Source organism: Prunus mume, linkage group LG3 (assembly GCF_029339155.1).
Source record: "Prunus mume cultivar Tortuosa linkage group LG3, ASM2933915v1, whole genome shotgun sequence".
NCBI lineage: Eukaryota > Viridiplantae > Streptophyta > Magnoliopsida > Rosales > Rosaceae > Prunus > Prunus mume.
In genome coordinates this window covers 7721712-7855209 of record NC_142700.1, presented here as the reverse complement: position 1 = coordinate 7855209, position 133498 = coordinate 7721712, and the positions used below count along the sequence as shown (strand labels likewise).

General features: G+C 37.2%; 13 protein-coding genes, 4 long non-coding RNA genes and 3 pseudogenes across 45 annotated transcripts; 15 read left to right on the top strand and 5 right to left on the bottom strand.

Annotated features, from left to right (window-relative positions):
• Positions 1-25942: 25942 nt before the first annotated feature.
• Positions 25943-30959, bottom strand: LOC107880778 (uncharacterized). Of its 5 annotated transcripts, none has more exons than XR_016124954.1 (7): positions 30870-30959; positions 30697-30781; positions 28199-28312; positions 28027-28095; positions 26790-26911; positions 26324-26484; positions 25943-26047 (listed from the first exon to the last, which is right to left on the bottom strand). It is a non-coding gene; the product is annotated as an uncharacterized LOC107880778 (long non-coding RNA). The 5 variants fall into 5 exon arrangements; XR_016124955.1 differs by having other exon boundaries at positions 30866-30947; XR_016124953.1 differs by lacking the exon at positions 30870-30959 and having other exon boundaries at positions 30697-30813.
• A 6525-nt stretch (positions 30960-37484) lies between these two features.
• On the top strand, positions 37485-40453 carry LOC103325457 (MADS-box protein FBP24). 2 transcript variants are annotated; one of them, XM_008227622.2, is made up of 8 exons: positions 37485-37516; positions 37939-38202; positions 39130-39196; positions 39309-39473; positions 39564-39605; positions 39719-39760; positions 39874-40126; positions 40248-40453. In XM_008227622.2, exons 2-8 carry the CDS (start codon positions 38015-38017, stop codon positions 40250-40252), a joined length of 762 nt encoding a protein of 253 aa, XP_008225844.1. In that variant the 5' UTR covers positions 37485-37516; positions 37939-38014; the 3' UTR covers positions 40253-40453. The 2 variants fall into 2 exon arrangements, with proteins under 2 accessions (XP_008225844.1, XP_008225840.1); XM_008227618.2 differs by having other exon boundaries at positions 39868-40126.
• Positions 40454-41345: 892 nt separating this feature from the next.
• ARAD1 (Exostosin family protein) lies at positions 41346-44412 on the top strand. Its single transcript, XM_008227617.2, has 3 exons — positions 41346-42398; positions 42650-43015; positions 43826-44412. The coding sequence occupies exons 1-3, from the start codon at positions 41463-41465 to the stop codon at positions 44012-44014; spliced, it is 1491 nt and encodes a 496-aa protein (XP_008225839.2). The 5' UTR covers positions 41346-41462; the 3' UTR covers positions 44015-44412.
• Positions 44413-44821: 409 nt separating this feature from the next.
• LOC103325454 (HISTIDINE TRIAD NUCLEOTIDE-BINDING 2) lies at positions 44822-47593 on the bottom strand. Its single transcript, XM_008227616.2, has 6 exons — positions 47436-47593; positions 47257-47349; positions 45950-46036; positions 45447-45594; positions 45163-45280; positions 44822-45069 (listed from the first exon to the last, which is right to left on the bottom strand). The coding sequence occupies exons 1-6, from the start codon at positions 47465-47467 to the stop codon at positions 45002-45004; spliced, it is 546 nt and encodes a 181-aa protein (XP_008225838.2). The 5' UTR covers positions 47468-47593; the 3' UTR covers positions 44822-45001.
• A 72-nt stretch (positions 47594-47665) lies between these two features.
• Positions 47666-49723, top strand: SRX (sulfiredoxin). The gene is made up of 5 exons (XM_008227615.2): positions 47666-47826; positions 47901-48070; positions 49097-49130; positions 49315-49408; positions 49497-49723. The coding sequence occupies exons 1-5, from the start codon at positions 47754-47756 to the stop codon at positions 49510-49512; spliced, it is 387 nt and encodes a 128-aa protein (XP_008225837.1). The 5' UTR covers positions 47666-47753; the 3' UTR covers positions 49513-49723.
• Positions 49724-50386: 663 nt separating this feature from the next.
• Positions 50387-62784, bottom strand: GRL (transcription activator). Of its 4 annotated transcripts, none has more exons than XM_089047811.1 (24): positions 62578-62784; positions 61538-61972; positions 61362-61436; positions 60827-60907; positions 60044-60124; positions 59797-59879; positions 59489-59573; positions 58720-58845; positions 58468-58575; positions 58213-58257; positions 57990-58132; positions 57306-57438; positions 56194-56304; positions 55995-56073; positions 55502-55695; positions 54589-54734; positions 53966-54047; positions 53750-53860; positions 53262-53387; positions 53025-53164; positions 52817-52913; positions 51744-52735; positions 51251-51463; positions 50387-51123 (listed from the first exon to the last, which is right to left on the bottom strand). In XM_089047811.1, the coding sequence occupies exons 2-24, from the start codon at positions 61949-61951 to the stop codon at positions 50634-50636; spliced, it is 4155 nt and encodes a 1384-aa protein (XP_088903937.1). In that variant the 5' UTR covers positions 61952-61972; positions 62578-62784; the 3' UTR covers positions 50387-50633. The 4 variants fall into 4 exon arrangements, with proteins under 4 accessions (XP_088903937.1, XP_008225836.2, XP_088903939.1 ...); XM_008227614.2 differs by having other exon boundaries at positions 62582-62781; XM_089047813.1 differs by having other exon boundaries at positions 60044-60134; positions 62582-62774.
• A 9730-nt stretch (positions 62785-72514) lies between these two features.
• LOC103325451 (AAA-ATPase At3g50940-like) lies at positions 72515-74316 on the top strand. Its single transcript, XM_008227613.2, has 2 exons — positions 72515-73642; positions 73765-74316. The coding sequence occupies exons 1-2, from the start codon at positions 72662-72664 to the stop codon at positions 74188-74190; spliced, it is 1407 nt and encodes a 468-aa protein (XP_008225835.1). The 5' UTR covers positions 72515-72661; the 3' UTR covers positions 74191-74316.
• Positions 74317-75240: 924 nt separating this feature from the next.
• On the bottom strand, positions 75241-79994 carry CPN60ALPHA2 (TCP-1/cpn60 chaperonin family protein). Its single transcript, XM_008227611.2, has 10 exons — positions 79853-79994; positions 79500-79763; positions 79240-79420; positions 78553-78674; positions 78245-78452; positions 77980-78125; positions 77286-77592; positions 76675-76925; positions 76197-76397; positions 75241-76009 (listed from the first exon to the last, which is right to left on the bottom strand). The coding sequence occupies exons 2-10, from the start codon at positions 79551-79553 to the stop codon at positions 75719-75721; spliced, it is 1761 nt and encodes a 586-aa protein (XP_008225833.2). The 5' UTR covers positions 79554-79763; positions 79853-79994; the 3' UTR covers positions 75241-75718.
• A 975-nt stretch (positions 79995-80969) lies between these two features.
• On the top strand, positions 80970-82363 carry LOC148918613 (F-box protein At2g26160-like; annotated as a pseudogene).
• Positions 82364-83195: 832 nt separating this feature from the next.
• LOC103325472 (F-box protein At2g26160-like) lies at positions 83196-84973 on the top strand. The gene is made up of 2 exons (XM_089048170.1): positions 83196-83636; positions 84218-84973. Exons 1-2 carry the CDS (start codon positions 83196-83198, stop codon positions 84971-84973), a joined length of 1197 nt encoding a protein of 398 aa, XP_088904296.1.
• A 782-nt stretch (positions 84974-85755) lies between these two features.
• On the top strand, positions 85756-94299 carry LOC107880781 (uncharacterized). 7 transcript variants are annotated; one of them, XM_089049252.1, is made up of 5 exons: positions 85756-86307; positions 86636-86749; positions 92662-92730; positions 93718-93839; positions 94149-94299. In XM_089049252.1, exons 2-5 carry the CDS (start codon positions 86706-86708, stop codon positions 94226-94228), a joined length of 315 nt encoding a protein of 104 aa, XP_088905378.1. In that variant the 5' UTR covers positions 85756-86307; positions 86636-86705; the 3' UTR covers positions 94229-94299. The 7 variants fall into 7 exon arrangements, 2 of the variants coding, with proteins under 2 accessions (XP_088905378.1, XP_088905377.1); XR_016125595.1 differs by lacking the exons at positions 92662-92730; positions 93718-93839; positions 94149-94299 and adding exons at positions 86856-89968; positions 90948-91347; XR_016125594.1 differs by lacking the exons at positions 92662-92730; positions 93718-93839; positions 94149-94299 and adding exons at positions 86856-89968; positions 90948-91347 and having other exon boundaries at positions 86485-86749.
• Positions 94300-94503: 204 nt separating this feature from the next.
• Positions 94504-95479, top strand: LOC148918612 (uncharacterized). Its single transcript, XR_016125603.1, has 2 exons — positions 94504-94656; positions 94955-95479. It is a non-coding gene; the product is annotated as an uncharacterized LOC148918612 (long non-coding RNA).
• Positions 95480-100854: 5375 nt separating this feature from the next.
• On the top strand, positions 100855-105579 carry LOC148918611 (uncharacterized). Of its 6 annotated transcripts, XR_016125601.1 has the most exons (8): positions 100855-100974; positions 101081-101149; positions 102283-102404; positions 102705-102815; positions 103098-103186; positions 104062-104256; positions 104395-104810; positions 105198-105579. It is a non-coding gene; the product is annotated as an uncharacterized LOC148918611 (long non-coding RNA). The 6 variants fall into 6 exon arrangements; XR_016125597.1 differs by lacking the exon at positions 105198-105579 and having other exon boundaries at positions 104557-105016; XR_016125600.1 differs by lacking the exon at positions 105198-105579 and having other exon boundaries at positions 104540-105016.
• Positions 105580-106915: 1336 nt separating this feature from the next.
• Positions 106916-109905, top strand: LOC148918610 (uncharacterized). Its single transcript, XM_089048859.1, has 2 exons — positions 106916-107620; positions 107727-109905. The coding sequence occupies exon 2, from the start codon at positions 108497-108499 to the stop codon at positions 109499-109501; it is 1005 nt and encodes a 334-aa protein (XP_088904985.1). The 5' UTR covers positions 106916-107620; positions 107727-108496; the 3' UTR covers positions 109502-109905.
• Positions 109906-114464: 4559 nt separating this feature from the next.
• Positions 114465-114843, top strand: LOC148918609 (uncharacterized). Its single transcript, XR_016125677.1, has 2 exons — positions 114465-114513; positions 114677-114843. It is a non-coding gene; the product is annotated as an uncharacterized LOC148918609 (long non-coding RNA).
• A 901-nt stretch (positions 114844-115744) lies between these two features.
• Positions 115745-124350, top strand: LOC148918608 (uncharacterized). Of its 10 annotated transcripts, none has more exons than XR_016125538.1 (11): positions 115745-116336; positions 117453-117574; positions 117880-118040; positions 118284-118368; positions 118638-119744; positions 119851-119919; positions 121515-121670; positions 121953-122041; positions 122340-123112; positions 123251-123666; positions 124054-124350. XR_016125538.1 is itself a non-coding variant. In XM_089049156.1 (11 exons), the coding sequence occupies exons 1-4, from the start codon at positions 116118-116120 to the stop codon at positions 117957-117959; spliced, it is 309 nt and encodes a 102-aa protein (XP_088905282.1). In that variant the 5' UTR covers positions 115745-116117; the 3' UTR covers positions 117960-118040; positions 118284-118368; positions 118638-119744; positions 119851-119919; positions 121515-121670; positions 121953-122041; positions 122340-123112; positions 123251-123872. The 10 variants fall into 10 exon arrangements, 3 of the variants coding, with proteins under 3 accessions (XP_088905282.1, XP_088905281.1, XP_088905280.1); XR_016125535.1 differs by lacking the exon at positions 124054-124350 and having other exon boundaries at positions 115745-116161; positions 116287-116336; positions 123251-123872; XR_016125541.1 differs by lacking the exon at positions 124054-124350 and having other exon boundaries at positions 115745-116161; positions 116287-116336; positions 117420-117574; positions 123251-123872.
• Positions 124351-124403: 53 nt separating this feature from the next.
• On the bottom strand, positions 124404-125607 carry LOC148918607 (uncharacterized; annotated as a pseudogene).
• A 274-nt stretch (positions 125608-125881) lies between these two features.
• On the top strand, positions 125882-127371 carry LOC148918606 (uncharacterized). Its single transcript, XM_089048667.1, has 6 exons — positions 125882-125998; positions 126083-126136; positions 126254-126299; positions 126402-126517; positions 126621-126689; positions 126826-127371. Exons 1-6 carry the CDS (start codon positions 125882-125884, stop codon positions 127093-127095), a joined length of 672 nt encoding a protein of 223 aa, XP_088904793.1. The 3' UTR covers positions 127096-127371.
• On the top strand, positions 127099-128638 carry LOC148918605 (putative F-box protein At4g22165; annotated as a pseudogene).
• Positions 128639-128901: 263 nt separating this feature from the next.
• LOC148918604 (uncharacterized) lies at positions 128902-132632 on the top strand. Its single transcript, XM_089048665.1, has 3 exons — positions 128902-129008; positions 129552-129629; positions 132029-132632. The coding sequence occupies exons 1-3, from the start codon at positions 128902-128904 to the stop codon at positions 132630-132632; spliced, it is 789 nt and encodes a 262-aa protein (XP_088904791.1).
• Positions 132633-133498: the final 866 nt, after the last annotated feature.

Here is a 133498-nt window from a genome sequence, read left to right as displayed (position 1 = left end):
TCAACCTTCTTTTCAACTTGAAAAAACATAATGTTATCGTCGACAATAATTGTGTGCTACTGGATTCTGATAATATTGTTAGAGTCTGTTCTCATATACGCAGTCAATAATCGGTCATCCTTACCTTGGATTAAGGTGATGATGAGTATCTTGGACGTCTTCTTTCATTCACAATTTTGGCCCGTTGTGGTGAAGATCCTTTTGCCACTCGAAGGCTTGGGGCAGTTGCTTAGCATGATTGTGAAGACTATTCAGCATGGCTCTTACTCGGTGGTCTATGGCAACGACACTATTATCTTATCTTCCATAGGTACTTTAAAAATAAAATCAAATAAATTTACTTACAATTTTTTTGAAGTTAATTCGAAGTCTTTATACTTACATACATGCCCCAATTTACCGTCTATAATTTCTCACAGTCAAAATTTCTCTAATTGAATGGCATTATGGTTAGATTTTGTGTTTCATTACCCCTTACGTTTTCTTGACTTGCAGTAATTGTGTGGCTCCTGTATTTTGTGTTGGAGGCAAAATATTTGCACTTGTACGACGGTCGAAATAGAACCCAAGCCTTGGAAGACGACTAGGGGTAGGCATCAATGAAGGCGAATCGATGAAATTAGCCAATCCAAACAGTAATTATCAGTTTAGTTTGGCTTTGATCAAGAAAAAGTCAAATGGTTTAAAAATCAAACTGTACCGTATATATTTTGATTTGGTTTGGTTTTGAGTTTTTATAAACCGATTTAAACCAAACCGGACCGTTTGTGTGTATATTTATTTATATTATATTTTATAGTACTCTAATTAGGTGATGACTTTATATTGATATTTGAATTGAATTATATTAGTTATTGAAATTTGAAGTTTTATGCTATGTTGAGCTTTAAGATGGTTTCATACTCTAGAAAATGATTTAAGTATGAAGAAAGTTGTAAATTTGTTAGTTGTAATTGAGCTAACAATGTTGAAAAAAATACGAAAGGAAAGAGAATCAAGCTTAGGCCTAAACTGGCCGAACCAAACCGTCTTAAATTGGTTTGGTTTGGTTCAATTTCCTTCATCACTTTTGTAAAAAATCAATAACAAAATCACATAATGGGTCCTATTATTATGAAACACAACTACCCATTATCCTTTTTAACTTTAAATTAAGAAAAAGAAAAAGAAAACCAATTAGCACACGTGAGTGAGCGTATAATCCTCTCGTCACCTCCTGACAAATTGCAGATAATAATAGGCTGTGTGCCATGTTTTTCAGTAATACTTTGGCTAAATGCACATGCTCCACAGTAATTATTCTTAATTACCAAAGAAAGAAAGACTGATTTTTATATTATATATTTTTGCTAGCTGAAAATAAACGGTAATGACTTGGAATTAGGATCAGTACTATAATATCCATTGTTTGAAAAAAGTGTTTTTCTTTGGTTTTAAGAAATACATTACAAATGAGATACCTTGGGATCTTAGTTCCGTAGATATTAAAGTAAAACCTAATAACTACATCCATAGGAAAATTACTATTTTTTTTATTTATTATTTATTTAAATTTTTGTTGCAATGCACACTACAAGAAAATAATAGTATTAGTTGTTGATATCGGTGGCACAAATGAGATGGCTAAAAACACTATTACTGCTTTGTTTTTTTAAAAGATATATATAGTGTCAACTTGATAGCCTTTAGATGATTATTTTAATGACATGGCAAGCTTCGGATAAAAGTCAAGTATATCCAAGCATGGAATCCGAATCCGATAAAAAATACGTAAAATACTTAAGAAATACTCATTGGTCCTAACAACTTGACAAAATTTGGAGTGAATGAAAATTTAGTGGATCAGTCACTTGTGAAAAGTTGAATCGTTCAAAATGTTGGGTTAAAACAAATTTCAATCATTATTATCTTTTATACAATGACTAATGACCAATCAATTGATTTGCACAAAAAAAAAAAGAATATATTTTAGTTTTCAAACAAAATGTAATTGTGAACACTGTAAATTAGAAAAAAAATTATTTAGAATAATTAAGTAGAGAAATGGAACTTTCTTTTTGGTTAAGAACTTAAGAGGGAGCCAACCAAACCAAGGCCCGAACACCAATACACAAGGAAACTCACAAAATCCTGAATAGGAACTGAGAAGCCTAAATCAAGAATAATCGTATCAATGTATGGCTGAAATATATTAGGTAAAAAAGTATTAATGTATGGATAATGAGCGTCTATATTTACATGCGATGCATTTATTCATATTTCACAACATTTAGGCAATTTCAATAATCTAATGACACATTTCATTTTGAAAAGTATTTAGAGAAACAAAAACAAAACGTTAAAGTATATGAACTTTGGAGTCAAAATTCAAAGCACTAAATATCTCATGCAATGCAAGCGCGTAAAAGACAGTTAATTAACATTGACTGTTGAATTTGAGTCCACCAAGTCCATGTGATTGGCAATCAACATTGATTCTGATGCAATATATCAATGAAGGAGACGTAAAACTGAGTTCCATTTTAGGCAAACAGTCTTTTTTTTTTTCTTCTCTTTTCATAGCATTCATCCAACGGTCACATTTCATGAGAATGTATGTAATATGCTAGGGTTTTGAAATGGTTGGAGTGTTGAGTATTGGTAGTGGTCCGATGAAATGAAGGTGTGGGGCCCCTTAACTGAAGATAAATCATTATATTCTCATTGCAATGTTGAAATTTTTTTTTGGGGAGGGTGGGGACCAATCAACAACAATTTTTCAACCTTTGTTCTTTATCCAATTTGGTTGTTCTTGGGGTACATAATTAACTAGGGTTACTTTGCTACCATACAAGATGCAATAATTCATTAATTCACTAAGGAAAAAGCCTCACACACACATAATTAAATTTTCATGAAATCTTTAGTAATTTGGTGCCCTAATTAACATAATCTACATATAATTAGTCTCAATTAGTCTCATCAAAACCAGGCAATGCATATGTATTGATTTGCTTAATTTACCTCTCTTGTTTTTTTCCTCATCAAAATTTGGCCAGGCATATAATTGGTGGGTACAATACAAATAGTAGAAGTTGATGTAAATCAAAGTTTGTGAGTCATGTGGACGTACCCAAAAAAGTTGTGACTCAAAAGGGTCGTCAGTTATAGATTAATGGCACTTTAACTAATTAGCATAAATTCCATTATCATGCTTAATGACTAAGCCATGTTTACATAGATGATTAACGCTTAATAATACACTTATCGAAAGCCAACCCAAGTCGTCACACATGTATACATCAACTCAAGTCTTCGATTTGTTTGACATTTTGCAAGTAGCTCAACTCTTTATAAAGCCTTGTTAGGTTTCTCAACTTTCTCAACTTTCTCTTGTTAGGTTACACCCCAAAACCAATTGGGAATGGAGAGTGATGCCCTTTTGGCTGTCATTCCAGATCCAGTGACATGTTTCTCCACAGCAAGGTACTCTCAGAAACAAGTCTTTAGGGTAGTCTCTAACTCAAGTTGGTCATTGTTCATTGGATTACCAGTGGGCGACATGTAAGTGGAAAAAAAAATGGGATTTTGACCTTTGAGTGCCAACCACATATTTATACAAGATGATGAGCCTTTGTTTCTTGACATGGTAATCATTTTCTTTTTATTCATTTTGTATTTGTTGCAGTTTAAAGAGGCGAATGCTTAGTTCTTTGTGTTTACTTCTAACAATATGTATTTTCACCAGAGGGAATTTGGTAACTGCTTGACTATATTTTGGGTTGCTTATGTGTTTGAGGACAATAAGATTTAAAGAGGCCATCCCCTGTTCTGACCTCTAAGCACAATAATTGGAACCTAGTAAAACTTGAATCACCAGAACATACCCATTGACATAATATAACTCTCTCTCTCTCTCTCTCTCTCTCTCTCTCTCTCTCTCTCTCTCTCTCTCTCTCCATGTAGTATACATATATACATATATGTATGTATCTCCTGTTCCATTTTTATTAGAAACATACTTTGTTTTTATGCTTGCTCTAAAATTCTGTGAAATGAGCTTGCTATGGAAATCCTGTTGTCTTCCCTTGCTCTTATACTCAGATGGTTCAGTGTTTCTACGACAGATGAGATAGAAGATCTAAAGGCTTTTTATATCCAACTTCATTTCTTGAAACTGGGCATGATATTCTGTTCTTCTGGGTTGCTCGGATGTTAATGCTTGGATTGGAATGACATTGGGTGACAACGTACCTCTTACAAAGGTGGGCAGAAGTTTTTTTTTAGTGTAGATGTCAAGCCATGTTATAAACAACTTTATACTTGTAATGCATATTGCTTAAGTTTTAACTTGCTAGTTGCTTGACTTTACAATGTTATAGCACATTCTACTTAAGGCTAACGGAAAAGAAGTCTTCTAGAAGCATACTACACTGTTGTGATGAGATTTACAGTAGATGTATGATATAAACTGCTCTTTAGTACGTAAATTATTATTATTATTTTATATTATAGATGTAGAGCCAAGCCATAAAAAGCTTTATATTTGTGGTACATGTTGCCTAAGTTATAACTTGCTTGTTGCCAGACTTTAAAATGTTATAACATATTCTACTTAAGAAGAAAATGTTTTTCTTACTTGGTAAAGCTTGAAGGAAAAGAAGTTTTGTGGAAACATAGTTTTCTGTTGTGCTGAGATTTACATATTTATATATTTGTTAGCTTGTGAGCAAGTTCCATTTAGTGTTTTAGTTATGTATCATAAACTTTGAGGCATGTTCTTTGTTTGCCACTAGCTACAAACCACAAACCAGTCTTTTTCTTGTGTTTGATGACCTTGTTTATTAGGGGAAGAGATTGTGCCCTTACCGGGCGAGTGTTGGTTGTGCCCTATTGCTTAATGACACCTTTCGAACATAAAAGTAGTTATTGTAGACATTCATATTCTCCATGAAAGGAAAGAAGCCTACATCAATACTAACGGATGGGGATGAGGCGATACGCACAAAGCAATTGAGTATGTGTTGCCCATGTGCAATCATAGGTTGTGCTCATGGCGCATGGCAAGGAATGCATAGAATAACTTAAAGGATGAAGAATTGATACTATCATTTCAAGCATATCTTTGGGAACCAATTACAGTCAATGAGTTTGAAAAGAAATGAGAGTTTTTGGATGGCAGAGTTACTACACATAAACAAAAAGATGGCTGCAAAACGAGATGCGTGGGCGAAATCACGCCTTAGACCTAAGTTTTTCTGTGGTATTGTACTACTCAATGCGTGGAGTGTATGAACAAGTTTGTGAAAGATTACATGAGGAAAGACATTAAGTTGTTTGAATGCATACCACCGAAAACAGTTAAAGAAAGTGCTTAGAACAACACTGAAAAGTCTTGAGCGACATGCTTCCTAATTTTACACACATATGTGCTTTTTATTGGTAATACGGTGAACCGCAAAATAATTGGAGTTGTGTGTACCTTGGTGAGAAAGATGTTCGAATAAAGTGCAACTCTAAAAAATATGAAAGTATTTTTGCAAATGACTGCACTATTCGTTGGATGGCTTAGGTTCTACACAAATTTATTTTCGAATCATATGTCATTATTTCACAATTATAAATTGAAAACAAGTAATATCCAATTCTTCTGCCTTTGTAGGTTGAATGGCATAAAAACGTGCTTCACAGAAATCTAAGGTTTAGCTAACTTAGGCACTTCGCCCTTCACCATTCTCAATAGACCATTGCTATGCTTCTTGTCCTCCTTTCCCATATAAGCCTTCATTTGATTGTAGTCTAATGCAACACAATTATGCATAGCTGCACACGAGTTATGCATCATAACGGATACCAAATTTACCAAATAAACATGCATAATTATGGAATAATACAGACCTGGAAAGTCAGTCTAGTAGTATCGTCAACTCATAACCCACCCACTTGCCACACCTATTGTGCCGCTCCTGTAGTAAATGCAACTTCCATGTCAATGTTCTACATGAAAGAGTTGTTTGTATTATTAAATCAATAAATCATTACATAGCATGGATATTTTCGACAAAATTCCAAATCAATCAATGTTTATCGAGTCATCCAACCAACCATCCTTAGTCAAGAACTGAACAAAGAAGTCATGCAAAGCTTTCAAACCTTTTTCTCCACATAAATGCACATGTGAACTACATTTCTCAACCATTATTATTATTAAATCGGTTTCACCAATAACTTAATAAGTCATCATAATACAACCATTTACATTTCACTAAGGACAGGCAAAGAGAACTTACTTTTCTTTTTGTCTCCATTCCCAGCAAAATTTCGACACCTCCAGAAAGGAATCACAAGGAACTAGCCTCAAGGGTCACCAATTGTGTCCTCCAAAATATTGGAATCTCCCAACCTTGCCATGGAGTTTTCCTTGCCATTGACCTTTGCCTCTTCGTCACAAGCCCAAGAGTTGCACTATTTCCTAGACACCTTTTTTGCTAGATCCCAACTATAACATTATCACCACAATCATCCTCCGCAATGAAAATATCTATCTTTTGAGGAGGATGTGTAAGAAGTTTAACAAGGGTGACATACACCACAGCTGGATCATCTCAATATATATCCGGGAGGGTGATTATTGCACATTTTCTTTCTCATTTTGTGCAAACTCATGTCTCTTCTTGGCTACTTCACCACCCATAGTCTTATGAGTCTCCTCTCCAACATCCGCAGTCTTCTCAATCTCTTCTCCATCATCCTTAGTCTTCTTAACCTTCTCTTCATCATCCTAAGCCTTCACATTGTCAACTCCTTTGTAACTCCTTTTTTTCCTCAACAAAACGTCAGCATGACTGGTAGACTTCTCCAAACATAAAACTCTCTCCTCTTGTTGACCCTTCTCATGATGCAATGCTGCAACTTCGTTCCTCAATTTTTACACAACAGAGTTTAACTCATCAAGGTCCTTACATACCCGTATGCCTGCACTAGGTATATCACATTCAAGAACATTTGATATCTAACCCCAATACGGTTAGCTCATCTCTAATGCACTTGGTCATAAGTGGCGTAGTATAACACCCTATCAAAAATATAAAGTTAATATGTCACATACAATATAAAACAACTTTACTCATGAAACCAACATACTATTCAAAGAAATTATTAAGTAAACACTTGTCTCTTTATTACTTGTTGAAAATTCAACTGTATGCAGTATATTCCCCAACCCAAAAATACCCCTCTTTCTTTATTATTGCTTTACTTCTTGTTCCACACATGTGAACAAACTTTAAAAGTTACTCAAAATTACCGATATCCCCGGTTTCATAATTGATGCATGCACCCGACGTGCATGGATGTGGAAATTGGAATAGACCACTTTGACACAGCTGCAATGCAATTCCATGTTCTCTCTCTCTCTCTCTCTCTCTCTCTCTCTCTCTCTAGTTGCATTTTTAGGAAGCCAAAATAGCCCAATTACGCCTGCAAGCGAGGGCTGACATGTTGTTATTACTTGTTGCATACATATAGTACTTGCAAAATAAACTATCCAAACCCAAAAAGCCCTCTTAGGCCTACTAGCGGGGCCTAACATGTTGTTATTACTTGTTGCATATATATAGTACTTGCAAAATCAACTCTCCAAACCCAAAATAACCCTCTTAGGGCTGCTAGTGGGGCTGACATGTTGTTATTACTTGTTGCATACATATAGTACCTGCAAAATCAACTCTCCAAACCCAAAATAACCCTCTTAGGCCAGCTAGCGGGAGCTAACATGTTATTACTTGCTGCATATATATAGTACATGCAAAATAAACTCTACAAACCAAAAATAACCCTCTTAGGCCTGCTAGCGGGGGCTGACATGTTGTTATTACTTGTTGCATATATATTAAGTGTAGTTCTCTTTTGAATTATTGAATAACCATTATGATTGTTTGGATCGATTATGTTCTTGAAATTCATACATTCCACAGTGAATGCTAAACCAAATTCCAATACATAAATAAAACTTAGATATATAATTAACTAAAACCATTCAAAAGATAACTAAGTGGTTTACTGGCTTATCAAACAAATAAGCTAGATACTATAAAGTCAGACCCAAAAAAGAAGAAGCCAGATACTCGAAAACAACAACAGAAAAACCCAAACAGCAAAAGTCGAAGCCATCATTCGTGATAGGAAGATGAGGACAAAAGCCTGAGAAGAACCCACCTCCTACATAAAAGTGGCACATGCCGCCCATATAAGATAAATCGGAAGCAAATCACCTAAAAATAGGAGGAAACATACCTTCAAGACTTGCAAAAAATGAAATACAATGATAGAATTATAAATACACACACATATATAAACCAAAAAAGATTAAGCAGATTATTCACCACTTCCTCCATTGTTGAACTCGCCACCACCATTGTCGTCGTCGTCTACGTTGTTGTCAATCTCATCGTTGTCTTCCTCATCGTCCTTCTCCTCATATTCTTCGTCACTGATTTCTAGGCAGCTTCCAACTCATTCAAGCTCATTTGCTCTAGCCATTTTTCGCAAGACACTTCGACGTGCCGGTCTTGTTTCCTCATAATCAATTCAAACATAAGGACGAGGATAGGGACCATTGTATTCAATGACTCGCTGTAGTTCTTCAATAGTGGAGATTTTCTTATAGCACACAAAGGGAACATCACTCGGTAACCGGTTGAAATCTCACCTCAGTTCGGAGACAAGATTATAACGAACTTGAACAAACACGCGATCATGTATTCCTTCCTCCTCCATTATTCTACGATAAATTTTTACATATCTATTGATCGTAACTGAATCGAGTATGACAAAACTAATGTGCAGCTGCTCAGTTTCTTGTGCTTGAGCCAAAGCAGACTGCACACCAGTAATACTATGCACTTGCACAATTTGAGATCGGGGAGCGGGATTATGTGTCATCATTGCTTGTTTATATTTCTCTTCGACAGTGGACAATACTTGTTGGTTTCAACTTTTGGAATGCTCAAGTGTAGCAAATGACACAAGGGACTCTTTGTATTTATATCAATTTAGCTTGGGAAATTGCCCAACAACTTTTTACTATATTACCAAAATGCTTCTCTAGCCTTTGATTTCAAATTAATATATTACGCATACTCGATCTTAGTTCTCTACTAGGGTAACTTTTGAAATGCAACTAGAGAGAGAGAGAGAGAGAGAGAGAGAGAGAGCACATGGAATTTATGCAAAGCGTTGGTGTCTTATTTATTGCATGTTGCGACTATTGACCACCCCTTCCCTTTGTCTACAACCCTAGCCTTATGGATGATTTTTTCAAATATGGAAACTTTTTTAAGGCTGTCAGTATGAGCAAACCATGTTGTGAGTATTAGCTAGCGTTAATCACCTATGTAAAAGTAAAAAGGAATTACATTATTAGCTAACGTAATTTTCATCAATTCATATATAAATAATGGGTAATTAAAGCCGTTGTCACTTCTGATCACAAGTATGTGTAATTTCAACCATATATTATAAATAATGGCTTGGTGTGATTTTAGATCGAAATCAACATTAAATTTCTATAAGGGACAAATGCTTCTTTTTTTTTTCTTCTTTTTTTTTTTAATGTAAATACCACAAGGTGTCCCCATACCAGAAGGAAGGGATTAATCCCCGCTCGGAATTCGGCTTGCCCTTGGTTTGCTTCCAAAGGGTTTCGAAGACAAAGACTTCTTTGATTTGGAACAAATTGCTAAAGTATGAATATGGTTTGAATACTTTAGGCTAAGTTTTATTCTTCTCTATAATGAGGTATATATAGGAGTTTACATGAGTGTTTTACAAGGAAATAGATACAGTGATCAATTAGGATAGTATCTCTTAATTATACAATGATTTGTCAACTATAAAAAAAAAAAAAAAAAAAGTAAATCCCTTAATTAATCAAGGAAATAAATCTCCTTGATTATTTAGTTCCTTGATTAATTAGGAGACACCCGTCAACACTCTTCTTTAAGTTGATGCATATATGTCACAAATGCCCAACTTGATAAGTGAGTCATGAAATACTCTTCCACAAACAGGTTTTGTTAAGACATCTGCCAGTTGATCTTCTGATTTTACGAATGGTAGGCAAATGATCTTATTCTCAATTTTTTATTTGATGAAATGTTTATCCACCTAAACATGTTTGGTTTAATCATGTTGAACTGGATTATAGGAAATATCGATAGCTGACTTGTTGTCACAATGCAACTCAATTGGATTTTCTGGCTTGAAGCCCAATTCTATCAAGTCTTCTGATCCACAATAATTCACAAACTCCTTGAGCCATTCCTCGATACTCTGCTTCTGCACTAGACCGAGAAACCACATTTTGTTTTTTTACTCTGCCAAGTGACTAGGTTACTTCCCATGAATGTAAAGTAACCAAAAGTAGAGCGTCTATCTGTAATGGAACTAGCCCAATCAACATATGCATATCCAACAACTATAAGATCTCCATTTTTTAAGAACATTAATCATTTCCCAGGGGCTGACTTTAAGTATCTTAAGATCCGATCAATTGCATTCCCATGAGAAACACTGGGTGAATGCATAAATTGACTAACCATACTCACAACACATGTAATGTTTGATCTTATGTGAGCCAGGTATATCAACCTTCCAACAAGGCATTGGTACTATTCCTTATTGGTTGGTTCTTGATCCATGTCTTCACACAACTTGTGATTCATCTCAATGTATATGTCAGCGGGCTTACACCCAAGCATTTCTGTTTCAGCGAGTAGATCCATTACATACTTCCTTTGAGACATAAATATACCAGTTTTTGACATTGCTACCTCAATTTTGAGAACGTATTTCAAATCACCTAAATCCTTCATCTCAAATTCTTGAGACAAATACTTTTGCAGCTTCAGTTGCTCTTCAGTGTCATTTCCAGTTACGACTGGGAGATTGCTCTTCAGTATCATCTACATAAACAATCAATGCATTAAGTATTCTTCCATCACTTTTCACGAATAGGGTGTGATCTGATTTACTCTGTGTATATCCAAAATTCTTCATAGATTTAGTAAATCTGCCAAACCATACTCTGGGAGATTGCTTTAATCCATATAATGACTCTTTCTGAGCTTGCAAACGTGATTCTTCTTGTAACTAGCTAAATTACATCCTGGTGGTAGGTCCATATATATTTCTTCTTCCAAGTCTCCATGTAAGAATGCATTTTTTACATCAAACTGATGTAATGGCTATTTGAGATTTGCTGCTAAACACAATAGGACTCTGATAGTGTTAATCTTGGCTACTGAGGCAAAGGTCTCCTAGTAGTCTATCTCATATCTATGTGTGTACCCCTTCGCCACTAATATAATTTTATATATTTCAATGGATCCATCTGCTTTGAGTTTCACAATATAAATCCACATGCATACTAGTGTCTTTTTTTTCATGAGGTAAGGGCACGAGTTTCCATGGGACATTCTTTTGGAAGGCTCGCATTTCTTCATTCATGGCTTCTTTCCATATTGGGTCTTCTAGTGCTTCAGTCACACTATTGGGGGCAAATATGTCAGCCAACTATTTCACAAAGTGCACACGTGCATATGATAATTTGCTGAGAGATATATAATTATTGATGAGGTATTTCCCTCTGGCTTTAAGATTTGCTTCATATTATACTCGAGGTTTGCCACGGTTCTTCCTTTCTAGAAGCTGATATGTAGGCTCTGTGCCTTTTGAAATCAAATTATCATGAGATATTTCATTAGTTTTCAATTTCAAGGAAAGATAGTACCTAATTGACTTCCTTAGTAGGTGATTGGTGTGGTACTAGAGCTGAAGAATTCTCTGAAGCAGGAAAAATATCATAAAATGGTTCAATTTCCTCTTTATGAGTGTGACAGCATGGAGACAATTGATCATTTTTCTCTGGCGACCAGTCCTGTTTTTGGCAACGGATCGCTTTGAAGCGTGTTCTCCGTGTTCAAAAAACTAAGGGGGGCGGTCGCTTTCCTCTGACGACCGGTAGTTTTGAAGCAGATTCTCCTTGCTTTAAGAGCTAAATGAGGATGGCCGGTCGCTTTCCACTGGCAACCAGTTGTTTTGAAGCAGAGTGACGTCATGGGGAAAAAATTGAGAATTTGAGGAGTGGTGGATTCTCGATTCTCCTCATGTACTGCTGAAAAATATAAGTCGTGTTTCCGAAACACAACACCCATGGAGGTATACACCTTCTTATTAGGAAGATGATAACACTGGTATCATTTCTAATGAGGTGCATAGCCAATGAAAACACACTTTTCAGCTCGGGGATCCAATTTGATTTGTTGGTGATCATATAAATGGACAAATACAACATAGCTGAAATTCCAAGGTTCTTGGTTTGGGGTGGGAGGTATTTGGATATGGTGTTGAAGTGTTTAAAGTGGTGTTTGAAAATTTAGGATACTAGAAGGAATCTGATTGATGGGGCATGCTGCAAAGACGATAGCTTCTCCCCAAAAAGATCGAGGCATATTGGCATCCAAGAGAGATGCATAAACTAGTTCCAATAAATGTCTGTTCTTTCTTTCAGCCACTCCTTTCTATTAAGGAGTGCAGGGGCATGAGCGTTGATGTATGATGCCATGATCTTATAAGAACTGGTTAAGATCATGGTTGAGAAATTCTCCGCCATTGTCAGAATGAAGAACCTAAATTCTGGCATGAAACTGAGTCTCCACCATTTAATGGAACTATTGAAACCTGGAACTGACTTCCCATTTAGTTTTGAGAAGGGAAACCAAAGTCATATGTATGCAATCATTTATAAACATGACAAACCATCGAGCTCCTGTTGGAGTAGCAATTTTAGGAGTTCCCCAAACATCAGAATGAACAAGAGAAAAAGTAACCAAACTCTTATTTGAACTTAATGGGAACATGACATGATGGCTCTTAGCCAATTCACACGTATCACACTAGAAGCTAGAAACATAAGATTGGAAAATAATGAAGGAAAACTTCTTCAGATAACTGAACGAGGCATGCCCAAGACGTTTATGCAATAACCAAACTTTATCTCTCTCCCCCTCATAAAGAGTTCCACTGGTTGTGAAAACTTGATCAATCTTGGTCTCACTATCTGGTGCCCAGTCCAAGTAGTAGAGTTTGCCCCGCCGAGTACCACAACCAATCATCTTTCTAGTGAAGATGTCATGAAAAACACAATGATTCGGCCAAAATGTTACGATACACTCCAGAATAGTAGTAAGTTGTGCAACAGACAACAAGTTATGGTCTGAGGATGGAACAAGCAATACAGATCAAATGTCATGTGATTCGTAGCTCCCGAGTCAATAATCCATGCTGATTTTTAAGAGGACGTATAAAAAGAAGAACTTTTGGTGGTGGTGATAGAATCACGAGTTCGGAAAGCCGGGTCAACAAGATTGACCGTATGCTTCTGTGAGAGAATCATAAGGGGTCCTGACATCACATTGGAAGTAAGATGTGATATGAGAATGTGAGGAATTTGATCGGAGGAATGTGATTTGAGGAATATTATGTATGAATTTGATTTGAGAGGTATGTATATAAGATTTGAGAGTATGTGTTTAGGGATTTTGATAAGAGGATTTGAGGACTTTAGAGTTGAGGGATTTGGTTTTGAGAATTTAAATATGAGGAATTTGATTTAGGGTTTTGGATTTGAATTTGAGACATTTGATATGAAAATTTAGAGACAATCGAGGATCGATTCCTTTGATACAATGCTAAAATATGAATATGGTTTGAATACTTTAGGTTAAGTTTTATTCTTCTTCATAAGGAGGTATATATAGAATTTATATGAGTGCTTTACAACGAAATAGATACAATAATCAATTAGGATAGTATCTCCTAATTATACAATGATTTGTCAATTATATAAAATAAGAAAGTAAATCCCTTATAATATAGAATGTATATATATTGATTGGAGTAGTACTGGTGGTGGTCCGATGAAGTGAAGGTGAGGGGTGGGGCCTCATAACTGATCTCATGCACATAAAATGTCAGAAAATAAATCATTATATTCTCATTGCAGTAAATAATTGACTAGGGTTAATTTGCCACCACAAAATGCAATAATTCATTATTTCAACCACACACACATACAATTAACATTAGATTTTTTTTTTATACGGTATCAATCAAAGTTGAAACACTAAACCAGTTTATCTCAATCCGTGACCATACATTGATGTCACAGTATTAATGATGGATAATGTATGGTCCTGAGGTTTAAAAAAAAAAAAGCTTTTGTTCATGTGGACTTTGATATTAATTACGCTCACACGCCAGACTACAAACCAAAGTTGTTAGCTTCATGATCAAGACACACAAGACAAGAACACTAGTTTTCTATAATTAAAAAAAGAAAAAAAGAAAAAAAGAAAAAAAGAAAAGAAAAAGACGAGAACAAAAGTTAAATATATACGCGGTTTAAATTAAACTAGCTTTTTTGTTTTTAAATTAGAAATCAATTCCAACATTGATTATCAACCTTTGTTCTTTTTCCAATTTGGTTGTTATTGGAAATGCAATAATTCATCACATTACACTGCCACCATGATGAATTTTGAATATGCATTGAATTCCCTCCTATGTTAATGCATTGCGTTGTTGGATGTTTCACCTATATATTTTGCAATATTCCTTTTTCTTGTTTTGCAATCAATAAAAAGTATTGATAGTAAATTCTGAGACATAACATTAACGGCCCAATAAAAGTAACCACAACGTGACTCTCTCTCTCTCTCTCTCTCTCTACATTTTAATAAGTTTTAAAAGTTACTCTAGTACAGGAAAAACTAGGTGTAATCGAGTACCTCTCGACCTGCTACGATCCTTAGAAAAACAAAAATCCTTGTATATGAATATTATTGTCATTACCCTAGCATTTTGACCGAAAATTAAAAAGTAAAAATAAAATTAGAGATATTTAGTCATATACCCATTCTTAGCACTAATAATATAGATAAATCATACACCGTTTAATTTCTATAAACAAATTTAAAAAAAAAACCCAAAAAATTACAGCTAGCCCTTTTGAATTTAATTTTGATCATTAAATTACTTTGATGTCTTATTGAGTGTTTTGGGCTTTCTTTTTTTTATGAGATTTTGGGTTGGGTTTGTTTTAAGAAATCAATGACAGTTTTGTAATTTAAAAAAAGTTAAAAACCTTTTTGTTAAGTTGTAAATGAGTTTTGGGTGTGTTTCTAAAGTCCATTTCATATATGTTTTTTTTTTAATAATAATTTGGACTTCTATATTGGGTATAATAGTGAATCTCCCTAAAAATTACCTTATTAACTAATATAATTTTCATACATATATAAATCATGGTAATTAAAGAGATTGTATATAGGGCACTTTTGATCAACACACTGTCTAATTACATTTATATATATATATATATATATATATATATTTGGTAATTTCCATCCATGCAGAGAGATAGTGGTGGTGAATCCAAAGAGTCCTGGAGTCTAAAAATCGAATGGCATTGACATAGAAATTTATTTTAAAATAATAATAATCTCCATTAGTTAATTAAATATTTTACCAGGCTAGCAGGCGGGAGCTGACATGTTGTTGTTACTTATTGTATATACGTAGTACCTACAAAATCAACTATCCAAACTCAAAATAGACCTCTTTATTTATTTATTTATATATAATTGTTTTGCTTCTTGTTCACAATTTATATTTGTAGACAAATAGGATCCCATGCCACAAGTGTTACTTCTAGACAGAGAAATAGGATATTTTAGCAAATAATATAAAATTGGGCTTCACAACAAGAGTCACATTTTAATGTAATTTGCTAAAGAGTTTTAATATGGGTAGAATAATGTTGAATATCGGTGGTGGTCCTGAAATGAAGGTGTGGACCCCATAACTGATCTCATGGCATGCACATCAAACATCAGAAGGAAAATCAAATCATTATATGATCTCATTACAGTGTTGAAATTATTTCGGCGGGGAGGTAGGTACGTGGGAACAATGAAAGAATCAAAACCAATAACCATACAGACTGCTCTTGTTCTTTTTCCAATTAGGTATATACGTAGTTCCCGATGACTTTGGGGGGGTGGGGGGGTTAAAATAATTTACTAACTACAGTAGGGTTAATTTGTTGCCATGCCATATGTCATAAAAAGTAAAAATAAAAGCTACCTTATTAGCATATATAAATAATGGATAAATAAAGAGATTGTCACTTTTGATCAGAAGTATGTGTAATTTCAACCATATATTATAAATAATGGCTTGATGTGCCTTGAGATTGGAATCAACATTAAATTTCTGTAAGGGACAAAGGCTTCTTTGATTTGGAACAAATACCATAATATAATGGACCAAATTCTTATTGATCTAATTATTCTACTCTATAGTTTTAAGGCTGGAGGCAAAGTAGTCCATGACACTATTATAATATAGAATGTATGTATATTGGTTGGAGTAGTATTGGTGGTGGTCCGATGAAATGAAGGTGTGGGGTGAGGCCCCAGAAATAACCACAAAACTCCTCATACATAACTTTTTCATCATCGAAAGAAAGTCTTTTGAGACTTCATACGCTTAGTAAATTAACAAGAATCTGTTGTTATGGCATTGGTAAGCATCCATCTCCTGAGTAAATTTATGCCAACTTTTCATTCATTACTTGATGCGTTAATAGGAGATTCTAGGGTTTTTCCAATGCACGATAATGTTTCCTGAAAATTCTAATAATTTCCACCCCTTCCAGAATACATATTACAAGGAACACGTGTAACCACTTCGTACAAAGAAACTGCAATTACATTAAGCCCATAAGTATGTGATATTTAATACATCAATATCCAAAAGGTTTGCACTTCTCCTGCAAAGTTGTAGGACGAACTAGCATCTCTGCGTGTTTGCGAGATTTTGAGAAGCCGAGTAGAAGGGCTGGTCAGGTCTTGTTTTGCAAGTATTGCTTTGAGGTAGTATATATTTCATTCCTAATTATACCATGGTATGGTACTCTTCAATTTGTAAGGTCATGAGGTGACCATTTGACAAAGGCTTGAAGAACTCCCGGGAGATGCAAATCAGAAATCTTTGTATGGAATTGGGTAAGCTCCATTTGAAGAAGCCCAACAGGATGGGAAGGATAAATTTCAACAACCTCTGGCCATCCCATGGATTGACTTAAGTTATAAGTTACAAAAATAATTGAGTGTATGTGTAATGGGGATAACACTATTTTGCTATCCCTAGTCAATAATGTTATTCCCTCTCAAGTAGGCCTTGGCTGGTACAGTATTGACCACTTCCCAATCCCGGTACCGGAATTTGCAAACAGTACAGTACGGTATGGTACGAGATGGGCGTTTGCAGTGTTTGATACCGGACCATACCGGAGCTGATCGATTCAGGTATGAAATATATGAATGCTACACTGGTGAGGACCTGAGCTGTGTGCGCTTTAAGGATCCGGTGGAGCTTGAGCACCTGCTAGAAAAGTTTGTTAACAGGGTTCGAGCTTGCAAGGCATATCAATTACAATCTAGCCCATCTGGTGGTGAAGAACAACCAAGCAGTGTTCTTAAGCTTGCCACTCTGCCTCATCCTCTCGGTTCAACCCCTACTTTCTCCAGCTTCCTCATCAACCCAGCCTTCTCGATTTCAATCTCAGCGGCCGCTCTGTATGGTACATACACCATATAGCGATTCGAGCCTCCTCAATTACAATCTCAGCCCACTAATATCGTTATATAGTTGTAATAATATCATGTAATAATTTCTTTTTTAATACAATCTCAGCGGCCTCCAAACTATTGTTGCCTCACATGAACTATGTATACTACTCAAGTATTAATTAATAACATTAGTCAAACGAATTATAAATAATGCTGCTATTAGAGCATCGAGGGTGGTGACTCAGTTGCTTCTCTTCTTGATAAGATGTGCCCATATCTCTCGAGTGGAGGTGGTGCAGGCTTGGAGTTAGAGCTTCTTGAAGGGAAATTTCTGTGCATTTTGAGGTGAATTTTTTTTGAATTTATATTTCGGGTTTATTATTTAGTTTTACACGAAGGATTTCACTTTAATTTTGTGTGATGTCAACTAAGTAAATTTGTTTGACTGTTACCAACTTCTTTCTCTAACATCATGTTATAAGATGTCCTAATAAGAGAGGATATTCCCAATGGTAAAAAAGTAACAAATTTCCTAGGTAAAAAAAAAAGGGGATCTTGTCAATTAACTTAGCTTGCAAATTAAGGAAGAGAGAGAGAGAGGACTGGATATATATGTCTAGTTTAGAGTTCCAATTAGCAACTTCATTAACTAGTTCATTATGTTAATGTGGGGATTAATTCTTAGGGTTTCTATATAAATATGTCACTATTTCTTAGGGTTATCATAGTTGGATTGCAAATATGAATTGCAAACTTGTGGTGTCTGTGGTGCTCAAGGTGCTAATTTATTGTCTCTTCATGTGCGTGTGCTTGCTGTTTTGGCCATGGATTATGTCAAGAAGTTGGTGGCAGGATGGCTACACAAATTAGAACTGATATGTGGCTTTGGTTTCGTGGTGGGATTCTTGATTGTGGGCGTATGCTATATTTGCCGTGAGGATGCGGCAGATCAATCGACCTTTGTTACCTTTAAGAAATTAATAATCTAGATGTTATTAGGCTTTTGAATTTTGGATTTTTATTATGTTAATATTTTAGCTAGTTTTTGGAATGGAAGATGGTTTCGTGGGATTAATGATTGTGGGCGTCTGCCGCATCTAGCAGGATTTTGCAGGGACCTCCAAATTCTTCCACACACTTTGATATTATTACATATATGTTACGCCGCGTACTTTAAATAGCATGATGAAAAGTTCAACATTAGTAGATTAATATGGTATGGTACGAATTGGTTTTCTTGTATGATCGATCATGTCAAATCTCTGTTATCACATATCAAGTTGTAATTACGTATATAATTTTCTCATTTTTCTCAATGTACCTTGAGTTTCTAGCTAACATATGTGTGTGGGTGCAGCGGTTTTTTTCTACCTTTTCTTGCTGATGGCCGATGTACACAAAACTTTAAACAGAATCAAAGCCTCAGAAGAAGAAGATAATAATGCTACCTTGAAGGCAACACTCAAAGAAGTATAATTATAGCAAGAAAGAAAACAGTTTGATTCTGTAAAACCTTTCATTAATGAAAGATATAGAATTACAGAGGCAAGACAGGATGCTCAAGGCATGAAATTACAGTTTGCTAAAATTGCAGAAACATATGAATCTGAGTTGTGAAAGCCTTCCTAGTTAAAGTTGAACGTTTGTTTGTTTTTTTTTTCTCTCTCTCTTTCATTTTTCTCAGTGACCAAACATACTTTCAAAAACTTGGTGATTCAGAAATTGTTATCTGTTCATCACTATCTTCAAGCTCGAAAAATAAAGTAGAAAATTCATATCAAGCGTAAACATTTAAAATACATTGACAATTGACTTGAAGGTGGCTCGTTTGTAAAGGAAATTAATGTTCAAAACGAATTCCTGAAATGATTAGCTGTCATTGGGTTTAGTCTACGCGTTTTTTGTTTTAGATGTAGGTCCTTTGACTTTTATTACTCTTTTTATTGTGTCGATTTTACCCTTTGAGGTACATAAGGAAAACATTGAAAATCTAAATTTAATGAATTATTTGCTTGTAATTAAATTTCAGAATTAAAATTTGGAATTCTTTCATTGATAATATTTACCTAATATATGAGTAAAATACAAATGAATCAATTGAAGTAAAGGCCCACATATTATACTAAGCAATTAGGCAAGTACCCACATTAAATTATGTACCTAACATACAGGTAAATAGTGTTTTTATTAGCAACGAAAAAAACTTAGTGATAAATCGTGTTACCTATAAGTCATGAGCATAAATTAGAATACTACCTATAAGTTAGGAACATAAATTAGAAGACTACCTATAAGTTAGATACAAAAATAGACAAACAAAATTATATGTTACCTATAAAAAATGGTATATATTTGTATCTGCAATTTTAGCAAAACAAATATATACCTATGCAATAGGCGAACAAATATATACCTATGCAATAGGCGAACAAAAATACAAATAATGGCATATAAATTCTCATCTTACTCATTTTAGACAATAGGGATATAATAGGAACAAAAAAATTTAAATACAAATCAGTTAAATACAAAAGTTTGAATCAACATGTCAAAGATGAAATGTAATCTACGTGACAAACTAGTCAAGGGACTCGTATCAATAAACAATAATTTGATGACTATACCCAATTATTGGTTGGATTTTTGGACCTCTATCAACTTTTCTAAATTAATAATTAAAACTCATCGGAAAATTTCTAGTTCTTTAATCGGGTTATGCTTGTTGGCCTAATGAAGGATGGGAAGAGATTTTTTTAATTAATAGATTGCAGTTGTTGATTGCTGCTGGCATTCTTGATTGATGTAGTCAATGGTGGCCATGGAGGAAGAGGGATAGAAGTAGAGCCAACGGTGGGCACGGAGAAGAGATGTAGAGAGAGAATCATGAGAACTGTACAATTCATAATTAGTCTATTAAAATAATAGTAATTTTAGGCAAAAAGTATTATTAAAAAGATTACTATAAATAGTAGTGAGATTTAATCTCAGCCATTTATAATGTGTTAAATCTAATCAAAACCATTTGTCAAAAATATGGTGCTATATATCTGTCTCTTTAGTACTCTCTCATTGCCACAAGCCCACAGCTGTTTATCTAGAACAAATATGTTATTGGAAAGCTTATTGACCATTGATTCAATGTGTAAACTGTTGCTACTAGTGTGTAGATGAGGGTGACGGTAAGGGTGAGCTAGCCATTAGAAGGGAATATGCATGGTTCGGTTCCCCAAGTCTTCTCAGTAAGTTAATTATACAACGCCAAACTCAAACAGCATATATATATGGTTTGGGTTGGGACCGCCAAGGAAACAGAAATAATTATCTGAGCCTCTAAATAGCTTTCAAAGCAAATAGAAGTCTTTACCACAGTCCACAGTATCACATAGAGATTCAAAATAGTCTTTAAAGTCGAAATAGCCATCTCGGACTACACATAATAAATATCGCACAATGGTCAAAAATGACAAAAAACACATGCTCTCTAAAGAATTTGAAAATTCTGGACTGGTTTCCCCTATCACTAACTGGCTAAGTGCATATGATTGAAGTGACTGTAATTGCATACCTTATAACACGTGCACATTGCAGTGGCATTTTAGGAGATCCTTCCTCACGCAATTTGGAACTTCATGAATCTTTGCCCCAAATTTGAAGCACTTGCGTTCATTTGTTGAAAATGCTTTAAAAGAATGACCGACTTCGAGTTCATTGAGATCCCTTTTGATCAGAATCGGCATGCTCGGCCTATCTCCCAGGTTACGCTACACACATAAAAGACCTACATGCATGAAAAAAAAAAAAAAAAAAAACAGCAACGAGTAAATCCTAGTTTCTCTTCCCACTCACTATCTCTAGCATCAACCCACCAAAACTATAGACATCAGATTTTAGCGAGTAGAACCCATCAATTTCGTATTCTGAGGACATGTAACCACTACAAACCAATCAATCAAGAACTAAGTTCATAAGCAAATCAAGTATACTATATGTATGTATTGGTTCTTTTGTGATATATACTTACTATGTTGGAACCACCTTTTTGTTTTTTTAAGAGCACAAAATAATTCATAAAAATTAATTGCTATTTGATAAGTAATTTATGAAACAAATAATAACTAAAAGCTAATTAGTAATTATATTAATTAAATAAGACTAAGATATTATTCAATTAAAAATATAAATTAATTAGCTATTCCAAAATAATAATAAAAATTCTCCCTATGAAAATTAAAGTCTGCAAAATATTACAACGCAATAATTAATATTTATTAAGTAATATAATTTATGAATTTAATTAACATATTTAATACTAATTTTTCACTGGAGAAAATAATAATTAAAACATAATTACTAATCAAAGTAATTAAAATAAAGCAAAGATATTGTTTAATTACAAAAAAGAAAATAAAATAACCTAAAGAAACTAATTTGATATTGCACACAGCCGCCCAGGCCGCCTAGCCTGATTTTTTGAAAATTTCATTGTGATTCTTTGTGTTATCGGCTTGATCTTTCCTCTTCTGTTGCCTGCGTTAGATTTGGTCAAGCATGCAATTGAAAATTATCGTTGATGTTGTCTGCTAAAAAACAAATAGCATGCGAAGATCACCTGTTAGACCCTTTTGTTGAGAATTTTGTACTAGAAATCAAAGTCCTCTTCGGGTAAGTCCTCAAAATCCTCAAAATCCTCAAAATAATCTTGTTCTAGTATATTTCTTTGTTGTTTTGACAAGGAAAACTGTATCTTATTCAAAACAGAGAAAGAAAACCTACAAGAAAGATGGGCTAGAAAGAAAACAGAGAAAGGAAAACTCTTTCTTTGTTCTTTTCGTCTTCAAAGATATCTTGTAGAAAAACATCAAAATTAGACCAACAATCATGACATGACATATGAAATCAGATTACATTTAGCCCAAAACTCTGTCCAATCAACATGAGTTACACTAAAGTAGTCTTTCAAATGCTTTAACAAACATGCCCCAAGAGAAGCTATTATAATATTTCTGTTAGTTTTGATACGTTAATAAAATAATACTGTCATATTGTGTTGTAACTTGCAAGTTTGTGGGAGTCTTTTTTGTTGTGTGTGTGTGTGTGTGTGTGCAGGGGGCGGGGAGGTGGAGGGGAATGAAATGGAAGAAGGCCAATGCATTATGCATCCAAGGGAGAGTTATGCCTCAATCCCCGAAAATGGATTTCTCCAACCCTTAAATTAGATCTGCAAACGAATTTTGCACTCAATGTATTTCATATTTTTGTCATTTTGGGATTTGACATGCTTTTCTTCACATGTTGATGGTTTCGCGTTCCTCTGTTTTATTTTATTATATGGTAGCATGTAGGATATTGAACTTAGGCACATGTGGTATGCTCTAGATTTAGCTGTTCTTGCGGTTGGAGTGATGGAAAGGACTATGACTGGTGAAAGAAAAAGTTTTCATCAAGTTGCATTTGACCATTTGAAAGATCTACAGAACCATTTGGGGGCTGTCAATGACATCCCTCGCAAGGTAGTCTATTCTGAATATGGTTTTCTTTTAGCCTAACATTTTCAATCTTACCTCCTTTTTGTGGTTGTTAAAACTGTTATTTTCTCATGTTTATGCAAGATAAGTTCAACTTGCAATTACATGTCTAACATGTTTCCTCGGGCAAATCTGTTGCTTGTTGTCTTTGAAAGTTGTTTTGTGTAAAATATAGTCACCAAAAAGTGCATGCAAAACAAACTATTTATCATTCATGTTCTGATGCTAGAGAATTAGCAATTGCTAAATGGATTGCTTTTTGGTATTTTGTTCAATTTTACTTTGAAGTTTCATGTTTTCCTTTGAAATCTAAATGCTCTCAATTTGTTTGTGATGTCATCAGTTTTATTAGTTTGCTGCATCTTTTTTCCTGTTCTTCATTGTAATTATTTTATAATGCTTCTGTAATGATGCAGATCATGATGGCGAATGTCATAAGTTCGCTTTTACATATGGATGATCTTTCTCTCAATTTGGCTCGTTGTGCCTCACCATGGAGCTATTCTGAATCACATTACACATGTGCTTCAGAGCAAACTGATCTAACACGTGAAGAGGGAAACAAATTAGTTGTATCTTTCACGGGGAAACTACTAGATATATTACGTCACTGTCTTCCTTCAACTATAAGTTTATAACTGAACTAGATCATGCTCTAAGTGATGGCGTAAGTAAGGGTGGAAGACCAAGCATTGGAGTGGAGAGCGTCAAGTGCTAAACATTTGAAGAGTGGGAATGGCTGTTGTCAATTTCGCAGCATCTTCTTTCGTTATCTGAACTCTAGTGGCAGTGGAAAGAGGCATTAACTGTATTACGTCCCGCACCATCTAAGCTACTTAACCTGTGAGTTGCAAGCCTTTTCTCCTTTGGGAATTTATATGATGATCAATTGGTACTTGTGCATGAATTGCTTTTGGATATTTGTTATAGATCACTGGTTTGCAAATGGTAGTTTATCCTACAATAAAATGGTAGTTTATGACGATTATAAACTATAATGATCATCCAGGCCAAACAAAAAATTTAACATTTTCCCGTTTAATACTCGTATTATACACATACTTATGTATGTTTCAATAATACTTCCCTTTTTCGCGCACGTCTTAGCAAGAATTCACAGATTCGTTCACTTACCAGACTAGTTCGTACCTTACCTTAGAAAGCAAGCAATGCGACCTCCGCACGGAGTATAACCGTGCTGCGGCTATGGCGGCTAAAAAATAAATTAAAATAATCGGCCGTCTAGGTGCTATTAGGCGAGTCCTTTTTTTATTTCATTTAATTTAATAAATAGTACAGCCGCATGGCTATACTATGGTTTTTTTAATTTTTTAAAATAAATAGTATGGCCGTGCGGCTAGACGGTTAAATGTTATATATTTAAAGAGTATAGCCGATCGGCTATATTGGGGTCCTTTTTTTATTATTATTTTTACCATATTTTCCTTTAGAGCATTATCCATTACTATTAGGCCATTACTCGAGTCTCTATAGTCCCCTTTTGATTTTTTACATTTCCAGAGTTATTACGCTTATAAAGAATTTAGCAATTTCCCGTTTAATACTTGTATTATACATACGTGTTTTTCAATAATACTTCCGTTTTCCGTACATATCTTAAAGACTCGGTAAAATAGACATGTAGCACTCGAGAGAGCGACTCCAAGGTAGACGTTCGCACGGAAAAAAAGAAAAAAAAAAAAAAAAAGAAGAAGAAAAAATTGAACTCTCATATTGATTTACTATGAAATTTCCATTTTTCCAATATCTGCTTTGGATATGTTGAAACTAACAAATTAATAACTATAAAGTATAAACTAATGGAAGTGGGCCACATAATTTCAAAATTTCTAGGGCATCCTTCTTTGCAAACTCAACAACTAGAAAGCTTATGTTTTGCTTCCAGCGTAACCTCTCTTTGTTAACTGTCTTTCCTGAGCAGAAGGGTACTTGCAATACACTTATAGTGGGAATTCAAATCATGTTATTCTCTTATGAGAAATTCATCCTATTTATCTGTCCTTGAAAGTTTAGTAATTTGCTAATTGTCTTCCCAGCTACTCAACTTAAACTAAATACTGTAGGGTTTCTACTTTCTAATCAAGTTTCCTATGCTGCTAATTGTGAGATTTTTTAAGGTGACAGACAGTTACAGAAAACTTTATCAAATTAATACAATTATCTTCTAATTAGAGTCAAACTCTCCATATATAGTGCAGACTAAAAGAACACACCCCTCACTGGTTCATCAGGTGTACTCAAGGTGAGCAGCCCTAGAATTCTTGTCCTTGTTGACTATAAGAACACTATCAATCTATTGGTAGTCTTTCATAAAAATGTCTTGTCCCTGTTAGTTGGAAAGAGTCAATTTCCCCTCTCATTCTCTCTGAGTTTCTAATTTTTTTTGTTTGCCTTGGTTCCTGGCATTACATGGTAGTCTTTAACCCACCAATGAATTCCCCAGGTGTGGCTGCATCAAGGATGAAGCCTCCCATAAAGAAAGAAACATCAATGAAGCTTTTGAGAGCACTTAATTAACTTGATATATGTAAATATGTAAAACAGCAGCCATGACAAAACAGTGCATTCACAACATCAACATAGGATGCAAAGGCGATCCCCACACATATTCTCAAGCAACATTTTTCTGATCAACTTCTAATACCAAACAATATATTAACTCTAATTCAAATCACAACATGAATTGTTGAAATCATGATAGAATACACATATGTAACATCTTAAAAGGAGAACTTACCCACTTCCAAGGAGCATCTCGAGCAGGAAGATTCGAAGGCTTCAGACTGAGACTAGCAAAAATATTCACGAGATCTCTTTCTTCACTATCTGCAAGATTATGTTCAACAGCACAAGTGTTACCACATAAAGGAAGGAAGGTAGGTTCAATAAATGACAAGGCAACAAAATTACCAACCACAGTCACAACTGTGCTACAATTTCAATGTTGCAAAGATATATACTCTTAACTTGTTAGGAAAGAATCGGACACCCAAAAATAACAACTAAATATATTACCAATTTTATAAAACTTAAAAGAAGACTTAAAGTATAACCAATTCTGCAGTTCCAAAATAAATAAAATAATAATTTGTAAGTCATAACCTTTCCTGGACTGGAAATAGGTGATGGGTGCCTCATTGTTGAACTGTGCGTGGCTCCTTTACTATTTTGGACTCCATCTTTTTATAAGAAGACATCCGTTAATCGCTTCTACCCAATATGCTCATTTCCAGAAGCTACGGAAGTCTTTGTTTCTCCTATAACTGAGATAAGAAATCATAAGCATTGCACATATAGCATCCATTTACCATAGGAATAAAATGCTATCTTCACACTTTTAATAACACATCCAAAATATTTTGATAAAAAAAAGCTGAGTAGATACAAGTAGTCTGTCTCAACACTTTTATTAACCCAATTCTATTGCAGGAACTCTATAATAAGAGCAATTTATAATTTTTCTTTTTATAAGAAACACAAATTTAAGTTACAAACTTCCATTAAAATAAAGAAAGAGGATCGTGATGTAGAAGACACTGTTGATAATAATAGTGAAGATTATTTGTACCATTCCTTATACTCAGTTCTGATGATTTGACTTCAGTAGCAGGCAAAGTTGCATCTTCTAGATGGTCACTGGACTAGAACCATATTCCTTTGAATTCTGCTAACCACGAGGAGCCTTTGGTTCTGACGAAGACATAAGAGCAACCAATTGCACCACTAAGAGTATATCAAAAAGCAAAAACTTTCACTATCTAGCATGTACACAATCATCCATATATACAAGGGGAGAATGGAGATGATGTGGCTTATAGAATCAAAGCATGATAGGTAAAATGGAGGGTTTTGTTAAGCATATATATAGTGTGATCATCCTATTTTGCTAGAATTGAAAGCTAAGTTTATAGAACAGCTGTTAAACCAGCCATGCTATATGGGACTGAATGCTGGACAGTTAGAAAACAGACATATTCATAGTTCCTGTAGGTACATATTAGCCAAATGTTACAACCAGCACAGTGATATGCACACCTCTATCTCTGTTTCTCTAACGGCATATTGGCCATTATTAGACGCAAATTGTTAAGAGATCAGATTAAAATATTTGTCATCTTTTGAATCCTTCAAAATTGGAAATGTTTGCTGAATAATCTTTGCTATGCTTCAAAATTGAAGGGTCATTGCCTCAACCTTAAAAGCCAAGTTTTTATAGTGAAAGGGATGTCAATGAACTCGAGGTCTATCCTTCTTCTAAAGCATTTTCAGCTAATGAAGTCACAGTCCTTTTACACTAATGGAGGCTCAATAAACAATATTTCATGTTGGTATGTTAATCTTGTGCTTTTGAAGTCAATTTGAAAAGTTCAATATAATTAAGAGATTCCCAACCCATGCGTTAGCAAATGCACCCTCTAATTTCTTTTTCTTTTTTTTCTTTGGAGTTGGGTGGAGTTCACACAACAGAAACACAGATGCTGACACAAGAACAAATATAAAAGCTTAAATGAATTAGATTTTTCACTTGAGCTGGTGTAATATTTCTTCTTTTTTTTTCTGTTCTTTGGTGGGTTGGTTTTGGGTTCCTATGCCACAGGAGGAGGAGACAAATCTTTCTTCTTCTTTTTTTTCTCTCAGCAAACAAGAGGGCATGATCAAATGTCAAAATCTATAACAGAAATGCAATATCCAAAGAATGAAAAGCAGTCCAACCAAGAAGAAACTACAAATATTAGTGAATCAGCAAAACTTATGAATTTAGCAAATAAAGAACCTGAAGCCAGTTTCAAGCAGAAAAAACATACTTGTGTAATATGAAGAGCCTGCTCAAGCCGCTGAATTTGAATCCATTGTTCTGTAACAATGTCAGCCATCTGAAAGCAAAGAGAAAGAAGCCAATGGCAAAATGAACACCACACTAAGATCACACACTCATAGCCATAGGCCAAAGATGGATTGAGTACATCAGTGCATGACCTTTTGAGCCTGAGAGGCAACCATTTCGAGTCTATCCTTGGCATCTTGGGCTTTAGACTCTAAAACATGAAGATCGAAGTTGTACTTTCTTGATGCAGCCCACAGAAGCCGTACCTAAAAAGCATTGCAAAGCCCATTTCTCAAATCCAACAAACCCTTTCTGCTACTTTTTCATTGAATTGAAAATTGCAAAAATTAAATTGAAAAAGATGTGACCCTCTTCTTCTAGAGCATGAAGCCTCTCATCAGTAGCCAATGAGTCTCTCTGTGACATACAAATGCAACCAAATATTTTATATTTGCTTTCAATTTAGCATATACTTGAAAGCTGAAGATTTTAAGCTGAAACGGGAAACAAACCTTAAGAGTGAACAAAACATACTGCAAATGATGGATCTTCTGCAAATGATGTATCTGGGTTTAATAGAAGTACGGAACTTACTCAAGGAATGTGAGATGTTGTGCACGAAGAACTGCTCCTGCACGGCTTTTGCAAACTTGGATACCAGGGATGGAGGAAGTGGGTGCCTGCTGTGGCTTAGTGAGCTGATTGAGTACATCAGTGCATGACCTTTTGAGCCTGAGAGGCAACCGTTTCGAGTCTATCCTCGGCATCTTGTGCTTTAGACTCTAAAAAATGGGCCTAGGCGGGGCGGCTGGGCGGCTAGGCGGGTTCTAGGCGGCTAGGCGGCTAGGCGGCTTGGGGGGCCTCCTAGGCGGGTTGGGTCTTTTTTCGGTGCTGAACCCGGAGGAAGAAGCAGCCGAAACCGAAGAAAACAAATCGAAGCTTGAGTTGATAGAGAGGCGAAACTTCGACTGCAACCTCCGTCCTCTGCGGGCGCTAGGCGGCTAGGCGGGCGCTAGGCGGCTGGGCGGGCCTCCTAGGCGGGTTGGGTCTTTTTTCAGTGCCGAACCCGGAGGACGAAGCAACCAAAACCGAAGAAAACAAATCGAAGCTTGAGTTGATAGAGAAGCAAAACTTCGACTGCAACCCTCTGCGAGTTCAAGCTTCGTGATCGTTTGGAATATATACTTTTAAAATGTTCGAACGTGTTTAGAAAGTATAGCCGACCGGCTATACGTTTAAAATATTCTAATATACGTTTCCTAATCATAAATCAGAGGTCTTAATCTACATATTTTAAAAATATTGAGTAGTTGTATTGTCGAATACTAGCCCATTATAGACTCCCAATCTGTCCCTGAATAGAGTCTAATAAAACATCTGATCTTGACCCAGTCCCCTTCATAAAGCTGTTATAAAATAACTAAATGTCCCATGACCAGGAGATTTTATCAGGTCATAATAGCCTTAACTTTTCACCTCATATCAAAATTTGACCAAATTCATAACTGGGAGACTGAAATCAACGTCACATGACCAAATTTGAAAAATTCCCCGTAAATTGTATACTAGTCCAAATTCGAAGATATTTATATTCACGGAAAGCTGGGGATGTCTAGTTTCTCAATATCAAAATTTCAGAAGGAGAAGCTATTGTTACCTTCTCGAACCCTCCTCTCTAAACTCCAGCCATTAGTCTGCCTCCAGAAAACCCTTTTTCCCTTCTCTCTCTCTCTCTCTCCTTTTTGGGCTTTTTTTCTCTGTAACCAACTGAGCTAAACCCTAAAGTTCATATCTAAATGTGTCATCTAATGGGCCAGCCCTAATCCTAGCGCTAAAACCCTAGCTGGCCTCATAAAACATATTGGAGAGTCGGCCTGCTCACACACCTACTTACGCTTTCGTAAATTAAAGTATCTTGGACCTAAAAGTTTATAATAAGCTTAAGTAAACTATTACATTCAGCCTTATTCACAGATATATCATAGTATAACATAAAGATCAGGAGAAAATTGACGTAAACAAGTCGGGCCTTACACTCATATTCCAGCAAAACCAATGAAAGATTATGGATTTTCTTCCTTGACTGGTTCGATATGATCAAATTTAACTTAAAAATTGAATAGGTGAGCAGCCCTGGAATTCTTGTCCTTGTTGACCATAAGAACACTATCAATCTATTTGGTAGTCTTTAATGAAAATGTCTTGTTCCGGTTAGTTGGAAAGAGTCAATTTCCCCTCTCATTCTCTCTGAGTTTCTAATTTTTTTTGTTTGGCTTGGTTCCTGGCATTACATGGTAGTCTTTAACCCACCAATGAATTCTCCAGGTGTGGCTGCATCAAGGATGAAGCCTCCCCTAAAGAAAGAAACATCAATGAAGCTTTTGAAAGCACCTAATTAACTTGATATATGTAAATATGTAAAACAGCAGCCATGACAAAACAGTGCATTCACAACATCAACATAGGATGCAAAAGCGATCCCACAGGAAGATTTGAGTTGAAAAAAAAAAAAAACAACCACACATATTCTCAAGCAACATTTTTCTGATCAACTTCTAATACCAAACAATATATTAACTCTAATTCAAATCACAAAATGAATTGTTGAAATCATGATAGAATACACATCTTAAAAGGAGAAGTTACCCACTTCCAAGGAGCATCTCGAGCAGGAAGATTCGAAGGCTTCAGACTGAGACTAGCAAAAATATTCACGAGATCTCTTTCTTCACTATCTGCAAGATTATGTTCAACAGCACAAGTGTTACCACATAAAGGAAGGAAGGTAGGTTCAATAAATGACAAGGCAACAAAATTACCAACCACAGTCACAACTGTGCTACAATTTCAATGTTGCGAAGATGTATACTCTTAACTTGTTAGGAAAGAATTGGACACCCAAAAATAACACCTAAATATATTACCAATTTTATTAAACTTAAAAGAAGACTTAAAGTATAACCAATTCTGCAGTTCCAAAATAAATAAAATAATAATTTGTAAGTCATATCCCTTGCCTTGGAAATAGGTGATGGGTGCCTCATTGTTGAACTCTGCGTGGCTCCTTTACTATTTTGGCTCCTTCTTATAAGAAGTTTCACCAATTAACTAAGACATCCGTTAATTGCTTCTCCCCAATATGCTAATTTCCAGAAGCTACGGAAGTCTTTGTTTCTCCTACAACTGAGATAAGAAATCATAAGCATTGCACATATAGCATCCATTTACCATAGGAATAAAATGCTATATCTTCACACTTTTAATAACACATCCAAAATATTCTGAAAAAAAAAAAAAAAAGCAACCAATTGCACTAGGGGCCTTTGGTTCTGACGAAGACATAAGAGCAACCAATTGCACCACTAAGAGTATATCAAAAAGCAAAAACTTTCACTATCTAGCATGTACTCAATCATCCATATATACAAGCGGAGAATGGAGATTATGTGGCTCATAGAATCAAAGCACGATAGATAAAATGGAGGGTTTTGTTAAGCATATATGTAGTGTGATCATCATATTTTGCTAGAATTGAAAGCTAAGTTTATAGAACATTTGTTAGACCAGCCATATGCTATATGGGACTGAATGCTGGGCAGTTAGAAAACAGACATATTCATAGTTCCTGTAGGTACATATTAGCCAAATGTTACAACCAGCACAGTGATATGCACACCTCTATCCCTGTTTCTCTAACGGCATATTAGCCATTATTAGACACAAATTGTTACGAGGTCATATTAAAATATTTGTCACCTTCTGAATCCTTCAAAATTGGAAATGTTTGCTGAATAATCTTTGCTATCCTTCAAAATTGAAGGGTCATTGCCTCAACCTTAAAAGTCAGGTTTATATAGTGAAAGGGATGTCAATGAACTCGAGGGCAATCCTTCTTCTAAAGCATTTTCAGCTAATGAAGTCACAGTCCTTTTACACCAAGGGAGGCTCGATAAATGATATTTCATGTTGGTATGTTAATCCGGTGCTTTTGAAGTCAGTTTGAAAAGTTAAATATAATGAAGAGATTCCCAAACCATGCTTTAGCAAATGCACCCTCTAATTTTTTTTATTTGTTTTCTTTGGAGTTGAGGTGGAATTCACACAACAGAAACACAGATGCTGATACAAGAACAAATATAAAAGCTTAAATGAATTAGATTTTTCACTTGAGGTGGTGTAATATTTCAAATTTTTTTTTGTCCTTTGGTGCGGTGGGTTTGGGTTCCTATGCAACAGGAGGAGGAGCCAAATCTTTCTTCTTTTTTCCTTTTTTCTCTCAGCAAATAAAGAACCTTCAAGCAGAAAAAACTTACTTGTGTAATATGAAGAGCCTGCTCAAGGCACTGAATTTGAATCCATTGTTCTGTAACAATGTCAGCCATCTGAAAGCAAAGAGAAAGAAGCCAATGGCAAAATGAACACCACACTAACAACATCACACACTCATAGCCATAGACCAAAGATGGATTGAGTACATCAGTGCATGACCTTTTGAGCCTAAGAGGCAACCGTTTCGAGTCTATCCCCGGCATCTTGTGCTTTAGACTCTAAAGAATGGGCCTAGGAGGGCGGGTAGGCGGGTAGGCGGGCGGCGAGACGGCTGGGCGGGCCTCCTAGGCGGGTTGGATCTTTTTTCGTTGCCGAACCCAGAGGACGAAGCAGCCGAAACCGAAGAAAACAAATCGAAGCTTGAGTTGATAGAGAAGCGAAACTTCGACTGCAACCTTTGTCTAGGCGGGCGCTAGGCGGCTAGGCGGCTGGGCGGTGGGCGGGCCTCCTAGGCGAGTTGGGTCTTTTTCGTTGCCGAACCCGGAGGACGAAGCAGCCGAAACCGAAGAAAACAAATCGAAGCTTGAGTTGATAGAGAAGCGAAACTTTGACTGCAACCTCCGTCCTCTGCGAGTGCAAGCTCCGTGTTCGTTTTGGAATATATTAACAGAGTATAGCCGGGCGGCTATACTCTTAAAATATTCGATTATATTAACATTTATACTTTTAAAATATTCGAATGTATTTAGAACGTCTATACATATAAAATTTTCTAATATATATATATACAGTCCCCTTCTATTGAGGAATCCCTCAAATAATTTAATTTGAGGGACGCCCTTTAGAGTACCCTACAATTTTTTTCCCAACGATCCAAACCATCTATTTTTTAGGTTTTTATTTATAGATTATCCTTACAAAAAATTAGACAAATCGGATACTGTTTCGACATCCAATTGTGTCTTACAAAATCAATGAACACGGTGCTTCAAGAAAGTACTAAAATTTCAATAACTTAAATGAGTGGTCAAATGATATCGGATTTAAGTAATTTTTTGTAGAGATTTTTGAATGAGTATCTACAAAATAGATGGTTTGGATTAGTGAAATACAATCCAGAGTGGGGCCTACAAGGGGTGTCCCTCAAATAAGTTTATTTGAGGGATCCCTCAATAGAAGTTCTCTGTATATATATGAGTATAGCCGCCCGGCTATACTCTTGAAATATACAATTTTGTAATATCATTTTAATGTTTGGAGCTGAAGTACCACTTTAGTCCATTGGACTAGAGCTATTTTTTCAATTATTTTATTTGTATAAGCGATATTGTGGAATGAGAATTTAAATTCTTTCTAGTACCTCTCATTCTAATGATTTCCTTATGAGAGATTTTGGGTGCAATCCAAGTAGAAATTGTTGTTGATCCAAGTCCTTTGACTTTTGTGTTACATAAGATTGCATGCCTTTTTTGATTTATCTTTGTTTATATTTTATTTATCTATTGGTAAATTTTTTAGAATTCGGATGATTTTATCCAAGTCGGGAGGTCATACCAATTTTTGATATATAACTAGAGTGCATTTCATGAGTCGTAATGTAAAATTAATGAATGAATTAAGAGCACAAAAAAAATGAAAACGAAAACTAAAAACAAGTGTTGTTTCAAAAAATATGGGTGATTTTGAAAACTAGATTTCACTATTTTGAAAACTGAAAACGAAATGTGTTATGAAACATGTTTTCAGTTATAAAAAAAAGTGAAAATGAAAACTGAAAATTGAAAATGAAATGGTTATTAAACATCCCATTAGTTTCCCAGAAGCCTTTATGAACAAAGCTTTTTGACAATTTGTTATGTGTAGTTGACTTCGAGGTGATGGGCTTATTGGGCTTGGCTATAGACTTAGCTTTGGATTTGGGCATAATAAATTTAGAGTCCTTCTATGGTGAGAGTGTCATATATGGACTATAGATGTAGACCTTTATATTAGCCACATGATTCATCTAAATAGTAACTTCACTTAAGTTTAGTGAAATGATCATGCGACTAATATAAATGTCCACATGAGGAGTCCATATATGCACTATCGTTATAGAATGTCTCAATAAATTTAATTATTATTATAGAAGACATGGGCCTTGGACTCTAGGGAAAGGTAGCACATTTTCTAGCCTTTAGATGATCGTCCAGAGCCACTCCAGCTTAGGAGTGGGGTGCTCACAAATGAGTTCTGGAATTTGAAGATATATGAAAGGGTTGCTCGGGGTGGGGAGGGGGGACTCGACCATTTTTGGCATATAAATAAATAAGCCATTTGTTAATGAGGTGTCATGCTCATAATAAAAGTCAAGTATAGCAGAGAAAAATCAAGTAGAGGATCCGGATCGGAATTGAATCTGAATGTGATGAAAAAGGATCCACATTTGGTCTTTCTCTGCTTGGATATGCTTGACTTTTCTCTGCTTTATTTTTTAAAAAAGATATAAGATATATATATATAATCCCTTTTTATTGAGGGATCCCTCAAATAATTTTATTTGAGGGACGCCCTTTAGGGTACCCTACAATTTTTTTTTCAATGATCCAAACCATCTATTTTTTAGGTCTTCATTCATAGATCATCCTTACAAAAAATTAGACAAATCGGAAACCGTTTATACATCCAATTGCGTTCTACAAAATCAAAAAACACGGTGCTTCAAGAAAGTACTAAAATTTCAATAACTCAATTGAATGATCAAATGATATCAGATTCAATTGATTTTTTGTAAATATGATCTTTGAATGAGTATCTACAAAATAGACGGTTTGGATTGGTGAAATACAATTCAGAGTGGGCCCTACAAGGGGTGTCCTCAAATAAGCTTATTTGAGGATCCTCAATGGAAGCGCTATATATATACAAATCCCTTCTATTGAGGATCCTCAAATAATTTTATTATTATTTGAGGGACGCCCTTTAGGGTACCCTACAATTTTTTTCCAATAATCCAAACCATCTATTTTTTAGGTCTTCATTCATAGATCATCCTTACAAAAAATTAGACAATTTTTTTCCAACTTGATAGCCTTTAGATGATTATTTTAATGACAAGACAAGCTTCGGATAAAAATCAAGTATATCCAAGCATGGAATCCGAATCCGATGAAAAATAGGTAAAATACAGAAGAAATACTCATTGGTCCCTAACAATTGACAAAATTTCGACAGGTGAATGAAAATTTAGTGGATCAGTCACTTGTGAAAAGTTGAATCGTTCAAAATGATGGGTTAAGACAAATTTCAATCATTACTATCTTGAATACAATGACTAATGACCACTTAATTTGCACACAAAAAATTCAATATATCAGTTTTCAAACAAAATGTAATTGTGAACAGTGTAAATTAGAAAAAATGTATTTAGAATAATTAAGTAGAGAAATGGAACTTTCTTTTTGGTTAAGAACTTAAGAGGGAGCCAACCAAACCAAGGCCCGAACACCAATACACAAGGAAACTCACAAAATCCTGAATAGGAACTGAGAAGCCTAAATCAAGAATAATTCGTATCAATGAATGGCTGAAATATATTAGGTAACAAAGATTTAATGTATGGATAATGAGCGTCTACATTTACACGCGATGCATTTATTCATATTTCACAATATTTAGGCAATTTTAATAATCTAACGACACATTTCATTTTGAAAAGTACTTAGAGAAACAAAAACAAAAACAAAACTTTAAAGTACATGAACTTTTGAGTCAAAATTCAAAGCACTATCTCATGCATTGCAAGCGCGTAAAAGACAGTTAATTAATATTGATTGTTGAATTTGAGTCCACCAAGTCCATGTGATTCTGTGTAAGACTGAAGCAATATATCAATGAAGGAGACGTAAAACTGAGTTCCATTTTAGGCAAACAATCATTTTTATTTCTTCTCTATTTATAGCACTCATCCAACGGTCACATTTTGAGCCTCCATGACAATGCATGTAATATGCTAGGGTTTTGAAATGGTTGGAGTGTTGAGTATTGGTAGTGGTCCGATGAAATGAAGGTGTGGGGCCCCATAACTGAAGATAAATCATTATATTCTCATTGCAGTGTTGAATTTTTTTTTTGGGGAGGGTGGGGACCAATCAACAACAATTTTTCAACCTTTGTTCTTTATCCAATTTGGTTGTTCTTGGGGTAAATAATTTACTAGGGTTAATTTGCTACCATACAAGATGCAATAATTCAGTAATTCACTTAGAGAAAAAGCCTCACACAATTAAAATTTATGAGTCACTTGGACGTGCCCAAAAAGGTTGTGACTCATAAAGGTCGTCAGTTGCAGATTAGTGACACTTTAACTAATTAGCAGAAATTCCACGATCATGCTTAATGACTAAGCCATGTTTACATAGATGATTAACGCTTAATAATATCTAACGCCAACCCATAAGCCAACCCAAGTCGTCATACATATACACATCAACCCAAGTCTTCCATTTGTTTGACATTTTGGGAAAGCCTAGTTGGCTCACAGCCTTAAAAAGTGTCTGTAAATGGCAAAATCCATAAGGCTGGGTTTGCAGACGAAAGGGCAAAAAGGCAGGGGTGGTTAACAGTCGCTGCATGCAATAAGACACCAAAGCTTTGTAGTTCTCGACTGAAATTACCCATATACCCCATGTATCTGTAGCATGCATGAATGTGATCTTCTTCTGCGCACTAATTAGGGCATTGAGATTATTGACCATGGATGGACCACTTTGATACAACTGCAATTCCATGTGCTCCTCCTAGCTGCATTTTTAATTTACCATAATACAGAACTAGATGCAATCAAGTACTTCTACACCTGCTAGGATCCTCACAAAAAATATGCATATGAATTTCACCGTTATTAATTATTTTTCTCGGAAAAAAAAAAAACATGTGAACAGGTATTAGCGATATAAAAGATGAATATTTATAATTAGTGCATAATTAACTTTAACTCAATTATATATTTTGTACATGGTGTGCCGAAGCTGTATTAGCACTGTCTCTCTCTTTTTCTCTTCACTCATTAATCTGAAATCAAATGGTAGAGAGGCATTTTGGTAAATAGTGGGAAAATGATGGGCAATTTGCCTACGTAAGTTTATCTAAATATAGAGAGTTGCTCAGTTCATTCAGCATTCCAAACTTGAAACCCAACAAGGCAAAGGGAGAAAGCAGAGGTAAAGCACCAATGCCTCTCTAAGTCTTTTGCTTCCAAACTCTTCCTTCTACCTCTCTCTCTCTCTCTCTCTCTCTCTCTCTCTCTCTCTCTCTCATATTTTCACAGTATATACCAAAATGTTAACATATTTACATATGTCGTCATTAGGGTTTTTAGAAAACTAGGTTCCTACTTCTGATCACAGTTCTTTGTTTATTGTAGCACTCCTTCATTTAAGATTTTTATTGGGTATAAGTCTCTCATCATTTATTTTCATCCAACAAAAATAAGAACCCCTTTAGTACTCTTATAGCATAGTAACAATTAAGCATTTTTTTTTTCCATATATACAATCCATATATATATGCACTTTGTTGTTCGAAGTATATGTATTTTTGAACTTAGCTAATTGTTGGGTTTTGGGGTCTTGATCTAAATCAGGAATTTGAGCACTGGTAGAGTCAGAGTTCCATAATTTCTTCTCTAGCTTTTCCTACAAAGAAGAAATTGCATAAATATGGGAAGGGGAAAGATAACAATTTCGAGGATAGAAAACCGAACCACAAGGCAAGTCACTTTTGCAAAACGGCGGGCTGGCCTGATCAAGAAGACTCATGAGCTTTCTGTGCTGTGTGATGCTCAGATCGGTCTTGTCATCTTCTCAAGCACTGGGAAGATGTTTCAGTACTGCAGTGAGTCTTCAAGGTGATGAACTAGCACCTACTACTACTTTTGTGGATCTCATTTCTCTTTGCTTTGCTTTGATGGGTTCCCTTGTTTTATTTTTGTATATATTTTTGGTTTATTTTCTCTTTTTTCTTTTATCAGAAGATCTTGTTTTGATTCATGGGTAGGGCTAATTTGTTCACCTTTTTCTTTTTGCAAACTTTCACGCTTTGATTAATGGTAATGTGTTTGATTTGTTTCAATTCTCAACTCCTCTCCTTCCTTGTGTTATGTTGTTATTTTTTGCCAGTTTTGGTTTTGTTTTCTGGAGTTCTTCTACTGATGATCTGGTCCTACTCTCTCTCTCCTCCTCCCTCCCAATATATTATTTTTTAATTTTCTTTTCTTTTTTTCTGAGCACCGTCGCAGGTTGATTTTGACACAGTACTAAGGTTTGGTTTTGAGTTTTGGTCCTTGAGCCTCATCAGATTCAAATGATTTGACCAATTGAGTACATTTACTTGCCATCTGCGCAGATCTGCATACCTAGGGTTTTCCTATAGCATATTAATTTCTGACAGAGGCAACTTCATGATTACCATGTCAGATAAAAACAAAGAAAATAAAACAAATTCATGATGTATTATTACTTCTGCCTCAGCACAGCTACAATCTCCATCGTCTGATCATACTCTTTACTTTTTGTTTTTCTTTTGTTCTACTTGCTCTTCCTTGTCTGAGTCAGTATGTAAATTAATTTCATACCGTATTTTACCTTTATATGAGACATAATTACTTCCATTTTGAGCAAGTGCACCACTAAATAATATATTGAAATGATCAAATTGTAGCAAATAAATACATAAATTCCTTTTTATTTTGGATAAATTGTATCAAATTTATACATTAATTCAGTGGATTCAACGGCTATTAATGTCGGCTGCATTCATATTTTGTATGGTTTAGCATGGAGGAGCTGATTCAAAGGTACCAGGTTGCTAGAGGGACTAGAATATTTCAACACAACGACACGGTACGTATAAATTTGTAGCTCATTGATCATTGTGTACTGATTTTAATTCAAAATTAATTTGAACTTGATCAGGATTAAGAAATTGTAGCATTATTGAAATTTGTACGTATAGGAATATATGAATGCTGAGCTGAGGAAAATGAGGAGAGAAACTCACAGTCTGGAACTGAGCTTGCAACGCTACACTGGTGAGGACCTGAGCTGTGTGCGCTTTGAGGATCTGGTGGAGCTTGAGCACCAGCTAGAGGAGTCTGTTAACAGGGTTCGAGCTCGCAAGGTATATTATTTAATCCATCATTTAAAATCTCTTTAGTTTATTTGGTGCTTATGTTTTTCTTTAATGTCTTGTTTTTATTTGTGTGTACAGTTTGAGGTCTTGCAACAGCAGATAGACAATCTTCGTGCAACGGTAATTAATTTGTTAAACACCCATTTCTCTCCAGTTAATTACCATATTAAAATTGTTAATTAATGATCTTGAACTTTGATCTGTCTATGTATATAATTATTTAATAATACTAGACCAAGAGGAGGGAGGAAGAAAATGAGCAACTATTCCATCTGGTGAGTATCATCAGAAGTTGTACCATTAGAAGTTTCCTTAATTATTAGTTTAATTTTTAATTAACATGAAGTGTTTAAATTAATTGTTGAATTTAAATGCACGCAAGATTCAGATTAAGGCGCATCAAGACGCAGCATTTGGTCATGAGCAGGCCCATGAGGCAGAACAGGTGGAGAATCTGCAGATTCTACCAAAGTCTGAGGAACATCGACACGTACTGGATCAGTTCCCTTTTGGTGGTGAAGAACAACCAAGCAGTGTGCTTAAGCTTGCCATGCCTCAGACTCAGTTCAACCCCTACTCTCTCCAGCCTCCTCATCAGCCCAGCCTCCTCGATTTCAATCTCAGCGGCCGCTCTATATACGGTACGTACACCTATACAGTAATTCGAGCCTTCTCAATTACAATCTCAGCCACCTCCACCATTATCGCTTGTATACTAGTGTTTGATTATATGTAAACTACATTGGTTATGTTCTTCTGCAGAGTGACCAGCTTATGAGAAGGGCTAGCTTCTGGCATGCAGCAAGAAAGAAGAAAAGGGGTGTCTGGATCCTCTCCAGCTGGAATTTATACAAGATATATATATATCTGAATTATTTTCAGGGCTTTTGAACTAGTTATATATATATATATATATAAGACTTATTTAGAATATTATTAGCTAATCAGCTTTTTATTTATGTTCTTGACTTGGGTTACAAATTTCTGGTTTTTACTTTTGTTTATAGCAAAAGTGGATGTTGGTTTCTGTTGATATATATATATATATATATATATATATATATGAGTTGGCTATATATGAGTGATCAGAGATCTTTAAGAATAGATTGATATATCTACCATTTAATTACTTAACCAAAAACTAACTTACCAATTTGACCTCTCAGCATAGTGACCCAAAAAAAAAAATGTTTATTTTATGGTGTGTGAATAAATGTGAGAGAGGGAGAGACAGAGATGGGGGGGTACGTGTCCATGTTAGTTATTTTAAGGAGAATTTGACTGATCTACCCATACGTGGTTTTATTCTCTTAATTAAATTTTTTTATAAATAAAAAAATTAATGATGATGGGTTCATGAAAAAAAGAAGAAAAAAAAGGTTAGGCACAGCCAAATATGAGAATTAGGCAAGGCAAGGCCTACTTCCTTTGGGCTCAGTCGTAGTTTAGCAAGGTCTACCCAAACAGTAAAACTTTGGTTTTTTGGTAAATTAGGAGCAGTAAAATTGATGTGGGATAAGATCACACACACTCTTACTAATTACTATACTAAAACAGTAAAAAGCTTTGCTTGTTTAAATTCTAGGAGAAACAATTTATTTTCTTTATTTTCTATTATTTATTATTTATTTTTCAGAAAAGGGACAAATTTGACTTTTTATGGTTCAAAAGGCACAAAATTTATTTATTTTATTGAAGAGAAGTCAGAAAATTGAACATTGATGTGAAAATGAAAGCAAATAAATGTGTTTGTTAAAAATCCCTAGCAATATTAATCAATAATAAAAACGCTGAAAGAAATGTGGTTCAGAATTTGAATTAGGTGACGACTCACAACGACATCATATCATTTCATGGATTCAAGAATGCAAAATTCCAAAAATTTGCTCAATCAGCCTTTTTACAACCAAGGTGTCTCCCACTACGCGCACAGCGTATGTTAGCGCTGTGCGCCGAACCCACCCCCAACCCAAAGCAATGCCTATGGGTTTGAGTGAGCTCCGATCCACCAAAACCAAGAAGACCACCAAACCCTCGTCACCTTCGTCAACCTCTCCCCATGCCCACCAAACCCTAACCCTCCCTCAATACCTCTCCATGGCGCGAAAATCCTCGCTCCTCAAGCAATCCCTAGCCACGATCGTCGTCGTCCTCCTCATCTACGCCTTCCTTAACACCTTCCTCACCCCCACCACCACTGCCAAGCTCGAGACCGCCCTCCCCTCCTTCTCTTCCGCTTCCTCGATCTCCTCCGACGTGTTTGCTTCCCGAGAAAATCAGCTTAATTTCCCCGGGAAGCCCGTGAAAGTCTACCTATACGACCTCCCCAAGCGGTTTACTTACGGAGTTATCGAGCATCACTCATTGGCCCGCGGCGCCCGACCCGACGAAGACGTTTCCAAGCTCAAGTACCCGGGTCACCAGCACATGGGCGAGTGGTACCTCTTCAAGGACCTGCTCAAACCCGAATCGGAACGGTTCGGGTCGCCCGTTCAGAAGGTCTTGGATCCGGAAGAGGCGGACTTCTTCTACGTCCCATTCTTCTCGTCATTGAGCCTGATCGTCAACCCGGCCCGACCGGCTTCCGGGTCCGATAAGCCGCTGTACAGTGACGAGGAGAACCAGGTGGCGTTGATTGAGTGGCTGGAGGAGCAGGTGTATTGGAAGAGGAATAATGGTCGAGACCACGTGATCATGGCCTCGGACCCCAATGCTCTGTACAAAGTGATCGACATAGTCAAAAACAGTGTGTTGCTTGTTTGTGATTTCGGGCGGTTGAAGGAGGACCAAGGATCGCTTGTTAAGGACGTGATTGTGCCTTACTCTCACCGCATCAACACTTACAGCGGCGATATCAGTGTTGAGGACCGCAACACCTTGTTATTCTTCATGGGCAATCGGTTCCGCAAAGAGGTACATCTTCAATTGCTTACTAAATTCCTTATGCTCATCGTTATTGTTGCTTGTTGTAATAAATTATCTTGTGGGTATGTTTGAAATGTTGCATTTTTATAGAGAATTCAATGATTGATTGTCATTTGAGTCCATGAATTAAGGATTTGAATGTGTATAAAGAAACTTTTTGGTGTACAAGTTTGATCTTAGTCTGAGTTATCTATCTGAGCTAATGTTTGGCTTTTGGGGGTCTATTTTTGTGTTTGTAGGGGGGAAAGATACGTGATTTGCTTTTCCAATTACTTGAAAATGAGGAGGATGTCATAATAAAACATGGAACACAATCCAGAGAGAGTCGACGGGCTGCTTCCCGTGGGATGCATACATCAAAGTTCTGTTTAAATCCTGCTGGTGATACTCCATCAGCCTGCAGACTTTTTGATTCGATAGTTAGCTTGTGTGTGCCTGTGATAGTCAGTGATAGCATTGAGCTTCCATTTGAAGATGTTATAGACTACAGAAAGATAGCAATATTTGTAGAATCCAATGCAGCTTTAAAGCCAGAATTCTTGGTCTCAATGCTGAGAGGAATCACAACTGAGAGAATTCTGGAATACCAGAAGGAGCTGAATGAGGTTAGTCCAATTGCTTTGTATTTGGGGTTTGATTTGCCTTTTCTTGCTGTTGTTTTTCAAGTTTCATTCCGCTTTAGTTCTTTCTCTTGTTTTTGAAATTCATGTCTGCTTTACTTCTTGCCATTGTTGCTTCTTTTACTCATTTCCTGTATGAAATGTTTAACATTTGATTTGGTTGAAGTCCAAGGGTGGAAAAACAAGTAATGGTGAAACGACGATTAAAAACAGGAAAATTTTTGCAAATTTTACTTTTTGTTTGAGCATGGGGAAGGAAGTTAATGTATATGCACACACAAACACACATTGGTATTCTAATGTGAACCATGAGAGCATATGTATCTTATCTGTTAGATCAAGTATGAGTGACTGAGATGTTAGCCCTCAACGTAGGTCCTCATTAGAGCACCTTTGTGTGTGTGCTAGCATGGCCTCTGCCTCTCTCTCTCTCTCTCTCTCTCTCTCTCTCTAGAATTTTGTATTAGATTTGCCTTCTGCAAGATGGCAGATGTGGCCATAAGTGCAAGGGTATGCTGAATACAAACTGATATGCATCTCTAGAGAAGCCTGGGCTGGTATTTGTAAAGTGTCCAGGTGGATTGGAATAATGAGGCGGACTTTGTGGCAAACGTTGTTTAAGCACAAGAGTTCTACAATTGACATTTTGTGTGTGCCAATTACTGCGGGTGCAATTTGTTATTCACATTTGTATGAAATGTTACAAAATAGTGATGCATCTATTAAGTAATTACAGTGCAAAGGTCAAGCCAGTTCCAAATGTTAATCTGTATTAATCTTAATTTCTTGATTCAGGTGAAGCGTTATTTCCAATATGGAGTACCGAACGGAACAGTGAATGAAATCTGGCGCCAGGTTGCACAGAAGCTCCCTTTTATTAAACTGTCGATCAACAGAGACAGACGACTTGTCAAGAGGGATTTGAATGTGCGAGACTGCTCTTGTCTCTGCTCAAATCAGACTGGAATTATAACCAGCCTATAATGCTACTTTCATCAATGAGACTGTTAATCAGAGAACTCTCTACTTTAAAGGAGGCTACTCCACCTCTGTCAATCATTCGGTGCTTCATATTTAGATCTCCGCGCCTTGGATCGACTATTGGCCGTGAAGGATTCTTTTCTGCATCTTGGAAGAGCGATGGCTAGTTAGTGCTTTGTTATAAGCTGCTTATAACAAAGCTGAAAGATTCTTTGACAGATGGGGTTTTCACTGAGGGGTAATAGAATTTGCCATAGTAGTACAGGGCTTTATACAATTTACTGTAGATACTGTTGTTTTACTTGGTCATGAAAGCTTAGCAGCTTAAAAATTAAATTAAATGACATGTAACTTGTAATTCATTTGTACATTCGTAGAGAATAAAAATCAGATTTATTTGAGCTTTTGTTTGTTCTGTCTCCCAAACCAGCTTTTTTGGAGTTTGTCAATTGTTTTATCCGTTTTGGAACCCAAAACAGGATCAACTAACTCTCAAGATGGTTCTCATGTTGCTCCCCTAATAGAAGGATTATTGGTTTATGTACATGTATCTTATAGTGGGTTATAATCTCATAATAGAAGGATTTTTGGTTCACATTCTACTTTCTCACAATATTTCTTTCATTTGAATTATAGCGGGTTCTTGTACAAGTACACCTACGAAGCCCTTTTCCATCACTTGTATTCCAAGGATAGTTTTTAAATTGGTAAATACCATAATGTCGAGATTAGAAGTATGTAACCAATCCTTTACTTAAATACTTATTGGAGAATCTCCCTATAATAGAGTGCTTTGATGAGGCAAAAAAAGAGAAAACAGAAGACTCATGATTAATGGAACCTGATCCACTCCTCATTCTACATCGTCTCATATGCAATACAAAACCAAGTTTCCACAAACAAACAAGGGTCTACGCAAACTTAATTATGCAAAAAAACTCCACTTTCCCTCATATGAGATTTATGGTGTCCTCCAGCAGCTTCAGATCTTCAACCAGCTGGCCATTTCATCTGTCTTCCACCAAGGACATGCAAGTGGAGATGATAAACAGATTGACCTGGACGGAGTGAGACCATTGATTATTGAACAAGCAAAGCATCACACAACTATGAAAGGAAGGCGACGATAGAAACTATGCAGGGATACTTACATGCCTCTGGACCATTGTTGATAACCACACGAAACCCATCAAGAATGCCTTCTATCTCGGCAACTATTTTTGCAGCATGGAGAAGTTGACCCAGTATTTCAACATGCCTAAGTTCAGCCTGCAAAGACAGAATGCACAAATCAAAAGGGAGCGTTTTCTATTCTGCATCATGCTTAGAGAATTTCATTAAAAAATCTTAATTGGAAAAAGTACTTGGCATAGTAAAAATGAAGATTAATACCGGAAGAAAAACCATGTTCGATATTATAAGGGCCAGGAATTACCTTTCTCAGCTCAGTTAATCCATCCCTAAACTTTGGGATGACTAAAACGTGAACAGGAGCCTGTGGGTTGATATCCCGAAATGCCAGGACCTTATCATCCTCATATACAATGCTTGATGGGATTTCCTTTGCTATGATCTTGTCAAATCTAAAACAGGGGGAGAAGGAAGTCCTAAATTCATATGTAAATTTGGATAAAACATATTGTTTTAACGTGTACTAAATTTCCGTTTAGCTCTTACCCATTTCAATGAAATGTTAAAGCAATGATTGTGATAATTTTTATTTATTGAACATAAATACAATATCAAATTGATCAAGATGAAGAAACAGATATTGCCACCTCCAGTGAAAATTTCCTCAGTAAGGCAGAACCCACACTGAGTTCCCCATATTTTGATGGGTCAAAACTTAAAAAGTTATATACAAAGTTCCAGACTAAAAAAGTATGCTATGAACTTGAATGTGAGATCAAACCAGTTTTACTATGTCAAGGATGATACATTGTTGGAGCTCCACCGTTGGCATTAGCTGCAGCTACCTTGGCAGCAGCCTCCTCATCGTTTGTAGCGCTAACACGGCACAGGGATCTAAAAAAATATGTAACTGATAATTATATGCAAGGCACCAAGGGACAACCATACCAGTAATTAAAGTGGTTGCAAATGACATATAACACACCTTAAAATAAACAACATGCTAAACTATATAACACACCTTAAAATAAACAACATGCTAAACTATAGTTACTTGATAACAAAATATTAGTATTCTTCAGCAACAGATCACCCAATTGGACCATTTGCAAATCATATTTCTACTATATCAGACTAGCGCGATAAACAATTTTTCATTCTTACAAACTTAATGTGACTTGGATCTTGAGCAGCCAACAAATAGATAAGCATATGCATTGATAATTTGATAGAGTTACCGCAGTATAACAAAGTTGTATCATGAACCACGATGTACTCCAATAAACTATCAATATCTTATTTGGAAATGCAAAGAACAGCAATGAAAAGCAGCTTTGGGAGGGCAAAAGTATTTCATATTGGATAAAGTATTCAACCAACTAGATCCTCAATAAGGGTTTCCAACAAACATGCTACAGTGCTAAAATCTCAAAAGGCCACCGCATCCTGCCCCCATATTCAAGTCCCCTATTTGATAATTTAAAGTTGGAAAGATGATGGGTAAGGAGATTTTTGGCTCCCAGGTAATGAACACCACCTTTGTGTTTTTTTATGAAGTAACGAAGCTCAAAAGGCATCGCAGATAATTAATCTGCAGAGCATGCAGTAGTATGCCAAAGCATTCGAGCTAGACCAAACATAAACCAGCCAGTAGACACCACATATAGGACATTTTGGTTTTGGTGTCTGCATCGTGAAATTTGGCAATAGATGTCAAATCAGCAATTTTCACAGAAAGAATGGTACATTTTCTACAACAAAACGGTCAAACAAACTCACCAAAAAGGGAAAACAGCGCAAACATCTTGAAATGCACGACTTTACCAATGTCAAAGAACACTCCACTATCAAACTCTACAGAAAGTTCGTAGCCCTCCCAAAAAATAAAAATAAAATAAAATAAAATAATCCAAAAGGCCATCTTTCTCTCATCCTTAATTATTAAATATAAATTAACAGACACCCAGGTGAAGATTATGGTATAAGCTCAGAGCATCGCAAGGAGATTTGAGAACTTTCAATTTGGTGACAATTAGACCATCCTTTTTTCCTAGTGAAAAAACAGTTGAACAAAATATCAGAGAGAGAGAGAGAGAGAGGGAGAGAGAGTTCACCTGCGAGAGTGAAGAGGAAGAAGGAAGGTTGTGAAATTGGGGTTGGAGGCTTTCACTGTCACAAAAGCTCTCACAGTTGTTGCTGCACAGTTCCTGTTCCAAATTCCAAAACAAAACAAAACATTATAGACGAGACCAACAAAGTGAGTGAAAGTCAAAGAGATAAACAGCAAGAGTACCTGAAGAGCGAAAAGGAGGTAACTGCAGCCATTGGGATTTGTTTGGAACCAAAGGAACTGTCTTTCAGGAACGAATGAATTGGAAAATAAAATAAATTGGAAAATGGGTTTGGCTAATGTGAAGTGGCAAAAGTCTCGGTGGTATCTGGACCGTCCAAATAAATGGGTCATACCAAAAGTCTTCAAAAAACAAATAAATTCTCATTGAACAGTTGTGATTAAGCCGAAGATCCAATACCATTCAATCAAAACATAGTGTATATCGTGACTATAGATACGCAGAGAGAGAGAGGCTTACTAGCAAAACAGAGAACAAAAATGGCGAATTTTGTTCTGCAAGTACCAAACAACTTGAGGAGCTTCACTGTTTCTGCTTCGGTTTCATCAAATGGTACAAAAATCTATGGCTTATATAGATTTTTTTCTTATAAAAATGAAATATTTTTTATAAGAACTACATTTCAGGGTCTCCTCCTTTGAGTTCTAGTGGTAGCAGTGGTGGGGTTGGTGGACCAGTGATTTTGGAGCTTCCTCTTGATAAGATAAGGAGGCCTTTGATGAGAACCAGAGCTAACGACCCAATCAAGGTTCAAGAACTCATGGACAGCATCAGTGAAATTGGCCTTCAGACACCTGTAAGCACTGCTAACAACCTCAAACTCGTAAATTTCTTTATTGAGTTTTGTATATTTTCTGTTTGGCTTCCAAGAAAATGAAAGACAAATTATCTAGGATTAGTTTCGAACTTTTGAGTACTCACATGGTCTTGGTGATTGTTGGATAATGGACGATTTACTTGGGGGGATATGGGAATTTGTTCACTCATTTCCAAACTTTCTCAATTTTAATATATAATTATCAGGCTGTATTTGGCTCTTGTTATGTAATGCTTGTTCTTAGAAAATGAACTTCTTTACATAATATCAGTAGTACTCAATTACTCCTTGTAATGAAATGCTGACGTATAGAAGTAGGATTTGTGATTATTTAAAGGGTAGACATAGTTCATACAGGAATTGCAAGAATCCCCCATTTTATAGTAAGTTACTGAGAAGTATGCAACAAAGGGATCATGAAGGCACCATAAGACATACAAATAGAACTATGATTTTACTCTCGAACTCGATCAAGTATAGATTTTAAAGTTTACAACCTTATCAAGACAGTGTATTTTCCATGACCAAGTGGTCTTATTATCCACACTCTTAAGCTGGTGTTGGAACCCACCATACTAAAACAAAAGGATCATGAAGGTTGTTGTTAGAATATGGTATGCTATGAATTAGCAAAGGCTAGTCAGAAGTGGAATGCCTTTTATTATTTTTAGTTGAGCCTTCAAAACGTCAGTTGTTTCTTTTTCCTTTTTCCAGTTTCTCTTAGGAAATACACTGGTTTATGTTTCTTTTAGTAGCATAAAACCAATTAAACAGATAATCTGGACAGTTGCCATTATTGATTGTCCATTTTTCTGGTTAGACATTTACTAGGTTTTATCAAATAAATTTTCTATGGAACACAATATATAGGAACATGTAACGAAAAGAGAATTATATATTCATCTATGTAATAGGTAAAGCAGTAGGTAGCTTTTTGTATGTAGCTATTACTTCTTGATACATATTCCAAAATCAATTTTAGTCTGACTCGTCTTACTAATGCAGATTGATGTGCTTGAGGTTGAGGGAGTTTATTACGGTATGCTCTTATCATTATTCTCCACAAATAGTTATTATTCTGTATATTTCTTCCTTACAAATCATTGGAGAGTTCTAGTTGAAAGCAGTGAAAAAAAGAGAAGGCTAAAAAGCTTTGTATCAGAATATTTAGCCACACATATGCTTTCAGGATTATAGCTAATGATTTTGTCATGGTCTGGTAGGCTTCTCCGGTTGTCATCGTTATGAAGCTCACCAGCGTCTTGGCCTTCCAACAATACGCTGCAAAATCCGGCGTGGAACAAAAGAAACTCTCCGGTATTTTTGCCTGGTCTTATTAGTGCTTATTTAGTTTTACCTGTTTTTTTTTCAATCAAATTATTTATAACTTTTCTTCTTCTTGCAGGCATCACCTCCGCTGACTTCTTATGGGTTATCTTTCAGAGTGAATTTGCAGTTTTTACCAAGTTATGCACCGTGGTAATTATACTGCAAGTAATTATTGGGCGTCTATTATCTTATGCCTCTACTTTTTTGTATAAAATCTTGTCAATGTCATAATGTTTAGAAGGTATATCTGTGTGGAATTCATAAAGAAAGTCTGAATAAAGTAGTGCAAATATTTGTTGCTTAGTTTGGTTTTCCTTTTTCACTAACAGGAATTGAAATCACAGTAAATTATTGATAAAGCGTGGTATAACTTATTTTAATGTGAGAACGATTTCTTGGAAGTTAGATATAAAGAGAGACTACAAATAAATAGATCTAATGATATCTAATCTTTGTGCATATTTTATGAAGTTCGGTTTCTGTGGCAAGAATTGGTATGGAACTGGAAGGGTACTTCATCTCAAATTTCTTTTGATGTGCACATATAATTTTGTTAGCTTAAATAATTTTACTGCGACATTTCACATTTTACATGTTCGGTTACGGGACAAAGTAAAAAAGCATTTACCCATTTCCAAGTTCATCATTTACCAAGGTCTTATTCTGATACGCGGATTAGCTCAAGAAGGTTCAAATATGGATTCATCTATATGGAAGCCATGTACTTTGTGATTGATGCATCATAAACTTCACAAAATATGGTAAATCAGGGAAATATCAACTTCTCCCCTCCGTTTTTTTGTTTTATTTTTTAAAATTATTCACCATGTCTAGAAGGCTTGTGTGCGGGAGCTGCGCACCTCGTTGGCTAGTTACGCATCTTTGTTGCTTTGTTTCTTCTTTTCTTTTCTTTTTCCCACTAAAAGAAATTGATTTCATGGTAAATAATTGATAACGCATGGCAGATTTTGAAGTAGATAGCTTAATAAACAGACTGGATGTACACAGAGTGACACCAATAGGACGAATTTACAAGATCAAGTCCACTTATAAGGACGAAACTTTGTTCGACAACCCTAGATATGCAATTTGTCAAAATTTGTATAAACTAGCTCATCTATCTAATATGTGGATGAAGGACTGAGCATTGACAAAATTACAGAGTAGATAAATTACCATCCTTTTATACCCCTTTTAACAAGTGCTTGGTTTTTTACTTGTATGATATTGGACCGGATCTTGAGACAGCAAACCTTGGCAGCGGACTGGGGCCGGTACTTCCTGAAGTTGAGCCTTCCACAAACTTAACTTTACTACGGCTTGAGCTGTAATCCAAAGGCCCTGAACGACGAACATTCCGTTGCCTGCTTTCACTGCTCCGTAAGCTTCCACTGTCAGTATCATAAAGGTGCTCCTGGCCATGGGATGATGATCCTTTGAAATAACCTGAATCATACTGGGGAGTGGGGTCACCACGGGGCTGTCGTACTCCAGGAGATGAATGTGTGAGTGATGCAGCAGGTGAATGGCGAGGTGAACCACTTAGTAATGCGAGTGGTGTAGATGGAGAATTTTCATAATACTGGCTGTATATCGAACGGAGAATGGCATACGGAACATGGGGTTCGAGAGAGCTTCTTGGAAGATAAGGCGATATCTCACAAAGTTGGTCTAGGAAAATTAGCTGTGCTACAAGATGAGATCTGTGAAGAACAGTTGAAATCATTAGCAGCTTGCACATGGTTAAGTAGGAGAATTTAATTGAGAATTTTGACAGTCAATGACTCAAATCTATTGCATGACCATTTCTGTAAAGATAAATCAGTGTACCTGTTAGCTTCACTCCATGAATCCAATATAATGCCTGCAGAGAATTTGACGAAGAGCTGCATTGAGGATTTTATGCTTGCTTCAGCTGACAAACGACTGTGACTCTCAGGGTCCCCTGTATCAACAGCATGTCCATTTGAGAGAGATTGTCTTTGCTGATACTCACGTTCCAGTCTAACAAACTCGCTTCCTGCAATTACAGCACTAATGCACCTGCGAACAAAAGTTATTTGTGATAGGCATTAATACATTTCCCTAAAAGACCCATAAAAACATTATATTTCTCAATCAATGAACACGGAAGAATCAAGAAATTACATAAACAGATATATACCAATTGAACTCAGCACTACTGGGTACCTAGGTTTGGATCATTTTGCCTGTAGTAACTTAAAATATATACATATATATATATATATATTCCATCTTGTATTAAGAAGTATCTAGCATAAAATATAGTTCTACTTTATGGTAAAAGTAAATGCAAGCCCACCTTGCCAAGCAATGGATATTGTTATTGAAGCCCCCCGTGTCCACATTGAAGGCAGTGGTATTCCAAATATTAGACGTCATGAAGGTAGCAAATAAATAAGGCAAGAAGCTCCATGAACCATCATTTGCACCTCCAACCTCTTCTAAGATCAATCTCACCCACTGAGAATCATGATCGTAGACTACACCAAAATTGTTTGTCACACTTTTCAATCTCCTGATTTCTATCTTTTCAGGTATTTCTTCAGGTATATGCTTAGCTATCCCAGTCAATAATGAATGTATCAAGGGCGCACCTTCCAAGAGCACAGCTCCAGAAGCTTCAGCTAGAAGTCTATCAAAAGCCAAGGCCAGCCCAGCTTGAACGCAAAACCCAATCACGGTGTCTATATCGACTATCTGCTTTATTGATGCCTCTCTTTCTGTTCGGTCACCAGAATGCAGGCTGCCAGAAACTGCTTCTAGCACTTCACGGTTTGATCTCAATGATGTGTCAATACAATTTAAAAGTGCAGCAGTGTGTTCTTTCAGCATTCTGTCTAGCCTGTCAACTCCATAGCCACCAAAAATCCGAACAAAGGCCTTCAGTTCTTTAAGATCAGTGACAGAATCAGCAAAATATCCGCCAACAGGCCTTGTGCTCTTAAAACATTTGTGAATTGGAGCAAAAAGGATTCCGGCACCAGATATATCCTTGATTATATTTTCAATGTACCAGTTGCAAACAGCCTCAGTGGCTGATCCAGTGTGTTGCTCTGCTGGCTTGTCAAACAAATGTAAAGAAGAAACTGGTCCTGAAAAGGCCTCTGAGAGCAGAACTTCTCGAATACCCTGAGTTAGGTCCATGCTAATGTGCTGCTCTGCCAGATGGATGATGCTTATATGTCTGCGAATAAGTGACTCCAGAACAGAAGGCCGTTGGAGATCATTATCAGTTTTCAGTGCTGAAAGCAATCTTCTCCTAAGGTTCCCAAGGATGCATTCTCTCATGTACTGTAAAAAATGATTGGTACACTTCAGAAAAATGCGAGAATCGCATCATCTTGTGGTTGAAGAAAAAAGAGAATGCCTTACCTCCCTTAAGACAAAAACATGGTTTAGAACACATATTGGCTCCATATCATTCAACACTGAGCATAGATTGGTCAGTCTCTGCACTGCAGCTTCTAACCTGCCATTACCAAGAAAAAACAAAGGCAGTATTAGCCGTGCCAATATTGGACTTTACAAGAGTGCAATGCAAAACATATTCTGCATGAAACTAAGATGACTAATGACTTACATTTTAATAGAACTATTATTTTCAGGATGACTCTCCTGACCAGGAAAAGGGAAACCAGATGGTCCCTTTGGAGATTTAGCTGAAGGAATCGATACTCTTGATGCATAATTCATATAATACGCTGCCTGCTCTGGAAGAAGCTGAATATTTTGACAAAATCAGTTTTGTAAACATAACTGATGGCAACTGTATCTTATTTCCTTGTGTTACAACATTAAATCAGATAAAAGTGATTACCTGGATCTCAAGGGCACCAAATCCTCCTTCAGAATCAAGGATGTTGATTAATCCCTCCAGTCCTCCCATTATTGATTCAATGAGAGATTCAACATAAAGGACTGCATCCCTGCCAATTTTAGTTACCTGCTTTCAAAAGGAGTTAAGCACGGTTAATTTCATTTCTGGTCTCATGCATCCATGTGCATGCTGAAGCATCATGAGGTTTCAGTAAAATGAACTCCCAATTGTCTTATCTAATCAATAACTTCGGGGTAAAATGTTATTTTCATCTTCCCAGTAAAAGATGATAAAAGCATCTTTATCAACCTGGAATCTTGAAGGGAAAAAAAAGGCTCAAAGAAAGGCTCATTATCACTTCTATAAGTAACTTAAGAAAACAGTTATGCATGCAACTTTATTTAAAGAATAAATATAGCATGTTGTGACACGTAGATATGCCTAGAAAATTTTAAGGGCAGGTTGAGGAACTTGAGTTTATGGATCACCTCTTCTGGAACAATGGGAGAGGCACACTCTGGAAAACTACTTGCAACACCAAGCCATGCACAGCAATGCTGTGGACGCCCTTCTGGGCCAAACATAGTGTTCCTGAAGACCTATTTAAAGATAAAATAGAAAATCAATTTTAATTTGTCTCAATTTTTTTGTTAACTAAAGAGGAGCTATCAAACCAATTACAGCTAATGAGATCCAGAGCTTACTGCTGTAAGGTGCTGATGGTAGAAATACAACTTCTTAAGGCTTGCATGCTTTGATAATTGAGATTCCAGTTCGTCAACACATCTGATTTGAAACAGATAGGTATGTGCTGTTATTGTCACTATGACAAATTCAAATGCATATGCAGCCATGTTTTAATCTAATAATGAACGTTGGAGATGAAAGCATTTTATTTACTTCAGCAATTGCTTAACAGATATTTCAAGTATTAACTAAGAAACTATTATGATCATATTATGCTCAACACAATTGACCATAGTCAATTAGATCTTCATTTAACTTCTTGTGAGACTTTTCAGCTAAAACATTGTGCTATCCTGAATCCTATAGGTAACGTAATAAAAATGACAATTATCTTCTTGTTTTTCCTTTAAATATCCTAGAAGACTCAGACGTCCTAAGACTAACGGCACTCCAGAATCAAAGGAAATCACTTAGAAATGGCTTCTAGTACTCACCAATAAAAATTTTAATGAACAATTTTCCCAATTGTTACATACAGTTGTAACTCGTAAGAATATTTATCTTCATCACTGTAATTAACTAACTGCAATGATGACTACAAAATCCATCACAATGGTCAAAACTAAGTCAGAAAGAGCACCTCGACCAATTGTATGCAGCATTTCCTTCCGATAATAAGCCTTCTTTCCCTGTAGAAACTGTAGCTTTCTCCAAATGTCTTATGTTTATAGATGATCGGGAAGATGTGACTATCATCAATATTGATAACCAATCCTTTCGGAATTCCTGAGTAGAAATACAAAATTAACACTCCTATGTAAATTGAGAACTAGGATACTAGAGCGATGGGTACAATATTGAGAACAATTATTTATATAGAGCAATACAATGAGGGATGAGTTAGGCACTATGCTATGAAATAAAAACAACTAAAAGTAAATAGACTTGATTGCATAAAGTATATTTTAAAATTATTTAATTAAAAGAAAATCTGATGTAGCTTAAAACTCTGATAAGGTTTTGTAGTAATTTGTTGGGCATGTGGGACTAACACTTCTGATTAATTAACATAATTGAAGCCCATTTAATTAATTAACTCCACTCCCCACCACAAAAAGAAAAAAGGCTACATGTTTTACAATTCCAGCTATTCCCTAATCAAGTAGTTTATTTATAAAACAAAAACGTAGAATTAAAGTGTACATTACACATACACACAACATCTTCCTCTTGCCAACAAGAAAGACAGAGACAGTAAATGCTTCCAACCAATGCCTACTGATATATCCATGACTATCTCTAAAATAATTTCCTCTAAACACAATTTATAATCCTTAGACAGTTCATATCAGTCTAGTAATCTACAGCTATTTTAACACCTAGATGTAAATTAAAGTGATGAAATAAGAAATGAGAAACTCTATATGCAAGAGAGGTGCCAAATAAACACAGGCAAATATATATCAGAATCTACAGGAAACATCTATTTGGCATCCAAAAACCTCGGGAGATTTATTCTAAAGAAAATAGAGCATAGTCTGCAGATTTCTTACAGAGAGATCGCATGTAATGGCAGACACATTTTCACCCTGTGGTTTTGGTATGTTTTCAAGCTGCTGAACAATCTGCTGGAAAAGACCTTTCAAGCTTGAATCTAAGTCAAGAGCCACCATCCCAGGGGTATTCAACAAATACCGGATTCTACCAGCACAAGAAGAAAGGTATGATAGTGCATAACCTCGAATCGCTGCATATAAGTTCGCAAAGCATAAAAATAAAGTATACTTTATTTCTAGAAGAAATCTCTTACTGCAGTAATAAAACAATGTTGGACACATCTATTTGCAATTAAAATCACATACAAATTCTGAGTTTATATGCGTTGAATATTGGTCAAGTGTCAAAGAGCATATGTTGTTACATTTTTGGGTTCTGCATTCTAGCTGAAGTAAGAATTTTAACATACATCAAGATTTCTATATATAAAAATTATCATATTTCCACTATTGAGAAAAATGGCATGGCATATATTAAGTTCAAACTAACCTGCAATGTACTTGCGTACTAAACAGCATAGATGGTCCATTCCATCTAATAAGAACCCGATAGTTGGATCACTCGGGTCCTGCAAACAAAAAAAACAAACACAATAGTTGAAATCAAGCACTTCATTATCAGGTTGAACATACCAGGATAAGAAATTTATCATGACGGATCTCGACAGGTATGGGCAAACATGGCTTACTATGTCAACTGGTACAATTCGAGTGGTTTTAGATTTTGATGACGCAATTCCAACATGTTGGAAATACCAGATGACCTCACATTGAGCAAAAGCCAAGGCAGAGAATACCATCTGTAGGATACATCAGATAATCATAATATTATAAATAAGCACTAGAGAGTATCATCGTGAAAAATTTTGTGGACAAAACCCAGCAGTCATTGACAGATAGAGAAGAAAAACCAATGGAGAAAATTATCACCACAATTGATTGGTTGAAGAGTTTCTTCATATCACACTTTCAAGACTGACTCTCCAGTTTTTAACTTATCCAATTGTGAATGTATTAACTGATTTCAAGCATTTTAGGATAAAAGGCTCCGTAGGTATCAGCAGTTGGCACTAACCAGAGTTCAGAAGAATAAGGGAGCACTGTCATTTATGACTCAAACACAACCTTTTCAAACAAGAAAAAATACGGGCTACAAGTTCTGAAATTGCTGCAAAAGTTTTCTTCAGAACTACCTCAATTTACATAAGTATGTCACTACCCATCTCACACGTCCTCAAGTGAGGAATCAAGATCAAGTTTGTTTTTAAGAAAAAAGTTATTTATTAAGATAAAGTTCAGTAAAAAGTTATAATTGATTGTCAACAGAGTAGGAGTAGGACATGAAAAAAGACGGTGCATTCAAAACCGTAATCATACACACAAAGCAGATCAGATATTTGAAGCAAGTAGAAACTGTTGATTTTCATTTCCTTTTATTTTTTCGTGTAAACTATTACGAAATGCACCCAGGAAAGGAACTTAAGCGAAATAAACCAAAAATTCACTAGTAAAAATAACTTAAATAACTACAAAAAAAATTCATCCTCGAAAGAAAGTCTTTTGAGACTTCATACGCTTAGTAAATTAACAAGAATCTGTTGTTATGGTAAACATCCATCTCCTGAGTAAATTTATGCTTACTTTTCATTTGTAACTTGATGTGTTAATAGGAGATTCTAAGGTTTTTCCAATGCCCGATAATGTTTCCTGAAAAATCCAATCATTTCCACCCCTTCCAGAATACACATTACAAGGAACACATGTAACCACTTCGTACAAAGAAACTGCAATGACAATGTACCTGTATGTTTGGAGCCAACAAACTAGGCTGATCAGTGAAGAAAAGCACCATTCTTCCAATCTCTTGCTTTAACAATATTCTCCTCTCACGATGAATGGCATCACACGAGAGTAAAGCTTGCTCATGCACTTCACTGCATCAAGTGACCATTTTATTATATTCAATGTACATGGTGCCACAAACATCGTCAAGCATAAAGAAATTCATTTGATGAGAACTAAGGGTTACAGATGGATATTTGAAACCTGGATACTGATATGCCCTCATGGGATACATGCAAAAGAGAATTTCTATATCATTATTACACCAGGTATATTATGAAGTATTGAATGATATGGGACACCACATGGATACATTAACATGCTAAGTTTGGAACTACTAGTGTGTTATTTCTTGTGTTTGGCTTGATCTACATTGTTATGTCCATTATGCAAAACACTCCACCTTGAGACCACTTGCATAAGCAAAACAACATCAAGGATTCAAAAGTCATCTTGCAACAAATTTGGCCAGACTACTTAAGCTGACAACTAGATTTTTTTTTTTTAACTTTGTGCATGGAACTATTAAATGTGTTACTTTTCTCTCATTCTTATTTCTGGCAAGTTCCAAGTTCAGCTTTTCATATTTAGACTTTGATTTTTTGACCCCAAAAAAAAAAAAGACTTTGATGTATGTACGTACCTTATCATTTTCTCAACTTGCTTTGCTACACTATACTCCAGATCTGCTTCTTTTTGCTTCGTACGACCAGACTTTGCCATCTTCTTTGATTCTAAAATTCGTGGCAGGACATATAGTTGATAATCCTCATGCAAAAGTATATACTGCATGTTTAAGTTACAACAATAAGCTACTGAAAATGATGGAAGTAGTTGAACGACAGAAAACAGGCAGCAAAAATCACCTCATCCCTGAACAATGTAAGAACCAGATTTTCTTTCAATACGACCTGAAATCCACGACAGAGAAATAAAAATAAGGAAAAAGCCAAACACATTATGCATGATAAATATAACAAAACGCACCTACATACCAAAAGAAAACTCCCAAGGCAAATGCCAAAATATGCATGTCTTCTATTCCATTTAAGATTGTTCAATTCAAATTCAATATAAAATTGGCAAGAATAATTAGAAATCATGTACAGTGTAAGGTTTACCAGAGCAATATCAATGCTAGTGACACGAAGAAGTTCATCAGGACAAACAAGATACCCAAATAATACCCATTCACGATAAGAGGTGACGTTTGCTAGATCCTGAGCTCTCTGCAAATGGAACATAACATTAACCATATAATGCAGTTTGCAAAAGCACCACTCTAACAAAACATTCAGATTAACAATATAAAAAGGAGAAACAATTTAGCAGATTTTGGCCAGTTTTAAAATTAATAATAGGAAGATGTCTACCAAGGGGTGGGCAGAATTTGTAAGTATGTCTGGATATCGAGGATGATATGGACTCAAAAAACCCTCATTTCTGAGCTTTCTTGTATCAGTTGACAGAAAAATAATAGGACCCACAGCCTCTAGCACCTGGAAAAGAAAATGAAATTTAGTGGTAATAAATCTTCACAATAAATATTATTAACATAATTTTCTAGATTAATGGTTGTTCAAACTTCAAATACGACTGATTAAACTTCAAAAGTCAAATAGGTGATATCTCATGCCACGTAGTTTCTCAACATGAATTCCTTGTATCAAATAGCAAATAAGATCTAACAATTCTAACCCCTCCAAAACCCACTAAAGGTTCCTTTGCATTTTTTATCCACTGTTCAGATATTGATAAAGGAATAGGGATGTGGAACAAACACCATCAGACAAGTAGTTTATTAAGATTTCCAATTTCCAATTTCATATAATGTATTTCTTTTCCATTTTGACAATTAAAACTTCTACTAAAATTGCCAAAAAACTAGTGTACCTAATCCACATGGATATTGATCTCAAGGTAACGACAAACTCCCAAATACTAAGTGAGATCCTTCTAAAAAGACTACTTAAGAGGCACAATTCATATGTTACAATGTCATCAATGAAAAGCAAAACTATACTTTTTGTTATCAATTATGACACTCGAGGAGGGGATTTGACCTCGGGGCCTCCTCGTCGTGCCCCAGCAACAAAAACATAATTATCAAAACAACATTGATAAATTAAAGCACAAACTAACCTCTCCAATACGTGGGCTCACAAAATTTAGGTCTTCTTTTAATCCTTTCAATGGTGGATCATAACTGTCTATAAACTGAACCAGCCTATTATCAACAGAAAGAAAAAACATAAGGTCTGATGTTTTAAGCAGGAACAATAAGAATAGAGATTTCAACAAAAACCAAATCAATATATAAACATTTTCATGGACTTCTTTAGAGGTTAATGCTATTACAACAAAACCAAAGCAATACATAAATAAATTGAATGAATACAAGAATGACATGCAGCAAAAACAAGAAACTTATGAGTAAAAATATATCCTACCGATGATAAAAATCACAATCTCGGTCGTTTCTGGACATGGAATGCAAAAGGTTATACATTTGTAGCATCATTTTCCTTGGCATCTGTTATAAGCAAAGTGTTAGCAGAACATCAAGTACAGGAATTAACTTATATGAATGCCCCGTTAAGACAAAGCAATTAAGTTCTCAGAAAAAAAGAGTGACAAAAAACAGATACTGAAAAAAAATAATAAGAAGAAGAACAACAACAACAGAAATTAACTTACCTTCTCAGAAAAGAGGTTAACGCGGACAAAGGAGCAAAAGAGATCCATAAATGCATGCAGTATAAGCGAGTTCTGATGGGGCTGCAAAATACTGCGCCAAGTTATTGGAGATGCCATGTAGAAACCTTACTTTGTGTTTTAAACAACAAGGTCATCTAGAATATGCAAGGAAATAATGCAAACATTATTTTATTCTGTCAAAATTCCTTGTAAACTGTGACCTTATTTTACACATTCACTGCCTAATAAAGCAAAAGTATATATTGGGAAGCACTTTATCAATTCATCCCTGCTTCATGTCATCAAATCAGTTACATTGAAAACATTACGTTTGTTACTATCAGGAAAAAAAAGGTGCAAGATAGATATTGAGGCTCCTTTGGTATCTGAAAATTTGAATTAAAAACTTTTCATTTCAAACCTATATTTACATGATCATTTTCATGTACTTCTATCTTCATATGGCTGCTTCTAACAAGCACTATACATATGATTTCCACAAGTATCATGACACTTACTAATTAGACTAACCTGTTGTTAACAATCCTATTCGTTTACATAACAGGAAACAATGTTTATTTAACTTTTTTGAACTACATGTTCACCATGTATCAGTGAGTGTATGAGGACAGAGATATCAGAAAACCATAACTTTATGACATCAATTATATGCTTCTGGATATCAATTTGTGTGGGAGTTGAAATAGAGAAAAAAGTGTCAATATCATTGTTCCACCCATAACCTATAATTTATAGAGGTAAATAAGTGATCATGAGACTCACCAACAAGGTAATAACAGTACTGCTCAGATCCAATATAAGTCGTAGAGCTTGTTCTCGAAAAGCCATCAAGTCAAGAAGTAGCTGATTCATGCAAAAGAAAAGCTATTAATTGACTCCATCTAAAATATGGTCATTTTAAAATCTATAAATCAGAAGCGAGCTAGTGATTTGCAGACCATCTCTCAAATCGAAACCACCACCACCACCCCAACAACAAGAATAAATGCTTATAATCATTCATGCATAGCTCCTGGACTGACCATTTATCAAATTGTTGTTGATAAACTTGCCACAAATTTAGACTTAGGTTTTAGCCTTTTATATATCAATAATAACTAATGAACTAATAGTTCATACCTAAACCTTTATAAAAGATAGATGAAACGAGTAAATGTAGACACTGACGAGAACTACCATGAGCTTAATTTAGCACCAAAAACATCAGAGACCGGAAAACTAATAGTTCTATAGAAGCTTTATATAGAATATTCAGACAATGGAAGAATAAAGGTAAATGGAAATACTAACTCCGTACCTGGATCCATGGTTCCAAGCTTTGTAAATGAAGTTCCGCATTATCATGTAAGGCATCCCAAGCAACCTTATCAACCTGCATCAATATTATTCCATATTAACACTATTCAGCTAGCTCAGTAACGCTGACTACCATAAGAATACCTAATATTTAAATGAAAACAAATCAATTCTTACGCGGTCAAGCTGCAACTTGCTATAATGTTCAGGGAACTTCTTTGAGAGTAACAAGCAAATTCTTGGATGGTTAGGAAACACACCGGCTTTCCAAAATGCTTCTGAAAATACATGGCCAACTGGATCCGGGTAATCCAATATTTGGTTCAACCTATATATTTTAGCCATAAGACCTTCTGCCACTTCAGTTAGTTGAACTACCCACTGCATGTTCAATCCTTTGAGAGACCCGCCTGAACTATGGACCTGTCCATCAGGACCTGCATTCCTGGAGCTCCTCAAACTCATTGGAGAAGTTGTTTCTGGACCCAAGTACTCAGTCCATCTTGATGGACCCTCCCATTCTCGTGATCTCACTGAAGTCGGTGACAGTGATGAATCTTGGCTAGAGAAATGTTGTCTCGATCTTGCCATTGGTAATTAATCAAGACAATTCTGCATTTAGTCAAGATACTATAAGAGTAAGCAAGGATTTAAATTTGGTATCAATGTTAAATTAGTCAGAAAAACTAAGAAAACATTAGATATAATCATAGAATGCATTGAAAATAACTAAATTTAATACATTTGAGATGAATTTGAAATTACTATATGCAAGAAACCATCTGAAGTTCTGGTAATAAACTATTTCCTTTTAGAAAAACTGGCCGGGAAAGACCTCCAATGAATTGAGTTTGAACTAGTAAATTAGTAAAATTAGAGAACAACCATTTCCTATATGTAGAGCATTTCATAGTTTGGACCATTTCCAAATTAGCAGCATTATGTAAAAAGCAAATATATCCTAAACAAGTAATTCTACCAAACAGACATTGTAGCAACCACATGAATCAGAATGCAAACATAAAAATTCCTCATTTGGCTGCTCAGAGAATGAGAGATTGTACACTCAACTCAGGGAAGCGAAAATTGTAAGCATTGTATTCTTTCGTAGTTTCGAAGACTGTGTTCCCTTGTTTCTTTCCCACATTTTCTAGGCAGACAAACGGAGCAAGTACAGGGAGCAACAGAGAAACAGAGAGAGAGAGAGTAGTAGTAACCTACAAGTCAAAGCTTCAAAGTTGAAACGTAGAGCAAATTGAGGTAGTTGAAGATCATGGAGCTCAGATCTGACTCTCTATACTGCCTTTAGGTTGTGAATTCTGATTTGTGAAGCAGCTGCACTATATGAGAATGAATGAGAGAGAGAGAGAGAGAGAGAGAGAGAGAGAGAAAGAGAGAGAGAGTGGTTGGTTTAGTGGGAGAGCTGGGAATTTGGTTTAATATTTATTTATAATAAAAAGAAAATGGTAATTTTTTTAATTAGTTAGTAGTTTTAAGACAGGCGGGCGTGGCCCGTGGTCGGTTTCTTTTCTTTTTTTACTTTCTCAAACGGCGAAAGAGTTGAACAAAAGAAGAAGAAGAAGAAAATATCACTATTTTCCTTTTCTTTTTCTGTTTTTTTTTTCTTCTTTTTTTTTTCTTTCCATTACAAATCCGAATTTAATGTCACCCCCGACTTCCTTTTGCAGTCGTGTGAGTTTTGAAAAAGCTAACAAAACCCTAATATTTATATAAAATTAAATAATCATATAAATCATAGTAGTAATTAAACAAATTTATTGTCAACGGAGAGTAGAAAGGGCCTAGTTTTGCAGACCACTGATCTTAACTCTAGTTCGAACCTTTATAACACATTGACTGTATGTGTTAGAAAACTATCCTACTCCAATATCGTTTGTATAAATAAAAAACAAATTTATTTTGGAAAATCAAATTATTTATGTTTTACATATTCAATATTGAGAAATGATATATTTGAAGTAGAGCTACTCCAAAAACAAAAACAAAAAATTGAAATATCGGGTAGCTTAGGCCCCGTTTGATGTAATTGCATGAGCCACTATCTCTGCCTGACCAAGTATATGAAACCATATAATAACTTGTTTCAAATTCAAATTATTACATCATAGGGTAACAATATGAGGCCATATATATTTTTAAAAAATTCCCTCTGTGTATTTAAAAATTAATAGTTAGAAATGTGAATCATTTTACTTTTAAGGCACATTCTGAATAGCAATCACTTGATTTTGAGTAGCAACAATACAAATGATTAAACCTAAAGTGTATAGCTTAGTGGCACCCATGATATTATTATTGTCACATATATATTAAATATATTTTATTATATTCTATATGAATAGCTTGACTTGCTTGATGATGTGGGTATATATATTTAGAAGGATGCACTCCTTGTCATTCATAAGGTGGAAGACATACTTGGCTTGGACATTAAGCAACCATCATTACATATTATTTTATTTTTTTCACTAATTTAGGGTAATTGTGTGTGAGAGATTGTAGGATGCAAAAACTGCAGAAATCAATTTTAAAGATTTATATAATAATGATTATTGTCTTTCTGGCCTTCAATATTATGATGGTAGTCATAAAATAAGTTGCCTCATTTGGGTATTTCACAGGTAAGATAATAAAATTTGCTTTTGTGATAACGTATTATGGGTTCTAATTGGGCTTTGATAACAAGAGTCGGGTTGACCCAACTTGATACTAAGTCCTTGAAGCCCGAGCCCTCTTCAAACTTGGACCAATTTGACAAGCTCTAATCTATCCATGGGTCGGAAGATTTTTTGGACGTTGGTAGCAACCCAAAGGGACAAAATAGAAAAGGAAAAAAAGTTCCAAGTGGGTTTCAATTTCATTAGACACTTGATGAAGATTAACCATCCATTTGCTCAAAACCGTTACATCTTGTTTGGTGGGTAGGATTAGTGGTAGAATTATATTAAAATGAATGTGATTAGAATAAAAGATAATCCCATTATAATTTCATTATGTGCATTTATATAGGTAGGATACATAATCCCACAACTCCAAACCTCAAGACTCAAGAGCTGCGACACGAAGTGTGAGAACCTTTTCTATTATTATTTATAAAAACTATATATATTATTATTATTATTATAAAGAAATATTCACACTACATATTAATTATTTATTAATATGGTTTTTTTTTATTTAATATTTATTATAAATACTTAAATGTTATAAAATCTTAAGCCTATTATGAGATTATTCCTTTAGATGAAAGATGATATCATTCTTGTTTTTCACGTGTAGAGACTTGAAATTGATTTTAATTATATAAGTCGCTAGGAACACAAGTACTAGCAACTGTCAAAATCAACCTCAATGAATGCATGTGTAACATAATCTCAAAGGCTAACTTTATCATTTGGACAAATTTTTAATGTAAAATCATCAAGTTTTGGACGAACAATTAAAAAAAATGAGTTTTGTGAAAACAATCAAGTGGTGTATTTATAATTTATGAAACCTTAGAGAATTTTATAAAAAAGCCGAAAATCTAAGGGAATGTTAGGGCTCCTTCGGTAATGTTTTTAAAGTCCGTTTTCTGTTTTCGTTTTTTCGCATATACACGTTCGTACATCGTTTTCGTTTTCCGTCACAAACTTTTTCTGAAAACAAATCTAACTTTGTGAACAAAAGTTGGAAAACAATAAAAAGTTGTATTCAGTGTTTTCTGAAGACATGAGAATGCATCCCATCAACAATTTTAGCTCTCTCTCTTGACAACCGATAAACTCACCAATAGGAACAACACTCATCTTCTCCGACCCAAAATCACACAAATATGCAAACTAAGAAGAAAAAAATACAGAGGAAGAATCAACCACTATCATCACCCAATCAAACCACCGCATACCTCGCTCAACCACCATCATCACCCAATCGAACCACCACATACCCAGCTCAACCACCATCACCACCCAATCAAACCACCACAACCATTAATTAGTGGAACGAGAGAGAGAGAGAGAGAGAGAGAGAGATCCTATGGGCTGGCTAACGTGGGCTATAGCCGACAGACCCGCCGAATTTCCCAAACCGGGCGGACCCGTTTAATGCCGACATCACACTGATGCGGGCCCACTTACTAAAAATCCAAGACATCCTACCAAAATTTTGGCAGAGTCTCCCCTGTAAAGTGCTCAAACCCAACAATAATCAACCTGCATAATTTACATCATAATAAATCCCAACTGCCAGCATGCTTTTAACATACAACAATCCAACACAAAATGGCCTCCGGCCTCAAGTAATAGCCTAACATGGGCAGTAACAGAGCGTCTACAGAATTTGTTTACAACAAACAGGGAGTAGAAAGAATTTATACAGACCTAACAACTCGATTTACAAGTTCGAGCTCGTGACTTGCTCAAACGCCTTCAAAGCAATTCTGTCTGGGGGGCGCAAAACAGAAATATGTGAGTGGACAGAAATAAAGTTTCACTTTAAATCAACATAGTAACCCCACCATGTAAAAATAATGCTCTAGAATGCAGTTTCACAATTCAGAAAACCAAAACTCAAAACACAGTATCCCAGAGTCCAAAACAACTCCACAACTCAAATCCACACCCATTCCCAAAATACATGCAACTCTCAACAACCCGTAAATACCCATATATATATGTATATATAGTTAGGACTCTAATATAATATATACTCCACTCCATACTAATGTACCGGGGAGACAATCCAACCGGGGGATTGTTAGCTGGTACGCAGGATTTCCGAACACTAACCCGCGTCCGGGATGAGTAGTCCAACCGGGGGACGGAACTCCATAGCTCACACGCCGGCACTGCCAACGACACGTGTAGCTCACAAATCTCATAGCAAGTCCTACGCGCGCAGACAGTATCATCACCCCACCGCACCGCCAACGACGTGTGTGATGATACTCAAGCAATATACATACTCTTCCCATAAGCCGGCACTGCCAACGACACGTATGGAAAGTGTCTCACACACCGGCACTGCCAACGACATGTGTGAGACCCGTAATCTCATGGCCTTCCCACCCCACCGGCACTGCCAACGACGTGTGTGGGAAGCCTAGTAACTAGGGAATGGTACTCACCTACCATACTCATACATCTCACAATCATCCCTCAAATTCATATCTTTCCACAATCTCACCACAACAACCTCTCATACTCTATACATAGACAATATAGATAGCCATCCCAAAATCCATATCAACATAATCATCATACTCAAATATATATGTCTATACTCAAAGTATATAGCCAAGATATATAAACATATTCAAAACCACCAACCAAAAGCCTATTAAATCAAAGTCACCATTTAAAATATATGCACAAAACTTCCATAAATAAAAACCATGCATATGCTTAAAACAAAGTCCACTCACAAGTAATCCCAAGCTGCCCGGCCCCGTGAGGGTCCCGCCTGCTGCGAGTGATCAACCGAAGTACCTATTCCAAGATACAAATCCTTGATTAACATCACGTACTTCCAAAACGGAAATTCACGAAAGGAAATACTTAAATCCCCAAGTTCCCGATGCGCTCACGTCCAAAGGAACATCCTAAGGTCCGATTACTGATTGGAATTCGCTTCCCAATCGCACGGTGATCGCGATTTCCTAACTTCACATTATTGAATCGGAACATCCGGGGCTCCGATTCACGATCCGCGAATTCCTACAGGTTTCTAAGAGTACCTAGATCAACATACTTCAATTTGGAAACGATCCAACGGTTAAAACTTATCGAACCCGGATAACGCACAATATGCGAAATCCGTTCGATAGTCAAACGATATCCAAATTGAGATCCGCAAAATCCTACGCACTCGTAACAACCTAAGGATCTCATCAGGACGAAAAACAACTTCACCCACCTTGCCCACGAGCCGCCACACGCGCCGGCAGCGCGCAGGTGTGTAGAGAAATTTCCGGCGATGGAAAATCTCCAAATTACGAACCACCCTTCCAATCCTAGATACTACTCGAAGAATGGAGCAACTTTTTCAACTACGGCAACGTCCAATTCGGACGGCAAGTGGCCGGAATTTCAAATTGAAAACCGGCCAAAACCTAAGTTTCAAATTCACGAATTTAACCTGCAAATCTACCAAAACCTATCCCACAGCCAGCTAGAACACATAAAATGGATGAGAAACCTCACCTTACCCGTCGGAAATGGTGGCTGGAGGAGAGAGATCGAGCGGCTGGAAGTTCCAATCAATTCCGCCACGTTTACAATTTCCGCGAGTCCCGAAGGTTTCCGGCTGGCCGGGAAGAGAGAGGGAGAGGTGCGGTTCGAACGGACCGGCCTCGCTCGGACGGGTGGTCGGAGGTGGCGGTGTATGGTGGTTTCTTCCGATGAACAGAACTCGGGAGGGGAAAACTCGCAAGGAGAAGAAGAAGACGCGGGAGGAAGAGAGAGAAAGTGAGGGGTAAATGTGAAAAATCAGATTTTACCCCAAACTTACTTCGAAATAATTACGGTTCTCGCCACCGAACAAGTTCTGATCGCTAAAGCTTCGTTAAATCTCCGATTCAGGCCTACCGCCTGTCTACGGTTTCGTCTCAGTACCACCTACGCAACCACACCACTCACGGCCCCAAAATCTTCCCGGATATGAAAGTGACCAAAATTACCCTTAACCCAAGAGTAAATTAATATTTTCCCTTAATTAAATTAAAATAGGAAAATAAACGGAGTCGGGGTGTTACAATAGCCCAAGTCACTTGATATTTTATAGCTCAAATTAATACCTTAGACCACCCAAGCAAGCCCCATATAGCCCCATCCTACCTAAATAAAAGTCCATTAACATTAGACCATCCTTTAGCTTAGCCAACCTTTGCTCTTCGCAACAGACCATCCTTCAGCTTGATTTGTTGAATTGTCAAATATGATTTGTAATTGATTTTGGTGTTCTTACTTGTATCAAATAGAATTTGTTCATAATATAGATTATGAATCAATAATTAATTATTTTAATTTTGTGAAGACTAGGAAAGGTGCAACTTATATAAATGTTATTTATATTTGAATTGCATGTTTATTTCTTGACTTTTTTTCTTACTAGTTTCTATGTACATGTGCTATATGCATTTTGAGGGAGGCTTATTATGTCCCTATGTGTATTTTTTTTGTTACTAATGAAATTCTCTCTTATCATCGAGTTTTCTATCCTTTTAGCAGGTTTGCAAGTAAAGTAAATTTAGCCCATCCCATTTTAAAATCATAGGTTCGTCCCTAGAGAGAGAGAGAGAGAGAGAGAGAGAGAGAGAGAGATAGATAGATAGGTGGGTTTATGGGATTCATGCCATGGAAGGAAGGTGGAGTGGGAGTGGGTGTGGCCTGGGAAGGAAAGGAGGAAGAAAAGGAGAAAAAATAAACAGCCTTGGGAAGGAAAGGAACTAGAAAAGAGGAAGAAAGAAGGAAAAAGGAAGAAAAAGATAAAAAAGAAACAGCCGTGCGAAGAAAAGGAAGAAGAAAAAAGGAGCAAAAGGAGGGGAAAAAAAAAAGAGATAAGATAGTTTTTGGGCTTTAATTTTATTTATATTGTTTATAATAATTTTAGCCTCTAAAAATATCATAATTAAAAAAACTAGAACTGAAATTAGCAAAAATACACCTAAAAAACAACTCACGTATTATTATTCTCAAATTGTACTACTATATACATTTTCATTGTTTTTATTTTCTGAATTTGTTTTCCAATTAATCTACCAGACGTATTTTTGAATCCTGAAAATGCAAATTCGTTTTCTCGTTTACATTCTTATAAAATATTTTCAAAAAAAATTTCCAAAAACATTATCGAACGGGCCATTAGTGTAAATAACTCATATGGTTATTTGTTTTCTTTGATTTTTCAGTCCTTTTTCGTACTTTCATTTCGTTGTTTGTCATTTTCTGGGAATTGCTTTTGGTAAGGCAAAAGAAATATCGGGTACGACAAGTAAGAGCATCTTGATGGAGATTTCATGCAAAATGTTAATAAATCCTTTCCAAATGTCAAATAACATATTATTTTTTGTTTTCAATTTTTAATTGTAAATGGAGCTCATATTATTAAAAGTTTTTAAAAGAAAATAATCAATGGTGAGGTTCGGTCATGAGAAAATATTAAAATAATATTCATCATGGCACTCGCGGTTTTTAAATTCCTTTAAAATTTGTATTTGCATGTAATTTAACAAGAAAATGAAACTTTCATTTGCATCATAGTACATACTTTTCTTTAGTAGATAGAATTCTGTTGACGAAGACTTAGAAATAGCCATAAAACTCTTCTTCCCATTGTCCCCATTGACCGCAGACTTCATCTGCTCTTCATAGTATTTTGAGCTTCAAAAGCAATCTTGACATACAGATACAGTACCAAACTAACACCTTTCAGACCCAAGTGTCTCTCTCTTTTGATCATTTCTAATTTAGGCTTTTCAAATTAGGATTTACTTGGGTTTGGGCAGCCATGGATTCTTTGAAAAAAATACCTCCAGTTTGTGCGTCCAATGTGGTTGTTATGCTTGTTTGGTCCAAGGCCATGGACTGCTACTTATTTTAAAGAAATATTCATACTACATATTAATTATTTATTAATATGGTCTTTCTTTATTTAATATTTATTATGAATACTTAAATTTTATAAAATCTTAAGCCTATTATGTGATTATTCCTTTTGGTGAAAGATGGTACCATTCTTGTTTTCCATGTGCAGAGACTTGAAATTGATTTTAATTATATAAGTCGCTAGGAACACAAGTTAATAGCAAATGACAAAATCAATCTCAATGAATGTATATGCAATCTAATCTTAAAGGCTAACTTTATCATTTGGAGAAATTTTTAATGTAAAATCATCAAGTTTTGGATGAACAATTGAAAAAAATGAGTTTTGTGAAAACAATCAAGTGGTATTCTTATAATTTATGAAACCTTCGAGAATTTTATAAAAAAGCCGAAAATCTGAGGGAATGTTAGGGCTCCTTCGGTAATGTTTTTAGAGCCCTTTTTTTGTTTTTGTTTCATGTTTTTCTCAAATACACGTTCGGTGCATCGTTTTCGTTTTCCCTCACAAAACTTTTTCTGAAAACAAATCTAACTTTGTGAACAAAAGTTGAAAACAATAAAAAGTTGTTTTCAGTGTTTTCTGAAGACACGAGAATGCATCCCATCAATAATTTTAGCTCTCTCTCTTGACAACCGATAAACCCACCAACAGGAACAACACCCATATTCTCCGACCCAAAATCACACAAATTTGCAAACTAAAAAGAAAAAAGTACAGAGGAAGAAGAAAAAGAAAAACAAAACAGAGATAGGAAGAAGAATCACCACATACCAGCTCAACCACTATCATCACCCAATCGAACCACCACAACCATTAATTAGTGGAAGGAGAGAGAGAGAGAGAGAGAGAGAGAGAGGTCTTATGGGCTAGGTAATGTGGGCTATAGCCCAGGTCACTTGATATTTTATAGCTCAAATTAATACCCTAGACCACCCAAGCAATCCTCATATACCCCTATCCTACCTAAATAAAATCTCATTAACTAACCCTACAAATCATTATCTCTTGCGCATTAGACCATCCTTTAGCTTAGCCAACTTCTGCTCTTCGTAACAGACCATCCTTCAGCTTGATTTGTTGAATTGTCAAATATGATTTGCAATTGATTTTGGTGTTCTTAATTGTATCAAATAGAATTTGTTCATAATATAGATAATGAATCAATAATTAATTATTTTAATTTTGTGAAGACTAGGAAAGGTGCAACTTATATAAGTATTATTTATATTTGAATTGCATGTTTATTTCTTGACTTTTTTTCTTACTAGTTTCTATGTACATATGCTATATGCATTTTGAGGGGATAGGCTTTTTACGTCCCTCTATTTATTCTTTTGTTATCAATGAAATTCGCTCATATCATCGCGTTTTCTAACCTTTTAGCAGATTTGTAAATAAAGTAAATTTAGCCAACCCCATTTTGAAATCCTAGGTTCGTCCTTGGAGAGAGAGAGAGAGAGAGAGAGAGAGAGAGAGAGAGAGAGAGAGAGAGAGAGAGAGTGGGTTTATGGGATTCATGCCATGAAAGGAAGGAGGAGTGGGTGCGGCCTAGGAGGGAAAGGAAGAAGAAAAAAGGAAGAAAAGGAGAAAAAATAAACGGCCTTGGGAAGGAAAGGAAGAAGAAAAGAGGAAGAAAAAGAGAAAAAAGAAACGGCCATGCGAAGAAAAGGAAGAAGAAAAGTGGAGGAAAGAGAAAAAAGGAGAAAAAGGAGAAAGAAAGAAAGAAAAAAGAAAGGAGATAAGAGAGTTTTTGGGCTTTAATTTTTTTTTTATTGTTTATAATAATTTTAGCCTCTAAAAATATCATAATTAAAAAAAAAAAATTAGTACTGAAACTAGCAAAAATACACCTAAAAAACAACTCACGTATTATTATTCTCAAATTGTACTACCGTATATGTTTTCACTGTTTTTTATTTTCTGAATTTGTTTTCCAATTAATTTGCCAAACGCATTTTCGAATCTTGAAAATGCAAATTCGTTTTCTTGTTTACATTCTCATAAAATATTCTCATAAAACATTCTCCTAAAACATTACTGAACGGGCCTTAGTGTAAATAACTTATATGGTTATTTGTTTTCTTTGATTTTTCAGTCCTTTTTTGGTGCTTTCATTTCGTTGTTCGTCATTTTCTGGGAATTGCTTTGGTAAAGCAAAAAGAAGAGAACGACAAGTAAGAGCATCTTGATGGAGATTTCATGCAAAATGTTATTAAATCCTTTCCAAATGTCAAATAAAATATTATTTATTTGTTTTCAATTTTTAATTGTAAATGGAGCTCATATTATTAAAAGTTTTTACAAGAAAATAATCAATGGTGAGGTTCGGTCATGAGAAAATATTAAAATAATATTCATCATGGCACTCGCGGTTTTTAAATTCCTTTAAAATTTGTATTTGCATGTAATTTAACAAGAAAATGAAACTTTCATTTGCATCATAGTGCATACTTTTCTTTAGTAGATAGAATTCTGTTGACGAAGACTTAGAAATAGCCATAAAACTCTTCTTCCCATTGTCCCCATTGACCGCAGACTTCATCTGCTCTTCATAGTATTTTGAGCTTCAAAAGCAATCTTCACATACAGATACAGTACCAAACAAACACCTTTCAGACCCAAGTATCTCTTTCTCTTTTGATCATTTCTAATTTAGGCTTTTCAAATTAGGATTTACTTGGGATTTGGGCAGCCATGGATTCTTTGAAAAAAATACCTCCAGTTTGTGCTTCCAATGTGGTTGTTTACTTGATGCTTGTTTGGTCCAAGGCCATGGACTGCTACTTACTGCCCATGTTGAGATTTCCTCTGTTGATCCTCCATGGCTTCTTCAAACGTTGGCTGATTAAGCCCATGACCCTGCAAATTGAAGAGTACCATGGTACAAGTACTAGAAATAAAGTTTATGATGCTTCTGCTCTTTACTTGCAGAGCAAGATCAGCCCTTCAACTCAGATTCTGAAGATTTCACAAACTTGGAGAGAGACTAGTTTAACTGTCAACTTTGCAAACAACCAAGAGTTTGATGACATGTATGAAGGGGTTCCGCTGAAATGGAAATTCAATTCCATGTCAAAGAGATCCAGTAGTTCTAGCACTTCCTCAGCTTTCAAGCTAGAGCAAAAGCAATACTTTGAGCTTGTATTTGATTTGCAGCACAAGGAAAAGGTAATGAATTTGTACTTGCCTTATGTTTTAGAGACATTTGAGGCTATGAAAAACGAAAGGAAGATTGTCAAGCTGCATACACTTGTGAGAATAGATACTTTTAAAATAAGATGGGAGGCAATCAATCTCGAACACCCCGCAACATTCCAGACCGTAGCCATGGAACCAGAGCTGAAGAAAACGGTTTTGGAGGACTTGGACAGGTTTGTTAAGAGGAAAGAGTTCTATCAAAGTGTGGGAAGAGCTTGGAAGCGAGGGTACCTTCTACATGGTCCTCCAGGCACAGGGAAATCATCCCTAATAGCTGCCATGGCTAATTACCTCAAGTTTGATGTTTATGATTTGCAACTCACACATTTGAAAACAGATATGGAACTGAGAAAAGTATTGCTGTCAACATCAAACAAGTCGATCCTTGTTATTGAGGATATAGATTGTAGCCAGCCGGGGGTGCAAGATCGAAAAAATGCTAATGGCAGCAGAAAGCCTGAGTTAGAAGGCAATCAAGTTAGTAGTTTACAAATTGTATCTGCAATGAAAGATTCTTTAGTAACATGGGCAATTTCTGTTATGTATATTAAGCTTGACTTTGATGTGCTATTTAAATTGGCTTTTCTTTTGTCACACAGCTTACACTATCTGGACTGCTAAACTTCATAGATGGGCTTTGGTCAAGTTGTGGAGAGGAGAGAATCGTTGTGTTCACTACCAATCACAAGAGCAAGCTTGACCCTGCATTGCTGCGTTCGGGACGAATGGACATGCACATCCACATGTCGTATTGCACCTACGAAGGCTTCAAAATTTTGGCTTGTAATTACCTCAGAACTTGTGAACAGAAGCACCCTTTGTTTGAGGAGATTGAAAGCCTTCTGAAGAAAACAAAGGTCACTCCTGCACAAGTGGCAGAGCAGCTGATGAAGAGTGAGGAGGCTGAAGTTGCTCTTCAAGGTTTGATCACACTGTTAAAGCAAAAGAAAAACCAAGGGAAAGATGAGTATCAGGAGGAAGATGAATATGAAGGTGAAAACAAACAATTAACATATTTTATTTAGTAAGAGATAAACAATTGGGCATATTGTTTTGGGAAAAACATGTAATTTCAACTCAGATAGAAAGAATCGCATTGAATTTAGGAAAGCTTTATGTTATTTCAATACAATTGTCTTGTATTTCAGTTACCATATCTGACTAAACAGTTATTTGTATTGTCATTTGGATGGAATCCCTGAAAAACTAACGTGGCTCACATTGACCTATTTTAAAAAGTTCATAACCAAAAGTGGCTTAGAAAATAAAAATTTAGGACCCAAATTGAAACTCATTTAAAAGCTCAGCAGACAAAACGGCAGTTTATCCAACAGTTTGAGGACACACATGAAGGCATTGAGCTCAAATGGAAGCTCAATGCCCTGTCCAAGAAAAAAGAGTTCGAGTTTTCCTTTGACGTGGGCCACAAGGACAAAGGGGAGCAGTCTGCTTGCCTTCCTTATTTAATGGAGAGATTTAAGGTCATGAACGAGGAAGCAAATATTGTGAAGCTGCACACTTGCAAGTTCAGATGGTTCTAAGATCAAATTGGATGAAACCGAATTTTGAAATAACTCTGCAACATTTGAGACCCTGGCCATGGACCCAGATCAGAAGATGGCAGTTGTGGAGGATTTAGATAGGTCTGCTAAGAGGAGAGAGTTCTATCAAAGGGTGGGAAAGGTTTGGAAGCGACAGTATCTTCTATGCGGTCCTCCAGGCACGGGTAAATAATCCCTAATAGCTCCCATGGTCTCATCACTCTGCTACTCAACAAGAAAGCAGACAAAGAGGTTGGGACAGAGACAATGATGCAGGTGCAGTGTGTGGAGGAAAACTGACAGACCACCTCTGGAAGAAGAAGCTGCCTAGTTTTCAAGTAGTGTAGTTTGCTTTCCATGAAAAAAAAAATACCAGTTCAACCTTTTCTTAGTGGTTTCCTAAGTTCATCAAAGAACAGACTTTTACACATATTGAAAGGAAAAGCAACATTCTTGAAGAAATATGGGAGAAATTAGTTGATAAACAGTTAGCATTATCAAAACAACTTTCCAGGAAAAAAAGCTATAATCAACTTTAACTAAAGAGAACTTTCATTCGGGAACCATACTATTGAATGTATTTTAAAGTTAACAAAGGTTCAAGCAAATGTTTATTCCATATGAACTAAAGGGATGAAAACATAGGTACTACTGTACAAGCAACTGTTTGTCGCATATGAACTAAGGTAACTGTTTATTACATGCTATTCAAAACTCGCAATGAACAAAACCTTGATTGGAAGAAATACAGTTTGCAACTTGGGTGTACACTCTGCAAGGATGACCTTTGCCACCTTTGCAAACTCTTTACTGCAGATTTTCAAGCTCTCATGACTGAAGTTCTGATGCAACAGAGTCTTTTTAGCTCTTCCACAACTTCAAGAGCTTGTTTCATCTTCATATTAAATCCAGATCAAGTCGTACTTGAGTTCCAAAGCTTCTTTGCAAAGCATGGGATAAAAAAGTCCAGGTGGACTCTTTCTCAGCTTTCATCTAGTTCCCTTGACTACATTCACTGAGGAGTTATTCCAGGAACAAAAGGAACAGCTGGCTTTTTCTTCCTCGTTTTCTCCACCAATACAGCTTGAGTTGTAAGAACCACCCCAGCAATGGAGACTGCAATTTGAAGGGCACATCTTGAAACCCTACAAGGATCTATAACTCCTGCATCTGGAAGATCTTCATAGCTGCCATTCATTGCATTGTACCCAACTCTCCAATCACAACTTTTAGTCTTGTCCACAACTACTTCTCCATCAACCCCTGCATTAGTTGCAATTGATTTTGCAGGAGCAAGTAGAGCCTGCAGTTCAGACATTGAAAGATCTTCTTACTTGCATAAAAGAAGGTACAGGCCTACAAGGCACAACTGAAAATAATACAAAAACAAAAATAACAACAAATGTGTCCATGTCTGCATGTGCGTGCATGCACATTAATAATGTGCCAGTTTGTGTGTGCGAGTCAAGGAAAGAAATGGAGACCCCCACCTTTGCCACAAGGTCAGCACCTATCCGCTCATCTGTATCTTCCATAGAATTCTTTATGACAGGAATGAATTCTGACAGATGTACGTATGTTGCGCCACCACCAGGCACCACCCCTTCCTCCATAGCAGCAAATGTAGCATTCTTTGCATCCTCAATTCTGAGTTTGCGATCTTCAAGTTCCACCTCAGTATGTGCTCCTACCTAAGGGACAGGTACACCACTTAATAATAAAGTAATGATAAAAATAGAAAGAAAAAAAAGTCGAGAAAAAAACATTAGTTGAAAAGATTCACTAAATTTTCTATAGAGGCTAAAAGAAGGCCAACAAACAATAAGCTTTGTCCAGTTTGCAGCACAAATGAACAATCATATAGGAATGAAAAAAGAACACTAAAAAACGCATATGAATAAATTTAAAAAAAAAAAACATTTTATACACACATGATATTAGATTTTGTAGCTCTTTCATATCACAGACCTTAATTACGGCAACTCCACCGCAAAGTTTGGCAATTCTTTCAGAGAGCTTTCTCGACAGGTATGCATTTTCTGTTTCTGCCAGATCCTTCTTGATCTGCAATATTCTTGCCTGAATCTCGGCTTTAGTAGAAGGGTCAGCAACTATTGTTGTTGAATTACTTGTTATTGTCACTCTTCTTGCAACTCCAAGTTGATCTGATGTTGCACTTTCAAGGGTCAGACCAAAATCTCCAGAGAGAAAATCAGCACCTGAAAGTTGCAACGCAAATTATTTTCTTATGAGAAGAAGCATAACAAATACTGTTATATTTTCATGCAGAAATGTTAGTAGTCTGACACGTCGTTTTATAGACCTTAATAGCAGCTACGGAAGTTGAAGTGAATAACTTGATCTTCCTGTTTCCTTGAAAGGTTTTTTTATTTGGGGTTTTTATTGAACTCTCTTAAAATCTTTGTAACAAGCATATTAATATTTTTGATAAATAAAATTTATGTAATCATCAAATGCCATGTTAGTAAATGGTGCTTGCATCAAATTCTCTCATAATTATATAGCTGGATGTGTGTAAGAAAGACGGCTAAAGGTTGGCATATACTAAATATGTTTACCTGTCATAAGTGCAATGTCTTGCAAAAGAGCTTTCTTTCCCTCTCCAAATCCAGGACATTTAACAACAGCAACATTAAGTAAACCCTGCATTTTGTTCACCACTAATGTTTCCAGAACTTGCTTTGAGATATCCTCTGCAATGATTAGTAGCGGGATACTCAATTGGGTTGTCTTTTCCAGTAAAGGAACAATTTCTTTAACAGTAGAAATCTTTTGATCAGTTACTAGGACCTTAGCTTTGTCAAACTCCACAACAGATCTTTCCTGGTTGGTAATGAAGTGGGAGGACATGTACCCCTTGTCAAACTGTACTGGACAAAAAATAATAGATTCAATGCATGCATAAGAATGGGTACTAAGAGATACTCGAAAGATGTACAAACCACAAACCAATTCACTTGAAATATTTGTTGTTTAAACAAGACTTCTAACAGAAATTAAAGAAATAAAACAATCAACCAAAGCCTAACTCTAGCTCTAGTATGAGATTTCCTTTGTGATATTTAACATTTAAAAATTATCTATAAGACTTCAAAAAGAACTACATAAATATATATGTGTGTGTGTGTGTGTGTTGCTTGCCATCTGATCATTTCCCTATGAAAATTCCCATAATCAGAATAGTTCAATTTTTAATTCATAGGTTTATAGACTTTGTCATCTTTTTTACTGGGAGAAAATCATTTTAATTACCTTCAGTCCTTCTTCAACTAAAATAGACGTTTCAAATGATGAGGATGACTCAATTGAGATTACTCCATCGGGGCCAATCCTATCAATAGCTTCAGCAATCAAGTTCCCTATGAATTCATCATTTCCAGCAGAAATTGAGGCCACAGCTGCAAAAAGGAGAAAACGCTATAAATATTGTACTGTATCTAAAAGAAATAAGAGAAACTAAAGAACACTTCAAAAGTGATTCTAATCTAATGTAATTTGAATGACAAGAAATGACCACCTTTAATATCTTTCCTTCCTTTTACGGGAAGACTCTTCTTCTTCAAGACCTTGACCAATTCATTCACAGTCTTATCCATTCCTTTCTTCAAAGAAATCGGGTTTGCCCCAAAAGCTACTGCCAACAGTCCACCTTTGATCATTTCCCTTGTCAAAATGATTGCTGTGGTGGTACCATCACCAGCCAAACTATTCATTTTACTTGCAACCTGCAAGTAAGACAGTAAAGATCTAAAAGTTATAATTTTATGCTTGGAAATGCACCAACATAAGCTTCTGTAAGATAACTATCTAGCAACTATGTATGACCTCTTGGATTAGCATTGCTCCGACGTTCTCAATTGTATCTGATAGCTCTATGGATTGAACAATTGTTACACCATCATTAATCACTTTCAGTGTTTCAGACTCAGAAAGAACAACATTACGTCCTGCATGTTTCACTTAAGATCAATCAACAATGCTAGTGTAAATGGAATCACCACTTAATTATTTACAAAAGTCTAAACCCAAAAACAATTTGCATTATTCTCAATTTGGTGCATCTTTTAGTTTCATATCACATAGCATCGCCAATAAGATTCACGTAGGCCTCAATTTGTCTCATATGTGAAACACTTCCAAGTCCTTGGAATAGTATGTGTCATGATTATTCCAGATAAACTGAAGGGTCGACCAACTAAATCAACTATGAATCTTTTTGGTATGACAACAAACCAACATTTAGCAAAACCATGCAATTAAATGGTCAGCCTCCAACTAAAGAAAGAAAGGTATCATATAATACTAGCTACACTGATTGAATTCAAAAAGTTTACTACAACTCCTAAAATATGGCAACAAACAATCACGACTCTTTGTATGTGATGCAACAAATGAGCAACTTCATTTACATGGGTCTCTACTAGTACAAGATAAGAAAATACATCATAATAGATTAGAAGACAATACGCTTTGGAAAGAGTTAATAATGAAAAAAGATGAAAAGCCAGATACCTTTAGGTCCTAAGGTCAGAGAAACAGCATCAGCAAGCTTATCTATCCCAGCTTGTAAGGCCTCCCTGCTTTCTGTACCAAAAGATATCTTCTTTGGGCCTGCTCTGACCACAAGACTCCTCAAAGTCTGTGGTCTTCTCCAAAACCCAGGTGCTCGTTGCTTCTCAAAAAGGCTCTGCAGCTGCAATACAAACCATTAGCCCAAAACGATAATAAACACAGAGAGAGAGAGAGAGAGAGAGAGAGAGAGAGAGACTTACAGAGAAGAGAGGTTTGTGAAAGAAGAGTTGAGAGGAAGTGAAGGAGACAGACATTTCTATTGCTGGCTGAACAAGGTTTTTGGGGTTTAGGACGAGTTTCTTGAATTTTGAAGGTTTTTTTTCCTGGAAAATTTTAAGGGGTATGAATACGCCAATTTAGTGGGGTATCCCGTATTGGATACTCGTTTGGATACGATACGCTTTGGACACGGTCAAGATACGCTGGGGACACGGTCAACCCAAGGTCAAGACACGGCGGGGATTCTGTTGCAATTTAAAAAATTAAAAACTCTATCTCAGAGGAGGAAGAGATTGAAGATTGCTGAACATAGAAGCCTCTGTTTGAAACTTACCCGATTGATAACCAGAGAGATTGAGAAAATAACCATAGAAGGGAGAGATAGAAAGCCTCTGCTTGAAACTTTCCCAATTGAATTAAAAAAAAGAGGCAAAAGGGAGGGAGAAGGTGAACCGGGGAAAAAGGGAGATGTGGAGGAGGGTTGCGATGTGAGAGAGAGAGAGAGAGAGAGAGAGAGAGAGAGAGAGAGAGATGGGGAGGTGGGGTAGGGTCTGATGATACTTTGTTTTTTGTTTTAGATAATGTGAAGTTTTTTGTAATGATTTAAAATATTATTGTACATTTTAACTACCATACCCCTTTTTGAAAGGGATGAAAAGTATAAGAAAATGGGTGAAAGTGAGATATTAATGGCAGTTTCATTTCTTAAAATTGCTCATAAAAAAATATTTTTATTAAAAACAATTGTATTTAAAATATTGAATATGAATTATTTTTTTAATATATATAAGTTTATTATTATTTTAATTGCCGTGTCCTAGCTGTGTCGCCGTGTCATCGTATCACATTTCCGTGTCCTTGTATCCGTGTCCATGCGACATACGTTTTAGGGGAATGACAACTCGAACTAGTCTAGCCAAGTCATCGAATCGGTCAGATATTGGGCCAGCTTAGAGGCCCTAAAATAAAGAACTTCCCTCAAAACCCTAAAAGTGATCCTTTGTAGCCTGTATACTCATCGGATTCGGATCCTCTGCTCTGATTTTCTTTGCCATTATCTGTTTTATTTTTATTCTTCATACGCCACCTCATTAAAATTTAATATAAGGGATTTAAAAGTTGACACATCAACCTAAAAACAAATTTTCAATTTACTCTCAATTAAAAAAGAAAAGAAAACCCTAACACCCCACTAACGGGATAGTTAACGTCAATCATGACTTTTATACAGTAGTAAGCGAAGTATCCCATTTTAAGGGAGGGGATGACACTTGGACTCACATGGATACGATAGTTACTAGTACGAGATTATCATATCATAAAGGCCAGTTTTCGATCGGCTTATGATGCCGTCTCCAACCTTATGCCGTGAAGCTAGTTATTAGTTAATTTATTATTATTTCACAGGCCCGCTTGCTACTTTTGAAACCTTCTAAAATTCTAAATTAGACATGACCATGTTGAACCATATATACAAGGAAAAAGATTCTAAATCACACGTGACCATATTGAACCGTATATACAAGGAAAAACAATCACAATTTCATCTGTTTTGCTGGAAAGGGGGAATATTCCAATGCCGTAACTGAGGAGGACAGCTCACCAATTCTCATGCCTGGGCATGGCTTCCAAGCAACATTCTGGATTTGATTCTAGAAAAGTATCCTAATCTCTGACTATATCCGATTTAGTGCAGTTTGCAAGCATTGGCAATCAGTCGCTTTACATCGCAAGAAGCAGCGCCTCAAATCATGTCACAAGCAGATTCCTATGTTCATCATTCCCACCATAGACAGTAGCGAAAGGCGTGGCTTGTGTAGTGTCACACAAGGTAAGACTTGTAGCTTTTGAGTTGAATGTGTATTACAGTAAGAGATTTTGTGGTTCTTCCCATGGTTGGTTGGCCTGCGTGGATGAGAATCTGGTAGTAACCCTCTTAAACCCTTTCACCAGGTGTACCATTTGCCTTCCACCAGTCCCCAAATCCACTTGTAGATCGACGGTAGCTTATAGATGTGATTACTACATTAATAAAGTTGTATTGTCTGCAGACCCTTCTTTTCTTCCTAATGACTATGAAGTATTGGTCATCTATGATGGCTATGGGAAACAAGTAGCCCGTTTTAAGTCAGGGGATGATGCTTGGACTAGCATAGATTAAGTGATTGGATTCGATGATGTAATTAATTATAAAGGCCAGTTTCTAGGTGTTAGTTTGGGTGGTAGTGTTTTTTCGATGAATGTTAGCAGGGATCAAACTACTAAACCCCATGTAAGCTTACTTGTGCCAATGGCTCCAGGCACTGACAATAAAACGTACCTTGTGCAATCATCCCAGGGAGATATTTTGCTGGTTAGGAAGTTCAAACGAGTAAATTATTGTAAGCGCTTTATGAAGTCTCTCAACTTCAAGTTTTTCAAGTTTGAAAGGTTAAAGTTTGAATGAGTAAATGGTTCTCTGAGCTTCAAGGTTTTCAAGCTGTTCTGTGCTCATGGGGAGAGACCCCAATGGGTTGAGATTGAAAGTGTTGGAAATGAAGCTTTGTTTTTGGGTACCAATCAATCCATGTGTGTCTCTGCGTTGGACTTTCAGGGTTGTCAGACAAATTCCATATACTTCACTGATGATTGTGTAGATGTAGAATGCCATAAACATAAAGGGCCTCATGACATGGGTGTCTTCAACTTGGAAAACAGACACATGGGAACGCATTACTGCTTGGATCGTTCGCAGAAGCACATGCCACCAGCAATTTGGATTTTGCCCTCTATGGTGTGAAAAGATGGTTCCAGTTTTTTTCTTCACCTCTTCCATATATATTATAGAATAGAATAACTTCAAGCTTCCAACTCTGTATGACCCTTGAAGATGATAATAAAACACAGCAATGTGTTCTTACACGGCAACACATTTTAGGGGAAGAACTGACATAAATTATAATGAACAGCTCTTGAGTCTGCAGGGAGAGAAGTTAGAAAATTTTGAGATGGATAATGGAAGTATAATGTGAATTGAAATACAAGAGGACGCAAAGTTTATATGGCAGTAGTCTAATTTTCACCAAGTCATTATATTTAAATATGGACGATTATATATATAATTTTAGTCAGCAAAGGTGACTCAACTTATATATATATATATATATATATATACATATATCTGTTGGAAAACCATACTCACCAAATATAATAATAAAGAAAGAAAGCAAATATCATGAAATTGGCTGGGTTGCTGCTAAACTTGGATGCGGAGATACTTTAAATGCAAAACTGTTAGCTGTGGGGTTCTTTATTTTGGTTTACCACATTTACAGAGAAAAAAAATCTTCTGACAGTGTTGCAAACTATGATTCTTTTTGGGATTTTTGACGTTTGATATATCGCTTTCTGAGATAGCATAGTGCCACTTTGCTAATGAATTTACTATGTTGCATGCCAGGCTGCCAGCTTATTGGTTTTGGAGCCAATTCCAATTTAATTTGATCATATGTTGAGCCATACAAGGAAAAAGAAAAATCATAATTTTCATCGGTTTTGCTAGAAGGGGAATATTCCACAGGAAAACAGGAGGGCAATTCAACAATGTTAGCTTCTGGTTCCTCATAAATTGTCAATGAAACCGAACGCAAAGCAGGCTTAAAAAAAAAAAAGAAAAAAAAAAGGCTATGTCCTATACTATGGGAGAGGCAATATCATCAGCTGTAGTTTCAGGCTGGGCATGGCTCCCGAGCGACCTTTTGTATCTGATAGTAGAGAAGTTGATACCAATCACTGACTCCATCCGGTTTGGTGCAGTTTGCAAGCATTGGCAATCAGTAGCTTGTCATCAGAAGCAGCAGCGCCTCAAATCATGTCACAAGCAGCTTCCTATGCTGATGGTTCCCAGTAAAGACAACCGCCATGAAAGACGTGGCTTGTATAGTATCACACAAGGAAAGACTTGCGGCTTTGAGTTGCATGTGCCATACAATAAGAGGCTCTGCGGTTCTTCCCATGGTTGGTTGGCTTATGTGAATGAAAATTTGGAAGTAACCCTTTTAAACCCTTTCACCAAAAGTACCATTTGCCTTCCACCATTCAAGGAAGTCCCTCAATCCATACACAAACAGGCTTATAGATGTGCACACTGAAGGAAGTTGAGGTTCCACCCCAAAACCAATTGGCCATGAGGGGAGTAGCCCAACTCCTTATAAACCCAGGCTAGGTCCCTTAACATTTCAATGTGGGACAAACACTCTCAACACGCCCCCGCACGTGTGGCGAACTTTCAAGCCTAACACGTGGACAACACATATTGGGTGATGTGGGAGTACGTGTGGCCGTTGGGCCCAACACGTGAAGCCTTGCTCTGATACCATGAAGGAAGTTGAGGTTCCACCCCAAAACCAATTGGCAATGAGGGGAGTAACCCAACTCCTTATAAACCCAGGCTAGGTCCCTTAACATTTCAATGTGGGACAAACACTCTCAACACGCCCCCGCACGTGTGGCGAACTTTCAAGCCTAACACGTGGACAACACATATTAGGTGACGTGGGAGCACGTGTGGCCGTTGGGCCCAACACGTGAAGCCTTGCTCTGATACCATGAAGGAAGTTGAGGTTCCACCCCAAAACCAATTGGCCATGAGGGGAGTAGCCCAACTCCTTATAAACCCAGGCTAGGTCCCTTAACATTTCAATGTGGGACAAACACTCTCAACACACACTACATTAAGAAGATTGTATTGTCTGCAGACCCTTCTTTGTTTCCAAATGATTACGAAGCTGTGGCACTTTTCGATCGCAATGGAACCAGAGTATCTCATATTAAGTCAGGGGATCATGGTTGGACTCACATAGATCAAACGGTCAGATTCTTTTATGGTCTGAATCAAGTGATCGGATTTGATGATGTGATCTATTACAGAGGCCAGTTTCTTGCTGCTAGTAGGGAGGGTGGGGTTTTTGCGATAAACGTTAGCAAGGATCCAACTTATAAACCTCATGTAAGCATAGTTGTACCAATGGTTCAAGGTATTGATGACCAAGCATATCTTGTGGAATCGTCTAGGGGAGATCTATTGCTGGTTAGGAAGTTCCAAAGTTTGAATTATGTTGAGTGTTTTACTGATACTTTGAGCTTCAAGGTTTTCAAGCTGTACTCTGATTGTGGGGATAAAATCAGAAGCGAACGGATTGAGGAGATTGATAGTATTGGAAACGATGCTTTTTTCTTGGGTGGCAATAATCACTCCATGTGTGTCTCAGCTTTAGACTTTCCGGGTTGTCATCCGAATTCCATATACTTCTGCATTGATAATTGGGTGGGTGATGCTTGTGATGAAGTTCAAGAGCCTCTTGGCATGGCAGTCTTCAATTTGGACAACAGAAAATTTGGAACAAATTACAACTGCTCAAGTCCTTCACAGAAGTACATGCCACCATCAATTTGGATTTTGCCCACCATGGTGTGAAAATATGGTTCCACCTGTTCTTTGTTACCTGTTCCATATGGTAGAATAATTTCAAGCTATGTTTTCATTTTATTTGTGATTCTAAACCTTCACACGTTTGTTCCCTGCGGAAACAAATATGTTAACCTAAAAAATGTATTCACATTGAAAATATTGACTTAAACAATATTGTATCTCCCATGAATCAAATCATAACGTGTAAAGATTTAATCCTTGACAAGGAATCTTATATCATGAAGTGCCTTCAAGGAATCATAACGCGTAATCATTGGCTGCATGCTTGACAGAGGTTTGATTTAAAGGTAGGAAATTCATGGCCATCAGTGGGGATTGGCCTAACCAGCATCATGTTTATTACCCTCCAATATAGCCTCACATTTTCACCTGCAAGCCTCATGGAGTCTCACCTACAATTTTACAATTAGGAGTCCCATGGAGTTAACCATATCCTGTAGCAAGATGCTAATGTTGATTTAGAAATGAACATTTTCCATCCTGTCCAACTATATATAAGAAACTAGAGAACTGATTCAAAAATTTTTACGCGTATTTTTACAACAATGTTCTAGAGCATTGATTTAAGCAACTATTATGAAAAAAAAAATTCATACTACAAAAATTATCAAAGCTCTAGAGCAGGACCAAAATACAATGGAACGTATCTACATTCGAATATTTTAAAATTATAGCCGCGCGGCTATACTTTCTAAACACATTCGAATATCTTAACATTATAGCCGAGCGGCTATACTCTTGAAATATATTCCAAACGAACACGAAGCTTGAACACGCAGAGGACGGAGGTTGCAGTCGAAGTTTTGCTTCTCTATCAACACAAGCTTCGATTTGTTTTCTTCGGTTTCGGCTGCTTCGTCCTCCGGGTTCGGCACTGAAAAAAGACCCAACCCGCCTAGGAGGCCCGCCCAGCCGCCTAGCGCCCGCCTAGCCGCAGAGGACGGAGGTTGCAGTCGAAGTTTCGCTTCTCTATCAACTCAAGCTTCGATTTGTTTTCTTCGGTTTCGGCTTCTTCGTCCTCCGGGTTCAGCACCGAAAAAAGACCCAACCCGCCTAGGAGGCTCGCCCAGCCGCCTAGCCGCCTAGCGCCCGCCTAGCCGCCCAGCCGCCCCGCCTAGGCCGATTTTTTAAAGTCTAAAGCACAAGATGCCGAGGATAGACTCGAAACGGTTGCCTCTCAGGCTCAAAAGGTCATGCACTGATGTACTCAATCAGCTCACTAAGCCACAGCAGGCACCCACTTCCTCCATCCCTGGTATCCAAGTTTGCAAAAGCCGTGCAGGAGCAGTTCTTCATGCACAACATCTCACATTCCTTGAGTAAGTTCCATACTTCTATTAAACCCAGATACATCATTTGCAGAAGATCCATCATTTGCAGTATGTTTTGTTCACTCTTAAGGTTTGTTTCCCGTTTCAGCTTAAAATCTTCAGCTTTCAAGTATATGCTAAATTGAGAGCAAATATATAATATTTGGTTGCATTTGTATGTCACAGAGAGACTCATTGGCTACTGATGAGAGGCTTCATGCTCTAGAAGAAGAGGGTCACATCTTTTTCAATTTATTTTTTGCAATTTTCAATTCAATGAAAAAGTAGCAGAAAGGGTTTGTTGGATTTGAGAAATGGGCTTTGCAATGCTTTTTAGGTACGGCTTCTGTGGGCTGCATCAAGAAAGTACAACTTCGATCTTCATGTTTTAGAGTCTAAAGCCCAAGATGCCGAGGATGGACTCGACACGGTTGCCTCTCAGGCTCAAAAGGTCATGCACTGATGTACTCAATCCATCTTTGGTCTATGGCTATGAGTGTGTGATGTTGTTAGTGTGGTGTTCATTTTGCCATTGGCTTCTTTCTCTTTGCTTTCAGATGGCTGACATTGTTACAGAACAATGGATTCAAATTCAGCGACTTGAGCAGGCTCTTCATATTACACAAGTATGTTTTTTCTGCTTGAAACTGGCTTCAGGTTCTTTATTTGCTAAATTCATAAGTTTTGCTGATTCACTAATATTTGTAGTTTCTTCTTGGTTGGACTGCTTTTCATTCTTTGGATATTGCATTTCTGTTATAGATTTTGACAATTGATCATGCCCTCTTGTTTGCTGAGAGAAAAAAATAAGAAGAAAGATTTGTCTCCTCCTCCTGTTGCATAGGAACCCAAAACCAACCCACCAAAGAACAGAAAAAAAGAAAAAGAAATATTACACCACCTCAAGTGAAAAATCTAATTCATTTAAGCTTTTATATTTGTTCTTGTATCAGCATCTGTGTTTCTGTTGTGTGAACTCCAAACTCCAAAGAAAAAAATTAAAAAAAATTAGAGGGTGCATTTGCTAATGCATGGGTTGGGAATCTCTTAATTATATTGAACTTTTCAAACTGACTTCAAAAGCACAAGATTAACATACCAACATGAAATATTGTTTATTGAGCCTCCATTAGTGTAAAAGGACTGTGACTTCATTAGCTGAAAATACTTTAGAAGAAGGATAGACCTCGAGTTCATTGACATCCCTTTCACTACAAAAACCAGGATTTTAAGGTTGAGGCAATAACCCTTCAATTTTGATAATTGGGTGGGTGATGCTTGTCATCAGAAGCAGCAGTGCCTCAAATCATGTCACAAGCAGCTTCCTATGCTGATGGTTCCCAGTAAAGACAACTGCCACGAAAGACGTGGCTTGTATAGTATCACACAAGGAAAGACTTGCAGCTTTGAGTTGCATGTGCCATACAATAAGAGGCTCTGCGGTTCTTCCCATGGTTGGTTGGCTTGTGTGAATAAAAATTTGGAAGTAACCCTTTTAAACCCTTTCACCAAAAGTACCATTTGCCTTCCACCATTCAAGGAAGTCCCTCAATCCATACACAAACAGGCTTATAGATGTGCACACTACATTAAGAAGGTTGTATGGTCTGCAGACCCTTCTTTGTTTCCAAATGATTACGAAGCTGTGGCACTTTTCGATCGCAATGGAACCAGAGTATCTCATATGAAGTCAGGGGATCATGGCTGGACTCACATAGATCAAACGGTCAGATTCTTTTATGGTCTGAATCAAGTGATCGGATTTGATTATGTGATCTATTACAGAGGCCATTTTCTTGCTGCTAGTAGGGAGGGTGGGGTTTTTGCGATAAACGTTAGCAAGGATCCAACTTATAAAACTCATGTAAGCATAGTTGCACCAATGGTTCAAGGTATTGATGACCAAGCATATCTTGTGGAATCGTCTAGGGGAGATCTATTGCTGGTTAGGAAGTTCCAAAGTTTGAATTATGTTGAGTGTTTTACTGATACTTTGAGCTTCAAGGTTTTCAAGCTGTACTCTGATTGTGGGGATAAAATCAGAAGCGAACGGATTGAGGAGATTGATAGTATTGGAAACGATGCTTTTTTCTTGGGTGGCAATAATCACTCCTTGTGTGTCTCAGCTTTAGACTTTCCGGGTTGTCATCCGAATTCCATATACTTCTGCATTGATAATTGGGTGGGTGATGCTTGTGATGAAGTTCAAGAGCCTCTTGGCATGGCAGCCTTCAATTTGGACAACAGAAAATTTGGAACAAATTACAACTGCACAAGTCCTTCACAGAAGTACATGCCACCATCAATTTGGATTTTGCCCACCATGGTGTGAAAAGATGGTTCCACCTGTTCTTTGTTACCTGTTCCATATGGTAGAATAATTTCAAGCTATGTTTTCATTTTATTTGTGATTCTAACCCTTCACACGTTTGTTCCCTGTGGAAACAAATATGTTAACCTTAAAAATGTACACATTGAAAATTGACTTAAACAATATTGTATCTCCCATGAATCAAATCATAACGTGTAAAGATTTAGTCCTTGACAAGGAATCTTATATCATGAAGTGCCTTCAAGGAATCATAACGCGTAATCATTGGCTGCATGCTTGACAGAGGTTTGATTTAAAGGTAGGAAATTCATGGCCATCAGTGGGGATTGGCCTAACCAGCATCATGTTTATTACCCTCCAATATAGCCTCACATTTTCACCTGCAAGCCTCATGGAGTCTCACCTACAATTTTACAATTAGGAGTCTAATGGAGTTAACCATATCCTGTAGCAAGATGCTAATGTTGATTTAGAAATGAACATTTTCCATGCTGTCCAACTATATATAAGAAACTAGAGAACTGATTCAAAAAATTTTACGTGTATTTTTACAACAATGTTCTAGAGCATTGATTTAAGCAACTATTATGAAATTTTTTTTTCATACTACAAAAATTATCAAAGCTCTAGAGCAGGACCAAAATACAATGGAACGTATCTACATGATGACTTGGTTGGGTTGGGGAGAAACTTGGTGACAAAAAATTGCACCAGACCAGGCATTAACTAACATTGTCATTCCCACATTTGACATAAAGTAGCTCCAGCCATGAGGTTGCCCCTCTTACTTTGAATTTAACCCATCATATCACTTCTTTGGCTTAATCAACGGGTCTCTGACCGGAGATCCAACCTAACCCAAGAACTGAACTGTCCAACCACCCAACGTTCGAAAGTCCCGAGTATGACTGTGTTCCTTGATTTTCGAGATGTTGGGTGGATTGCAATAGTTGCAACTAAATCCTCCCTAACTCTGATCAGTTCTAACCGTCGGATCGTTTCCAAACTGAAGTATGTAGATCTAGGTGCTCTTAGAAACCTATAGGAATTCGCGGATCGTGAATTGGAGCCCCGGATGTTCCGATTCAATAATTTGAAGTTTGGGAATTCGCGATAACCGTACGATTGGAAGCGATTCCCAAACCTGTAACCGGACCTTAGGATATTCCATTGGACGTACACGCACCAGGAACTTGGGGATTTAAGTAATTCCTTTCATGAATTTCTAATTTTGAAGTGCGTTATTTTAATCAAGAGTTCGTATATCGAAATAGGTACTTCGGTCGATCATTCGCAGCAGGCAGGACCCTCTCGGGGCCGGGCAGCTTGGGATTATTTGTGAGTGGACTTTGTTTTCAAGCATTTGCATGGTTTTATTGATAAAAGATTTGTGCATATGTTTTTAAATGGTAAATGTGATTTATTAAGTATTTGGTTGATGGATTTGGATATTCTTATACGTATTGGCAATATATTATGGGTATGGATATATTTGAGTATTATGAATATGTTTATGTGGATTTTGGGATGTCTATCTATATTGCCTATGTATAGAGTATGGGGAGTTGATGTTGTGAGGTTGTGGAAAGATACGAGTTCGAGGGATGGTTGTGAGATGTATGAGTATGTTAGGTGAGTACCATTCCCTGGTTACTAGGCTTCCCACACACGTCGTTGGCGTGCCGGTGGGGTGGGAAGGCCATGAGATTGTGGGTCTCACACATGTCGTGGCAGTGCGGTGTGTGAGACAGTTCCCATACGTGTCGCTTGGCAGTGCCGGCATATGGGAAGAGTATGTATATTGCTTAGTATTATCACACATGTTGTTGGCAGTGCCGGTGGGGTGATGATACTGTCTGCGCGCATAGGACTTGTTATGAGATTTGTGAGCTACACGTGTCGTTGGCAGTGCCGGCGTGTGAGCTATGGAGTTCCGTCCCCGGTTGGACTACTCATCCCTGGATGCGGGTTAGTGCTCGAAATCCTGCACCAGCCAAACAATCCCAAGTTGGATTGTTTCCTCGGTACATTAGTATGGAGAGAAGTATATATTATATTATAGTTATAGTTATATATATATATATATATATATATAAGTGTTTACGGGTTGATGAGAGTTGCATATCTTTGGGAATGGACTTGTGATTTGAGATTTGGAGATTTATTGGATTTTGGGATAATGTGTTTTGAGTTTTTGGTTTCTGAATTGTGAAACTGCATGCTAGAGCACTATTTTTACATGGTGGGGTTATTATGTTGATTTAAAATGCAAACTTTATTTTTGTCAACTCATATATTTCTGTTTTGCGCCCCCTAGGCAGTAGTTGCTTTTGGAAGCGTTCGAGCAGGTTGCGAGCTCCAAACATTTCATCCGTAGATAGGACTTGTGTAAATTCCTTCTACTCAACTATTTGTTATAAACAAATCCTGTTAGATGCTCTGTTATCGCCCATGTTAGGTTGTTACTTGAGGCTGGAGGCCACTTTATTTGGATTGTTGTATGTTAAAAGCATGCTGGCAGTTGAGATTTATTTTATGTAAATTATGCAGGTTAATTATTGTTGGGTTTGAGCATTTTACAGGGGCGACTCTCCTCAAAATTTTGGTATGAGGAGATGATGGGGTTTCACTTTTCTTCTTTACTTCTCCGTGTGATAAATTATGTAACCTCACATTTTCCATTGGAACATCTATATTGAGCTTTCATTTTGTTCTTATTTGGGAATTGAGATGGCATCATGGTAAGCATGTCATGAATGCATCTACAAACAACTTATCATCATGTATATATCGTGTTACTTAAACTATAGAAATCAAAAAATAACCCTAAAGGAATTCACCAGAAAATAAAAATAAAAACCTATAAATTTTATTAATAATATAATAAAATATATTACAAATATAACTCCATAAATTCGCTTAAATAAAAAATAAAGAAACCCTAAACTCGTAAAAAACCATAGATTCTAGGATAATATCCTTTGATTACCAAGAAAATAATTAAAATCTTGCTTAAGTAATAATAGGAAAATAATATCCTACTTATTCTCAAAATATAATATAAATCTTCCTAAGAAATTAATCAAGCAATCCGAAAACTTCCAACGATACACATGCCCGTGATTTGTCATACATCATATTATAATGTAAATAGAAAATATTAGAAAATCCTATCCCCTCTAGTTTACACTATTTTTTGTAATTTTTTTATTATCAAAAAAAGACCTTTCTTATATGGTTTAGGGTTCATTGGGAACCTGTAGCTTTGGATCAGAAGAAGCAGCACCTCAAATCTTGTCACACCCAGTTTCCTGTGCTGATTATCACTGGCGGAAATTACAAAGTAAAAGATTATAATGTACCATAATTGATATAAAATATTACCATAATAGATATATATTAAACAATATTTATTTGTTATTTGTTACTTATTAGTGGTTGCTATGCAAAATCCATTTAATGTTGTGTTTTCTGAGGCCCAATCCCTCTCCCTATTACAAAATTGTACATTTAAAGAGTATAGCCGATAAGCTATATTTTCTAACTACATTCGAATATTTTAAAAGTATAGCCACTCGGCTATACGCTTGAAATGTTAATACATTCGAATATTTTAAGGGTATAGCCGGGCGGCTATACTTTTTAAATATATTCGACACCAACACGAAGCTTGCACTCGCAGAGGACGGAGGTTGCAGTCGAAGTTTCGCTTCTCTATCAACTCAAGCTTCGATCTGTTTTCTTCGGCTTCGGCTGCTTCGTCCTCCGGGTTCGGCACCGAAAAAGACCTAACCCGCCTATGAGGCCCGCCCAGCCGCCTACAGCCCGCCTAGCCGCCTAGCCGCCCGCCCAGGCCCATTTTTTAGAGTCTAAAGCACAAGATGCCGAGGATAGACTCGAAACGGTTGCCTCTCAGGCACACAAGGTCATGCACTGATGTACTCAATCCATCTTTGGTCTATGGCTATGAATGTGTGATGTTGTTAGTGTGGTGCTCATTTTGCCATTGGCTTCTTTCTCTTTGCTTTCAGATGGCTGACATTGTTACAGAACAATGGATTCAAATTCAGCGGCTTGAGCAGGCTCTTCATATTACACAAGTAAGTTTTTTCTGCTTGAAACTGGCTTCAGGTTCTCTATTTGCTAAATTCATAAGTTTTGCTGATTCACTGATATTTGCTAGTTTCTTCTTGGTTGGACTGCTTTTCATTCTTTGGATATTGCATTTCTGTTATAGATTTTGACAATTGATCATGCCCTCTTGTTTGCTGAGAGAAAAAAATAAGAAGAAAGATTTGTCTCCTCCTCCTGTTGCATAGGAACCCAAAACCAACCCACCAAAGAACAGAAAAAAAGAAAAAGAAATATTACACCACCTCAAGTGAAAAATCTAATTCATTTAAGCTTTTATATTTGTTCTTGTATCAGCATCTGTGTTTCTGTTGTGTGAACTCCACCTCAACTCCAAAGAAAAAAATAAAAAAAAATTAGAGGGTGCATTTGCTAACGCATGGGTTGGGAATCTCTTAATTATATTGAACTTTTCAAACTGACTTCCCTTTCACTATAAAAACCAGGCTTTTAAGGTTGAGGCAATGACCCTTCAATTTTGAAGCATAGCAAAGATTATTCAGCAAACATTTCCAATTTTGAAGGATTCAAAAGATGACAAATATTTTAATCTGATCTCTTAAAAATTTGTGTCTAACAATGGCTAATATGCCGTTAGAGAAACAGATAGAGGTGTGCATATCACTGTGCTGGTTGTAACATTTGGCTAATATGTACTTACTAGGAACTATGAATATGTCTGTTTTCTAACTGTCCAGCATTCAGTCCCATATAGCATGGCTGGTCTAACAGCTGTTCTATAAACTTAGCTTTCAATTCTAGCAAAATAGGATGATCACACTATATATGCTTAACAAAACCTTCCATTTTACCTGTCGTGCTTTGATTCTGTGTGCCACATAATCTCCATTCTCCCCTTGTATATATGGATGATTGAGTACATGCTAGATAGTGAAAGTTTTTGCTTTTTGATATACTCTTAGTGCTGCAATTGGTTGCTCTTATGTCTTCGTCAGAACCAAAGGCTCCTCGTGGTTAGCAGAATTCAAAGGAATATGGTTCCAGTCCAGTGACGATCTAGTAGATGCAACTTTGCCTGCTACTGAAGTCAAATCATCAGAACTGAGTATAAGGAATGGTACAAATAATCTTCACTATTATTATCAACAGGGCCTTCTACATCATGATCCTCTTTCTTTGTTTTAATGGAAGTATGTAACTTAAATTTGTGTTTCTTATAAAAAGAAAAATTATAAATTGCTCTTATTGTAGAGTTCATGCAATAGAATTGGGTTAGTAAAAGTGTTGAGACAGACTTGTTGTATCTACTCAGCTTTTTATGTTCAAAATATATATTTTGGATGTGTTATTAAAAGTGTGAAGATAGCATTTTATTCCTATAGTAAATGGATGCTATATGTGCAATGCTTATGATTTCTTATCTCAGTTATAGGAGAAACAAAGACTTCCATAGCTTCTGGAAATGAGCATATTGGGGAGAAGCAATTAACGGATGTCTTCTTGTAAGAAGATGGAGTCCAAAATAGTAAAGGAGCCACGCACAGTTCAACAATGAGGCGCCCATCTCCTATTTCCAGTCCAGGCAAGGGATATGACTTACAAATTATTATTTTATTTATTTTGAAACTGCAGAATTGGTTATACTTTAAGTCTTCTTTTAAGTTTAATAAAATTGGTAATATATTTAGGTGTTATTTTTGGGTGTCCAATTCTTTCCTAACAAGTTAAAGAGTATATATCTTCGCAACATTGAAATTGTAGCACAGTTGTGACTGTGCCTTGTCATTTATTGAACCTACCTTCCTTCCTTTATGTGGTAACACTTGTGCTGTTGAACATAATCATGCAGATAGTGAAGAAAGAGGTCTCGTGAATATTTTTGCTAGTCTCAGTCTAAAGCCTTCGAATCTTCCTGCTTGAGATGCTCCTTGGAAGTGGGTAACTTCTCCTTTTAAGATGTTACATATGTGTATTCTATCCTGATTTCAACAACTCATGTTGTGATTTGAATTAGAGTTAATATATTGTTTGGTATTAGAAGTTGATCATAAAAATGTTGCTTGAGAATATGTGTGGGTTTTTTTTTTTGAAAATTTGAATCTTCCAGTGGGATCGCCTTTGCATCCTATGTTGATGTTCTGAATGCACTGTTTTGTCATGGCTGCTGTTTTACATATTTACATATATCAAGTTAATTAAGTGCTCTCAAAAGCTTGATGTTTCTTTCTTTAGGGGAGGCTTCATCCTTGATGCAGCCACACCTGGAGAATTCATTGGAGTGCAGTTGTGCTTGAGTCTGACTCAGCGACCGCGATACACCTGCTTAACTAAAATGTGGAAGACCTTCATCCTCTTGCTGCTATGTTGTGGGGATGCCAAGACTATATAAACAAAAACTGGGCTTGTTCTATTCATCATGTGTATCGGGAGTTCAACTTGGTAGCGGATAAACTAGTTGAATTGGGTTCATGTCTTGAGTTGGGCTTCTCAACCTTCCATGACCCTCCTGACAGTATTAGGTCATTTCTTAGTGAATATTTACTTAGAGTCTGTAGGCATCGAGCCATTGTTTAATTTCTTCGTTGGGCGTTAGCTTCGTTTCTTCACCAAATTTTTTTTTTGAAGAAATAGCTCTAGTCCAATGGACTAAAGGGGTATTTCAGCCCCAAACCTTAAAATGATATTACAAATTTGTATATTTAAACAGTATAGCCGGGCGGCTATACTCGCAAAATATATTAGAATATTTTAAACGTATATCCGGTTGGCTATACTTTCTAAATACATTCGAATATTTTAAACTTATAGCCATTCGGCTATACGCTTGAAATGTTAATATATTTGAATATTTTAAGGGTATAGCCGTTCGGCTATACTGTTTAAATATATGCAAAACGAACACGAAGCTTGCACTCGCAGAGGACGGTGGTTGCAGTCGAAGTTTCGCTTCTCTATCAACTCAAGCTTTGATTTGTTTTCTTCGGTTTCGGCTGCTTCTTCCTTTGGGTTCGCACGAAAAAGACCCAACCCGCTAGGAGTCACCCGCCTAGCGCCCGCCTAGCCAGAGGACGGAGGTTGCAATCAAGTTTCGCTTCTCTATCAACTCTGTAAAGTGAAATATGAAGAATATTTTCTCTATTGAATGAATGATCAAACAGGACAATACAAGGAATATAAAGATACACGAGTAGCTATTATAAGTAACTAACTAATCTAGGCTAGAAATCTGGTATGACCCACAGAACGTGGTGTGCACTACAAGTAAATACATAATTACAGAAGTTAAGGGATTTCTTTCCTAACACTCCCCCTCAAGTTGGAGAATGAATGTTGTGAAGTCCCAACTTGCTGCTCATTAACTGGAAGTTATTTCTTCCCAATGCCTTCGTAAAAATATCAGCTAGTTGAGCACGTGAAGGAACATGTGAAGTAGAAATTATGCCAGCTAGTAATTTTTCACGAACTATGTGACAATCAATCTCAATATGCTTTGTTCGTTCATGAAACACAGGGTTCGCGGCAATGTATAATGCAGCCTGATTGTCGCAGTGTAATGGTGCAGGCTCATCTTGTGACACCTGCAAATCTTGTAGAATATAACGCAACCAAGTTAATTCCAAACAAGTTGTAGCCATAGCGCGATATTCGGCCTCTGCAGATGATCGTGACACATTAGTTTGTTTCTTGGATTTCCATGAGACTAGAGAGTCACCCAGAAAAATACAGATCCTGTGATGCATCACCGTGGTAGGACATCCCGCCCAATCGAGTCACAAAAAGCTTTCAACTTAAGATTACTGGAAGAAGGGAAGAGCAAACCTTGGCCAGGTGTGCCTTTAACAAATCTCAAAATTCGGAGTGCAGCATCTAAGTGTGGTTTTCTTGGCTGATGCATAAACTGCTCAAAGTCTGCACTGAAATATACCAAGTCCGCCTGGTTACTGTAAGATAGATTAATTTCCCAACTAGTCTCCTGTATCTAGTCGGATCATTAAGCAAATCACCTTCTGTAGGTGAGAGTTTCAAATTCTGCTCCATAGGAAAGGTTTCAGGTCGTGCTCCCAATAGACCTGCGTCTTGCAATATATCCAAGGCATATTTCCGTTGAGACATAAAGATGCCTTTTCGAGAACGTGACACTTCAATGCCCAAAAAATATTTCAGATTACCAAGATCCTTGATTCGGAATTGACGCAAGAGAGAATCTTTGAGAAGTTGGATTTCTTGTGCATCATTCCCTGTAACAAGTATGTCATCGACATAAATCAATACGCCAACAAATGATGTACCTTTTACTTTGGTGAAAAGTGAATAATCTGCCTTGGATTGTTGAAAACCTGCGTTCTGAATAGCAATGGAAAATTTAGAGAACCAATTGCGAGAAGCTTGTTTGAGGCCATATAGTGACTTGTTGAACCGACATACCAAGTTCTCCCCCTGTCGGCGAAGACCGGGAGGAGGAACCATATAAACCTCTTCATCAAGATCGCCATGAAGGAAGGCGTTTTGGACATCCAACTGATGGAGAAACCAATTGCGAGAAGCGGCAATGGCAAGTAAGCAGCGGAGAGTAGTGAGTTTGGCAGTGGGAGAAAAGGTTTCCAAATAATCCACACCTTCAACTTGAGTATAACCTTTGGCAACGAGACGCGCTTTGTAGCGTTCAATGGTGCTATCGGAGTGATATTTAATACGATAAACCCATTTGCAACCGATGGGTTTGTAACCAATAGGAAGGGGCACAAGGGACCAAGTATTGTTGAGGGCAAGGGCATCCAACTCAGCTTGCATGGCGGCACACCATTGAGGATCTGAAACAGCTTGATCATAGGTGGCAGGTTCAATGTGACCTGAAATGTGAGCTAAAAAGGAACAATGGGATGGGGAAAAATTAGAGTAAGAAAGAAAGTTAGAAAGAGGATATTTTGTACCTGTAGGAATTGACGTCGGTTCAGAAGATTGGCCGGGAGAAACAATAGCATGAGAGAGATGGTAGTCATGATGCCACGCAGGTGCATGTTTGGTGCGAGTAGAGATACGAAGAGGAGCAGTGGTGGTGTCGGGTTGGGGAGAGGAACCTAGTTCAAGTGGGGTGGGAGCTGGGTCAGAGGTAGTGGAAGATGGGGGTCTACAGGGGCAAAGTCGAAAGAAGTAGGAGATGGTGGGTCCACAGGTGCAGAGGGAGCCGGTTGGTTGCAGGCTTGGGGGTTATGTGGCATTGGTGGTGGCTCGGCAGGCCCAGAGGAAGGAGGAAAGTCAGTTTGGGGTAGTGGCAGGACAGAGGAAGGAGTAGGAGAATGAGTTTGATAAGGAAAAATATGTTCAAAGAAGTGGACGTCCCGACTGACAAGAAATTTTTTGTGATCCATATCATAAAGTTTGTAACCTTTTTGACCTGTGGGATACCCGAGAAAGACACAACGATGAGTACGAGAATCAAATTTATGAGATGGATGGACAACAGTAGCATAGCTAAGACAACCAAAAACACGAAGGTGAGTTAGGGTAGGTAAACGATTATAGAGAAGTTCAAAAGGACTTTTATTGGATAATAAAGGAGTTGGTAAACGGTTTATAATGTAGACAGCGGTAAGAACACATTCACCCCAAAAATGTAATGGGATATTGGATTGAAAACGAAGAGCACGGGCGATATTTAAAATGTGGCGGTGTTTGCGTTCTACCACCCCGTTTTGTTGTGGAGTATAAACGCAAGAGCGTTGAAACTCAATGCCATGGGAGAGAAATAAAGGTTGCATGGAAAGAAATTCAGAACCATTGTCAGAACGGATTGTTTTAATGGAGAGATTAAATTGAGTTTGAACAAAAGCAATGAAATTTTTGAGAAGATATTGAGTGTCAGGTTTGTGATTCATTAAAAAAAGCCAAGTGCATCTACTAAAATCATCCACAATAGTTAGAAAAAAACGAGCACCGCAATGAGATTTAATGCGGTGCGGCCCCCAAATATCACAATGTAATAATTGAAAAGGAAACTTGGAAGTAATATTACTTGAAGGGAAAGGAATCCGAGTCTGTTTGGCCATAGGACAGACATCACAAGTATTGTCAAAAGGAACAGAAATAAAAGGAAACAATTTATGGAGGAGTTGGAGACGGGCAGGTGATGGGTGGCCAAGCCGTTGATGCCAAAGATGAGAAGACGGTGGGATGTGACAAGAAATTGGTGATGGTGAGAGCGGTGACATGTAGTATAGACCACCACTTTGTTTACCCCAACCAATCATCTTCCCCGTAGCCAAGTCCTGCAAGACACAAAAATCAGGAAATAAGATGATGCAACAACGCAATGATTTAGTAATTTTACTGGCAGACAGAAGATTCAAATTGAAAGATGGAACATGAAGAACATCTGTGAGAGTAATGTCCTTATTAAAAAGAATTGTGCCTGTGGAATCAATGGGTACATATGAGCCGGTAGGTAAATTAACGGAGGGTACATGTGAGGGATTCTTGTCAACAAAACAAGAGGAGTCAGATGTAATGTGATTTGTAGCTCCACTATCAAGAATCCAAGGATGAGAAAAAATGGAATTAATGGAAGGGAGAGAAGGATTAAACAGACCTGCCGCATTAGCAAAAGCAGTGGAGTTGTCGGATGATGAAGGGGTGGAAAATTTTACCATAGCAGCTGTAAGTTGTTTGCACTGTTCAGCAGTGAGCCCAGAGAGAACAGATTCCAAATTGGAGGTCGACTGGATTGGTGGCAAGGTGTGACCCATTGCCATTGGACCGCTTGGACTAGTGGAAGGGAGCTGACTGGCCTGTTGCACTGAAGAGGAATTGGCGTCCACTTGATGGGCTGTTGGTGTTTGTCGCGTACTAGAATTACCACCATAGTTGCGCCCAGAGATACGGTTGCTGCTAGAGTTACCGCCATCGAAGAAGCGCGTTTGTCACCACGATGAAGTTTGTGCCCAGGTGGGTACCCGTGCAACTTGTGACAGGTTTCAACAGTATGGTAGTCGCGATCACAGTAACTACAATGGAGAGGATTGCCGTTGGCGTCGTGTCCACGAGATCGATTTTGAGAAAAATTATTACTTTTGGTATTTCGGACGGCTGCAGCAATGGAGAAGTGTTCAGTTGTGGATGAGCCAATTTCCCTTTGTTTCTCTTCTTGAGTAATCAAAGAATATGCTTTGCGGACACTTGGGAGAGGATTCATAAGTAGAATTTGACCACGCACTGTGTTATAAGAATCATTGAGACCCATTAAAAACTGCATGATGTGATCTCGATCTTTCTGTTCATTATATGTTTTCATACCACCGCAAGAACAAGTAGGAGAAAGATTATAAGAAGCAAGCTCGTCCCATAAAGCCTTGAGTTTGGTGTAATATAAGGATACCGACATGGTTCCTTGAGTGTGAGAAACAATCATCTTTTGGATCTGAAAAATTCTTGGAGCGTTGCCTTGGGAAAATCTGTCTTCAAAATCTTGCCAAATTTCTCTTGCGGTTGCTGCGTAAACCACGCTATCTTCCAAGTTGGAGTCAACTGAATTTAATAGCCAAGAAAGAACCATCTTGTCACAACGGTCCCAAAGAGTGTAATCATCGGACTTCTTGGTAGATGATGGTCGTTCGATGGAGCCGTCAACAAATCCAATCTTGTTCTTGGCAGTGAGGGCAATAACCATTGAACGCTGCCAGGTTGCATAATTGTCACCATTAAGCTTGGAAACTAACAGAAGGCCTGGGTGATCAGAAGAATGAATAAAAAGAGGGCTGGAAGACTCCATAACCGAAGTTTCGTCGGCGGAGGAACTTTCTTTCTCACCCATGAAAATAAATCAAGAGTCACCAGGATGGTGCTCTGATACCATGTAAAGTGAAATATGGAGAATATTTTCTCTATTGAATGAATGATCAAACAGGACAATACAAGGAATATAAAGATACACGAGTAGCTATTATAAGTAACTAACTAATCTAGGCTAGAAATCTGGTATGACCCACAGAACGTGGTGTGCACTACAAGTAAATACATAATTACAGAAGTTAAGGGATTTCTTTCCTAACAAACTCAAGCTTCGATTTGGTTTCTTCGGTTTCGGCTGCTTTGTCCTCCGGGTTCGGCACCGAAAAAAGACCCAACCCGCCTAGGAGGCCCACCCAGCCGCCTAGCGCCCGCCTAGCCGCCTAGCGCCCGCCTAGGCCAATTTTTTAGAGTCTAAAGCACAAGATGTCGAGGATAGACTCGAAATGGTTGCCTCTCAGGCTCACAAGGTCATTCACTGATGTACTCAATCCATCTTTGGTCTATGGCTATGAATGTGTGATGTTGTTAGTGCGGTGTTCATTTTGCCATTGGCTTCTTTCTCTTTGCTTTCAGATGGCTGACATTGTTACAGAACAATGGATTCAAATTCAGTGGCTTGAGCGGGCTCTTCATATTACACAAGTAAGTTTTTTCTGCTTGAAACTGGCTTCAGGTTCTCTATTTGCTAAATTCATAAGTTTTGCTGATTCACTAATATTTGCTAGTTTCTTCTTGGTTGGACCGCTTTTCATTCTTTGGATATTTCATTTCTGTTATAGATTTTGACATTTGATCATGCCCTCTTGTTTGCTGAGAGGAAAAAAAAAAAAAAAAGAAGAAGAAGAAAGATTTGTCTCCTCCTCCTGTTGAATAGGAACCCAAAACAAACCCACCAAAGAACAGAAAAAAAAAATCTAATTCATTTAAGCTTTTATATTTGTTCTTGTATCAACATCTGTGTTTCTGTTATGTGAACTCCACCTCAACTCCAAAGAAAACAAATAAAAAATATTAGAGGGTACATTTGCTAACGCATGGGTTGGGAATCTCTTAATTATATTGAACTTTTCAAACTGACTTCAAAAGCACCAGATTAACGTACCAATTTTCAAATTGACTTCAAAAGCACCAGGTTATCATACCAACATGAAATATCGTTTATCGAGTCTCCATTAGTGTAAAAGGACTGTGACTTCATTAGCTGAAAATGCTTTAGAAGAAGGATAGACCTCGAGTTCGTTGACATCCCTTTCACTATAATAACCAGGCTTTTAAGGTTGAGGCAATGACCCTTCAATTTTGAAGCATAGTAAAGATTATTCAGCAAACATTTCCAATTTTGAAGTATTCAAAATATGACAAATATTTTAATCTGATCTCTTAACAATTTGTGTCTAAGAATGGCTAATATGCCGTTAGAGAAACAGAGATAGAGGTGTGCATATCACTGTGCTGGTTGTAACATTTGGCTAATATGTACCTACAGGAACTATGAACATGTCTGTTTTCTAACCGTCCAGCATTCAGTCCCATATAGCATGGCTGGTCTAACAGATGTTCTATAAACTTAGCTTTCAATTCTAGCAAAATAGGATGATCACATATATGCTTAACAAAACCCTCCATTTTACCTAATGTGCTTTGATTCTATGAGCCACATCATCTCCATTCTCCCCTTGTATATATGGATGATTGAGTACATGCTAGATTGTGAAAGTTTTTGCTTTTTGATATACTCTTAGTGGTGCAATTGGTTGCTCTTATGTCTTCGTCAGAACCAAAGGCTCCTCGTGGTTAGTAGAATTCAAAGGAATATGGTTCCAGTCCAGTGACCATGTAGTAGATGCAACTTTGCTTGCTACTGAAGTCAAATCATCAGAACTGAGTATAAGGAATGGTACAAATAATCTTCACTATTATTATCAACAGTGTCTTCTGCATCACGATCCTCTTTCTTTGTTTTAACTTTTAATGGAAGTTTGTAACTTAAATTTGTGTTTCTTATGAAAAGAAAAATTATAAATTGCTCTTATTGTAGAGTTCATGCAATAGAATTGGGTTAGTAAAAGTGTTGAGACAGACTTGTTGTATCTACTCAGCTTTTTTTGTTCAAAATATTTTGGATGTGTGAAGATAGCATTTTATTCCTATGGTAAATGGATGCTATATGTGCAATGCTTATGATTTCTTATCTCAGTTATAGGAGAAACAAAGACTTCTGTAGCTTCTGGAAGTAATTAACGGATGTCTTCTTATAAGAAGATGGAGTCCAAAATAGTAAAGGAGCCATCACCTATTTCCAGTCCAGGCAAGGGATATGACTTACAATGTATTATTTTATTTATTTTGGAACTGCAGAATTGGTTATACTTTAAGTCTTCTTTTAAGTTTAATAAAATTGGTAATATATTTAGGTGTTATTTTTGGGTGTCCAATTCTTTCCTAACAAGTTAAGAGTATATGTCTTCGCAACATTGAAATTGTAGCTCAGTTGTGATTGTGGTTGGTAATTTTGTTGCCTTGTCATTTATTGAACCTACCTTCCTTCGTTTATGTGGTAACGCTTGTGCTGTTGAACATAATCATGCAGATAGTGAAGAAAGAGATCTCGTGAATATTTTTGCTAGTCTCAGTCTAAAGCCTTGAAATCTTCCTGCTCGAGATGCTCCTTGGAATTGGGTAACTTCTCCTTTTAAGATGTTACATATGTGTATTCTATCATGATTTCAACAACTCATGTTGTGATTTGAATTAGAGTTCATATATTGTTTGGTATTAGAAGTTGATCAGAAAAATGTTGCTTGAGAATATGTGTGGTTTTGTTTTTCTTTCAACTTAAATCTTCCAGTGGGATCGCTTTTGCATCCTATGTTGATGTTCTGAATGCACTGTTTTGTCATGGCTGCTGTTTTACATATTTACATATATCAAGTTAATTAGGTGCTCTCAAAAGCTTCATTGATGTTTCTTTCTTTAGGGGAGGCTTCATCCTTGATGCAGCCTCACCTGGAGAATTCATTGGTGGGTTAAAGACTACCATGTAATGCCAGGAACCAAGCCAAACAAAAAAAAATTAGAAACTCAGAGAGAAAGAGAGGGGAAATTGACTCTTTCCAACTAACAGGAACAAGACATTTTCATTAAAGTGGTTGCAACATAGTAAGCATATATCACAAAAGAACCAATATACATACATATAGTATACTTGATTTGCTTATGAACTTAGTTCTTGATTGACTAGTTTGTAGTGGTTACATGTCCTCAGAATACAAAATTGATGGGTTCTACTCTAAAATCCGATGTCTATAGTTTTGGTGGGTGGATGCTAGAGATAGTGAGTGGGAAGAGAAACATAGGATTTACTCATTGCCTTTTTTTTGTTTCTTCTTTTAAGTAAGCACAATGATTTTGAACTTTTGATAAATTCTTTTAGTCATGGATGCTATACACAGAAGGCTGGTCCATTGAAGTGCTTGATGCATCAATACGGGACTCAGGTGATCCACATGAAGTTGTGAGATTATTTCATGCATGTAGGTCTTTTATGTGTGCAGCGTAACTCGGGAGATAGGCTGAGCATGTCAGTTACAGTCAAAGGGATCTCAATGAACTCGAAGTCGGTCATTCTTTTAAAGCATTTTCAACAAATGAACGCAAGTGCTTCAAATTTGAGGCAAAGATTCATGAAGTTCCAAATTGCGTGAGGAAGGATCTCCTGAAATGCCACTGCAATGTGCACGTGTTATAAGGTATAAAATTACAGTCACTTCAATCATATACACTTAGCCAGTTAGTGATAGGGGAAACCAGTCTAGAATTTTCAGATTCTTTAGAGAGCATGTGTTTTTTGTCGTTTTTAACCATTGTGTGATATTTATTATGTGTAGTACGAAATGGCTATTTCGACTTTAAAGACAATTTTGAATCTCTATGTGATACTGTGGATTGTGGTAAAGACTTCTGTTTGCTTTGAAAGCTATTTAGAGGCTCAGGTGATCCACATGAAGTTGTGAGATTATTTCATGCATGTAGGTCTTTTATGTGTGCAGCATAACCCAGGAGATAGCCCGAGCATGCCATTTACAGTTCTAATGCTAAGTGGTGAAGGGTCATTGCCTCAAGCTCAAAAACCTTGTTCTTATAGTGAAAGGGATCTCAATGAATTCGAAGTCGGTCCTTCTTTTAAAGCATTTTCAACAAAAGAAGGCAGGTGCTTCAGATTTGGGGCAAAGACTCATGAAGTTCCCAAATTGTGTGAGGAAGGATCTCCTAAAATGCCACTGCAATGTGCACGTGTTATAGGGTATGCAATTACAAGTACTTCAATCATACTCACTTACTCAGTTAGTGATAGGAGAAACCAGTCTAGAATTTTCAAATTCTTTAGAGAGCATGTGTTTTGTGTCGTTTTTGACCATTGTGTGATGCTGTTCTGAGCAACATGTTTCCTCATGTTTTAACTCTGCTGTGATATTTATTAATTTTGTGGCCTACTTCCATTAGTTTATACTTTATAGTTATTAATTTGCTAGTTTCAACATATCCAAAGCAAATATTGAAAAGATAGCAATTTCACAGTAAATCAAGTTCAATTTTTTCTTCTTCTTTCTTCTATTTTTTATTATTTTATTATTTTAGATTTTATAATTTCGTGGCAATCCATTTAGTAAAACTATTGATTCCAGCACAGGCCAAAGCCAAAATCCACATTTAAATGTGCCGGGCTCATGCAGTGCTGTCTTGTTTTATTTGACATCTCTAGTCCAAACCGTGATTGTGCACATAAGCAAGCAAAGCATGCCCATCATTATCACCACCACGGTATTGCAGTCACATGCCACTATGATTTGATTTTTAAGGAGGGAGAGGGAGCAAGAGGTGTAAGTCCATTTAAATTTGTGTCTTTAAGGTATTTGTGCCGTGCTAGGCTGACCTATTTAATTTACCGGGCCTTGTCGTGCTGACTCATTTAGAAAAGTAAAATTCAATAAAGTTTTCCCAATCTTTTAATAGCCAATTTGATGTAGCTTCATGTCCTCCTAAGTAGCATTTCTCCACATATCTAAAGCTATGGTAGCCCTTCATGCATTAGCATTTTCTCGTTGCTGCTCTTGGGTTTGAATAATAGGTTCCAAATTCTCTTCTTCATTAACTGGTAATACTGAAGATGAAGAAGATTCCTCTACTGGTTCAATTGGAAATTCATCATAACAACACTCTTTGCGAAGAAAGTTGTGTAGTGCTACACATGCTAACACAAGCTCTGCTTGTGTCTTAAAATGGAAATGGAGGCGCTGACTTAAAAATTGTGAACCGTGATTTAAAAATGCCAAATATCCTCTCAATCACATTCCTCAATGATGCATGGCGAAGATTGAACAATTCATTTTCATTTTGAGGGTCATTACCATGACCTGCAAAATCTTGGAGATGATATTTCACACCTCAAAATGGAGCTAAAAATTGGCGCCGATTAGGAAATCCACAATCCACTAGGAAATATTTACCTAATTATATATATAATACATATAAAATTAGTATGAAAAGTTAAAAAAAAAAATATTTATCATTTAAAATAAGTACTTATCTTGGGGCACTTTAAGTCCATTCCTCCTTGATAAATCATCATTTAGTAGCTTTGAATCATGAGTTGAACCCTCCCACCCGTTAAGAACGTACATGAATTCCAAATCAAAGTTACAAGCAGCTAATACACTTTGTGTTATCTTTTCATGACGATTACGATAACTGCTTACATCTCGTCCTCTCACCATTGCCAGAATATGTGTACCATCAATATCTCCAATGCAATCCTAAAATTATTCATATATCACAATAACCATATTATGAAAAATATATAACAGCTTTATGAAGTGGACTGGGTCAAAATCAGATGTTTTATCAAACTGTATTCAGGGACAGATTGGGAGTCTATAATGGGCTAGTATTCGACAATAAAACGACACAATATTTTTAAAATATGTAGATTAAGACCTCTGATTTATGATTAGGAAACGTATATTAGAATATTTTAAACGTATAGCCGGTCGGCTATACTTTCTAAACACATTCGAATATTTTAAGATTATAGCCGCGCGGCTATACTCTTTAAATATATTCCAAACGAACACGAAGCTTGAACACGCAGAGGACGGAGGTTGCAGTCGAAGTTTTGCTTCTCTATCAACTCAAGCTTCGATTTGTTTTCTTCGGTTTCGGCTGCTTCGTCCTCCGGGTTCGGCATTGAAAAAGACCCAACCCGCCTAGGAGGCCCGCCCAGCCGGCTAGCGCCCGCCTAGCCGCAGAGGACGGAGGTTGCAGTCGAAGTTTCGCTTCTCTATCAACTCAAGCTTCGATTTGTTTTCTTCGGTTTCGCTTCTTCGTCCTCCGGGTTCAGTACCGAAAAAGACCCAACCCGCCTAGGAGGCTCGCCCAGCCGCCTAGCCGCCTAGCGCCCGCCTAGCCGCCCAGCCGCCCCGCCTAGGCCGATTTTTTAAAGTCTAAAGCACAAGATGCCGAGGATAGACTCGAAACGGTTGCCTCTCAGGCTCAAAAGGTCATGCACTGATGTAATCAATCAGCTCACTAAGCCACAGCAGGCACCCACTTCCTCCATCCCTGGTATCCAAGTTTGCAAAAGCTGTGCAGGAGCAGTTCTTCATGCGCAACATCTCACATTCCTTGAGTAAGTTCCATACTTCTATTAAACCCAGATACCTCATTTGCAGAAGATCCATCATTTGCAGTATGTTTTGTTCACTCTTAAGGTTTGTTTCCAGTTTCAGCTTAAAATCTTCAGCTTTCAAGTATATGCTAAATTGAGAGCAAATATATAATATTTGGTTGCATTTGTATGTCACAGAGGGACTCATTGGCTACTGCTGAGAGGCTTCATGCCCTAGAAGAAGAGGGTCACATCTTTTTCAATTTTCAATTCAATGAAAAAGTAGCAGAAAGGGTTTGTTGGATTTGAGAAATGGGCTTTGCAATGCTTTTTAGGTACGGCTTCTGTGGGCTGCATCAAGAAAGTACAACTTCGATCTTCATGTTTTAGAGTCTAAAGCCCAAGATGCCGAGGATGGACTCGACACGGTTGCCTCTCAGGCTCAAAAGGTCATGCACTGATGTACTCAATCCATCTTTGGTCTATGGCTATGAGTGTGTGATGTTGTTAGTGTGGTGTTCATTTTGCCATTGGCTTCTTTCTCTTTGCTTTCAGATGGCTGACATTGTTACAGAACAATGGATTCAAATTCAGCGACTTGAGCAGGCTCTTCATATTACACAAGTATGTTTTTTCTGCTTGAAACTGGCTTCAGGTTCTTTATTTGCTAAATTCATAAGTTTTGCTGATTCACTAATATTTGTAGTTTCTTCTTGGTTGGACTGCTTTTCATCCTTTGGATATTGCATTTCTGTTATAGATTTTGACAATTGATCATGCCCTCTTGTTTGCTGAGAGAAAAAAAGAAGAAGAAAGATTTGTCTCCTCCTCCTGTTGCATAGGAACCCAAAACCAACCCACCAAAGAATAGAAAAAAAAAAAAAGAAATATTACACCACCTCAACTGAAAAATCTAATTCATTTAAGCTTTTATATTTGTTCTTGTATCAGCATCTGTGTTTCTGTTGTGTGAACTCCAAACTCCAAAGAAAAAAATTAAAAAAAATTAGAGGGTGCATTTGCTAACGCATGGGTTGGGAATCTCTTAATTATATTGAACTTTTCAAACTGACTTCAAAAGCACAAGATTAACATACCAACATGAAATATTGTTCATTGAGCCTCCATTAGTGTAAAAGGACTGTGACTTCATTAGCTGAAAATGCTTTAGAAGAAGGATAGACCTCGAGTTCATTGACATCCCTTTCACTACAAAAACCAGGCTTTTAAGGTTGAGGTAATAACCCTTCAATTTTAATAATTGGGTGGGTGATGCTTCTCATCAGAAGCAGCAGCGCCTCAAATCATGTCACAAGCAGCTTCCTATGCTGATGGTTCCCAGTAAAGACAACTGCCACGAAAGACGTGGCTTGTATAGTATCACACAAGGAAAGACTTGCAGCTTTGAGTTGCATGTGCCATACAATAAGAGGCTCTGCGGTTCTTCCCATGGTTGGTTGGCTTGTGTGAATAAAAATTTGGAAGTAACCCTTTTAAACCCTTTCACCAAAAGTAACATTTGCCTTCCACCATTCAAGGAAGTCCCTCAATCCATACACAAACAGGCTTATAGATGTGCACACTACATTAAGAAGGTTGTATTGTCTGCAGACCCTTCTTTGTTTCCAAATGATTACGAAGCTGTGGCACTTTTCGATCGCAATGGAACCAGAGTATCTCATATTAAGTCAGGGGATCATGGTTGGACTCACATAGATCAAACGGTCAGATACTTTTATGGTCTGAATCAAGTGATCGGATTTGATGATGTTCTCTATTACAGAGGCCAGTTTCTTGCTGCTAGTAGGGAGGGTGGGGTTTTTGCGATAAATGTTAGCAAGGATCCAACTTATAAACCTCATGTAAGCATAGTTGTACCAATGGTTCAAGGTATTGATGACCAAGCATATCTTGTGGAATCGTCTAGGGGAGATCTATTGCTGGTTAGGAAGTTCCAAAGTTTGAATTATGTTGAGTGTTTTACTGATACTTTGAGCTTCAAGGTTTTCAAGCTGTACTCTGATTGTGGGGATAAAATCAGAAGCGAACGGATTGAGGAGATTGATAGTATTGGAAACGATGCTTTTTTCTTGGGTGGCAATAATCACTCCATGTGTGTCTCAGCTTTTGACTTTCCGGGTTGTCATCCGAATTCCATATACTTCTGCTTTGATAATTGGGTGGGTGATGCTTGTGATGAAGTTCAAGAGCCTCTTGGCATGGCAGCCTTCAATTTGGACAACAGAAAATTTGGAACAAATTACAACTGCACAAGTCCTTCACAGAAGTACATGCCACAATCAATTTGGATTTTGCCCACCATGGTGTGAAAAGATGGTTCCACCTGTTCTTTGTTACCTGTTCCATATGGTAGAATAATTTCAAGCTATGTTTTCATTTTATTTGTGATTCTAACCCTTCACACGTTTGTTCCCTGTGGAAACAAATATGTTAACCTAAAAAATGTACACATTGAAAATTGACTTAAACAATATTGTATCACTATCTCCCATGAATCAAATCATAACGTGTAAAGATTTAGTCCTTGACAAGGAATCTTATATCATGAAGTGCCTTCAAGGAATCATAACGCGTAATCATTGGCTGCATGCTTGACAGAGGTTTGATTTAAAGGTAGGAAATTCATGGCCATCAGTGGGGATTGGCCTAACCAGCATCATGTTTATTACCCTCCAATATAGCCTCACATTTTCACCTGCAAGCCTCATGGAGTCTCACCTACAATTTTACAATTAGGAGTCTCATGGAGTTAACCATATCTTGTAGCAAGATGCTAATGTTGATTTAGAAATGAACATTTTCCATGCTGTCCAACTATATATAAGAAACTAGAGAACTGATTCAAAAAATTTTATGCGTATTTTTACAACAATGTTCTAGAGCATTGATTTAAGCAACTATTATGAATTTTTTTTTTTCATACTACAAATATTATCAAAGCTCTAGAGCAGGACCAAAATACAATGGAACGTATCTACATGATGACTTGGTTGGGGTGGGGAGAAACTTGGTGACAAAAAATTGCACCAGACCAGACGTTAACTAACATTGTCATTCCCACATTTGACATAAAGTAGCTCCAGCCATGAGGTTGCCCCTCTTACTTTGAATTTAACCCATCATATCACTTCTTTGGCTTAATCAACGGGTCTCTGACCGGAGATCCAACCTAACCCAAGAACTGAACTGTCCAACCACCCAACGTTCGAAAGTCCCGAGTATGACTGTGTTCCTTGATTTTCGAGATGTTGGGTGGATTGCAATAGTTGCAACTAAATCCTCCCTAACTCTGATCAGTTCTAACCGTCGGATCGTTTCCAAACTGAAGTATGTAGATCTAGGTGCTCTTAGAAACCTATAGGAATTCGCGGATCGTGAATCGGAGCCCCGGATGTTCCGATTCAATAATTTGAAGTTTGGGAATTCGCGATAACCGTACGATTGGAAGCAATTCCCAAACCTGTAACCGGACCTTAGAATATTCCATTGGACGTACACGCACCGGGAACTTGGGGATTTAAGTAATTCCTTTCGTGAATTTCTAATTTTGAAGTGCGTTATTTTAATCAAGAGTTCGTATATCGAAATAGGTACTTCGGTCGATCATTCGCAACAGGCAGGACCTTCTCGGGGCTGGGCAGCTTGGGATTATTTGTGAGTGAACTTTGTTTTCAAGCATTTGCATGGTTTTATTGATAAAAGATTTGTGCATATGTTTTTAAATGGTAAATGTGATTTATTAAGTATTTGGTTGATGGATTTGGATATTCTTATACGTATTGGCAATATATTATGGGTATGGATATATTTGAGTATTATGAATATGTTTATGTGGATTTTGGGATGTCTTGTAACACCCCGACTCCGTTTATTTTCCTAATTTAATTTAATTAAGGGAAAATATTAAATTACTCCTGGGTTAAGGGTGATTTTGGTCACTTTCTTATCCGGGAAGATTTTGGGACCGTGAGTGGTGTGGTTGCGTAGGTGGTACTGAGACGAAACCGTAGACAGTGTAGGCCTGAATCGGAGATTTAACGAAGCTTTGGCGATCAAAACTTGTCCGGTGGCAGAACCGTAATTATTTCGAAGTAAGTTTGGGGTAAAATCAGATTTTCCCATTTACCCCTCACTTTCTCTCTCTTCCTCCCGCTTCTTCTTCTCCTTGCGATTTTCCTTTCCCACTTCATCGAACAGAAAACCACCACACACCGCCACCTCCACCACCCCGTCCGACGAGATTGGTCCTGCTCGAACTGCAGCCTCTCCCTCTCTCTTCCCGCCAAGACACTGAAACTGCGGGACTCGCGGAAAATGCGAAACGTGGCGGAATCGGAACTTCCAGCCGCTCGATCTCTCCTCCGCCACCATTTCCGACGGGTAAGGTGAGGTTTCTTCTCCATTTCCTGTGCTCTAGCTGTTTTTGGGTTAGGATTAGATCGAATTTGAAGTTTGGAACTGAATTTGAAACCTAGGTTTTGGCCGGATTTCAATTTGAAATTCCGGCCACTTGCCGTCCGAATTGGACGTTGTCGTAGTTGAAAAAGTTGCTCCATTCTTCGAGTAGTATCTAGGATTGGAAGGGTGAGCGTTGGTGTGGAGATTTTCCGTCGCCGAAACTTCTCTACACACCCGCGCGGCGGCGCGTGTGGCGGCGCGTGGGCAAGGTGGGTGAAGTTGTTTTTCGTCCTGTTGCGATCCTTAGGTTGTCACGAGTGCGTAGGAGTTCGCGGATCTCAATTTGGATATCGTTTGACTATCGAACGGATTTCGCATATTGTGCGTTATCCGGGTTCGATAAGTTCTGACCGTTGGATCGTTTCCAAATTGAAGTATGTTGATCTAGGTACTCTTAGAAACCTGTAGGAATTCGCGGATCGTGAATTGGAGCCCCGGATGTTCCGATTCAGTAATTTGAAGTTTTGGGAAATCGCGATCACCGTGCGATTGGGAAGCGAATTCCAATCTGTAATTGGACCTTAGGATGTTCCTTTGGACGTGAGCGCACCGGGAACTTGGGGATTTAAGTATTTCCTTTCGTGAATTTCCGCTTTTGGAAGTACGTGATGTTAATCAAGGAATTGTATCTTGGAATAGGTACTTCGCTGATCACTCGCAGAGGCGGGACCCTCACGGGGCCGGGCAGCTTGGGATTACTTGTGAGTGGACTTTGTTTTAAGCATATGCATGGTTCTTAATTATGAAAGTTTTGTGCATATACTTTAAATGATGGTGGCTTTGATTTAATAAGCCTTTGGTTGATGGATTTGAATATGTTTATATATCTTGGCTATATATTTTGAGTATAGATATATATATTTGAGTATGATGATTATGTTGATATGGATTTTGGGATGGCTATCTATATTGTCTATGTATAGAGTATGAGAGGTTGTTGTGGTGAGATTGTGGAAAGATAGGAGTTTGATGGATGGTTGTGAGATGTATGAGTATGGTAGGTGAGTACCATTCCCTAGTTACTAGGCTTCCCACACACGTCGTTGGCATGCCGGTGGGGTGGGAAGGCCATGAGATTACGGGTCTTACACATGGCGTTGGCGTGCCGGTGTGTGAGACACTTTCCATACGTGTCGTTGGCGCGGCGTATGGGAGAGTATGTATATTGCTTGAGTATCATCACACACGCGTTGGCGGCCGGTGGGGTGATGATACTGCTCGCGCGTAGGACTTGATATGAGATTTGTGAGCTACACGTGTCGTTGGCGTGCCGGCGTGTGAGCTATGGAGTTCCGTCCCGGTTGGACTACTCATCCGGACGCGGGTTAGTGTTCGAAATCCTGCGTACCAGCTAACAATCCCCCGGTTGGATTGTCTCCCCGGTACATTAGTATGGAGAGGAGTATATTTTATATTAGAGTCTTAGCTATATATATATATATTTATATATGGGTATTTACGGGTTGTTGAGAGTTGCATATATTTTGGGAAATGAGTTGTGGATTTGAGTTGTGGAGTTGTTTTGGACTTTGGGATTTTGTGCTTGAGTTTTTGGTTTCTGAATTGTGAAACTGCATGCTAGAGCATTATTTTTACATGGTGGGGTTACTATGTTGATTTAAAGTGAAACTTTATTTCTGTCCACTCACATATTTCTGTTTTGCGCCCAGACAGAGTTGTTTTGGCGTTCGAGCAAGTCACGAGCTCCAAACTTGTCGCTGCTTGATAGGGTCTGTATAAATTCTTTCTACTCCCCTGTATGTTGTAAACAAATTCTGTAGACGCTCTGTTACTGCCCATGTTAGGCTTTTACTTGAGGCCGGAGGCCATTTTGTGTTGGATTGTAGTATGTTAAAAGCATCTGGCAGTTGGGTTGTTTTGATGTAAATTATTGCAGGTTGTTTAATGTTGGTTTGGGCATTTTGGGGAGACTCTGCCAAAATTTTGGTAGAATGTCTTGGGTTTTAGTAAGTGGGCGGCACCAAGACGGATCCGCCGGTTTCGGGAAATTCGGGCGGGTCCTGTCATGTCTATCTATATTGCCTATGTATAGAGTATGGGGAGTTGATGTTGTGGAAAGATACGAGTTCGAGGGATGGTTGTGAGATGTATGAGTATGTTAGGTGAGTACCATTCCCTGGTTACTAGGCTTCCCACACACGTCGTTGGCAGTTCCGGTGGGGTGGGAAGGCCATGAGATTGTGGGTCTCACACATGTCGCTTGGCGATCTGGTGTGTGAGACACTTCCCATACGTGTCGTTGGCGGCTCGCGTATGGGAAGAGTATGTATATTGCTTAGTATTATCACACATGTCGTTGGCGTGCGGTGGGGTGATGATACTATCTGTGCGCGTAGGACTTGTTATGAGATTTGTGAGCTACACGTGTCGTTGGCGTGTCGGCGTGTGAAATATGGAGTTCCGCCCCGGTTGGACTACTCATCCCGGACGCGTGTTAGTGCTCGAAATCCTGCGTACCAGCCAAACAATCCCGGTTGGATTGTTTCCCCGGTACATTAGTATGGAGAGAAGTATATATTATATTATAGTTATAGTTATATATATATACATAAAAGTGTTTACGGGTTGATGAGAGTTGCATATCTTTGGGAATGGACTTGTGATTTGAGATTTGGAGATTTATTGGATTTTGGGATAATGTGTTTTGAGTTTTTGGTTTCTGAATTGTGAAACTGCATGCTAGAGCACTATTTTTACATGGTGGGGTTATTATGTTGATTTAAAATGTAAACTTTATTTTTGTCCACTCACATATTTCTGTTTTGCGCCCCACAGTAGTTGCTTTTGGAAGTGTTCGAGCAGGTTGCGAGCTCCAAACATTTCATCCGTAGATAGGACTTGTGTAAATTCCTTCTACTCAACTGATTGTTATAAACAAATCCTGTTAGATGCTCTGTTATTGCCCATGTTAGGTTGTTACTTGACGCCGGAGGCCACTTTATTTTGGATTGTTGTATGTTAAAAGCATGCTGGCAGTTGGGATTTATTTTATGTAAATTATGCAGGTTAATTATTGTTGGGTTTGAGCATTTTACAGGGGCGACTCTCCTCAAAATTTTGGTATGAGGAGATGATGGGGTTTCACTTTTCTTCTTTACTTCTCCGTGTGATAAATTATGTAACCTCACATTTTCCATTGGAACATCTATATTGAGCTTTCATTTTGTTCTTATTTGGGAATTGAGATGGCATCATGGTAAGCATGTCATGAATGCATCTACAAACAACTTATCATCATGTATATATCGTGTTACTTAAACTACAGAAATCAAAAAATAACCCTAAAGGAATTCACCAGAAAATAAAAATAAAAACCTATAAATTTTATTAATAATATAATAAAATATATTACAAATACAACTCCATAAATTCGGTTAAATAAAAAATAAAGAAACCCTAAACTCGTAAAAAACCATAGATTCTAGGATAATATCCTTTGATTACCAAGAAAATAATTAAAATCTTGCTTAAGTAATAATAGGAAAATAATATCCTACTTATTCTCAAAATATAATATAAATCTTCCTAAGAAATTAATCAAGCAATCCGAAAACTACCAACGATACACATGCCCGTGATTTGTCATACTTCATATTATAATGTAAATAGAAAATATTAGAAAATCCTATCCCCTCTAGTTTACACTATTTTTTGTAATTTTTTTATTATAAAAAAAAGACCTTTCTTATATGGTTTAGGGTTCATTGGGAACCTGTAGCTTTGGATCAGAAGAAGCAGCACCTCAAATCTAGTAAAAGATTATAATGTACCATAATTGATATAAAATATTACCATAATACATATATATTAAACAATATTTATTTGTTATTTGTTACTTATTAGTGGTTGCTATGCAAAATCCATTTAATGTTGTGTTTTCTGAGGCTCAATCCCTCTCCCTATTACAAAATTGTACATTTAAAGAGTATAGCCGGTAGGCTATATTTTCTAAATACGTTCGAATATTTTAAAAGTATAGCCATTCGGCTATACGCTTGAAATGTTAATACATTCGAATATTTTAAGGGTAAAGCCGATCGGCTATACTGTTCAAATATATTCGACACCAACACGAAGCTTGCACTCGCAGAGGACGGAGGTTGCAGTCGAAGTTTCGCTTCTCTATCAACTCAAGCTTCGATTTGTTTTCTTCGGTTTCGGCTGCTTCGTCCTCCGGGTTCGGCACCGAAAAAGATCCAACCCGCCTAGGAGGCCCGCCCAGCCGCCTAGCGCCCGCCTAGCCGCAGAGGACGGAGGTTGCAGTCGAAGTTTCGCTTCTCTATCAACTCAAGCTTCGATCTGTTTTCTTCGGCTTCAGCTGCTTCGTCCTCCGGGTTCGGGACCGAAAAAGAGCCAACCCGCCTAGGAGGCCCGCCCAGCCGCCTACCGCCCGCCTAGCCGCCTAGCCGCCCGCCTAGGCCCATTTTTTAGAGTCTAAAGCACAAGATGCCGAGGATAGAGTCGAAACGGTTGCCTCTCAGGCTCACAAGGTCATGCACTGATGTACTCAATCCATCTTTGGTCTATGGCTATGAATGTGTGATGTTGTTAGTGTGGTGCTCATTTTGCCATTGGCTTCTTTCTCTTTGCTTTCTGATGGCTGACATTGTTACAGAACAATGGATTCAAATTCAGCGGCTTGAGCAGGCTCTTCATATTACACAAGTAAGTTTTTTCTGCTTGAAACTGGCTTCAGGTTCTCTATTTGCTAAATTCATAAGTTTTGCTGATTCACTGATATTTGCTAGTTTCTTCTTGGTTGGACTGCTTTTCATTCTTTGGATATTGCAGTTCTGTTATAGATTTTGATATTTGATCATGCCCTCTTGTTTGGTGAGAGAGAGAAAAAAAGGAAGAAGAAAGATTTGTCTCCTCCTCCTGTTGCATAGGAACCCAGAACAAACCCACCAAAGAACAGAAAAAAAAAAATTGATATATTACACCACCTCCAGTGAAAAATCTAATTCATTTAAGCCTTTATATTTGTTATTGTATCAGCATCTGTGTTTCTGTTGTGTGAACTCCACCTCAACTCCAAAGAAAACAAATAAAAAAAATTAAAGGGAGCATTTGCTAACACATGGATCGGGAATCTCTTAATTATATTGAACTTTTCAAACTGACTTCAAAAGCACCAGATTAACATACCAACATGAAATATCGTTTATCAAGCCTCCATTAGTGTAAAACTGTGACTTCATTAGCTGAAAATGCTTTAGAAGAAGGATAGACCTCGAGTTCATTGACATCCCTTTCACTATAAAAACCAGGCTTTTAAGGTTGAGGCAATGACCCTTCAATTTTGAAGCATAGCAAAGATTATTCAGCAAACATTTCCAATTTTGAAGGATTCAAAAGATGACAAATATTTTAATCTGATCTCTTAAAAATTTGTGTCTAACAATGGCTAATATGCCGTTAGAGAAACAGATAGAGGTGTGCATATCACTGTGCTGGTTGTAACATTTGGCTAATAAGTACTTACAGGAACTATGAATATGTCTGTTTTCTAACTGTCCAGCATTCAGTCCCATATAGCATGGCTGGTCTAACAGCTGTTCTATAAACTTAGCTTTCAATTCTAGCAAAATAGGATGATTGCACTATATATATGCTTAACAAAACCTTCCATTTTACCTGTCGTGCTTTGATTCTATGTGCCACATCATCTCCATTCTCCCCTTGTATATATGGATGATTGAGTACATGCTAGATGGTGAAAGTTTTTGCTTTTTGATATACTCTTAGTGGTGCAATTGGTTGCTCTTATGTCTTCGTCAGAACCAAAGGCTCCTCGTGGTTAGCAGAATTCAAAGGTATATGGTTCCAGTCCAGTGACCATCTAGTAGATGCAACTTTGCCTGCTACTGAAGTCAAATCATCAGAACTGAGTATAAGGAATGGTACAAATAATCTTCACTATTATTATCAACAGGGCCTTCTACATCATGATCCTCTTTCTTTGTTTTAATGGAAGTATGTAACTTAAATTTGTGTTTCTTATAAAAAGAAAAATTATAAATTGCTCTTATTGTAGAGTTCATGCAATAGAATTGGGTTAGTAAAAGTGTTGAGACAAACTTGTTGTATCTACTCAGCTTTTTATGTTCAAAATATTTTGGATGTGTTATTAAAAGTGTGAAGATAGCATTTTTTTCCTATGGTAAATGGATGCTATATGTGCAATGCTTATGATTTCTTTTCTCAGTTATAGGAGAAACAAAGACTTCCATAGCTTCTGGAAATGAGCATATTGGGGAGAAGCAATTAACGGATGTCTTCTTATAAGAAGATGGAGTCCAAAATAGTAAAGGAGCCACGCACAGTTCAACAATGAGGCACCCATCACCTATTTCCAGTCCAGAAAAGGTTATGACTTACAAGTTATACTTTGAGTCTTCTTTTAAGTTTTATAAAATTGGTAATATATTTAGTTGTTATTTTTGGGTGTCCGATTCTTTCCTAACAAGTTAAGAGTATATATCTTCGCAACATTGAAATTGTAGCACAGTTGTGACTGTGGTTGGTAATTTTGTTGCCTTGTCATTTATTGAACCTACCTTCCTTCCTTTATGTGGTAACACTTGTACGCTGTTGAACATAATCTTGCAGATAGTGAAGAAAGAGATCTCGTGAATATTTTTGCTAGTCTCAGTCTGAAGCCTTCGAATCTTCCTGCTCGAGATGCTCCTTGGAAGTGGGTAACTTCTCCTTTTAAGATGTTACATATGTGTATTCTATCATGATTTCAACAATTCATGTTGTGATTTGAATTAGAGTTAATATATTGTTTGGTATTAGAAGTTGATCAGAAAAATGTTGCTTGAGAATATGTGTGGGGATCGCCTTTGCATCCTATGTTCATGTTCTGAATGCACTGTTTTGTCATGGCTGCTGTTTTACATATTTACATATATCAAGTTAATTAAGTGCTCTCAAAAGCTTCATTGATGTTTCTTTCTTTAGGGGAGGCTTCATCCTTGATGCAGCCACACCTGGAGAATTCATTGGAGTGCAGTTGTGCTTGAGTCTGACTCAGCGACCGCGATACACCTGCTTAACTAAAATGTGGAAGACCTTCATCCTCTTGCTGCTATGTTGTGGGGATGCCAAGACTATATAAACAAAAACTGGGCTTGTTCTATTCATCATGTGTATCGGGAGTTCAACTTGGTAGCGGATAAACTAGTTGAATTGGGTTCATGTCTTGAGTCGGGCTTCTCAAACTTCCACGACCCTCCTGACAGTATTAGGTCATTTCTTAGTGAAGATTTACTTGGAGTCTGTAGGCATCGAGCCATTGTTTAATTTCTTCGTTGGGCATTAGCCTCGTTTCTTCACCAAATTTTTTTTTTGAAGAAATAGCTCTAGTCCAATGGACTGAAGGGGTATTTCAGCCCCAAACCTTAAAATGATATTACAAAGTTGTATATTTAAAGAGTATAGCCGGGCGGCTATACTCGCCAAATATATTAGAATATTTTAAACGTATAGCCGGTCGGCTATACTTTGTAAATACATTCGAATATTTTAAAAGTATAGCCACTCGGCTATACGCTTGAAATGTTAATATATTTGAATATTTTAAGGTTATAGCCGTCCGGCTATACTGTTTAAATATATGCAAAACGAACACGAAGCTTGCACTCGCAGAGGACGGTGGTTGCAGTCGAAGTTTCGCTTCTCTATCAACTCAAGCTTTGATTTGTTTTCTTCGGTTTCGGCTGCTTCTTCCTCCGGGTTCGGCACCGAAAAAAGACCCAACCCGCCTAGGAGTCCCGCCCAGCCGCCTAGCGCCCGCCTAGTCGTAGAGGACGGAGGTTGCAGTCGAAGTTTCGCTTCTCTATCAACTCAAGCTTCGATTTGGTTTCTTCGGTTTCGGCTGCTTTGTCCTCCGGGTTCGGCACCGAAAAAAGACCCAACCCGCCTAGGAGACCCGCGCAGCCGCCTAGCGCCCGCCTAGCCGCCTAGCGCCCGCCTAGCACCCTAGCGCCCGCCTAGGCCAATTTTTTAGAGTCTAAAGCACAAGATGTCGAGGATAGACTCGAAATGGTTGCCTCTCAGGCTCACAAGGTCATTCACTGATGTACTCAATCCATCTTTGGTCTATGGCTATGAATGTGTGATGTTGTTAGTGCGGTGTTCATTTTGCCATTGGCTTCTTTTTCTTTGCTTTCAGATGGCTGACATTGTTACAGAACAATGGATTCAAATTCAGTGGCTTGAGCAGGCTCTTCATATTACACAAGTAAGTTTTTTCTGCTTGAAACTGGCTTCAGGTTCTCTATTTGCTAAATTCATAAGTTTTGCTGATTCACTAATATTTGCTAGTTTCTTCTTGGTTGGACCGCTTTTCATTCTTTGGATATTTCATTTCTGTTATAGATTTTGACATTTGATCATGCCCTCTTGTTTGCTGAGAGAAAAAAAAAAAAAAAAAAAAAAAAGGAAAGATTTGTCTCCTCCTCCTGTTGCATCGGAACCCAAAACAAACCCACCAAAGAACAGAAAAAAAAAAAAAAATTGATATATTACACCACCTCCAGTGAAAATCTAATTCACTTAAGCTTTTATATTTGTTCTTGTATCAACATCTGTGTTTCTTTTATGTGAACTCCACCTCAACTCCAAAGAAAACAAATAAAAAATATTAGAGGGTACATTTGCTAACGCATGGGTTGGGAATCTCTTAATTATATTGAACTTTTCAAACTGACTTCAAAAGCACCAGATTAACATACCAATTTTCAAACTGACTTCAAAAGCACCAGGTTATCATACCAACATGAAATATCGTTTATCGAGTCTCCATTAGTGTAAAAGGACTGTGACTTCATTAGCTGAAAATGCTTTAGAAGAAGGATAGACCTCGAGTTCATTGACATCCCTTTCACTATAAAAACCAGGCTTTTAAGGTTGAGGCAATGACCCTTCAATTTTGAAGCATAGTAAAGATTATTCAGCAAACATTTCCAATTTTGAAGGATTCAAAATATGACAAATATTTTAATCTGATCTCTTAACAATTTGTGTCTAAGAATCGCTAATATGCCGTTAGAGAAACAGAGATAGAGGTGTGCATATCACTGTGCTGGTTATAACATTTGGCTAATATGTACCTACAGGAACTATATGAACATGTCTGTTTTCTAACCGTCCAGCATTCAGTCCCATATAGCATGGCTGGTCTAACAGATGTTCTATAAACTTAGCTTTCAATTCTAGCAAAATAGGATGATCACATATATGCTTAACAAAACCCTCCATTTTACCTAATGTGCTTTGATTCTATGAGCCACATCATCTCCATTCTCCCCTTGTATATATGGATGATTGAATACATGCTAGATAGTGAAAGTTTTTGCTTTTTGATATACTCTTAGTGGTGCAATTGGTTGCTCTTATGCCTTCGTCGGAACCAAAGGCTCCTCGTGGTTAGCAGAATTCAAAGGAATATGGTTCCAGTCCGGTGACCATCTAGTAGATGCAACTTTGCCTGCTACTGAAGTCAAATCATCAGAACTGAGTATAAGGAATGGTACAAATAATCTTCACTATTATTATCAACAGGGCCTTCTACATCATGATCCTCTTTCTTTGTTTTAATGGAAGTATGTAACTTAAATTTGTGTTTCTTATAAAAAGAAAAATTATAAATTGCTCTTATTGTAGAGTTCATGCAATAGAATTGGGTTAGTAAAAGTGTTGAGACAGACTTGTTGTATCTACTCCGCTTTTTATGTTCAAAATATTTTGGATGTGTTATTAAAAGTGTGAAGATAGCATTTTATTCCTATGGTAAATGGATGCTATATGTGCAATGCTTATGATTTCTTATCTCAGTTATAGGAGAAACAAAGACTTCTGTAGCTTCTGGAAATGAGCATATTGGGGAGAAGCAATTAACGGATGTCTTCTTATAAGAAGATGGAGTCCAAAATAGTAAAGGAGCCACGCACAGTTCAACAATGAGGCACCCATCACCTATTTCCAGTCCAGGCAAGGGATATGACTTACAATGTATTATTTTATTTATTTTGGAACTGCAGAATTGGTTATACTTTAAGTCTTCTTTTAAGTTTAATAAAATTGGTAATATATTTAGGTGTTATTTTTGGGTGTCCAATTCTATTCTGACAAGTTAAGAGTATATGTCTTCGCAACATTGAAATTGTAGCACAGTTGTGACTGTGGTTGGTAATTTTGTTGCCTTGTCATTTATTGAACCTACCTTCCTTCGTTTATGTGGTAATGTTTGTGCTGTTGAACATAATCATGCAGATAGTGAAGAAAGAGATCTCGTGAATATTTTTGCTAGTCTCAGTCTAAAGCCTTCAAATCTTCCTGCTCGAGATGCTCCTTGGAATTGGGTAACTTCTCCTTTTAAGATGTTACATATATGTATTCTATCATGATTTCAACAACTCTTGTTGTGATTTGAATTAGAGTTCATATATTGTTTGGTATTATAAGTTGATCAGAAAAATGTTGCTTGAGAATATGTGTGGTTTTTTTTTTCTTTCAACTTAAATCTTCCAGTGGGATCGCTTTTGCATCCTATGTTGATGTTCTGAATGCACTGTTTTGTCATGGCTGCTGTTTTACATATTTACATATATCAAGTTAATTAAGTGCTCTCAAAAGCTTCATTGATGTTTCTTTCTTTAGGGGAGGCTTCATCCTTGATGCAGCCACACCTGGAGAATTCATTGGTGGGTTAAAGACTACCTTGTAATGCCAGGAACCAAGCCAAACAAAAAAAATTAGAAACTCAGAGAGAATGAGAGGGGAAATTGACTCTTTCCAACTAACCGGAACAAGACATTTTCATTAAAGTGGTTGCAACATAGTAAGCATATATCACAAAAGAACCAATATACATACATATAGTATACTTGATTTGCTTATGAACTTAATTCTTGATTGACTAGTTTGTAGTGGCTACATGTTCTCAGAATACAAAATTGATGGGTTCTACTCGCTAAAATCCGATGTCTATAGTTTTGGTGGGTGGATGCTAGAGATAGTGAGTGGGAAGAGAAACATAGGATTTACTCATTGCCTTTTTTTTGTTTCTTCTTTTAAGTAAGCACAATGATTTTGAACTTTTGATAAATTCTTTTAGTCATGGATGCTATACACAGAAGGCTGGTCCATTGAAGTGCTTGATACATCAATAGGGGACTCAGGTGATCCACATGAAGTTGTGAGATTATTTCATGCATGTAGGTCTTTTATGTGTGCAGCGTAACTCGGGAGATAGGCTGAGCATGTCAGTTACAGTCAAAGGGATCTCAATGAACTCGAAGTCGGTCATTCTTTTAAAGCATTTTGAACAAATGAACGCAAGTGCTTCAAATTTGAGGCAAAGATTCATGAATTTCCAAATTGCGTGAGGAAGGATCTCCTAAAATGCCACTGCAATGTGCACGTGTTATAAGGTATGCAATTACAGTCACTTCAATCATATGCACTTAGCCAGTTAGTGATAGGGGAAACCAGTCTAGAATTTTCAGATTCTTTAGAGAGCATGTGTTTTTTGTCGTTTTTAACCATTGTGTGATATTTATTATGTGTAGTACGAAATGGCTATTTCGACTTTAAAGACAATTTTGAATCTCTATGTGATACTGTGGATTGTGGTAAAGACTTCTGTTTGCTTTGAAAGCTATTTAGAGGCTCAGGTGATCCACATGAAGTTGTGAGATTATTTCATGCATGTAGGTCTTTTATGTGTGCAGCATAACCCAGGAGATAGCCCGAGCATGCCATTTACAGTTCTAATGCTAAGTGGTGAAGGGTCATTGCCTCAAGCTCAAAAACCTTGTTCTTATAGTGAAAGGGATCTCAATGAATTCGAAGTCGGTCCTTCTTTTAAAGCATTTTCAACAAAAGAAGGCAGGTGCTTCAGATTTGGGGCAAAGACTCATGAAGTTCCCAAATTGTGTGAGGAAGGATCTCCTAAAATGCCACTGCAATGTGCACGTGTTATAGGGTATGCAATTACAAGTACTTCAATCATACTCACTTACTCAGTTAGTGATAGGAGAAACCAGTCTAGAATTTTCAAATTCTTTAGAGAGCATGTGTTTTGTGTCGTTTTTGACCATTGTGTGATGCTGTTCTGAGCAACATGTTTCCTCATGTTTTAACTCTGCTGTGATATTTATTAATTTTGTGGCCTACTTCCATTAGTTTATACTTTATAGTTATTAATTTGCTAGTTTCAACATATCCAAAGCAAATATTGAAAAGATAGCAATTTCACAGTAAATCAAGTTCAATTTTTTCTTCTTCTTTCTTCTATTTTTTATTATTTTATTATTTTAGATTTTATAATTTCGTGGCAATCCATTTAGTAAAACTATTGATTCCAGCACAGGCCAAAGCCAAAATCCACATTTAAATGTGCCGGGCTCATGCAGTGCTGTCTTGTTTTATTTGACATCTCTAGTCCAAACCGTGATTGTGCACATAAGTAAGCAAAGCATGCCCATCATTATCACCACCACGGTATTGCAGTCACATGCCACTATGATTTGATTTTTAAGGAGGGAGAGGGAGCAAGAGGTGTAAGTCCATTTAAATTTGTGTCTTTAAGGTATTTGTGCCGTGCTAGGCTGACCTATTTAATTTACCGGGCCTTGTCGTGCTGACCCATTTAGAAAAGTAAAATTCAATAAAGTTTTCCCAATCTTTTAAATAGCCAATTTGATGTAGCTTCATGTCCTCCTAAGTAGCATTTCTCCACATATCTAAAGCTATGGTAGCCCTTCATGCATTAGCATTTTCTCGTTGTTGCTCTTGGGTTTGAATAATAGGTTCCAAATTCTCTTCTTCATTAACTGGTAATACTGAAGATGAAGAAGATTCCTCTACTGGTTCAATTGGAAATTCATCATAACAACACTCTTTGCGAAGAAAGTTGTGTAGTGCTACACATGCTAACACAAGCTCTGCTTGTGTCTTAAATGGAAATGGAGGCGCTGACTTAAAAATTGTGAACTGTGATTTAAAAATGCCAAATATCCTCTCAATCACATTCCTCAATGATGCATGGCGAAGATTGAACAATTCATTTTCATTTTGAGGGTCATTACCATGACCTGCAAAATCTTGGAGATGATATTTCACAACTCGAAATGGAGCTAAAAATTGGCGCCGATTAGGAAATCCAAAATCCACTAGGAAATATTTACCTAATGATATATGTAATACATATAAAATTAGTATGAAAAGTTTTTAAAAAAAATATTTATCATTTAAAATAAGTACTTACCTTGGGGCACTTTAAGTCCATTCCTCCTTGATAAAGCATCATTTAGTAGCTTTGAATCATGAGTTGAACCCTCCTACCCGTTAAGAACGTACATGAATTCCAAATCAAAGTTACAAGCAGCTAATACAATTTGTGATATCTTTTCATGACGATTACGATAACTGCTTACATCTCGTCCCCTCACCATTGCCTGAATATGTGTACCATCAATATCTCCAATGCAATCCTAAAATTATTCATATATCACAATAACCATATTATGAAAAATATATAACAGCTTTATGAAGTGGACTGGGTCAAGATCAGATGTTTTATCAAACTGTATTCAGGGACAGATTGGGAGTCTATAATGGGCTAGTATTCGGCAATAAAACGACTCAATAATTTTAAAATATGTAGATTAAGACCTCTGATTTATGATTAGGAAACGTATATTAGAATATTTTAAACGTATAGCCGGTCGGCTATACTTTCTAAACACATTCGAATATTTTAAAATTATAGCCGATCGGCTATACTCTTTAAATATATTCCACACGAACACGAAGCTTGAACACGCATAGGACGGAGGTTGCAGTCGACGTTTTGCTTCTCTATCAACTCAAGCTTCGATTTGTTTTCTTCGGTTTCGGCTGCTTCGTCCTCCAGGTTCGGCATTGAAAAAAGACCCAACCCGCCTAGGAGGCCCGCCCAGCCGCCTAGCGCCCGCCTAGCCGCCTAGCGCCCGCAGAGGACGGAGGTTGCAGTCGAAGTTTCGCCTCTCTATCAACTCAAGCTTCGATTTGTTTTCTTCGGTTTCGGCTGCTTCGTCCTCCGAGTTCAGCACCGAAAAAAGACCCAACCCGCCTAGGAGGCCCCCCCAGCCGCCTAGCGCCCGCCTAGCCGCCCAGCCGCCCCGCCTAGGCCGATTTTTTAAAGTCTAAAGCACAAGATGCCGAGGATAGACTCGAAACGGTTGTCTCTCAGGCTCAAAAGGTCATGCACTGATGTACTCAATCAGCTCACTAAGCCACAGCAGGCACCCACTTCCTCCATCCCTGGTATCCAAGTTTGCAAAAGCCGTGCAGGAGCAGTTCTTCATGCACAACATCTCACATTCCTTGAGTAAGTTCCGTACTTCTATTAAACCCAGATACATCATTTGCAGAAGATCCATCATTTGCAGTATGTTTTGTTCACTCTTAAGGTTTGTTTCCCGTTTCAGCTTAAAATCTTCAGCTTTCAAGTATATGCTAAATTGAGAGCAAATATATAAATTATGAGCAAATATAATATAATATTTGGTTGCATTTGTATGTCACAGAGAGACTCATTGGCTACTGATGAGAGGCTTCATGCTCTAGAAGAAGAGGGTCACATCTTTTTCAATTTATTTTTTGCAATTTTCAATTCAATGAAAAAGTAGCAGAAAGGGTTTGTTGGATTTGAGAATGGGCTTTGCAATGCTTTTTAGGTACGGCTTCTGTGGGCTGCACAAAGAAAGTACAACTTCGATCTTCATGTTTTAGAGTCTAAAGCCCAAGATGCCGAGGATGGACTCGAAACAGTTGCCTCTCAGGCTCAAAAGGTCATGCGCTGATGTACTCAATCCATCTTTGGTCTATGGCTATGAGTGTGTGATGTTAGTGTGGTGTTCATTTAGCCATTGGCTTCTTTCTCTTTGCTTTCAGATGGCTGACATTGTTACAGAACAATGGATTCAAATTCAGCGGCTTGAGCAGGCTCTTCATATTACACAAGTATGTTTTTTCTGCTTGAAACTGGCTTCAGGTTCTTTATTTGCTAAATTCATAAGTTTTGCTGATTCACTAATATTTGTAGTTTCTTCTTGGTTGGACTGCTTTTCATTCTTTGGATATTGCATTTCTGTTACAGATTTTGACAATTGATCATGCCCTCTTGTTTGCTGAGAGAAAAAGAAGAAGAAGAAGAAAGATTTGTCTCCTCCTCCTGTTGCATAGGAACCCAAAACCAACCCACCAAAGAACAGAAAAAAAGAAAAAGAAATATTACACCAGCTCAAGTGAAAAATCTAATTCATTTAAGGTTTTATATTTGTTCTTGTATCAGCATCTGTGTTTCTGTTGTGTGAACTCCAAACTCCAAAGAAAAAAATTAAAAAAAATTAGAGGGTGCATTTGCTAACGCATGGGTTGGGAATCTCTTAATTATATTGAACTTTTCAAACTGACTTCAAAAGCACAAGATTAACATACCAACATGAAATATTGTTTATTGAGCCTCCATTAGTGTAAAAGGACTGTGACTTCATTAGCTGAAAATGCTTTAGAAGAAGGATAGACCTCGAGTTCATTGACATCCCTTTCACTATAAAAACCAGGCTTTTAAGGTTGAGGCAATAACCCTTCAATTTTGATAATTGGGTGGGTGATGCTTGTCATCAGAAGCAGCAGCGCCTCAAATCATGTCACAAGCAGCTTCCTATGCTGATGGTTCCCAGTAAAGACAGCCGCCACGAAAGACGTGGCTTGTATAGTATCACACAAGGAAAGACTTGCAGCTGTGAGTTGCATGTGCCATACAATAAGAGGCTCTGCGGTTCTTCCCATGGTTGGTTGGCTTGTGTGAATGAAAATTTGGAAGTAACCCTTTTAAACCCTTTCACCAAAAGTACCATTTGCCTTCCACCATTCAAGGAAGTCCCTCAATATACACAAACAGGCTTATAGATGTGCACACTACATTAAGAAGGTTGTATTGTCTGCAGACCCTTCTTTGTTTCCAAATGATTACGAAGCTGTGGCACTTTTCGATCGCAATGGAACCAGAGTATCTCATATTAAGTCAGGGGATCATGGTTGGACTCACATAGATCAAACGGTCAGATTCTTTTATGGTCTGAATCAAGTGATCGGATTTGATGATGTGATCTATTACAGAGGCCAGTTTCTTGCTGCTAGTAGGGAGGGTGGGGTTTTTGCGATAAACGTTAGCAAGGATCCAACTTATAAACCTCATGTAAGCATAGTTGGACCAATGGTTCAAGGTATTGATGACCAAGCATATCTTGTGGAATCGTCTAGGGGAGATCTATTGCTGGTTAGGAAGTTCCAAAGTTTGAATTATGTTGAGTGTTTTACTGATACTTTGAGCTTCAAGGTTTTCAAGCTGTACTCTGATTGTGGGGATAAAATCAGAAGAGAACGGATTGAGGAGATTGATAGTATTGGAAACGATGCTTTTTTCTTGGGTGGCAATAATCACTCCATGTGTGTCTCAGCTTGAGACTTTCCAGGTTGTCATCCGAATTCCATATACTTCTGCATTGATAATTGGGTGGGTGATGCTTGTGATGAAGTTCAAGAGCCTCTTGGCATGGCAGTCTTCAATTTGGACAACAGAAAATTTGGAACAAATTACAACTGCTCAAGTCCTTCACAGAAGTACATGCCACCATCAATTTGGATTTTGCCCACCATGGTGTGAAAAGATGGTTCCACCTGTTCTTTGTTACCTGTTCCATATGGTAGAATAATTTCAAGCTATGTTTTCATTTTGTTTGTGATTCTAACCCTTCACACGTTTGTTCCCTGTGGAAACAAATATGTTAACCTAAAAAATGTATTCACATTGAAAATTGACTTAAACAATATTGTATCACTATCTCCCATGAATCAAATCATAACGTGTAAAGATTTAGTCCTTGACAAGGAATCTTATATCATGAAGTGCCTTCAAGGAATCATAACGCGTAATCATTGGCTGCATGCTTGACAGAGGTTTGATTTAAAGGTAGGAAATTCATGGCCATCAGTGGGGATTGGCCTAACCAGCATCATGTTTATTACCCTCCAATATGGCCTCACATTTTCACCTGCAAGCCTCATGGAGTCTCACCTACAATTTTACAATTAGAGCTGAACTGTCCGGAGATCCAACCTAACCCAAGAACTGAACTGTCCAACCACCCAACGTTCGAAAGTCCCGAGTATGACTGTGTTCCTTGATTTTCGAGATGTTGGGTGGATTGCAATAGTTGCAACTAAATCCTCCCTAACTATGATCAGTTCTAACCGTCGAATCGTTTCCGAACTGAAGTATGTAGATCTAGGTGCTCTTAGAAACCTATAGGAATTCGCGGATCGTGAATCGGAGCCCCGGATGTTCCGATTCAATAATTTGAAGTTTGGGAATTCGCGATAACCGTACGATTGGAAGCGATTCCCAAACCTGTAACCGGACCTTAGGATATTCCATTGGACGTACACGCACCGGGAACTTGGGGATTTAAGTAATTCCTTTTGTGAATTTCTAATTTTGAAGTGCGTTATTTTAATCAAGAGTTCGTATATCGAAATAGGTACTTCGGTCGATCATTCGCAGTAGGCAGGACCCTCTCGGGGCCGAGCAGCTTGGGATTATTTGTGAGTGGACTTTGTTTTCAAGCATTTGCATGGTTTTATTGATAAAAGATTTGTGCATATGTTTTTAAATCGTAAATGTGATTTATTAAGTATTTGGTTGATGGATTTGGATATTCTTATACGTATTGGCAATATATTATGGGTATGGATATATTTGAGTATTATGAATATGTTTATGTGGATTTTGGGATGTCTATCTATATTGCCTATGTATAGAGTATGGGGAGTTGATGTTGTGAGGTTGTGGAAAGATAGGAGTTCGAGGGATGATTGTGAGATGTATGAGTATGTTAGGTGAGTACAATTCCCTGGTTACTAGGCTTCCCACACACGTCGTTGGCAATGCCGGTGGGGTGGGAAGGCCATGAGATTGTGGGTCTCACACATGTCGTTGGCAGTGCCGGTGTGTGAGACACTTCCCATACGTGTCGTTGGCGGCCGGCGTATGGGAAGAGTATGTATATTGCTTAGTATTATCACACATGTCGTTGGCGGTGCGGTGGGGTGATGATACCTGCGCGTAGGACTTGTTATGAGATTTGTAAGCTACACGTGTCGTTGGCGTGCCGGCGTGTGAGCTATGGAGTTCCGTCCCCCTTGGACTACTCATCCCTGGACGCGGTTTAGTGCTCGGAAATCCTGCGTACCAGCCAAACAATCCCCCAGTTGGATTGTTTCCCCGGTACATTAGTATGGAGAGAAGTATATATTATATTATAGATATAGTTATATATATATATATATATATAGTGTTTACGGGTTGATGAGAGTTGCATATCTTTGGGAATGGACTTGTGATTTGAGATTTGGAGATTTATTGGATTTTGGGATAATGTGTTTTGAGTTTTTGGTTTCTGAATTGTGAAACTGCATGCTAGAGCACTATTTTTACATGGTGGGGTTATTATGTTGATTTAAAATGTAAACTTTATTTTTGTCCACTCACATATTTTTGTTTTGCGCTAGTTGCTTTTGGAAGCGTTTGAGCATGTTGCGAGCTCCAAACATTTCATCCGTAGATAGGATTTGTGTAAATTCCTTCTACTCAACTGTTTGTTATAAACAAATCCTGTTAGATGCTCTGTTATCGCCCATGTTAGGTTGTTACTTGAGGCCGGAGGCCACTTTATTTTGGATTGTTGTATGTTAAAAGCATGTTGGCAGTTGGGATTTATTTTATGTAAATTATGCAGGTTAATTATTGTTGGGTTGAGCATTTTACAAGGGCGACTCTACCAAAATTTTGGTAGGATTTCTTGGGTTTTTAGTAAGTGGGCCCGGCATCGGTGTGATGTCGGCACCAAGACGGGTCCGCCCTAGTTTCAGAGGAAATTTTGGGGCGGGTCTGTCAAACTTGGTGACAAAAAATTGCACCAGACCAAACATTAACTAACATGGTCATTCCCACATTTGACATAAAGTGGCTCCAGCCAACAATCTTGTCCAGCCATGAGGTTGCCCCTCTTACTTTGAATTTAACCCATCATATCACTTCTTTGGCTTAATCAACCGGTCTCTGACCGGAGATCCAACCTAACCCAAGAACTGTCCAACCACCCAACGTTCGAAAGTCTCGAGTATGACTGTGTTCCTTGATTTTCGAGATGTTGGGTGGATTGCAATAGTTGCACCTAAATCCTCCCTAACTCTGATCAGATGTAGGTCTTGTTAGGTTTCTGTATGTATGTATTAGTGTTTGGAGAGGATTGTATTACTTTTATTTATTTATTAGGAAAATATCAATTGAATATTTATATTTAATTAAAGATTAATATTATAGGGTTTTTTTTTTACACAGAATAAATCAATGCAAACTTTTGGATGCTCATCTTTTATATAAAAAAATTTAGTGCCACCTGTGTTTATACGAGGATAGAGAACAAGTACCATTATAATTGGCCGCAAAAAAACATACAAATTAAAATTTTAACAAATGTTATTTTCCTACGTCTAAAATTTTAAAAAGAAATCACAACATGTAACTAACAATATCAATTTGACTTAGAGAAGGAAGGAAAAGTTTGAACTCTTAACAACTAGCAATTAGTTTAGTGATGCTCATCTTCACAATATTCCGAATTTGAATCTCCACCCCATCGATTAAAAGAAAAAACACTTTTAGTGGGGTTTGAACTCTTTGATTTCCAATAAAAGCAAACTTTTTGGATATTGATATACTATGGGTTTGGATTGAGACTTCAAATTAAACTAGGATTGAGACGCTTTATGCGATAGTTTTCTACGCGGTTTAGGACTGTTGGGACTACTTCTGTATAAAATGCCAAAGTCTAGGCCTGCAAATACGTACAAGTTGTGCAACTATTGATATTTTGAGTGTGAGGAAATTAACGAGCACTACATATGGCGGAGGCAATATCATCAACCTTTGATTCCGGTTGGGCATGGCTCCCAAGCCACGTTCTAGATTTGATACTAGATAAGTTGATACCAATCTCCGATTACATTCGGTTTGGCTGTATCAGAACCAGCAGCGCCTCCAATCATGTCACAAACAGCTTCCTATGCTGATCATCCCCGGCAACCGCGGTGGAAGAGGTTCCTTGTACGGTGTCACACAGGGAAAGGCATACAGCTTTGAGTTGCCACAACATGGGCCAAAGTATGATAATCACAATAGCTACGGTTGCTGTAGTTCTTGCCATGGTTGGTTGGCTCTGATAGTCTACCACCAGTGATTCTCCAGTAAGCCAAGTAGCCCATTATAAGGCAGGGGATGTTACTTGGACTCGCATAGATGCGAGGACGCTATTATCGGATGTAATTTATTATAAAGGCCAGTTTCTGGCTGTTACTAGCAGTGGTGGGCTTTTGTCAGTTAATGTTAACAGTGACCCAGCAACTACCACTTGGTGTATCAGAACTACCAGAGCTTCACCTTCACACACTATGACTCATTATTCCCTTGTGGAATCGTCACGTGAAGACCTATTGCTCGTGGAGAAGTCCTATTCCAGATCTTGGGATCTGGCTTACAAGATGTGGTGTGCTTATGGGGATGACGGAGGAGCCCAATGGGTTGAGATTGAGAGTATAGGAACTGATGCTTTGTTCTTGGATTGGAATGTATCCATGTCTGTCTCTGCTTTAGACTTTCCGGAGTGTCGTCCAAATTCCATCTGCTTCCTTGATTATGTAGATTGGTTTCCACAGGTGCGTGTCTTCAACTTGGAAAACGGAAATGTGGAAAAAGTTTGTGTTTTACATGATCCCAGCGAGGAGTGTCTTCTACTGGAGCCCAAGCGAACAGGAATTTGGATTTTACCCACTATGGTATGAGGAGACGATGGGGTTTCACTTTTCTTATTTACTTCTCCGTGTGATAAATTATGTAACCTCACATTTTCCATTGGAACATCTATATAGAGCTTTCATTTTGTTCTTATTTGGGAATTGAGATGGCATCATGGTAAGCATGTCATGAATGCATCTACAAACAACTTATCATCATGTATATATCGTGTTACTTAAACTATAGAAATCAAAAAATAACCCTAAAGGAATTCACCAGAAAATAAAAATAAAAACCTATAAATTTTATTAATAATATAATAAAATATATTACAAATATAACTCCATAAATTCGCTTAAATAAAAAATAAAGAAACCCTAAACTCGTAAAAAACCATAGATTCTAGGATAATATCCTTTGATTACCAAGAAAATAATTAAAACCTTGCTTAAGTAATAATAGGAAAATAATATCCTACTTATTCTCAAAATACAATATAAATCTTCCTAAGAAATTAATCAAGCAATCCGAAAACTACCAACGATACACATGCCCGTGATTTGTCATACATCATATTATAATGTAAATAGAAAATATTAGAAAATCCTATCCTGACAGGACCGTCCCGAATTTCCCGAACCCGAGATTTAACCTGCGGAGACCCCATCACACCCAAGCCGGGTTCACTCCTTAAATCTATGTCCTCGTTTACGAGAGGACTAAGGGCACGAGACTTTCTAAATTTCGAGTCTCCCTATAAATTGAACATTTCCCCAAAATTTCCACCTGCATAAAACGCATTTTATAACCCAACCGGCAGCATGCACAATAAAATCTCATGCAACTTACATAAATGGCCTCCGGCCTTCAAATGCTTCTAGCAGAACTGCCCACACTGCTTTTAAAATAACTT

Excerpts from the sequence above, each read along its gene's own strand:
- LOC103325457 (XM_008227618.2), top strand. The coding sequence starts at position 38,015 with ATGGGAAGGGGAAAGATAACAATTTCGAGGATAGAAAACCGAACCACA. Across the intron at positions 39,474-39,563 it reads ACAGGGTTCGAGCTCGCAAG|TTTGAGGTCTTGCAACAGCA; the intron begins GTATATTATTTA and ends TTGTGTGTACAG. Across the intron at positions 39,606-39,718 it reads TAGACAATCTTCGTGCAACG|ACCAAGAGGAGGGAGGAAGA; the intron begins GTAATTAATTTG and ends TAATAATACTAG.
- ARAD1 (XM_008227617.2), top strand. The coding sequence starts at position 41,463 with ATGCCTATGGGTTTGAGTGAGCTCCGATCCACCAAAACCAAGAAGACC. Across the intron at positions 42,399-42,649 it reads GCAATCGGTTCCGCAAAGAG|GGGGGAAAGATACGTGATTT; the intron begins GTACATCTTCAA and ends TTGTGTTTGTAG. Across the intron at positions 43,016-43,825 it reads ACCAGAAGGAGCTGAATGAG|GTGAAGCGTTATTTCCAATA; the intron begins GTTAGTCCAATT and ends TTCTTGATTCAG.
- LOC103325454 (XM_008227616.2), bottom strand. The coding sequence starts at position 47,467 with ATGGCTGCAGTTACCTCCTTTTCGCTCTTCAG. Across the intron at positions 45,281-45,446 it reads GATTAACTGAGCTGAGAAAG|GCTGAACTTAGGCATGTTGA; the intron begins GTAATTCCTGGC and ends CTGTCTTTGCAG. Across the intron at positions 45,070-45,162 it reads CAACAATGGTCCAGAGGCAT|GTCAATCTGTTTATCATCTC; the intron begins GTAAGTATCCCT and ends CACTCCGTCCAG.
- SRX (XM_008227615.2), top strand. The coding sequence starts at position 47,754 with ATGGCGAATTTTGTTCTGCAAGTACCAAACAACTTGAGGAGCTTCACT. Across the intron at positions 47,827-47,900 it reads TGCTTCGGTTTCATCAAATG|GGTCTCCTCCTTTGAGTTCT; the intron begins GTACAAAAATCT and ends ACTACATTTCAG. Across the intron at positions 49,131-49,314 it reads GGTTGAGGGAGTTTATTACG|GCTTCTCCGGTTGTCATCGT; the intron begins GTATGCTCTTAT and ends ATGGTCTGGTAG.
- GRL (XM_089047811.1), bottom strand. The coding sequence starts at position 61,951 with ATGGCAAGATCGAGACAACATTTCTCTAGCCAAGATTCATCACTGTCA. Across the intron at positions 58,576-58,719 it reads CAAATTCTGCCCACCCCTTG|AGAGCTCAGGATCTAGCAAA; the intron begins GTAGACATCTTC and ends TTCCATTTGCAG. Across the intron at positions 56,305-57,305 it reads TGTTGGCTCCAAACATACAG|ATGGTATTCTCTGCCTTGGC; the intron begins GTACATTGTCAT and ends TGTATCCTACAG.
- LOC103325451 (XM_008227613.2), top strand. The coding sequence starts at position 72,662 with ATGGATTCTTTGAAAAAAATACCTCCAGTTTGTGCTTCCAATGTGGTT. Across the intron at positions 73,643-73,764 it reads CTGAGTTAGAAGGCAATCAA|CTTACACTATCTGGACTGCT; the intron begins GTTAGTAGTTTA and ends TTTGTCACACAG.
- CPN60ALPHA2 (XM_008227611.2), bottom strand. The coding sequence starts at position 79,553 with ATGTCTGTCTCCTTCACTTCCTCTCAACTCTTCTTTCACAAACCTCTC. Across the intron at positions 78,675-79,239 it reads TCTGACCTTAGGACCTAAAG|GACGTAATGTTGTTCTTTCT; the intron begins GTATCTGGCTTT and ends TGAAACATGCAG. Across the intron at positions 76,010-76,196 it reads GTGCTGACCTTGTGGCAAAG|GCTCTACTTGCTCCTGCAAA; the intron begins GTGGGGGTCTCC and ends TCTGAACTGCAG.
- LOC103325472 (XM_089048170.1), top strand. The coding sequence starts at position 83,196 with ATGGGAGAGGCAATATCATCAGCTGTAGTTTCAGGCTGGGCATGGCTC. Across the intron at positions 83,637-84,217 it reads TACACAAACAGGCTTATAGA|AACACACACTACATTAAGAA; the intron begins TGTGCACACTGA and ends ACAAACACTCTC.
- LOC107880781 (XM_089049252.1), top strand. The coding sequence starts at position 86,706 with ATGCCGAGGATGGACTCGACACGGTTGCCTCTCAGGCTCAAAAG. Across the intron at positions 92,731-93,717 it reads AGGCTCTTCATATTACACAA|AACCAAAGGCTCCTCGTGGT; the intron begins GTAAGTTTTTTC and ends TGTCTTCGTCAG. Across the intron at positions 93,840-94,148 it reads AGAACTGAGTATAAGGAATG|TTATAGGAGAAACAAAGACT; the intron begins GTACAAATAATC and ends TTCTTATCTCAG.
- LOC148918610 (XM_089048859.1), top strand. The coding sequence starts at position 108,497 with ATGCTGATGGTTCCCAGTAAAGACAACTGCCACGAAAGACGTGGCTTG.
- LOC148918608 (XM_089049154.1), top strand. The coding sequence starts at position 119,701 with ATGTCGAGGATAGACTCGAAATGGTTGCCTCTCAGGCTCACAAG. Across the intron at positions 119,745-119,850 it reads TTGCCTCTCAGGCTCACAAG|ATGGCTGACATTGTTACAGA; the intron begins GTCATTCACTGA and ends CTTTGCTTTCAG. Across the intron at positions 119,920-121,054 it reads AGGCTCTTCATATTACACAA|TGGTGCAATTGGTTGCTCTT; the intron begins GTAAGTTTTTTC and ends ATATACTCTTAG.
- LOC148918606 (XM_089048667.1), top strand. The coding sequence starts at position 125,882 with ATGCCGAGGATAGACTCGAAACGGTTGTCTCTCAGGCTCAAAAGGTCA. Across the intron at positions 125,999-126,082 it reads CCTCCATCCCTGGTATCCAA|ATACATCATTTGCAGAAGAT; the intron begins GTTTGCAAAAGC and ends TATTAAACCCAG. Across the intron at positions 126,690-126,825 it reads AGGCTCTTCATATTACACAA|ATTTTGACAATTGATCATGC; the intron begins GTATGTTTTTTC and ends TTTCTGTTACAG.
- LOC148918604 (XM_089048665.1), top strand. The coding sequence starts at position 128,902 with ATGACTGTGTTCCTTGATTTTCGAGATGTTGGGTGGATTGCAATAGTT. Across the intron at positions 129,009-129,551 it reads CGAATCGTTTCCGAACTGAA|AGTATGGGGAGTTGATGTTG; the intron begins GTATGTAGATCT and ends GCCTATGTATAG. Across the intron at positions 129,630-132,028 it reads GAGATGTATGAGTATGTTAG|TGATTCTCCAGTAAGCCAAG; the intron begins GTGAGTACAATT and ends GTCTACCACCAG.